General features: G+C 46.9%; 1 protein-coding gene and 1 long non-coding RNA gene across 10 annotated transcripts; one reads left to right on the forward strand and one right to left on the reverse strand.

Moving 5' to 3' along the window:
- Positions 1-5,281: 5,281 nt before the first annotated feature.
- Positions 5,282-11,906, reverse strand: EMX2 (empty spiracles homeobox 2). 2 transcript variants are annotated; one of them, XM_043475335.1, is made up of 3 exons: positions 11,066-11,906; positions 8,994-9,178; positions 5,282-6,782 (listed from the first exon to the last, which is right to left on the reverse strand). In XM_043475335.1, the coding sequence occupies exons 1-3, from the start codon at positions 11,472-11,474 to the stop codon at positions 6,615-6,617; spliced, it is 762 nt and encodes a 253-aa protein (XP_043331270.1). In that variant the 5' UTR covers positions 11,475-11,906; the 3' UTR covers positions 5,282-6,614. The 2 variants fall into 2 exon arrangements, with proteins under 2 accessions (XP_043331270.1, XP_043331271.1); XM_043475336.1 differs by lacking the exon at positions 8,994-9,178 and having other exon boundaries at positions 6,679-6,782.
- Positions 11,907-12,258: 352 nt separating this feature from the next.
- LOC122445887 lies at positions 12,259-115,338 on the forward strand. Of its 8 annotated transcripts, XR_006270718.1 has the most exons (8): positions 12,259-12,630; positions 60,268-60,321; positions 60,882-60,992; positions 63,478-63,605; positions 108,883-108,942; positions 109,217-109,338; positions 111,945-112,020; positions 113,444-115,338. It is a non-coding gene; the product is annotated as an uncharacterized LOC122445887 (long non-coding RNA). The 8 variants fall into 8 exon arrangements; XR_006270713.1 differs by lacking the exons at positions 108,883-108,942; positions 109,217-109,338; positions 111,945-112,020; positions 113,444-115,338 and adding exons at positions 81,956-82,055; positions 86,282-87,571; XR_006270716.1 differs by lacking the exons at positions 108,883-108,942; positions 109,217-109,338; positions 111,945-112,020; positions 113,444-115,338 and adding exons at positions 68,968-69,049; positions 81,956-84,175.
- The last annotated feature ends 28,458 nt before the right edge of the window (positions 115,339-143,796 follow it).

Below are 143,796 nucleotides of genomic sequence, written 5' to 3' on the forward strand. Positions count from 1 at the left end.
AGGAGCGAAGCAGGCAAGATCAAGTTCTTCCTGACGTCAAGGTCCAGCCGAGGGCTGTGGAGACCCGCGCTATATATAGGACCTGGAGCTAGCTGGGGGCAGGGGCGGCCTGGGGCCGGGCTGAGACCGGGAGCCGGGCAGCCATACCACTGCCGGGCAAAGCACGTCCTCGCCCGGGAAAGAGGAGAGGCGTGGGTTGGGGGCCCTGGATTACTTTCCAAATGCGACCCCATCCCCATTCCAGGCACCTCCCTGGCGCATCAGGTGCGTCTGGGTCTCTGGGCTTATGCTGGTAGAGGAGACCTTGCCCCTGCGCTCTCTGTAGGACTCTATGGCGGTGTGCAGTAGCTGTGGGTTAGAGAGGGGACCGAGGAGGCTTGATTGCTCCACTGGGTGGGAGACAGGGAGAGGGAAGGTCAGGCTTGATTTAGAGCCGGGTAGAATTTGGAGTGGTGGAGACGCGCGGTCTTCCTCCGCGATCTGATCGCCTAACAGTTGATCAATTCCTACCTCCTTGGCGGGCAAAAAAAATTCTACACCCAGCGAAACTGGGTGTAGGCGGGACCAGAGTGCCAGCTTGACGCCTAGTAGGGGGACCCAGAGCTGCTCGATGGTAGGCAGCTAGAGCTGGGCGAAAGAAGCAGGGAGAAAGGCTGGGCGTGAGCCCAACGCAGTCCCAAAGCCAGTGCCTGAGCTGGGAACTTAGGAGAGGCAGGAAGTCAGGTCTGAAAACCCGAAGGCGCGGAGGAAAGGCGTGGAAACTCAGTCTACATGCAGGTGGAGATGGGGGCAGAGACGAGTCCGTGGGTCTCCAGCAGCTCGGAGGATCCCGCGGGGGGTCTCGGAGACCCAGCCTCCAGCCGAGCATCCTTGCACGTGGGCGTGATCTTTGGCGCGCTCTGGCGCCCCCTCCGAGGAGTGCGACGCGCCTTTGCCCTACCCGGCCCCTAGCCCGGAGCTCCAGGTACCCCTACTTGCAGTCCCGGCGAGGCCCTCCCAAGTTCCCCCAACCCCCCGCGGGGCAACAGGCACTAACAAACAAAAGGCCAATTAGACGCCGGGGCTCGGCTGATGAATGGACCTTTCGTTTTCAAGCGTGGCACAGCCTCGGGTTTCCCGGAGTCCTGGGTCGCGCCGGGAGAAGCCACCTCCCCGAGCAGGGTCACGGTTGGGGTCAGCGGGTTCTCAAAACTCCCACTTCCCGCTCGCCGAGGGACGGGTTGGGGGAAGTGAAGACGGCGGCCGAGCGGCAGGCGCGGGAGCGGAGCCGCGGACCTGGCGCGCCCGCGGCCCCGCGGCCCCGCAACTCGGCCTTGGGGCACCGCCGCCCGCCGAACGCGGCAGGCCCGCTTCTTCTCCCGCCGGGCCTGCAGCTGCTCGGAGGCAGCACCCACGTAAACCAAAAGCTGATTGCCGGAATAAGAAAGGCCGGCCTGGAAAAATGCGCAGTTACCAAAAAACCCCCAGCTGTTTGCCAAACTCCGGGGCGAGTGGTGCGCTGCGGAAACAATAACCAAACCCGAGCCTTCTCACTAGACACGCACGTCTAGATCCCGAGACACATAAGTGCCGCCCCGGTGGCGGCACGGACGCCATCACCCGGGACGCCCACCCAAACACGGAGAAATGTTCCCACGAGCCACACACACCGAGGTCATTCCCATCCTCCGAGATCCACAGCTATCGCGGGGCTCACGGCCACTCGACGCTGGCACACGAATTTACGCACAACTGTGTTTCTACACCTCTGTAAGCACGCTAATTACAGCCGCGCAGCTGCACGTTCCTGTCCGAACTCCATACAATCTGGACGCACAAGGAAAGCTGACCACCTGGACACACTCTCAAATCTACACACGCAGCACTGGCCTCTCCGGCCTCTAACTCACGCAGTTAGCACAATTAGCACCTACACACCCTGACTTCACTCCTGGCTCAGACACACAAGCACAACTGTTTTACAAACCTAACTCGTACACTCAACCTCTACAAAGTCACAAGCGCAGCCTCCCGCCCTGACTCACGTCCCCACCCTTATTCCGACTTGCAACTGCCCACATGCGGGGAGCCCAGCCCAGATCCCCCCAACGGCGGCGCGGGGCCCGGGGCCAGGCCTCCGACCCGCCAGAGTCCCCCCCCCCACCCCGCCCCAATGGGCCTGCGCGTCCGAGACTTTGTTTCCTGCGACTCGAGGCGGGGACGGGGAGGAGCCGAGGTTTCCAAGGCCGCGCGCAGGCCCGAGCCCCCTTTCTGCCTGGCCCGCTTGGCGCGGCTCTCTGCCTGCCACAATCCGCCCCTAGCACAAAAGTGGCCCGGCAGGTTCCGGGCCGCCGCCAAAGCTCCCGCTCTGTCTGCGCTTGGCTGCCAGAAACAGAGCTGGAGCGAGTCGGGGGTACCGGACACGCAGAACAAGAGGCAGAAGGGGGTAACGGTCCGGAGGCCCCAGGCTTTTCCTTTCTCCTGAGTTTCTGATGCCTTGAACGCACTCCCCTCCCCCACCTTCCACCTCTGCTTGCGCCTACCTGGCCCTTTGCCGCCCTAAGGAATTGGACCCCAAATGAGAAACGCGCGCCGAGCTCCAGTGTACCTCGCAGGAAGGAGAATGAGGTTGGGGCACCCTTGCCTTGTACATTCCGTCTGACTCTCGGGGAAATGTTAACGGAGAACCCATGCCTCTCGGCTCCCTAAACTCACTCAGCTCAGGTGAACGCACACAATCGACAAGAGAGCGGGTCAGCGATCAGATGTGTAACCTACATTCCCATCCGGGATAACAGGCAGGACGCAAGGCAACATGCGTGCAGCTCCAGGTGCAGGGAGAAAAGCCGAACCTGACCCTGGATGCCCCCTGAGCCCTGCCAGGGTTATCTAGGCCTGGTACCCATGAGCCACGAGGGAGGACACAGACCTGCCGCGCACAGCTCCCACGCTCCCCTCCCCGAGGGGCTCCAGCCCAGCACGCGCGCACTGCGACGCGGACGCAGCCGCACAGCACGCGCGCCCCGCACCCTGCCCCGCGCCCAGTCATCGTGGGATGGCATCTCGCAAATATTTATATTCCTCAGCGCCACGGCAGCCCGCGTCCACATTAGACCCTCTAATCCTGCCACTTTAAATAGATGAATTAATAAAGCAAACGAGCGGCTAATAAGCTGACTGTCCAGCCTTTTTGAGGCGGGGGAAGGACTCGAAAGTGCGCCAAATTTGTTTGCAGTGGATCAAGGCGAGCCGCCTCTGCTTCACTTTCTTTATCTTAATTCCGACTTGAAAAGATATAATTATCTAGTTTGAACAGAGCTGCTATCAAATCCTTCTTTGGGCCGGGAAGGGGGGCGTTGGAGTGGATTGCGGCTCTCTGAGCCGCTCCGTGCAGCCGGAGATAGCGCGTAATGAAGATGTGGAGGCCCGAGATACAAAGGGCATTAACCTCATTAGCATGAAACCTTTTCTTCTTACCATTGTGGGACCCTTTCAGCCGCCTAATCCCCCCTATTTTCAAAGCTTGGTTTGTAATAAAGCTTTTAGTTTTTTTTTTTTTTTCAAAGCTAATAGTATTCTCTGATGATTTTATTGCTGTTACACTACATAGGACATTTACCAAAAAAAAAAAAAAATCTTCATCACCCTCCCTCTTTTCTGGTACTTAAAAAAAAAGTATATGCTTCTTGCAGAAATAAGCCTTTTGTCAAGATGGGAAATTTTCTTCAGGAAAGGCTAGTCTGAATTTTAACAGGTCTGTGCTCCGTATTTGAGGTGTTCTGGGCTTGAGGAAGTGGGTCGAAGGGAAGGGTAACTTGTTTAAAAGAAAGGTGCGGAGGTGCTGCAGCAGGGACTGCGAAGCACAGAGGACAGCTATTGGCCACAGAGGTCCCACTGTCCAAGTGGCTGGAATCCCCCACTTGAGTCCCCGGGATACACAGGGCAGCACCTGTCCCCCTCTCCTGAAGAGTACCCCTCTTCTCAATCAGCCCCTTCTCGCCCAGCATCCTCAGAGCCGAGTCTCCCCCAGTCCCCCCACACCTTTCCAGGGAGTCTGTGTGGAAATGCCCCTACAAACATCCAGAGTTCTCCAGAGAAACAGAGAGGGAGAAAGGGGGTGAGAAAGGCAGAGATAAAAGGGAAAAAAAGAGAGAGAGAGACCAAGAATGAAAATCTACTTTAGAAGAGAGGAGGGGAGGGAAAAAAAAGAAAGAAAAATTTCCATAGTGCCCTATAGTCCCCACACGTGCACAGAATGTCTAATCTTAACTTTTCAAGGCAGGATGTTAACAAAGCTTGTATTTTTGCCCTGCATTGTAACTTGGCCTTATCACAGTGTAAAGGGTGGGGAGATTGTCCTAAATTATGTCCAGGCAGCCCCCCTGGATCCGTGGATTAAGAGATTAAAGGAGACCACTGGGCAAGGCCTCCTCTTTCCCCTTCATATTCCTGGTATGATAATTGCTTAAACTGATTTGCACTTTCACAAAAGCTCGCAGGATGCTTTGTAGCTCGAACAGAACAGACGAGGTTTCTCTATCAATGGAAATAAAACTGATTAATGCAGCCTATCAGGATAAGAAGCAAATGAAGCATGCAAAAACAACCTCGTACCCCCAGAAGGGGGAAAGAGGTGGGGGGAGCTAAGTTTCCTCCAAGACTGGTTACAACTTTTTCTTTACTGTTAAAATTGAGAGTTGAAGGTTTCTCAGAATGCTTGCCTTATAAGGCTGCTGAGGCCCTTGGGCTCATCTCATCACCTTTAGCAGATTGGGGCTGGAGAGAGGAAGTAAAGAAGGGAGGGAGGGAGGAGAGAAGGAAGGAAGGGTAGGAGGAAGAAAAAGAGAGGGAGAAGAGACATATTTCAGGGGTTTGAGGTCAGAAACACAGTTTAAAAGTCCTAGATTTCTGATTCTGCTAAGTGTTTTCCCTAGTCTTAGGGGAATATTCTTCAGTGCAGAGCTATATGTCTAGGTTTTTTTTTTTTTTTTAATAACTAGCGATTAAGAGTAGTAAGCATGTTTAACCTGAAATTCAAATTAAACTCCTTCTTTAGGCCATGCAATGGGCAGAGGTCTGGATGGAAAACTTTTCTTCCATCTCTTTTCTGAAGGACTTAAGTTTTCCTAATCCTCTCCCTTTTCCACCCTCTTCTCTCTTTAAAATGCCCAAGAATCCATCAGTCTGGCCCTTTTGTGGGTGGTGAGCCTGGGCTTCTTGAGCCTAGTTGGGGACGGACCACACTCAAATTAAAAAGATGCTTTAAAAAAAAAAAATCACTTCAATTTCCCAAGACGACTACTCTGAGGGCATATTGATAAATCTTTATTGACAAAATATTGACATTGACATACTTCTTGGAAGTATATAGTGTGTTAGAATTCTAACAAATTAACACAAAACACAAAAATATTTACATTCTGGTATAGAAGACATTAAAGAAGCATTTGTCACTCTCTTTAGTAAGTCTATGATCTTGAAATAGAAACTCAGTGCTTGAAAACTTGCCGCAGTGTCCTTGGCCACACTTAACATCATCCCCGCTAACTACAGTCCTTCAATTTTTGCAATATATAGATTTAAAGTTTGGAATGGCCTTTACGGCAAATGGTTGAACTCGGCCAATATCTTCAATGACTAAAAGGAGAAGTTTACTTTGTGGTTTTAAGCCTCGGGATGTTAGGAAAGGGAATGTCCAAGAAATAGAATTTAGGTTTTTTTTTCTTGTTTCTTTTCCCAGCACAAGTTCTGACTCCTCTTATGGGCACCCTCCCCCTCCACCCCCAGCCCCCCATCCTGTTCCCCGTTTCTCTGAAAGAGGACCGCTATTGCTGAGCCTACCTCATTTAGCTTTCACAATCACTTTGACATCAGAAGGTATCAAAAAGTGTTTACAGACTGCACATTTCTTGAAAAAAAATCAAAATAAAAAACACACAGAACCTGTCTTTAAAAGGAAAAGGAAATTACAATTCATTTTCTGTCTTTAGACACCATTCGCCCAACAACTGCTACATGCAATTCAAGTTTTTGAACAGGTGTGGGATGGGGCTGGATGTGGAATCTCGATTGTTATTATTACTAATTATTTTTAAAGATTGGGGGGGGGAAACACTTCGAAGGGCAAAATTTTAAAGTCCTGTGCCTGGTTGGGTTTGTTTTTTTTTCTTTTATCATCACCATTATCATCATTTTTAAAAAAATAAATCGGACTGCGATAAACGGAATACCTGCCAATCATCTTGTCTCGCTGGTTTGGCGTTTGACTGACAGCTCCCCTTGTCAGAGCGCCTTCGGCTTTGCCACCTTAGGACCTCTCTCTCTCTCTCTCTTTCTGCCTCACTCACTCAGCTGCCTCTTTAGACAAGGGTAGCGTGTTCATCAAGGAGCCTCCTGTCTTCTGCCATCTAGGCGCGGCCTCGGATCGGGACCCTGCGTTCTGCCGCCCGTCTGCGTCGCGCCGCGGCTCCTCTCTCTGACTCCCTCTCCCCTTCTCCGTGACTGTGTGTGTGCGGTTTGTTTTTGTTTTGTAGGGTTTTTTTTTTTTTCTTTTTTTTTTTTTTCCGTCTTCCCCTCCTCTCCCTGTCTCTGTTTTGCTCCGTGATGTCCGTTTCGGTGGGGTTCTGTCTGTGTTTTTAATCGTCTGAGGTCACATCTATTTCCTCGGGACTCGCCTGCTTAGTGGCGATCCTCCACCGGTTAATATGGTGCGTCCCTTTTTTCTTTTGTTGCGAATCTGAGCCTTCCTCCTCCAGCTTCTGCCTTTTGAACTTCGTCCTTCGGTTCTGAAACCATACTTTTACCTGAAGGAGAGGCAGAGAAGGCGCGTTAGTATTCCTGCACAGCGCCCTCCTACCTCCTCCTCTATTGCCTGGCCAGACCCTGGGCTGGACTACAAAAGTCCAGTGCCCCAGGCCGCGCATCCTGTTAACTGGCACCCCCACTCCCCACCCCCCACAGCTTTCCCTTGGGGAACAGAGCTCCTGTTGCCAGGCCCGGGGAAGCCTGGATCCCGGCCCTTCTGAGCCCTCTTGGGGAAAACTTTCCCCTGGACCCGCCGGCTCCGCGTGCTCGGTGCCCCTTTCAGTTTCAACCAGCTCAAGACACCCACATCCCCGTTAAGTGCAAAAGCCTGGCAAACATTGGGAAGCCTCTATAAAACAATTAGTAAAGGAAAATTAAAAGGTCCCTGACTCCCTCTACCTAATCAGTGCCGCAAAGAGTTCATTCCCGCTGCTGGGCCGAACGTGCTGGCTTTTATTTTCTGCTGGCTTCCGCAGCCACTGCCTAAATATAGCGCCTCCTCTGCAAGGCCTGGGCCCTGGGGTAGGCAGTCAGGATTTGCCTGCGCTTCCTCCTCTGTGCCCAGGACTCCTGCAGGTGAGCAGGAGCAGTTGTGGGCGACAGTTGGGGGTGGGGGTTTGGAGGGAAAACCAGGGTGGACGGTGGGGTACAGGGCCCTGGGGACTAACCCAGCTGAATCTTTTCAGCTGGGAAAAGAAACTCAAAAGTGAAAGCTTCTGCAAGACCGTGGGATAGAGGGGAAGTAAAACTGAGAAAGACAAGGGAAGAGCCCCCTCTGTCCTCTTCTTGACCAGCTCCAGGACAGGCCAGGGCCAAACTCCCACCCCATCGCATCACTTCCCACCAGGGCGGGGCTGGCGGCCTGGCCTCCCCAGAGGGCAGCTAGAAGTCTGGGGAGCACTGATGTGGGACTGGGTTGACCGGCCCCTGGGGGAGATTGGTGATGGGTCCCTATACACTGACCAGACCACACAATGGCACTGCCCAAGCTTCTCAGCAGCAAGGGACAGGTGAGGAAAATGGTAGTGACTGCGCCTTCCACGCCCCGGGGCTGTCCCCACTTTGCCAGCAGTACCCCTAAGCCCCTGAAGTCCGCTGGGCTTTCTCCTTTGAGTCGGCAGGCCCAGGTCCCGGCTTGCTCTCCCCGAATGCCCCCAGTCCCCCAAAGTGTTCCCATGAAAAAGCCGAGCTGGAACAAGGCTGAGTTTAATTTGCTTTGAGTTTGCTAATTGAGGGGGAGGACGATTCATTTCTCCCCGGCGCTCGCCCAAGGCGCGCGTCGGTGCGCTCGGGGCTTGACACGCACACAAAGACTCCAGGCAGCGTGGGCAGCGAGGCGGACAAAGACCACCGCCGCCTCGGCGATCCAGGAGAAATCAGCCGGGCCGCGCCTTGTGCCGGGCCCCGCACCAACCCGCGAGGCCCTCCTCGGTTTTGTCTGGGGGGACGTTTTAAAACAAAAGCCTCGACCTCTTTGCGCCTCCCAGGAAAAGTGTTACAACTTAATCTGCCCGAAAATGTTACTGTTTGCCGGGAACTTTGACCCCGCCCTGCGGCTCCGCGTACAGTAGCGCCTACTGTAGCCCGAAGCCCCCTCCCCAACCCCGGGGCAGGCCGGAGCACGGCCCGCCGGGGGACCCTGTTGCGCAGCAAGGATTTGCCCCCTGAGGCAGCCCCTCTCCGCAGCCTCCTGGCTCAGTTTCTCCGACTTAGGGACGCACCCAGGATGCCTGGCTCGGTGGCCTGATCCTCCTGTCCCCTTAAGGGGAGTAACTGGGAGCTGTCCGTGTGAGCCGTGAGCCTCTGGCAGCACAGACCTCGCGCTTAACCCACTCCCAGCCCTCTCTTCCCAGCCTAGAGCCCCAAACGCTTCTACACCTCTTTCTGGCCCCAGTCGTGCCCCCAGACTCCCACCGAAAGTCTCATCAAAAGTGCAGCGGTGTCTCAGCCAGGAGCTGCGAGTCCAGCCCGGCCCCACAGAAAGAGCACCTCAGCCGGTCCCCCCCCCCCACCCCCCGGAACCTCCAGCGGGTCGGCTCCTACAGTCCGGTGCTGGAGCCCAAGGAAGCCAAGGGCCCCTCGAATCTCACACATCTTGAACCCAGGGCGTGGGAGTAACTCCCGGCCTGTTGGCGGAAGGCCCTCCGCACTTTGCGGGCTGCGTGTGTCCGGGGATCTGGGATGCGGTGGCCGCGCCGGGGCCCGCTCACCTGAGTTTCCGTGAGGCTGAGGCTGTGCGCCAACTGCTTCCTCTCGGCGCCCACCACGTAGTGGTTCTTCTCGAAGGCGTGTTCCAGCCTCAGAAGCTGGGACGGGGAAAAGGCGGTGCGGATCCGCTTCGGCTTTCGGGCCAGCGCGTTGTGCAAAAGGAAGCTCTCCGGGCTCGTGTCGTTCCCTGCGGGGAACACAGCAGAAGTCCTGTTAGAGGGGGCCGTCCTAGCCCGGGCCGCGCGCTTCTCCGGAGCCGGGCTGACCTGGCCGCGCGCTCAGGGCCTTCGCGGACGTAGCCGGTGCGGCTTGGCCCGGGGGGGGGGCCCGACGCGCGAAGGGAACGCCGGTCCAGCCGCCTGGCCCTGTCCGCTGGGCCCGGACCTGAGCGGCTGCCACCCAGCAGTTGTCCTCGGCGGACTTTGCAGACCCCCGGGGCGCCGCGGGCCTCGCCACCTCCGCGCCGGGCACCCGGGGATCGAGGAAGGGGCAGCAAGGCCGGATCCGGGGATTGGCGCCCTGGACCCAAAGCAACGGCTTTCTCTTTTTTCTAATCTCGGAGAAAACTTTGCCCCCGGGGATGAGGGGCGGAGAGGTGATGAGCCGCTATCTAAAGTTTTCTCGGGTACACATTTTAAAAGTCTTTCTCCTCCGGAAAAGCTCAGAGGCCGGGCTTGTCGTTGCAGCCCGGGCTTCACAGAAATCTCTCCGGCGGGTGCGCAGGGTTTCTGCTGCAGCTTCCTCCCCGAGGTCCCGGCTTCCCCGCTGCCTTGCTCCGGAGAACTAGGAGGCGCGAGCGAAGGCGTCGTAACCCGGGGGCGGGGGGGTGGGGGCGGGTGGGAAAGGAGCTGCCGGCACCTTTTAGGACTGTCCGCGGCCCGGGAAGATCCCAGCTACTCCGAGTCTGGTGTAGGGACCAAGACCGTGGCTGCTGGAGAATGAGGAAAGAGAGCCCTAAACTTTTCGAGCAAAGCCAGTTTCAGGTTCACTCACTGGGGTGGGAAATCGATTCACCAAAAACCCAAAGAAAAACAAACCGACAGTTCAGGGGGGAATGGAGGCAAATCCGGTCTGGGGATAAAGGTAAAACGTTGTTTTTGTTTCTTTTGGTTTTTGAAATTAAGGAAGAGGGGGGTCTACCCGACTTTAGGCGCTGGCAGGAACGCAAAGGGTTAACAAATGGACAAGCCGCCGAGTATTGATCGGCTGCCTCGGGAGGTAGGTCTTTTCCCCGCTCGGATCGCCAAACTAATTACTTGTCCCCTTTACTGGAGTTTTAACTTTCCTCCTACCGCCCCCCCCCCCAGAGAAAAAAAAAACAAATCCCCCAAAACAGCAAGAAAGGAAAACACCCAAACATCTCCTCTAGCCCATCTTCCGACCCGGTTCATTTAAAGGAAAAACAAAAACAAAAATCAGACTGAACCTGCCTTCCCGCCGCGGCGGCTCGGCGCCGGAATTGAGCCGGTCACCGCGAGAGTGCCGAGCCTCGGAGAGGTTCCTACCCGCGCGGTTCCCGCCGCTCCCCAGCCTCCGAAATAAGCAGGATAAAACAACCCCCCTGACCTTGCTCCGGGGGCGTGAGGGTCTCTTCGCTGCCGGAAGAGGGTCAGAGACCGAGACGTCGCGGGTCTAGGAGGCAGGGGCGCGGAGTGGGTGGCGAACACGCAGTGGAAGGCGAACCTGAGGCCGGGCCCTGCCCGCGCCCCTAGGAGCCAAGACGGCGAGAGCATAGCCGAGGAGACGGAGAGCCTGGGCACCCCGCGGCCACGGATTCCTCGGTGGCCAGCACTCGCAGCAGGCTAGGACAGCCCGCCTAGAGAGCATTCGGAGGCAACTCCTCTGCGTCCCTCCCTAAAGGGGCAAGCGGCCGCAGGCCAGCCCCCAAACCGGCCGCAGCTCGGAGACTGGGGACCAACACCGTGCCCGACTCCTCGCCGCCCAGTTTCCAGACGCAGCGCGCGGGCGGTCGAGCCGGAAGAACCTCCATCCAGGCCTCGCCGGGCGCCCACCCGGAGCAGGCCGAGGGCAGCGTGGGATGAAGCGCTCCGCGGCCCCGCGACGTGGCACGTACCTTGGAAGCGGTGGCCCAGATATCGATAGCGATGGATGAGCCAGGGGTAGAAGGTGGACGGGTCCCGCTGCTGCGAGGCGAAGAGGGGGTGTGGCGAGTGCGAAGAGGGCAGGGGGTGGGCGGCCAGGGCGTGCGGCGGCGGCACCGGGTGCACGGGCACGGCCGGGTTTGGCGGGTGCGAGACCGCCTCGGCGAACACCAAGTCCGGGTTGGAGTAGACGCCCCTGCCGGCGGCGGCGGCGGCGGCGGCCGAGTGGAAGCCGTTGAGGAACGGGTTTATGGGGCTGGAGTTGGCGTAGCTGAGCGCCGCGGGACGGATGGGATCTTCGGAGCGCGAGGCGGGCAGGGGACTGTCCTTGGCCACCAGCGACTCGATGGTGAAGCAGCGCTTGGGCGCCGGCTGGAACATGCTGCGCCGAGGAGCGGGCGCCCGGGGCTCCCGGGGCCCGGCGACCGCGGCGCGCTGCCTCCGCCGCCCGCTGCCCGCTGCCCGCGGCGAGAACGGACGAGAATCGGGGACTTGTTTGTTGGGGGTGGGGGTGGGGGGAGGAAAGGGAGAAAGAAAGGAAAGGAAAGGAAAAAGGAAAGGAGGGGGGAGGGGGAGGGAGAGGCAACGCCGAGGATCCCGAGAATCTTGCACCAAACGCGCCCAACCTGGAGAGAGGGGGAGAAATCCTTCCAGAAGAATTTGCAGGCGTGGATTGGGGTAATTTTTTTTTTTTTTTTTTTTTTTTTTTTTTTGGCGAGATGGCGTGGGTGGGGGGGTCGAGTTAGAGGCGGAGGTGGGGGGGGAGTTCTCGGGGGAAGGCAAAAAAAAAAGTTTTCTCTCCTCTGCAAAAGGCGGGCAGGGCGCCCTAAGTCCAAGGACAATCCATGGAAGTGTTCGCTTCTTCACAAGTTGTGCAAACGATTTGTTAGTTCATGAGCCTAATTAGTGCGGGGATCACATAAACAGCTTCCTCCGAAGCCTGGTAAATGGCTTGATGATTGGTCGCTATTACTCGCCCTGAGGTGGAAGGGGGGAGACTCTTTAAAGTGCGTCAGAGGGAGGCGAGCGCCTGGGAACCCGGAGGCCTGGATCCGGGCCGAGAGTGGAACGGAGTCGCCGCCGTGGCCGCGGCCGTGCCTCCTGCGCCCGCCGGGCCGCCCGGCCTCTCGGCGCCGTCGCCCCGCGCCCCCAGCTCACTCGCTCCCGCGGCGCCGCGGCGGCTTCTTCTCCTCCTCTTTCGCCTCCTCCTCTTCCTTCGCTTCTCCTCCTCCTCCTCGTCTTCCTCCTTCTTCTCCTCCTCCAGTTCTCCCTCCTCCTCTTTCCCCACCTCCTCCCCCTCGGCCACCGCCTCCTCTCCACCACCATCACTCCCTCCGGGACACCCTGGTCCCTGCAGAGTCCCCGGTCGGCGCCGCCTCCTCTGCGGCCCCCTAGATTCCCCAGCCTGCCGATCCCGGGCTTGGGGGAACAGACGGACACGCGGACACTACATATTCCTCGCGCCCAGCGCTTCCGCTCTGCTGCCCTCCGCAGCCCCGCGTCTGGGGAGCTGGAATCGCCCCGGGAGCCTTCGAGGGTAAGCGGGAAGGGGTGGGTTCCCGGCGAGGGTTAACGGAGCTGTTCGGTCAGCGAAACTCCCGGCGATTTCCTAGGTGAGGAGGGAGCCTAGCGTGGAGGGGTGTTGGGAGTCCTCCAACCGCGCGTAGCCTCGAGATCTCAGGGTCGCCGATCTCTCCATCCTTGACGCGGCTCGTTCTTTTCCAAGTTGAGACCGGAGTGGATGACCCTGCCGGGACGGTGGGCGCTTCCAATTTCCCCCACAGGGTCTCGATTTTCCTTTCCGGGAAGGGGCTCATCTCCTTCCCCCAAACAGCTCCTTCTGCAATATCTGGGACTAGGGGTCCAAGGTCAAGGGAGAGGCTGGTGTGCTGTTACTATTACCGTTAGGTTGTCGTTATTATTTTTGTCAGTGTTGTTGTCATTATTATTTATTGTCACTATTTCTATTATTATTCTGCCATCTGTCGTCCCAGGGGTGGGTTGCTGTGCAAACCCAAGGGTTGCAATTAGGGAGTGCAGATCGTTTCTCCAGTCCTAGGCCGTGTCCGCATTTTCGAGCTTGCCTTCGGTTTTGGGATGATTTTAGGGCCGAGTTCCCTCGTCCCCATTGGCTCACGCAGCAGCATAATTATGATCACATCCCCCAGGCTGCTGGCGCTGCTCTCTGTTTATTGGTGGTTAAAGATCTATTATCTATTCATCAGCCGCCTCTTTTTTTTTTTTTTTCTTTTTGCCAATTACATTCTTCTAAAGTGAAGTACCAGCAGGTATTTTGCACGTTTACAATTAATGATTTAAAAAAAATCTGGCATCCTTTAAATCTCTTACTTGGAGGCCCATGTCACTTTGCTGAAGGACGAAGAAATGCCTGTGTTTGGTGATGAGGTTGCCCGTGAGACTGAAAAAATGTCGATTGGGAGGGGGAGAAGAGGAAAGTCCTGTAAGTCAGGCTGCACCGCCCCTAGATTCATCAGTCATAAGTCCCCAGGTCTGGGAACTTGTTCCTCTGCCTTGCCAGCCATCCGCTCCCTGTCCTGGGGTCACCCCTGATCCTCTGAGGATTCATCTGCTGTGTATTTATGTTCATGTCAATTTCTTCTTTATTCCAGGCATAGTCTGTATTGGGGGTGCAGTGAGAGGAGGGTCCAAACACCCCTTTGGAAAACACTCTAGGCAAGAAAGGGGTTAGGAGTGTGTTTTCTGGGGTTGTCTGGGCACCTGGCCTTAGTGAGGACCCAGCAGAGATCATGGTGCTGCCTCCTCCCAGCCTTCCCAGGGCACATACACACATTCACACACGGCACAATCTTGGGCCTCAGCTTTGTGTTCATGTCCCAAGAAGCCTGCCCCTGCCTCAGACTTCAGCTCTCTGATGCCAGCTATGGGCAAGGCTCTTGGCTGTGTTTTCACCCTTAGCAGTTTCTCTCCACCTTCCTTTGTGGCATCCCCCCATCCTTTCCCACAGGGCCAAGGAAACAGGGTGCTGGATCCAGCCTTTTGGGGTGGGGTGCATTTTGAATACTATCTGCCTGGGTCCTAAACCACAGACCACCAAAAATATCATCTCCAGTTCAGAAAACCTTCCTTCTCTTAGGCTGTAGGGACACAAGCCCCATTGTGCTCAGGCCAACAGAGCCTGAAGCCACAAGGAAAACTGGAAGTCTTTGGGCTGCACTAGCCAGCCAATCTGGGGTAGAAGTAGAGGTCAGCCCTCTGTTCCCAGAAAGAAGCACCCAGTTTAGGTGGGTTGTAGATCCCCGATCCTGGAGTCTATGGGAGAGGACCCCATTCTCCATAGAAACATCTCCAGGAGGGCTGGAGGTTCACATTCACCTGCAGACCAAACCTGTCAAACTCGGCCTTAGGCTCCAAATGGAAACTGGGGATACTAAAAGCCCCACGCTGTCTGCAGGCAGGGAATGGCCATTCGTTGAACAGTAAGTATTAGTGATCTTAGCTGAAGGGAATAAGAGGACACGATCTTGAAGGCCAAGGGCCTCCACCCAGTGTCTGGGTGGAAGGGTGAAGCCATCTAAACTCTCAGGCTGAGCATTCAAGTGTTACTGGTACCACCGTAAATGCTTTCGCCTGCTTTGGTCAAGATGTGTCCAGAAAATGTCCTAAGGAAGTGAGTGGTCTGGATCCCAGACCCCTAGTCTCCCTCCCAAAGTATGACCAGTTGGCCGGGGCAGAGGACCCAGGCTTCTCCCAGCCTACAACAAGAGACAGGCCACCCGCCTCTTGCAAACTGCCCTGGAGAGGGCTGGCTTTACCCCAGCGGGCTCTAGTCATCAGCAGGTGGGTGAGGCTGAGAGAATCTCCTATCGGCCTTCTTGGCAGCAGAAAGACGCGCCAGTTCCTCTGCCCCTGTTCCCTGCCGGCCCCATGCCTTTTCTGGGCCCCTGTGAGGAAGAAGCGGGTTTCCAGTGAGTGAGGGGCCTCACTCACTCGGAAGTCCTAGAAGGGGAGAGTAATCTATGCTAATTCATGCGCCAGGACCAGGAGCTTGGAAGAGTTGGCGCTGCCGGCCTCGACGTTCAGGGGAATTAACTAGAAAAGTAACTCATTAACCAGGCTGGCAGTGGAGGCGCATCAAGTCGCTGGGCACCCTAGTCTGTCTGGACCCGAAGCCTAGGCTGCCCCTAGACTCTGCTCCCTGGACCCAGCGGCTGCTGTTCTCTTTACGTGGGGCTTCCCCAGCCTTGCAGAATGCAGCCTCTCTTTGTTCCTCATCCTTCCTGGAAGGGTGGGTGTTTGCTTAAGTAACGGTGTGAGCAGTGGAGAGTGTGGGGTGAGGGGGATTTCGGAGGCTCTTCACTTCCACACCCCCAGCCTCTGAGTGTTGAGTTCAGTAGATTTAGGAGGCTACACTGTGCAGGCAGCTGATCTGGCAGGCCCATAATGGAAGTTCAAGTCTCCAATCTGTCACGTACTGATGAGCGATCTTAGGCAACACCACCACCTCTCCCAAGCTCCATTTTGTCATGCGTTAAAATCACGGCCAATGCTTCCTGCAAGGCCGTGGAGGGAGTGATAGAACCCTTCTACCTCCTGATCATGGCAGGCAGTTATACATCTGTGTGTGTGTGTTTTACAAACTCAGAATTGTGCACAACAAAGGGTGAGTTTTACTGTATGTAAGTTACACCTTAGTAAACCTGCCCCCACCCCCGACCCTCCCAAAGCCAGACCTGGATGATCTTAGGCAGGTTACCTCTCAGTGCCTGTTACGTCTTGGCTCTTGAGATTGCTCAAAGATAAGCCTAGCTGATCGTTCAGAATAAGCCCAGCAAAGTGCTTAATGTCTAGCATGTAATGAATGAGCTGTAATAAAGGTAGTCCCTGTCTTTGATATTAATGTGATTATTACCTACTCCCCTCCAAGGCTTCTTGCTGGGCTTCAAGACTGAACAATAAAGTTGTACAAACGTAAGCTACTGCTCACCTCATGCTCCTGACATGTTCCCCTCCATCTTCTCCTAAAGGGAAGGGACTTCTTTAAGGGGACGCTAGGGGTGAGAGAGGCTTGCATTCTTGCCTAGGGAGACATCAAAGGGCAGAGATTTCTGGTCCTTTCTCCCATACCATCTGCTCTGAGTTTCCCAGCAGGCCCCCTACCTTCAGAGGCGCAAACAGCAGTGCTTTTCTCTCCCCCGGCTCCTACTCGGCCTGTTTGACAACTGGGGTGGATGCATAGCTTCCTGCAACCCAGGATGGACACCAGGTGCTGCCTGGGCCACTACCTGTGTGACCTTCACCTTCTTGAATCTCAGTTTTCTTTCTGAAAAGGGAATATCAGGATCTTAGTTGTTTGAGAGGAGTAAGTGAGCTAATGCTTGGCACAGTTGTTGTTCAGTCGCTAAGTCCTGTCCGACTCTTGACTCTTTGCAACCCCATGGACTGCAGCACTCCAGGCTTCTCTGTCCATCACCATCTCCCTGAGTTTGCTCAAACTCATGTCCATTGAGTCAGTGATGCCATCCAACCATCTCATCCTCTGTGGCCCCCTTCTCTTGCCTTCAATTGTCCCCAGCATCAGGGTCTTTTTTTTTTTTTTTTACCGTTTATCAAATGTTAGTGTCAGGCGATGGCTTTGTACCTGCGGCACTCCGCTAAAGGTCGAGGCAGTTAGGAGCCTCCAGGTGAGCGGTACCCTGAGGCTGCACTGTGGGCCTGCCTAGCAGCGCGGGAAGCACGGACGTCGGTGGAGGGGAAGCCGCTTCCCGGGACCAAGGCATGAGAAAGGTGTCCGGGATGGGGAGATCCTTGGGACCCGGCCAAGAATTCCTCCAACCCACTGTGATTCCCAGCCACTCGGACATTCCATATGCGTAGGACGGCGGTGGGACAACGAAGAGAAAAATTAATATCCTAAAAACATTTCTTAAAACTGTTAACTACGGCAAATCCCTTTCTGCTGTCCTCCCTCGAGGCCGTTCGCTGGGCTGGCGCGGCGGCCCGGGGCGGGTATCCGCGTGCGCGCAGCGGCGCCTAGTGGCGAGGGCCGGGCGCTATCGCATCCCCGCCGGCGGCTGAGCCCCCGTGTGCCCCACTGCCAAGACCTTCCCGCGACCGCAGCCTAAGCCGGGAAAGAACGTCAAAGTTGGCTCAGAGGAAGAGAGGGCAGCTTGGAAATGCGTCTTTCCTCCCTCCATCGGCTCGCCGCTTCAGAGTTCACCACCCACGCTTGAATTCCAGCTCCACCCCAGTAGGACTTCTTTCGGAAGAGTGGAAAGAAGAAGAGAGCGCGGGTTGTGCTCCAAACAGGACGGCGAGGCCCCGATCACCTGTTGTCGGGGCGATACCGCGCAGATGAGACCACGACTTCATGCGTCAGGTCCTCGATCCTGCAGCCTGACCACGGTGGCTCAGAATGGGCCCATGGTGGCTTGAGCTGGCCCGGCCTTGGGTAGAGAGCTTTCCCGTGCGGTTCTCTCCCGTGGGGGTCTCGCGTGCGATTCTCCTAACGTCACGCCCCCCTGACGGCCGGCCGAGGACACCCCGAGACAAGGGTCCCGATGGTTATTACTGGGGTAGCAGTTGATCAGGCAGTCGGATAGGGCGGCTGTGATGACCGGCCCAATTCTCCGGGAGCCCTTATCTGTCCCAGGGCAAGTCGGTTCCTCCATGAGATGAAGTCGTGGAATCCGAGCGGGGTTCATTGGAAACCGGTGTGTAACTGTTCAAGGCGTCCACTGCGAGGGCGGGGGGCACCGAGCCCTCCCAGGAGGGTTGGACCTAGGTCCAGGCTTCTGCAGCCCCAGACGACTGCAGGAAACACGCTCTATCCTTCTCCGGATGTTAGGAGGAGGCTGCCAGCGTCTGGGTGTCGGAGATCCATCCCTTTTGAGAGCCAGCGTTTCAGGAGCCAGGAACTCCGCACTGACGCGTCAAGTTCAGGACCTGACCGTCGCGTTTACCTCCTTCAGGGCGCTGAGACTCGTCAAATCTCTCAACATACAGGCGGTCCCTTTTCACTACTGAAAGCAAAGAAACAGATCAAAGGAAGTTTAGGTTTCTCTCTTCCCTTGGCTACCTTCAAATGAAAGTCTAAAACCCAAGCAAGGATAGGCGTGGGGGCAGACCGAGGGACACAGGAATTAAGGACCTTGGACGCGTTTGCTCAGCCGACTGCCCGGTCAGGGGTGGAGACAGCTCCCTCTCCCCTGCCCTCGCCCCGCTGGTGGGTGTCTAGAGTTGTTGCTCTCCCCTCCAACAGTCCTAAAAGCTTTGGCTTTATTGGGCCGCCAGGTCACTGACTATTGCCGGACGGCCGGATAAGGTGACCTGCAGCACAGGGTCACAGGACCAGCACGGGCGGCGGGGAACTCATCTGCTGACTCATAGGCTACCTTCTCTGCCGTCTTTTCCTTTCAGACTCTGCTCTTGACACCCCTCACGGGCCTTGTAACTAGTGGGGCCCAGTCCTTTAAGGACATCCTTGAGGGTGTCAGTGGCAACCCACTTTCAAACCTAGGGACAGTTTCTGAAACGCAGGCGGGTCGCTGGGCCCTCTCAGGAACTTGTCTCCTCTTCTTGAACTTCCTCGTTTTCTGGGCTCTGGGGGCTGGACTAGGGCTTAGAAAGATCATGGCCATTGAAGGAAAGAAAGAAACTGGAAGCTTTTTCTCTTGGAGGATGCAGCTCTCCAAGAAACCCTGGGAGGATATTGGGGGAGACTTGGAAGGGCAATTCCTCTCCCTGTAACGAATTTTAGCTTTTAAAGGCATGTTTGCACACACTCAGTTCTCAGTGAACCTCGTAATCTGGTATAAAAAGTCATGATACCCATTTTCCAGATGAGAAAATTGAGGCTCAGAGAGGTCATCTGCAAGGAGCCTTGGAGCCGGGTTCCTTCCACTCCTAGCTCCCCAGCGTCCAAAGTCAATGCGTTCAAGCCAATGAGAAATGGCAGCAAAGACTCGGCAGGCTGACGGAACACGCTTCGAAGCCAGTCCAGGCGCATAACCCCATTACTTGCCTCGAACTCACTTGCCCACTATTGTCCTCCAGGCCACTGTTTCCACCTTAGGTCTCACCCGACACCCTCTTGCTTCCTCCCGGCTAGTCTTCTGCGGACTAAAGCCCCGAGTTTAGGATCAGAGGGTCGGAGGCCTCACTGCGGCCAGTCAGCGCAGGGGCTGACCGGGCTGAGACTTCGTGCGCTCCACACCCTCTTGTTGCTCTTCAAAGCGGCCCTGAAACCTCCGCGGATACCCACAGAGCGGCCCTGCGCCGGCGTCGGGGATCCCGGAGCGCGGCCCGAGGCCCCCTCGCCGCCAGCAAGGCGCCCCGAAGTCCCTGGCCTAGCGACCGACCTCTGCCTCCCTAGTTCTGCCCAGCCTGCGCGGAGCTGGCCTGACCAGGGGACAGAAGAGTGGCCGGGAGATGGGAGCTTCCGAAGAGGCCCACAGGGAGGGTCTGTTCGCCCCCTTCCTGAGGATCCTTGGCCCTGGCGATCTTTAATTACAGGCGGCCCCCCCAGGACAATCCCGAAGGAGCCTTCTGAAGGTTAGGGCCCCGAAGCTGCTTGGCTGCCCACCACGCTGACATTCAGAGGAGGGCACCCGAAGGTTGGGCACACCAGGCCCGCTCCTCTAGTTGCGTCCCCTCCATGTCTGAGCTCGGGGGGGGGGGGGGCATGCGGTGCTGCCCGCTTCTCCTGAGACCGCGCCAAGACCCTGGCGGTGGAGGAGAGGCGAGAGTGAGGCCCCACTGCCGGGCCGAAGCTCAGTTGCGTCCCGTGTGTCCCCCCACCCAGCCACACCCCAGGGGGGGCTGACCCTGAGAGGCCGGGCCGCAGCCGCCCCGCACTTAGCTCGGCCGCTAGCCGCTCGCCCGGGGCTGCGCAACAAAGGGTGGCATCGCTGCGGCGCGGGCAGGGACCTCATTGGTTCAATATTAGCTTTTCATTCCAGTCTATTGTGCCCATCTGAGATAATATTGACTCTGAGGTGAGAGCCCGCAGACGACAGGGCTTGTCTAACACTCCACGACAGGGCGCTCGAAGGGAAGAGAACCGGAAACGGGGAGTTCAAGAGGCTGCAAATAAAAGCTCTGGCGCGGCGGCGCGCCCCGGGGCCGCTTACGGCCCCGCCGCCGGGTGCTCCCAGTGGCGTGCGCCCGGGCCTCCGACTCGGGAACCCGGGCTCGGGAGAGGGGCTTGGGGTCCGGAGGCCGCTCTGAGGCGGGCCACTCCTTTCCATCGAAAACCGCCCTCGTTTACCACCCTCCTCCCCCATCTTCCACACTACTGATTTTGAGGTTCCGCTCCTGGGTAACTCCGGAGAAAAACGAATTCCCACGCACATTGTTTTAGTTTGCCAGTAAGCCACTGAGCTATTTTTTTCCGTCTAAACGAGATGATTTTTAAGGGTGGCTTCGCTGTCAGTGTGTCTCCTGTTTCCCCCAACACCAGAAGAGTGAGCAAGCCGCGATGATAGTTAGGCTGCAGGACTGGGGAGTGCGCGGTTAATATCAAATTTCTAACTGCATTTTGCTTTGCTTTGAGTCGTCTCCTGCAGCCCATCCGCGGGTTTGTTAACCGCCTTTCTAACCACAACTTTAAAGGGCCTCCAGAACGTTCACGTCTTGCATATAAAGATCCGTTTCAATCTCCAAATTGCCTCTAAATGCCTACGTTGGAAAATGGCCCTTAAAGTTGTCTTAGGTGCCTGAGAAAAGAACACTTACGTTTACACTCGCCGTACAGAACGCCAGATTCAGGGCTTGCAGTGGTCCTGAGAATGGATGCCCTCAGGTCTCCTTTAGGAAATCTGTGTCTCCCCCCCATTTGGAGTCTGACCTCCTCCCTTAAGAGATAATCTGTTAACCCCGTCACTCCCAGAAGGAGCTGATCCAGTCCAAGACACTTGGGTGTCTTGTGGGGAGCTGGGGTGGCAGCATCAGCACCCGGGAACCACCGTGAGCCTCCCTCCTTCCTTTTAGGTGCCCGGTGCTGAGCTGGGGTTCAGCGACACCCAGTTCCAGCACCTTGGATATTTCAGAGAAGGATACTCTGTCTAATATATTTTACATACGGGCCGTTTGTTTTCTATATTGTTTAATATAGAATATATACTATATGGATTTCATCATATTATGTACTGTTTGGAATATATTTAACCTCTAATATTACAATACTGTTCAGTTATTTAACATTTTTATACATTATATATTATACTGTATGTAGATAGTTCTGAATATATAAGTACATATAAATATATTTATTTTATGTGTGTAAAAGTATTTAGGGAAGCCTTTAATCTTCCTGCAAGTACATATTTGATCGTTTTCATGCAACGTTATTTTAAAAAGTCCTAATCGAAACCACTTTGACACCAGCCATGTCTTTATAACAAATAACCCTGGAGTCCAATTTCGGCTCCAGGGACCGAAGAGGGTAGGGGGAGGGAGGGAACTCTGCCATAAGGGACAGCAGGTTCGCTCTGGAAAGTGGCTTCCAAATGCCCAGTCCCTGGGGACCGAGGAGCCGACGTTCTGGACTGGGCGGCCGCCCCTCTGCCCGCTCGCGTGGTTGTTTTGGTTTTGAGAGAGGCTGTTTAGAGGCTCCTGTGGTCCCTACACTGATGTCATGAATTAAAAACGAATTTGGAGAGTGCAGCATATGCTCGGCTGCGGCGTCTGCGAGAGCAGCGGAGGCCTTTCACCCCGGGTTCTGGGCTCCAGACGCCGGAATGACGGCTCCGGCCTCGGCGCCTGACGCGGGCGCGCACGCGGGGCCCGGCTCCAACCTGCAGCCGCCCTCCGCCAACCCCGCGCCTGGAAAAGCTGTCTGTGGCTTAGACCGCTTGCAGATCAGGTGGTCCGCTTCTAACATCTATTAAGAGCCGAAGAAAGCAGGCAGTCGGGAGCTCCCGCAGGAGGGCTGGGGCCAGGTGGAACGGAATCGGGATTTCAGATGTCCCTAGGTTATTAGCCGGAGATCCAGTTTATGGAGGGAGGAAAAAAGATCATTGAAGTCTAGTGGTGCCGACTAAAGCATCAGGAAAGAGAAATGCCCCGACTTCACAGCCCGAAGAACCTGAGGGGTCTACTTCTGAGTGAGGCCTGGGAGTCCGGAAGAGAAATTGGAGTGGAGGGGGAGGGGGAATGGGGGGCGGGAGGAAGACTTGGAGAAAGGACAAAGGGATCAGAGACCGCCAGGAGGCAGGGTGTGGCGAGCTGTTTATTTCTTGAAAGTAAATCTCCTAAATGGCTACCTGGCGAACACCTTGTGGAACAAAGCAATGAAACTCGGCTAAAATCTGACCAAGAGATGGGCTTCCCACTTCAGGCAAAACCCCGGGTTCAGCGAGACCCGAAGTCCTCCTCTGATCTGGTCCAGTCCCCAGCCTTAGGGAAAGGTTTTTGCCGACGTGGAAGAGTGCAGGCTATGCCCTCGCGACTCGGTCCCTGGCTTGGACTCTGGGGTATTTGCTAAGATGAGCTGGGGACCAGGAAGTGGGAAAATGTCTTCATGTTGCTAAAAATAAAACAACTGACCCCTCCTCCTCCCCAGGCTGCAGTCTCAGAGCCTGGCTGCCTGGGGAGGCGTCTGAACACGCACAGGACACCAGGGCTTCCAGATGAAGGGTGGATCACAGTGCCAACCATGTGGATCTCCCCCAGATGGACTTCAGCACATCTGGCCCATCTGTAGTATTTCCTTCATCCAGGTGATTTGTCTTGCCCCTGCCCAGTGTGATAGAAAACTTTGTTCTAATTGTGGAAGTGTTAAGAGTTCCATGTTTCTGCCCCTTGCTCTGAGCCCACCCCCGCCCCATCCTGGTTTAAGGAGCAGATGCTCACGAGTGCTGGGAACAAGAAAGGATCTTTTTCATTGAACAATTGTTCGTTTGCCACCAGAGCATCTTACATGAGATGGTCCGTTTCTATCACTCATGGCACCTGCCAAGGGTACTGGGCTAAGCACCTATTACAAGGACCTATCTCATCCAGTCTTCAGAGCAATCCATCAAAATACTTCTCTTCTCACTTTCCAGATAAGAAAACAGGGGGCTCAGAAATGTTAAGGGGTTCACCTAACATACACACAGCTAGTAAAGGAAAGGGTCTATCTGATTCTAGTATCCCATCCCACCCCTACCACCACACCATCTCATTTCCCCAGTGAGGAAGTCCCACAGGGTAAGAAAAGAGAACACTTTGCTCCTGAGTCCACCAGAGTCTGGATCCCCCCTTCTCTCCAGAGCATTTATTCCAGTTCTGGAAGAGACAATAAGCAGTTGGCATATGGCTAGTATATATGGTGCATAAGGAGTTTGTTCACACCTCACTTCAGTCATCCCTCCCACCAACCCCTTCAGGTGGGTACGGACACGATCACTGCAGTTTAAAGAAGCAGAAACAGGCTCAGGAAGGTTGAACTATCAGTACATGATCACTGCCCAGCCAGTTCACGCAGAATCCTGGCACTGGCCTGAGCTCGTTCCAAGCCTCCCAGCTCCACAGATACCACATATGAGACCATTTAACCAACGGAGTTAGGCCTTGTATTCTGTTGTGAAATTGCTAGGTTGTTTTCTCTTTGTTTTAAGTATTTCTGCGAATGTTATTTTGGGATCCAAAACCTTTTCTTCATTTCTGCCCCTCTTACACACATTCTTTCTACATGTACATACCAATCTGTATCACAAGACCATCAAGGAAACAGAAGAAGTTGCTGCTATCTGAGTTCAAATGTTAGAGACCATAGTGTACAGATTTTATCTACAATTTTTGCTGTATTATTACTTGTATATTTTGTTCAATTACCATTTGCTTTACTTGCATCTCTCAAATGTGTGATCAAGAGTTTAAAGTTGCATATGTGTGTTTTTTTTTCATGACTTTAATAGCATTTTTAACTCTTGCTTGGACAATGCTTTTTTCTTTGCTAAGATTTAAGCAGAAGAGTTGGAGGTTGGAGAAATCCTTCGAGCAAATAATTCCATATCTAATGGGATAATTGAGACTCCAGATAGGAAATAGCTCAAGGTGTCTCTGACTTTGAGATAATGTACCATGTCCCCTGCCACTAGCAAGTCCTTAGCCAGCGAGGGTGTTCTCAGCCTTCAGGTGGCCAGGGCTCTACCCCCACACTCATTCTAAACCTCATGTCTTCACTCTCCCTAAGAGCCATGGCCCCACCTCCCATGAAAAAGCTTTATTTTTTCTCATTATTATAAAATTATATGTATATCTGTATACTAGACTAGTGCTTCCCTGGTGGCTCAGATGGTAAAGAATCTGCCTGCGATGCAGGAGACCCAGTTTTGTCCCTTGGTCAGGAAGATCCCCTGGAGAAGGAGATGGCTACCCTTCTCCAGTATTCTTGCCTGGAGAATTCCATGGACAGAGGAGCCTGGCAGGCTATAGTCCACAGGCTTGAAAAGAGTCAGACACACTTGAGCAACTGACACGTACACACATACTAGATTAGAATATATAATGAAGATAGTAACAATCACTTAAACCCCTCCTGACCGGAGGTCACTACTGTCAGCATTTGGGATGTTAACTTTTGACGATCTTGGAAAAGAAAAGAAGTTTATATTTATACCTTTTCATTGCCAGTGTTCTGGTAAGGAAAGGAAAGCAAAGAAATATACTATATGATTCTATTTACATGAAGTTCATAACTGGGTATAGAATTCAGAAGAGTGGTTGCCTCTGGGAGAAGGTTCACTGGAAAGGAGATCAAGGGAACTTTCTGGGATCCTAGAAATGTTCTATATCTTGATTTGGGACATGGTAACACAGACACATACAACTGCCAAAACTCAGCGACCTTAAGACCTGTGTATTTTACTGTGAAATTTTATGCCTCAATAAAGAAAAAGAAAGGAAAGCATTCTGGAAAAATACTATAGCAAAAGACCAAACTAGGAATATGGGGAAGGAGAAAAAGAAAGCATGAAATACTGAGCTAAGACAAGGCAAACACAGTATCTGGAACTAAATAGAAGAGGGTAGTAGGATTGGCTACCCGCCTCCCAGGGCACCAGCCTGCAGCACTGCTTCCCTCTGCAGGACAGCAGTTAAGTCCAAAAGGCCTTAAAAAGGGAATACAATCTGAAGATCCAGCTGGGCCCACCATCTACCAAACTCTCCCTCTTTGATGTTGTTACTCTTTTATATTTGCAGTGAGGCATTGCATTTCCTGATAGAGGCAGGGGATGGAGGTGAAGGGGTGGAAGGGATTTATTTGGATTTTCGGTATTTTTAAAGGGGGGTAAGGTGGTGGGGATGCGTGTGTGTGTGTCCCTTGGAGCCTAATAAGAATCTGTGCTGGAGTCAGAAAGGGAGATTGAAGGTCTTAACTCTCAAATAGATTATGTTCCAAAAGTTTCTTTCTTAATCACTACGTAGGACTCAGTATATTTTTACCTCATAGAAACGATGTTATAAATGATGGTCAAAGTTCCAAGTTTCTCCTCCCCCAAAGTCTATTAAGTGAACTATTCATAAGATATAGAATTTTACACTTGGTAGAAACATAATTATAACGGTTGTGTGCCACATTAAAAAAAAATAGGAAGAAAGCAAAATTCTTTTCTTTTTCCAAAAACATATCTTGCTATCTTTGAGGCACTATGTTGACATCTTATAGGTGTTTGGGTAGAGGTTGTCAGAATTTTTAAAAACAGAAAAATAGAAGTGAATGTTAACTGACAAGGGAAAACACGTTTCAAAGCAGGCAGAGTTGATGGGATAAGGAATTAGATGAAGACTTATGGAGAGATTGTAAGGGGTCCTGGAGCACTCTGAAGGTTGAATGGCCCTAAATCTGTTTCTACTGCAAAATATATGTCTTCCCTTTTCACTGCTACCAGAGCATTACAGTTTGACTTCTCAGTCATGATTGGAGTTGGTTGGTTGGTTGTCCTTTACTTTTAAATAATTTGGAGAGAGTAGAGTAGGATAAGACTTACAATTCCAAAGAGAAAAGGAAAGGAGATTTAGAAGGTATGTAAACCTAGAAGAAGGATTGTCAGAGGTAGATTTGAGCCAGTAGTGATGGAGGAAAAAGCGTTATTAACTTGAAACCCTGGGGAAGAAAGAAAAGGCGATTTCCCCAACAGCCACCAGGTGGCGAAGTTGGCTCAGGACAGCTTGGTGGCCATCTTGAAAGGAGAGTGGGCTAGGAAGCTCTGTGCTCTCACAAGGATGGGGCCACTTAACATGCATGGTATCGGGGGATCATTTATTCATTTATTCACAACCAATATTGTGCATTTACCGTTTATAAGGAAATTTGCAATTGGCTTGCAATTAACAGGGTTAAAAAATTTAGTGAATTATGATCCTTGCCTTCAAGGGCTAGTTGGGGAACTAGAAAATTTAATGTGCCCAGACATGAAATTTGTTATGTTTTTCCCCCCATCAGTAAGTTGAGGGTAATAACAATACAGGCTTTACTGACCTCACACAACTGTTCTAAGGCTAGAATATGATGAAAGTGAAAGTTGCTCAGTGGTGTCCGACTCTTTGCAATCCCATGCACTATACAGTCCATGGAATTCTCCAAGCCAGAATACTGGAGTGGGTAGCCTTTCCCTTCTCCAGGGGATCTTCCCAACCCAGGGATCAAACCAGGGTCTCCTGTATTGCAGGAGGATTCTTTACCAACTGAGTTATCAGGGAAGCCCTAGAATATGACTGGGGAGTAAAAATGCCTTTGTAAAGTACAAGTGTCAGGCAATTAATTGTGAAAATGATTTTCAGCTGTGTCCTCCCTTTATGGTCAATTATTCATTCAACAAATGTTTATTGTGCACTTAGGCTGAGTAGTCACTGTTCTGGGCACTGGGAACATAGCAGTGAAGAAAACAGACAAAACCTCTGACATCTCTCAGTAGGACCTTCTGCTGACATGAATAAGACTCATCATTCATATGATGTGAGAGAGGCAGAAAGCTTATAGCTAAAATGAGCCTATATATATACTGTTTGGAATATTGAAAAATCGGAAACAATCCAAGTATCCTTTAATATGGGACAGGTTTTTTAAAAATTATGATACTTCCATACTACAGAAAACTGTGTAACTGTTAAAAGATGGAAGTAGCTATCTGTGTGTAGTGTTATGGAAAGATTCCCAAAGCCTGTTAAAGGTGAGGGGAAACAAGTTCCAGAATAAAACATGGTATGACCCTAGTAATGTGTCAAATAAACACTGCCTATCTGTGTTTTATTCACATTCTAATATAAAGTTCCATGTGAATACTTACATGTAAACTCAGGGAAAAGTTCTTGAAAGATACACAGCTGGCAATCGGGTTATTTTATGGTAGGAGAGCTGACGTGGTTGGGGATGGTGTGGACCGGGGATTTTAAAACCTGTTGTTCAGTTGCTAAGTCATGTCTGACTCTGACACCCCATGGACTACAGCACGCCAGGCTTCCCTGTTCTTCACTATCTCCCAGAGTTTGCTCAAATTCATGTCCATTGAGTCAGTGATGCTATCTAACCATCTCATTCTCTGCCACCCCTTCTCCTTTTGCCTTCAATCTTTCAGCATCAGGGCCTTTTCCAATGAGTCAGCTCTTCACATCAGATGACCAAAGTATTGGAGCTTCAGCATCAGTCCTTCCAATGATTATTCAGGGTTGATTTCCTTTAGGATGGACTGGTTGGATCTCCTTGCATTCCAAGGGATTCTCAAGAATCTTCTCCAGCACCACAGTTCAAAACATCAGTTCTTCAACGCTCAGCCTTCTTTATGCTCTTTACAACTTAACGATGGTAGTTTCTGACAACAAGGGTGCATTCATGTATTATGTAATTAAATAAGGAGACACATGCATGTGGGTACAATTAAGTTATAGCAGCATGATTACAGATGACAATTGTTACTCTTTTAATCTTCTATAATGTTGTTTTAATATGTCTACAGAGAGATATACACATAGATAAGATGATGCCAAAACATAAAAGGTGGAATTAAAGCACTGTGTCCTGGCTCAGAAATCTTGCCTCTCCCCAACCCACCTGCAGTTTATAGTGAAACTTTTTTTAAGAGCATCATGGGATGTTGGAATAGAAACACTTGGTCTCCCACTTTTGAGGCCCATGTAATTATTTCAGTTAAGTAGCCTCAAGGATCTTTGCTAAAGACATGATTTCATTATGAGAGCATCATGCCTCTTCTAGCAGTAACTGAGCTTCAGCTGGAGCCAACACAGGGGATCTGGTATGGGATAGGTGGATCCCAACAGGGTCCCCTGGTTCCCAAACCAAGCCAAGTGAGCTAGCTTTAACTTTGGCGATCTCTGAAAACAAGGTCAAGCATCCTGGCTGAATCTCTTCCATCATCTCTGTGACCTTGGGCTCTTTGCTGCTTCTGAGTTCAATGTCAGGAGCCACACTGTATGGCCTATAACATCATTGCTGCTCCTAAGCTTAGGATTTCTATTGTGGCAAGTTGTTTAGATCACACTGTTGATGTGCACCTGCCATGTGCTGGGACCAAGAAGCAGAAAAGCAAGGTCCTTGGTCGTAAGGAGCTGTGGTGGAGTCGGATTCTTGGTGGGGGGGATATTGAAGCTGATGAAACTGCTGGAAAGGTGGACTCAGAAGAGAAGCAGGGAGATCCTCCTCCACTTTTCTGCCACCTCTGGCTCTAAATCTCTTGGAGAAAGCTGGCCTCTGTTCTTCTAGCCCCTTCGTTCTGAAGCAAAGCTGGCAGCAGGGCCCCTTGCCATGTCGGGTGGCTTCAGGTCCTAGAGATGAACCACATTCATGTTATTTAGAAAAAAGGAAAAAAAAAAAAAAAAAGAGTCTGAGTGACGACAGGGATAGTGGGGTCAGGGTGAGCTCTGGGAGGACTGGAGACAGACCTGGGCCTTACAGTCAACCCACTGAGATTCAGCACACTCTTAGTGAGCACCTACTCTCTGCCAGGCACTTGGCTAGACTGTGGGGGCACAGGTGTGAATCACACCCGGGGCTGACAGAGCAGGCCTTCAGTGGTTAGAGGCCTGTCCGCTAACCACTTAGAAACAGGGCACAGCTCTGTGCCCTTCTCCAGGGAGCCCCGAGAGAGCAGAAAGCTAGGGGTGTTAGCCAGTCAAGTGCCAAGCCAGTTTCACCCCAGAGCTGCTGGCGGAAGCCCAGGCACCCTGGACACTGAGTCAGGGGATGGGGATCAAAAGTCATCCTCAGCGGTGCAGAAGACTCCACGGGTGCCCTGTGTCCCAGCCAATCTGGAACAAAGGAAACTTGCTCCCGTGGGCTGGGGGCAGGGAAGATTTAAATACTTATGCCGGTAAAATTGTTAGTCTTCTCCTTTCTGGAGTCTGAAGTTTGTCTCTTTTCAAGAAAAACCTTTCTCATCCTCAAGGTTATGGGATTCTTATTTTTTAGTTTCCTTTCCAACTTCATATCATTTTTTTAAAATGTATACATCTTTAATATATTTGTTTTTGTTTTTTCTGCAAATGTGGCATAAGGTGAAAACCGACTTTTTTACCCTCCAAACAGATAACTATTTCAGCATTGTTTATGGAAAAATCCGGTCCTTCTCCACTAACAAGAAATACAATCTTTGTCATATATAGATTCCCATATATACATTTTATTTCATTTATCTGTCTTGTTCTATCCTATTTTCTATTTTATGCATTTCTCTATCTGGTATTCCTACAACATTGCCGTGAGTTTCCCTGATGGCTCAGACAGCAAAGAATCCGCCTGCAGTGTGGGAGACCTGGTTTCAATCCCGGTTGGGAAGATCCCCTGGAGAAGGGCATGGCAACCCACTCCAGTACTCTTGCCTGGAGAATCCCACGGACAGAGGAGCCTGGTGGGCTACGGTTTATGAGATCGCAAAGGGTCAGACATGACTGAGTGACGAAACACACAGCACAACATTATCATACTGCCTAATTACTCTGACTTTGTAATAGCTTTAAAAATCCAATAAAGCAATCCTCTTCTTTTTCTTCTTTTATAAAAAATGTCTATTCTCATGTATATGGCTTAGATAAAATTTAAAATCAACTTGTCTTTTCGATCAGAAATTTTACTGAAATTGCACAAGAATTACAAACTAATATGGGGAAGGATTGAAATCTTCACAATATTTACCAACCCCAAGCAGAAGAGTAATTTACTGCATTTGATTTTATTCGATGTACTTCAGTATGTTTCTAAACAGGTCTTAGATATTTCTCATATGAATAAGTCATTGTATTTTCAGTTTTGTGGGAGATTTATGCTTTGTTTTGTTTTTGGTATGGTGAATGGAATAATTTTCATTTTATATTTTTAACCTGTTACTACTATTATATGAGAAAACTAGCTTGTGTCTGGGAATCCTTGCAAAGTCTCTTATTGTTTCTATTAAGTAATCAGCTGAGTCTCTTGGATTTTCCATTTAATAACTGCTTTACTTATTACCAAAATAAAGCATGTCTCTTGTAGAAAATGAAGACATACAAAAGGAAAGAAACAAGCAATATCTGTAAAATCTACTCTCCAGATGTAGTCATTCTTTACATTGTGATGAATGCCCTTCAAAAAAATATGTTATACATATGCACATATATATTTAAAATAGTATCATAATATATATAACATTATACATATATCTACTGATGTAAACAGACATATATGTCTAAGAATTAAGTAGACATATGTCTATAGAGTCTTACAAGTAGCGTTATAATACGCATATTGTTTTCTAACCCATTTTTCCTACTTAATAAAATTTCACATTATAGTTCTAAATTATCATTTTAATCGCTCCATTAGGTGTATGAATTTATTTAAGCAGTCCCCTATCTTTGAACACTTAGAGTCCATTTTTTAGTATTATAAATCTACAGTGAACATCTTATGACATAGATCTTTGTGAATATTCATGATTATTTCTTTAAGAGAAATTTCTAGAAGTGGACTTTCTGTATCCAAAGGCATGCAGAAATCTAAGGTTTCTGTGATGAAGTGGACAAATTGCCCTCTAGAAAGCTTATTCTCCCACCTCCACTTATCAATACATATTTCTTCTTCATGTTTCCCTTTCATCAATGAACGTTATACCATACGAATTTCTTAAGTTTTTAAATGCACTAGTACCATTTTTAATAGTAGCAGGGTATTCTGTCAGCCACCAACCCTCACTGGAACCTTCGCAGTTATTTGTGTTTTCTGGGATAACCCAAAATTCCTGATTTCCAGAAAGTTTCTGACCTCTAGCAGCTTTGTTAAATGATGGGGAGCCTCAGTTTGGGGTTCTGAATTCTCAAGCAGAAATAAAATGGTTAATTCAGCTTTGATCTTGTTTCCTCTGTGCAGCAAGAAGGTGACCAGGATGCTCCTGAAATGTTAAGTATTCTAAGAGTTTGCTACCTACAAGGAGCAGAAGATCCATTTATATTTTACATAAAAACACCCCTTCCCTGTCATTTTTTATCAGTAGAAAAAGGTGTCATATTCCTCCCCATCAGGTGTTTGTTTGGCAAGAAACTCCTAATTCAGAAACCCTTCCAGCAAGGGGGACACATTTCCTAAGCAGCAAATGACTACAAACACATCTGCATTGACAAGTCACAACTTATATCCTTCTATGGTGTTTCTGCTCTTTTGAAAATGTTAATAAAAACTTAATGTGGAAAAAAAACAACTTTTTCCAAATATGTGTACCAATGAGCCCGAGGCAGCTCATACTTTCTTATAAAATAAAGTAGGTCACTCACATCAATCATGTTGTCTTAGCACATTTTTTCCAAATTAGGAATTCTCAATCCATCATACCATGTTATGGCATCCCTTTTCCAAACATTTCCTTTTAATATGCTCTTTAACATGATAAGCAAATCTAATAGAATACATTAGTGTCACTTTCCAGTGATGGAGTGTTTCCTCCTGTTGTGATCCACGATGAGTTCAGGGAAAGATTTTCACTGGTTCACCCTCTAACAGCAATTGCTTATTGAAAATACAACAATGCCCCCAGAGTGGCCAAGGCCACACTGGGGTGTTGGCCTTAGAAAGATCACAGGCTTCCCTCCTCACCTCTCCATGTGCCATAGATGTAGAAAACTCAAAAGATGTGTGTGTCCCAAAGCAAAACAATAAATCCAGATTCTGTACGTGAGGAGTGTTTAAATTTAGCCATCGGTTCAGTAGAGTTGCACATGCACACATACTATCCCATATAGATCAAAAGCTTGTACTGGGCTTCATTTTAAAACCACATTGCTTGCAGAACATTTCCAAATCTCCTGAATCATGCAGAAAGGGAGGATCCTTGGTTTAATGTGTGTGAGATTCTCCAAAACCAGTTACCATCTTCTTGCAAGTGAATTTGGACCCCATGTGAAATGCACACTCTGTTTACAACCCACTTGAGATAAATACATTTGCATGTTCCTGTATTTGACAACATTTACCTGGCAACAGCAGAGTCTTTGTTTCCACTCGTATCTCTAGTTCTCAGACTCATGTGCTCAGTGTTAGCACTTGACTTTCTTTGGAGATTTTTTATTTGGACAGAGTTTTGGAATAAAACATTTGTGAAAGATGGGAAGCGGAGAGGGTTGAGGGTGCCCAGGAATTTTGTTTCGGGCTTTTGGCCACCCAACAAGAAGACATCTGAATGGAAAAGGGAAAGTTCTGTTTGTTTTCTGGACCTCTTGTTTGGACACGTGGGGGTCCCACAGACACTGGTTTCTATTGCCCATTCCATAAGTCACATGACTTCTTCCTCCAGTCTTGGGAAGGAATACTTGACACCGTCCCATTCTTGCCCAGAGCAAATGACTTGAGGCTGTGTGTGTTCAGCAAATGTCATTAACTCATCACAAAAAAGACTGTGCTGGGGGCAGTGAAGGACATAAAAATGAAGCCTAGCTCCTGCCCTTAAGGAGTTTGAAGTCAAGCTTGATATCAAGTAGAACATGACAAAGAAAAGCAAAAACATTCAGGGAGTTCAGAGAAGAGAGAGGTCACGGACAGGTGAGGGAGGATGTAATAAAAGATGGAGAAGATGATCTCGCAACCAGGTCCAGCTGGTGAGTACGCTTTGGACCTACACAGATGGAGGAAGGGAATTTTAGGTCGAAAGCACAGTGAGAGTCACAGGACAGGTGTGAGAAAGCATGCAGGGAAGTGTGGAGGTATGACAGACAATTCAGGACCCACGGAAAACAATCTGTGTAAAGAGAAGCATGAAAGGGAATCAGGGAAGGGACATCGACACAAGTGTGTGAGGAGTCTTGAGCGCCAGCATAAGGAGCGAAGTCTCCAGGGAATGCTCCCCCTCCACGTCCCCAAGATTGTTCTGGTCACATCACCACATTTGTCTGAAATAGGGAGAATATATATATATTTTTTTCTTAATAGGGAGAATATTAGGGTGACATTTGAACCCCCTCAGTCTTTTCTCTCTTTACATTTCTCCTTCTATACATAAGAAAATGCCATGGCAAATTCAAGTGTTTCACATTGCTGAGCTTTGGAGCACCATCCTGGAAATTCCTATTGGCCTCAAAACCATTGCTCACAGAGGTTTAAGATTCTCCCAAGGTTCGGTGTTTTCTATGAGTTGATTACATTTGTAGAAGCTGCCCCGTCCACGAACCAAGAGGAGACTGCACAATGCAAGGCTCGAGGTGCTTTGGGAAATCCATCAGTTTGTTCACCAAACCTTTATCGAGTGACTACCATCCTTCCTGTTGTTCTACGTGCTGGGGACAAGGTGTGTAAACAAGACAGACAGGGTCCCCGTCTCATGGGCTTTACTTTCTGGTAGGACAGACAAAAAGTCATCAAGATCGTGTTAGAGTTATAAGAGAAACAAAGGAAAGAAGCCAAGTTACGTGATAAAGAGTGATGGGAGGCGAGAGAAGGACAACCACATCCGAGAAGGTGGTCAGAGGAGACCTGAAGGATGGAGCCCAAGAAGGAGCCAGCTAGATGAACAGTGGCCAGGAGAGAAACATGGTGAGCAGAGGACAGAGCAAGTGCAAGTGTGTGGGGAGCTGGAAGAAGCTCGTAAGTGAAAGGGAAAGGATGAGCAGATGGGGCGGGAGCCCATTTGGGATTTGAGGTGCCATGGGAAGTTCCTGCAGGGTTTTCAGGGAGGAGCGGCTGAGCTACGAAGGTTGGAGTCCCCACTTCAGAGGCGCCATTCACCACCATCTGCTCCGGCCTCGCCCTTTGCTGACTTTCCCTACAAAGTCAAAATGAGTGCTCGGAGTGCATCAGCTTTTATTTTTACAGCAATCTTTGTACCCAAACCACCGTAGCATTTTTAATAACAAACTGGCAGGGAGTCAGACATCTGTACTTGAAAAAAACAGCCCAAGCCAAGTATTTCTAAATGTTTTATATTTACTTGTAACATTAGAATAACCATGAGGTTGCTTTTTGCATAATCGGAACCATTCTCATTAGGGTTCGACAGATCTCATCCTTCGTGGGTTTGGGTGGTGGTTTTCATTACGGCAGTGACATTGATCTGACGAGAGTGAATCTCTCCTTGAACGTTTGTGGATTAAAGGGGGAAGAAGTTGAGAGAAGCCAGGGCAGGCTAGGAAAATAAGAACTCTGTAAAGATAGCCATCAGCGTGGCACTGGAGTGCCATGAAAAGAACCCAGCTCTCCAAGTTCAGCAAAAGTGTCCTAGAGGTTCAGCTGGGTTACCTTGGGTGAGTCTCTTAACCTCCCTGAGCTTCTGTCTACTGGGCAAAATGAGGATGATAATAAAAACTACTTCATGGAGTTGTGGTGAGATCTAAATAAAATAACATAGGTAAAGAGACTTGGCACACGGTTATTTTCTGCTTGCCTACCTCCAAAATTTGTACTTAACATCCAAGATTGAGATACTACCCCTCATCCTTTTTCTATAGTAGATTTGCAAGATTTATCAAACAAAAATACAGCATACCCAGTGAAATTTTAATTTTAGGTAAACAGCAAATAATTATTTAGCATCAATATGTCTCATACCATGCTTGGGATATACTAACACAAGGCATCCTGTATTTTATCAGGAAACCCTATTCTAAAGGTTTACTAATCCTAAGAAAGAGGGCTTTTTAAATTTTATTTTATTTTTAATTGAAGAATAATTGCCTTACAATATTGGTTTGCTTTCTGCCATACATCAAGATGAAGTAGCCAAGGTGTACATAGATGCCCTCCCTCTTGAACCTCCTTCCCACCTCCCACCCTTTTCCACCCCTCTAGGTTGTTACTGAGCCCCAGTGTGAGTTCCGTGAGTCATAGAGCAAATTTCCACTGGCTATGTATTTTATATATGGTAGTGTATATGCGTTCTCACCACTCTCTCCATTCATCTCACCAGAAAGAGGGCTTTTGAGACCCAGTTGGGTCCTGTTATTCTACCTGGGCACCTGTATTGGAGGCAGTTTGATACCCTTGTTAAGACTGTGTCTTTCTTGCTCACTGAATCCCCAGTGCCCAGGACAGAACCAGGCATATAGTAGGTGCTCAATAAAAATGTATGGCATGAGCAGCTAACAGCCTGTAAGACCTCATTATAAGTCCATCAGATGGGGAGTCATATATGTTTTAAACATGCATCTCCTTTACCTGAGGTTGACATGAAGACAGACCCGCTGACCACCCCAGCCCTCACTCCCACCCCCAGAATCAAGCTGGAATTGAAAAGCAGGGTGACTATCACATGTGCAGTCAGATCTGTGCAGTTTATACCACAGACCCTGCCCTGAACTCCCCCCAGTCCATTGCTGCCCCAAAACCACAGGGGTTGCAAAAGTATTTTATGCCGACTCATTTCATACTTCATTAATTTTATTAAAGGAGATAAAACGTCCACTTTCAGAGTCCGCTTATCTTTCTTCCCCTTCCATCTGGGAAGCAGGACACCTCTGGGGCTGGGACAGGGGAATGGCAGGGTCTGGGGCTGGGAGAAGCTGCTTCGCCAGTAGAAGGTAAAGAAGTCAGTTGTGGCCCTTTCCGAGCTTCCTAGGCCTGCCCCTGTCTACATTTCTGGAGAAGTTGTGATTACAGAAGATTTCCCCAGGAATCCAGGCTAGGCTTGTAAAGAAATGATCCCAACATCAAGAAAAGAACCCGGCCAGTAAATTCCTAGTTAGTTCATTTTCTAAGACTTCTGAATGTGTTTTGAATTTTCTCTAAATTAAGATAATCATAAAAGGTTAAGATATTTAAACAGAGCTCCACCTGATCCCAGGGCTTGATGTGTATGCTTAATTGGTTCCCGAACATATGGTTCAGAGCTTCTTATAAAAACAGGGTAATGACTGGAGGTATAGTTGGGTATTAGATTGAATGATGTTAAAGGGACATTCAGACCCATCTCAAAGGCCTTAACCTGCCCTTGATCTGTGCTGGAAGTTTTTGCTGACATCTGTTTCAAAGAGATATCCAAAAAAACTTTCCATTGGCCCCTGATAAAACTAAAATGCACATGGAGATAGATATCAGGCATTAAAATACTTAAGATTCGACATTGCCTGAGGAATGTGTGGCCCCAGATTATAACCTTTGGGGTGAGGGGGTAGATGAGGAGGGTCGTTGCCTCCTACAGTCAGAAAGGGCGGCTCTGAGAACAGCAAGGAGCAGCTGGGTCATAAATGTCCCCAGGGCCCTTTGTTCCTTCCGTGTGTTTCAGCCCCTGATAATAAATTAGGTGCTCCTCTGTGGCAAACAAAATTCATCAGGTCGCCAGAAGTCACCTCCCCAGCTACCAGACCGACCCACACTTCCCCGGCCCACCCCTCCCCCTCCCTCCCCTCCCTCCCCCTCCCTCCCCTCCCTCCCCCTCCCTCCGCTCCCACCCCCTCCCCTCCCTCCCGCTCCCCCCATCCCAGCCGCCAGGCAGGCGCCCTCAGGAGGAGGAGCGAGGTATTGCACTCATCTGCAATCTTGGGTACCGCTGTGCGCGGAGCCCCATCCCTTCCAGCGAACGCGTGTGCTTGCTCTTCAAAACACAGCTGTCCCTCACCAGCCTGTCATCCCACTTCTGCCCCTAAATCCTTCCTGTCTGGGCACCCTGGATCCATTCTGTTTGTCAAAATTTGGGCCATAAAACAGGCCCCACCAAAGGGATCAGACTCATCTCTTCCCCCTGCAGTGCATCTCATCTATGGAAATTCATTAATTCATGCATCCAGTCAGCTGTCCTTTCAACAAGTACTTCTCAAGCACCGATTGTGTGGGGGGTATGATCTGCTATGGGAAAACCAGAGCTGATTTTAGTCCAGCCCTCCAGGGGCTCACTGTCTAAGGAGGTGAGGCAGATACTGGAAGACAGGTACTGTGAGGCCTTTCACGGTGTTTGAGAGCAAGGAAGCAACATGACTGGGTTCCCCAGTGGCTCACTCAGCGGGAAAGAATCCTCCTGCCAACGCAGGAGATGCAGGAGTCACAGGAGATGCGGGTTCCATCCCTGGGTCGGGAAGATCCCTTGGAGTAGGAAATGGCCACCCACTCCAGTATTCTTGTCTTGGAAATCCCATGGACAGAGGAGCCTGGTGGGCTACAGTCCATGGGCTCTCAAAGAGTCAGACACAACTGAGTTGAGTAAAACAGCAACAAACAAACAAAAGCAACATAATACAAGAAACAGGAGAGGGGAGATCATTTCAGGCAGCGTAATGAGAGTGACTTGAGGGAAGACATGGCGTTTGCCCTGGGCTCTGAAGGATGCACCCATGTGGTCCATGGTAACTGAGGGTGACTAGGCACTCCAGGTGGAGGGAATGGCAAGAACAAAGGACTCCACTGTGGTCCAGAAGCTGTGAGTCACTTTCATGGTAGAGTCAGCATACCCATCCCCACTCTGACCTTCAAACATCCTTGTGAAGTTGATAAGGCAGGGATAATTATTTCCACATCACAGATAAGAAAACCAAAGTGCACCGAGGTTATATACGTTCCCTAGGGTTTCACAGTCCAGATGCAGCAAAGCCTAGATTCCAACTCAGGCTTAAACTTCCCAGATCCACCTGAGGCTGGAAAGTTAAGAAGAGGTCAGTTTGCCAAGGGTCTTAAATGAAAAGCTGTGAAGTGAAGTGAAAGTCGCTCAGTTGTGTCCGACTCTTTGTGACCCCATGGACTATAATATAGTTCGTGGGATTCTCCAGGCCAGAATACTATAGTGGGTAGCCTTTCCCTTCTCCAGGCGACCTTCCCAACCCAGGGATCAAGCCCAGGTCTCCTGAATTGCAGGTGGATTCTTTACCAGCTGAGCCAAATAAAAAGCTGAGGAGGTTGCTATTTCCTCTGCCATCATGGGGAGTCATCGAGGACTCTGAGCACGGCTGGAAGAGCCATGGGGCAGCTAAGAGCAGAAGAAGCCACAGCAGAAAGAGGCTGGGTGCAGGCGGATGAAGGAAGAACAGGTGGCAGCCCCTCAGAAGCAGTGACATCCAACCTGGGCCACGAGCCAGAAGAGAAAAGAGAACGGGGTGCAAGAGAGCGAGTTAGACTCCAATCATGCCGAAGGCAAGAAAGAGGCTCCAAGAACCACTGTGGGCATGCTCTGAGAGCTGGCTCTGACTCCTCTCCAAACCAGCTGAGACTTCAGCATCATTGACAGCTACAGTTTAGACGGATTACAATGAGCCAAGTGCTTCCGCATATACATCCTCAATTCTCATGACAACCTTGTGGTTTAGTCACTGAATTGTGTCCGACTCTTTTGTGACCCTGTGGACTATAGCCCACCAGGCTCCTCTGTCCATGGGATTTCCCAGGCAAGAGTACTGGAGTGGGTTGCCATTTCCTTCTCCAGGGGATCTTCCTGACCCTGGGATAGAACCCACGTCATTTGTGTGTCAGGCATTGGCAGATGTTATGAGGCAATGGCTTCCCAGATGGTGCTAGTGGTAAAGAATCCACCTGCCAATGCGGGAGACATAAGAGACGTGGGTTCAATCCCTCAGTCAGGAAGATCCCCTGGAAGAGGAAATGGCAACCCACTTCCTGTATTCTTGCTGGGAAAATCTGTCCTTGGGGAGAAAATCCTATAGGAGCCTGGCAGGCTAAAGTCCATGGGGTTTCAGAGAGTTGGATACAACTGAGCATGCAATGCATGCTTGAGATACTGAAGCAAGTCTTATTACGTCCATTTTACAGATGAGCAAACTGAGGTCCACAGTGGTTAAGGCTCTTGACCATGATTACCCGGGGAGTACATGGCTTATCCTGGAATGTGAACAGGTCTTCCCACCTGGTGCCTGAACTCCTGATGACTACCTCCAACCACCCTCTCTTAGGTCTTAAATGCCACTCAGACAGCCAGGGGTGAGGTGGCTTCCATCGCCCACCAAAGTGCATCTGCCTAGCTGCCCTTGGCTGGCAAACCTCTCCTCAATCTGACCCAAAGTTACCTTTTTCCTTTGTTACCTCCCCCTGGGTCCCTAGGGGTGCTGCTGCCACAGCCCAGCAGGCAGGAGGGCAGATCCAGGCTGTGATACAGAGAGAAAGAGTCCCTGTGAGCTGGAGTCCCAGCCTGGGGCATCACAGCAGGAGACCTCGAAGCCCAGCCAAGCTCAGTGAGACTGTGATCAAAGCCAGTGGGGGGGTATGGCAGAGCAACAAGGAACAGAAGTGAGCAGGGGTGAGGCTGGTCCTGTATCATTCCTGTGGCTGCATCCCTTGGCTGGAGCTTCTGGAAGGTCTGGGACACGCCATCCCTGGGTGCAGGGCCAAAGACCTCCCTCCTCACCCTGTTCCCCTCCAGGGGCTGGGGGCTGACCAAGTGGGGGCTGCTGTTGTCTGTGGATGGACGAGAATTCAGTCTTCCGGCCTGGCCTCGGCAACCTCTCCTCCTTCGATCACTGCTTGCTGGCAGCATCTCAGGATGCTGTACCCACATCCGTGCGCTCTGACATGGCTGCTTTCACTTTCCCACATGGCAGATGGATGTGGGTCCCTCCTGCTTTGGCCTGTTACACTCTTCACGGCTCTGGGCACAGCAGCATGCACACTGTAGGACTTATAGAAATCCTTGAGACCTGCTTGATGCAGAGATATCCTTTGTGTGGCCCTAGGTCCATAAAAGCACTGGACATTTAATGAGAGTCAAACCGGCACACAGCGTAGGAAGAGCAGTGTCTGTCCAGGAAGCCCAGACTCAAGGTCTAATCCTGGCTTTGCCACCGACATCCCCACCAAGCCATGTCACCTCAGGTTCCCAGTCTGTGACGCTAAAGACAGGCTAGCTGACCTAAAGTTTCCATAAAGCTTCCCTATCTTCTCCTCCTGGCTCCCTCTTGGTCATTGTTCCTTCTGGGTCACCTCCTCCCAGAGGCCCTCCTGGACCACTCAGGCCACAGCAGTTCCCTCTCTCCCCTGTGCGTTAGTCGCTCAGTCGTGTCTGACTCTTTGCGATTCCACGGTCAGTAGCCCATCAGGCTCCTCTGTCCATGGGATATCCTAGGCAAGAATATTGGAATGGGTTGCCATTCCCTTCTCCAGGGGATCTTCCTGACCCAGGGATGAACCCAGGTCTCCTGCATTGCAGGCACCAACCATGTCACTTTCTTTGCTGTCTCCATCTGACCTTTTCCTGTTTGGGTATTTTTGCACTTTTTTATTAACTGTCCCCCTGAATAGGATATAAGTTTCAGAACAACAGGGAGCCTGTCTGATCTCACCTGTGCTGCCCCCTGCTCTGTCTCCAGAGTCCAGGATGGAACCTGGCATTGGGTAGGTGCTCAACTGATGTCTGTTGAATGAATGAATGAATGAACTATGAGCTCTCTTCCATGTCATAAAATATTCTTCAAAACCATGTTTATAATGACTACAAAATAAAGTGTGGGTATATTAAAAATATACTAAATCAATCCCCTATTGTAGGATATTTAATAACTACTATATAAAAAATAAATAAATAACTACCATTTACTAAGTGCCTAAGCACGATCACTTTTGTAGCCCTATTTTCTGTCTCCTAACTATAAGCACATCAGACACAAGGGAACAAGGATCTTCTCAGGTTTCACTGTCTCCAGCCCCAAGCACAGCCTGGCACACAGGTGCTGTTCAAAAGTATTTATTATTACATAAAGTAAGGGCTTCTTCCTTCCCAAGAACACGTTCAATTATTTTACTCTTCCCTATAGTTCTACATTTTGAAAGCTGTTTGTTTACCCAGCAAATGTACTTATCGTGCACTAATTACGCTCTTATTTTAATACATCAGTTTTAGCTGCAGTTCTGCCCTTCTGGCAGCTTCTGGTCACCATGAGAGAATCAGCGTCACCACGTCCAGCTGATGTCATTCCAGATCATTGCAAAGGAATGTGAAGTATCAGTCAGCCCAAGTGATCTTTTCAGGAGCATCTTCACCATGTCATGAGACTCTTAGAAATTGCAAAAGTGCTTAGGAGTCTACAGAAAAATCTCAGCCAACCCTGTGGCTCTGAGATCCCTGTTCTTGCATCCTTACCCCTGCCAGGTTACCTGAGGAATGGCAGGTCTTTATCTGTCTCTTCTGACTGCTGTAGCTCACTGCAGACCACCCACACACCAGGCTCCGCACTGAGACCAATTAGGGCAGAAGAACAGTAAAACTTCCAAGATGTTCACTTGGTTCTGGCCCCAGAAACACGGAGTGGGCACACGAGCCTCTCTGTGACTGTGCAAAGCAAGTCCAGATGGCACAGAATGCCAAGAAATCCTGGGGTTACCCCTTGGGATGCCCCCTCCAAGGGCAGGCACAGCCCAGGCCTGGTACTCTTCCGGATGGCTGTCTGAATGAGCCCAGAACCACCAGCCTGTAAAAAAAAACACAGTGAATGCTGTTAGATCATGTCAACTTTAATGTACTCCCATAGTATTAAAAACACATCTGCAAGGAAACTTCTGACTCTTCAAAGGCTCCCTACAGGCAAAAATTTCCTTTAAGCCTCATTCAGGAGGAAGACAGAGAATAAGACGTCATGAAGGTTGAGCAAGATATTAGGACAAATCTGAAGTCAACCAGAGAGATGGGGGTGGAGAAGCCAGGACCAGAGGCTCATTACTCACACCAGGTTTCTGCCAGAGGATACAGACGGGGACTGTGTACCCAAGGAGACTGTCCAGAAGTGAAGAGCAGGTTGACTCCATACAGTTGGGCAGGTTGTGTACTGCAGCAGGGCACCCTCCCCTCCCCAGCAAGGAGGTGCCAATCACCTCTTAGATATGGTAGATTTATATATTTGTTCCATTTCTCTGGACTGGGATAAAATGTCTAATAATCAATGTATTATAACACTTTTCCAACAGATAGAAGTAACATGTCTTGGGGAAGAAGCCCCTTTTTCTAATCTGCCCAGAGCTGCTCTGTGACTTGTGATAACACTGAGAGAAGTTCCTCTTATTTGGGAAGGCTGGGCGGTGTTTGGATATTGGTGTATACGGCAGATTCCACGTTTGTCACACAGATGCCAAGCTCAACTTCATGTAATCAAAGGGAACATAAATCAACAAGGAGAATATTTTTGTACCCATCAGATTAACACAAGTTGAAATAATTGATAATATCCTCTGTAGTGAAGCTGCAGGAAAACATACTTTCACGCACTGATGGTGATGAAATCACATAGACTCTTGAGGGAGAATTTGGCAGTATTTATTAAAAAGCATATATTCTTCCACTTAGTACTTTCTTTCTCTTCTAGTAATCCACCTTGGGGAAACTGTCACATATGTGAACAAAGATACATAGTACAAAAATTATTGTTGTTAGTTGAGTCATGTCCAACTCTTTTGCTACCCCATAGACTGTAGCCCACCAGGTTTCTCTGTCCATGGGATTTCCCAGGCAAGAATACTGAAGTGGGTTGCCATTTCCTTCTCCAGAGGATCTTCCCGACCCAGGGATCAAACCCACATGTCCTGCATTGGCAGGCGGGTTCTTTACCACTGAGCCACCAGGGAAGCCCCATATACAAAAAAGTACTTCTGTAATAATGAAAATTTAGGAATGAGTTTAACATCCAGAAATAGGGCAAGAAGGTATAAACTGGAGTAGTTGGTCTATGGAATAGGCAGGGGTGAAAAATCCTGGAATAGTGTTATCAGTTCTCATAAACTCCTATGAGTACAAACTAAAAAGAGAATTATATTTCTCATTGGACTCATGTAAACATATAGGGAAAGGTCTGAATAGACACCCTTTGATCTGTTGACAGTGGTCATGGCTAGGAAGAGAAGTCAACTTTTGCTGTATTTTTTCAAACTTTCATAAATGAGCCTTCTTCCTTCTATCCTAAAGAGTCAAGTGGTTTAGCTCATTGAACTCTGAGGTTGGACTGATTTGAATGCAAACCTTTGTCTTTCTGTTTTCTTAAGTGTCTGACTGAGCAGTTAATGATCTAAGCATTAAATGAGAAAAATCCGTATAATATGCTTAATGCAATACATAGCATATGAGACTGGCTCTATTAGCATTGCTTATATCTTGGTATCTCTTCTCTCTCCTTGCCCCCAACCCTTTCAAAGCCTGAGTAGACACTAATAAGTGTTTGATGAATGAATAAGGTGGCTCATGGTAAGACTTTTTCTGAGTGTAAAGAAATATGAAGAGAATAGGCTTAGAGAGGCAGATCTTACCATTTCCACACTTCTCCAACTCAAAGTGTTTTTCAGACTGTAGATTACACTCAATTGGTGGGTTATAAGTTAATTTATGGGACAAAAATCGACATTTTAAAAATACAGAATAGAAAATATCAAAGTGTAAGTAAGAAGTACTGTTACATGAACTTCATTTTGTGGATGTGTGTACTAGGTTGCAATGCAAGATTAATCATGGTAAAAATTACATGGGGAAACCCTGTTTCAAGTGCAGCCTTATTCTATTCCAGTCTGAGGATGTGGTTCCCAGTCTCTGTTGCCCAATTCTCTGCTAACATCATGGGCCAGGGGGAAGCATCATCTGATAAAGCAGTCACATGATCCTATTGGGTGGACAAAGGTAACAGTGTCCACATGACAGCATTTTCTCTTCCTGCCTCCCGATATTCACCAGGATGATCCTGACACTTGGGAGAATAGGAATCCCCAGCCCCACATGGGTTTCCTAGGGCTGCTATAGCAAAGTACCACAAACTGGGTCAGACAGTAGAGAATCCACCTGCAATGCAGGAGACCTGGGTTCGATCCCTGGGTTGGGAAGATCCTCTGAAGAAGGGAAAGGCTACTCACTCCAATATTCTGGCCTGGAGAATTCCATGGACTCTATAGTCCAAGGGGTCGCAGAGAGTTAGACACTACTGAGTGACTTTCACCCTCACAAACTGTGTGACTTAAAACAAAATAAAAGTACTCTCTCACTATTTAGGAGGCTAGAAGTCCAAGATCAAGATGTTATCAGAGTAGGTGTCTTTTGGAGCCTCCAAGGGAAAATCTTTTCCATGCCTCTCTCTTAGCTACTGGTGATTGCTAGAAATCCTTGGTTATTTGTTGGCTGTGGCACTTATAACTCCCGTTTCTGCCTTCTTCATCTTCACCTTGCCTTCTCATCCCTCTGTCTCTATGTATTTCTGTTTCTAAACTTCCTTTTTCTTATAATGACACCAGCCACTTGATTGTTCATGCTATTGTTTAGTTGCTGTGTCATGTCTGACTCTTTGAGACCTCATGGACTGCATGCAGCACACCAGGCTCCTCTGTCTTCCACTATCTCTCAAAGTTTGCTCAAATTTGAGTCCATTGAGTCAGTGATGGTGTCCAACTATCTCACTTGATCAAGTCCACCCTAATCCATTATGACCATCATCTTGATTATATCTCCAAAGGCCCTATTTCCAAGTAAGATCATATGCACAGCTTTTGGAGGACATGAACTTTTTGAGGGACACTAGCCAGTGCAATATCTCCAGCCCCAAAGAGAGAAAGGAACCACATTAATACTTCCTTCTGGAGGAGAATCAGGATGGAAGTGATAATGAAGTCCTTCTCTGGCCTCTGTGCTCTGAGCATCAGACTGGGAGCCTATAACTCAAGACCCTTGGAACAGAAGGGGCAAGTTCTACTCCAAGGAATCTGTACCCACAGCTTTGGAACAGCCAGATGGGTTTTCCTAATTGGTAAAAAGATTTGGGCCATTGAACTTCCCTGGTGGTACAGTGGATAAGAATACACCTGCCGATGCAGGGGACATGGGTTCAATCCCTGGTCTGGGAAAATTCCACAAGCCATGAAGGCAAATAAGCCTGTGTGCCACAACCACTGAGCCTGAGTACTGAAACTACTGAACTACAGTACCTGTGCTCCAAAACAAGAGAAGCCACTGCAATGAAAAGCCTGTGCACCACAGTGAAGAGCAGCCCCCGTTCGCTGCATGTAGAGAAAGTCAGGGTGCAACAGTGAAGACTCGGTGCAACCAAAAATAAAAAATAATTTTTAAAAAATGTTTGGACCATCATCATCATCACTGACCATTATCAGTCTATGACCATTATTATAGACTGAAGGTTTTTGCTTGGGGGACATTGAGACCACAGCCTCCATCTTCTCATATTATAGTTGAAAAACCTGAAGTCCCGGGAAGTTAAATTTGTTTCCTTAAGTCACATGGTTGGTAAGTGGCCAAGTGAGGTCAAGAGCCCAGCACTGAACACTGCCCAGTGCCCCTCATACATGGCCATTTGTCTTTTTTTTTTTTTCCCCTAGATACTTAATTCTAAAATCAATGGTGGCACCTATAGGTGACTTGCAGGAATGGAGGAGAATTCAGTTCCTTCACAGTGTTCAGCCTCCCCACAAAGGTACCTCACCTCTCTATCTTTCTACCCACCACCAGCCCTGTGTGTATGCATGCTCAGCCACTTCAGCTGCGTCCGACTTTACAACCCCTTGGACTATAGCCCGCCAGGCTCCTCTGGTTATAGGATATCCAAGGCAAGAATACTGGAGCAGGTTGCCATTTCCTACTCCAGAAGATCTTCCCAACTCAGGGATTGAACCCATGCCTCTTGCATCTCCTGTGTCTTTCTGCATTGAAAGGTGAATTCTTTACTGTGCCACCTGGGAAGCCCCCCACTAGCCCTGAGTAATCATCAATCTACTTTCTATCTCTGTAGGTTTACCTGTTCTAGATAGTTCATGTAAATGGAATCATACCATATGTGACTTTTTGTGTCTAGCTTCTCTAACTTACTGTAGTATTTTCCAAGTTCATCCACATTGTATCTGTACTGCCTAGATCCATATATCTATACTGCATTTCTTTTTATAGGTGAATAATATTTCATTGTATGGATACACCACATCTGGTTTATCCATACATCAGTTGATGGACATTTGGAAGATAATGCTTTCTTAATACTATATGCCAGTCCCTGTTCTAAGGGCTGTATCTCATTTAATACTCACAACAACCTTTATCAGGTGTTATGATTACCTCTATTTTACAGAGAAGGAAACTGAAGCACAGAGAGATTATCTAGCTTGCTCAGAATCACACAGCTAGGAATACTGGCTTGGCCCTCAGGTTTCTTCGTAATTCCCAGTGGCACATGACCCATCTCTTAGTTGGAGTCTTTAAGGACAACTCATACGTACCTCAGCCCACTCATGTGTCCCTATGTGGAATCCAAAATGGCGCACCAAGAGCCTCGCACCCTCATTACCCACCTCCCCACTCCCCACCCCTTCCTGACTACCCAAACTTGACTCTTTTTCCAAGCTGCTCAATCACCCTCACACCCTCACACTCAGGAACATTCCAGAAAACCACTTTCACAGTACAAACACCTTTATTCAACAACTGATGTTTGGTCAACAAACCCATTCAAGAGGTGTCATCTGAGCTCTGTAAAATCCTCATTATATGGGGCCTCACTAATTCAATATTTGTGATCTTTTCATGACACTGTGCTGGAGGAGAGTATGGTTTCATTAGTAAACTTTTCTTCACTATGAATTACAAATTCATAGTGTAAAGAAGATTGTAGAAATCATGTTTATTTTCAAGCCTTCTCAAAAATCGCAGAAACCTTCCTCCCTCCCCCGCAAGCAACCTAAAGCTGACATGCAAGTTACACACAACTCTTATCCATTCTCTAAGTAAGTCCCCTAAAGATCCTTAAGACTTTCCAGGTAACCTTTTGCTAAACAAGGTAGTGACAGGAGTCATCGCTCACGCCTGTCTCCCTTCAAAACATGTGATATTTCAGACTGATTCTCTGATTCTCCGAATCAGTCCTGATCCTCAGCTTCACTTCTGTGGAAAGGCTTGTTTCTGCCAATTAGACATTCAGATTCCCTCTTGGAATTAGGTAAAGAGCCCCGGATTCCCTCTTGGGCCACACCAAGTGGAGAAAGATTTTAGTTCAGATCCTAGGAGGGAACCAGCCAAGAAAGGTCCCCACGAGAGGCGGAAATTCTGAGCTTGAAGACCCCTCCTTCTATTCATGAAACCATCATTTTTCCCAGAGAGAATTTCTGCCTGGCAGAAAAGTCTGAGGACATGGAGGAGAGCCTGCAACCAGCCCAGACAAGTGCTCAATACCTTTGGCCTTCTGCATCCTGGTTGTCTTTGATCTAGCCATTTCCTGTGGTCCAGCAAGTGAGAGGGAGGTGGGAAAGGCTGCAGTGGAGAGAGTCTGCAGATGCTCATGTCTCCAAAGTGAAACTTTCCACTTCTTTCTAGAATCTTAATCCCCAAATCATAAACCGGTTCAAGCTGTCCGAGTCTGTCCTAGTTTAGGGGTTCAGTTCAGCTCAGTTCAGTTGCTCAGTCATGTCCAACTCTTTGCAACCCCATGGACTGCAGCACACCAGTCCTCCCTGTCCATCACCAACTCCCGAAACTTGCTCAAATTCATGTCTATCAAGTCAGTGATGCCATCCAACCATCCCATCCTCTGTCATCCCCTTCTCCTGCCTTCACTCTTTCCCAGCATCAGGGTCTTTTCCAATGAGTCAGGTCTTTGCATCAGGTGGCCAAAGCATTGGAGTTTCAGCTTCAGCATCAGTCCTTCCAATGAATATTCAGGACTGGTTTTCCTTATGATTGACTGGTTTGATCTTGCAGTCCAAGGGATTCTCAAAGTTGCAGTGAGATTTCAGTCTTCTACACTTTCCCAGGGATACCTTTCATCCTACCTGCAGAGCAGCTTCAGTGCCATCCCATGTGGTGAGGAGCCTGGGAGAGAAGAGCGTGTGTGTGCATGCTTAGTTGCTCAGTCATGTCTGACTCTTTGCAATCCCATGGACTATAGCCTGCCAGGCTCCTCTGTTCATGGGGATTCTCAGAGACCTGGCAAAAGGCAGAGGCTTCTGACCCCACTGTACCTTGGCTTCCACTATACCACCAGCTCCACTGCAGTGGATGCAGAGAATACCAGACAGGGAAGCCAGACAATCACTAGGTTGAGAAGGATTTTGAGGGTTAGCAGGAGAGAGAGAGAGAGAGAGCTGGGATCGATTAGCAATGTCTGCTGTGAGCTTGGGAAGGACAGCATAGCCACCTTTCTTGCCCTATGTTTGCCTCTCCTGACATAGATCTCCAAAATCCTCTTTGGCTCAGATCTTGTACAATTTTCTGAGTCTTCTTTTCTGTGCTGTCTTCTTTACCGTCTCTGAAGACCTATCTCAAAGTCTGTTCCCACCCATTGGGAATTGGCAGTGGTCTGCAGACAATTAACTGCTTATGGAGTTTGGGGATGCCAGTTAGAGACCCCCAAGGCCAGTTAGATAACATCAAGGCCAGCTCTCCACCTTGAGACTAGAAATAAGCCCTAAAGAACGTCTCGCTCTGTCAACACTGAACTGAAATCCACAGGGCATGAAGCACAGTCGAGGCAGATGACTGCGTTAAAGTTTATCTGCCATGAGACTGATGCTGGACATGGCCTCCATCTGCATGGTAGAGGCATGGAGAAAGTCAAATACCCTCTAAAAAAAATTGTAAAGAATTTCGAGCAGAGGCCTGCTGGGAACAGGGGAGTCTCCCTGCCTGTAAAGCAGAAATGAAATAGTGCTTCCTTGGAGAGGGCTGGTTGAGACCATGCAATGAGGTAATGCATACAAAGAGCTCAGCACAGAGCCTGGCACCAGTGTCAGTGCCCAGTAAATGTTATTCAGGGTCCACAGTATTATTTTTCTCTAGGGTCACCCTCCGGTGGCATTGGGCCTAAGGATATTAAATCTACTCTGAAACCAGCCCTCCCATCAACAGGGTGGGAGCCCTCGATCTCACCACCAGGGCCCCGCATTGGCCAGTTCCAATAACACGATTAGTCATTTTTCATTCCTGAGATGTCTGCCCATGGGTGGGTGCATGTGTGCAAGTGTGAGTGCGAATGCGCCTCTCAGAGCAGGGGAAAATCCATATTCTCTCTCTTCTGACCGAATTAATCAAATAAATCTTCTGTAAGGAGCTGCTAAATGAATCACAGATGGCTCTGCCCTTTTACAGGTTGCAGAAAGCACCCGTTACAGTTCTTTTAATTTATCAGAGGAAAAAAGATGCCCTTGTGTGCCCCTTCCCGCTTGCAATAATAATCAGAACCAGTCTATTTTCCAAGGGTCCGAGACTCATTTTCAAAAAATGTGTATCAATAGATGTAACAGCGGGAAGATTATTTTGCCAAGTTCCAGCCTCCAGCACGGCAAAGGTGCCCTGGCTGGGGAGAGCGTTTATAAAACCACATTTAATAAAAGAGAGTGTTATATTAAGTATGTTTGCTAGTGTATTTAAGCATATGGTTTCCATATCAGGCGTAAAGATGGCAAACACATGCTTTACCTTCTTTCTAACCTTTCTTAGAGACGTCCTTTCTAGGGGGTGGTGGGATGGGAGGCTTTGGGGTGGATGTGAGTGAGTGTGTGTTGTTTTGTTTTGCTTTTTACAACTCTGGCTCACATGGAAAAGCACTGAGGAATGTTCAAGAAAACATGCGAAGACTCTCTGCCTTTGCTACTTATGTAATTAACCCAAGAAACTTGCTGTTCTTACTTTCTTCAACTGTCCCAACATTCTCCCGGCTCTCTCTTGCCTCCTCCCAGGCGCTGGGGGCTGGCTGACTTTAAAGTGTGAATCAATTTCAGCTGCAAAGAACTTGAGCTCCTGGATTTTAAACATGAACCCCTTGGTAAAGCAAGAGCTCGGAAGATGGCTGCCTGGCTTTGTGTCCCTGAGTTCTTGTTTGCCAGTGAGGCATCCAACTCCAGGATTCGTCTGCCAGTTGTTGTTGCCGTTGTTGTTATTCAGCCGCTCAGTCGTGTCTGATTCTTTGCGACCGCATGGTCTGCAGAAACCCAGCCTTCCCTGTCCTTCACTATCTCCTGGAGTTTGCTAAAACTCATGTCCACTGAATCGGTGATGCCAGCCAACCATCTCAAACTCTGTCACCTCCTCCTCCTGCCCTCAATCTTTCCCAGCATCACAGTCTTTTCCAATGAATCAGTTCTTCGCATTAGCTAGCCAAAGTATTGGAGCTTCAGCTTCAGCATCTATCCTTCCAATGCATATTCAGGGATGATTTCATTTAGGAGTGATTGTTCTGCCCTTTGGTGTTTGGGTTGGGTATTTTAGGATTTGATATTTTTCTTCAGATCAGAGGCAACAGGCTGTAGTTCTGTAGGCCTAGGGTCCCCAGAAAGGTAGCCAGGAAAGGTCTCCCACAGCCCACTCCCCTAAAACAGTTTCAACAATCCTCCCATTCTGAGATAATCCCAGAAGCCAAAATGCCAAACTAGGAAGGGGACTGGGTGGGGGCGTCTGCAGGGAGGCTGCCATGCCCACCCCCACCAGCCCAAACAGATTTGCCGGAGCGAGTTATAAATCTACTGGTACCATTTCTTTTTCGTCACTTGCCTAATCCTGTGCCCTTCGTTTCATGTGCTGTAATTATTAACATCTGCTTTCTGAGCCTGGCCCGCATGGAGTTTGCAAAGGCAGTTTTCAGTCCAGAACAATGGTGACAGCTGTTTCATTTAGCCTAGGGCCAGCACTTCCTGTTCAGTCTACATCTGCCCTCCTGTGTCCAATTTCTGATTCGGGGTTTTCTGTTTTGTTTTCTGGGTGTTTTTTTTTCCCTTCATCTGACCTTACTATATGTTTAAGAAGAATTTCTAACTTAACACTCCAGCTAGTATTTCTAGTACATATGCTTATTAGATTGCCAACAGCCAAAGAGAGAGATAGGAGAAAGCTAGGACTGTCTTCCGCAGCTAACAGGGTGGAGGGCAGACAGAGGCACAAAGGAGGGCTGACCGTGAATCTAGGGGACCAGACTCAAGGAAATTTCTGGGCCTTGAAGTTGATCTCTCTGGAAGCTAGGCACAGGAAAAGCGGCCTTTAGCTCCCCTGTTCCCTGGCCCGGTGTCATCTCCATAGCTTATTTGGTAAGAGGTCACCCAAACATACCGCTGAGGGAACCGTGTGTCTGGTTCCAACACACAGAGGCCCTTCTTCCTTGGGAATCAAGGAAGCTTGTCAGGTGAGGCAAGATTCAGAGGCCCTCAGTTCACTTTTTCCCACTGAGTCTCCAGCAATACAAACCCTTCCTAATTTGTAGGGGAGGTCCATTAGATGGGAAAGGACCGTGCCGCCCTTAGGCAGTGTTCAGTATTTATTGCCAAACAGGGCGAAACCCAGTCTCCACTTGGATAAGAATGGCAGGGGGTAGAAGTGTCCTGTGGGCGCAAAAGGCAGAGCATGGAAAGCCGGAATCATCCATCAGAGGCTCCCGATCTCCAGAGGCTGCCTCTGCCTCTCGCGGGACCTCTTGTGTGTGTGTGTGTGCGGGACCTCGTGTGTGTGTGTGTGTGTGTGTGTGTGTGTGTGTGTGTGTCTGCACCTCTCGCGAGATCTCAGGGCATCAGGACTGGAGATCTCGCAAGAGCTCATGCCCACCTCACCCCCTTACATCTCTTAGATGAAGAAACTCAGCGCCAGGGAGAGGGGGTGCTTTCCTGCGGTTGTCGCTTGGTCGAGCTTGATGCTATTGGACAGAGAAGCAAATGAAGGTAAACCTGTGCCGTTTCTAGGGGCTTGAGGCTTTCTCATCTCAGACCCTCTCCACCCTTCTCAGTGGCTCACAGGAAAAGAGATCGGGACCCCACTCCCAGTAGGACCAGTGAGGTGAGTTGGGGAGACCCCAGCTTGGCTGTCAGTACCACAAACCCAGTCCAGAACTGTTTCTGGCTGCCAGGGTCAAGTGCTGGACTCAGCACTTGAGAAAAGAGTTCATGCTGGCTGGACACCCGGGGGTCATAGAGGTTCTTAACCTGTGACCTAGGCCCCGTGTCTTTGCCGGAGCCAGAGAACAGAAGGCACAGCTCAGGTGTGAAAGAGATGCAGTTGAGACGGCCCTTCTCCCCCAGAATCCCTGCCAGATGTCAGGGGTGCAGGCCCTGGACCGCAGCCCCCCACCCCACCCAGAGAAGACCCAGCCTTCCCAATGCTTGACTTGAGCCTGGAGCAGCCCAGAGGCCAATCCTGCAGGCATAAAGATCATCAAGGATTGTTCCTAAAGTCTGGAATCAAAGGAGCTGATGGAAGCTGGGTCCTGTGCCCCCGGGGTACACCCAGCTCTTCCGGGAATGCCAGCCCCACCCCTTTCGCTGCCCCCACTCACCATCTCCCGGCCTCGCCCTCCCCCTTTCCTTCTCTTTCTCTCACTCACTTCTTTTCTTCTTAAAGTTAATTGCAACTTTTTTCTCAGCGCCCTGATCTGGATAAGCCACATCTCATTAGAAAAAGATTTAGCTGGAGCCAAAGCAGGCTGGAGAAGGAATCCCTAATCAACAGAGAAAAGATTCGGGTGTAATTGCTCTCTCCCGCCATCCTCCCCCTCCCTCCTCCAATCTTTCTCTGCTCATTAATCTGAAAAGAAAGTCGCAGTTGAACGTCTTGGTGTTCAAGTACCTGCTGCTGTGGCAAACAAATCGAAGTACTTGGGGTTTTCTTTTGTGGGGGTATCTATGTGGACAGCTTCGGCTGTTGTGTGGAGGAGTAAAGCATTTTGCTCTTGGGGGTGTGTAAGAAGCACCTTGGTTGGGGGAGTAAAACTCTGGGGGGGAGGTGTGTGTGTGTGAAGTGCTTGGTTGTGGGGAAAGTGTGAGTGGGTGTGTGAACCCTTTGGTTGTTAGAGTGTGTGTGTGTGAAGCTCTTTGGTATGAAGTGCTTTGATTATTGAGAGGGTGTGTGAAGCTCTTTGATTACTGAGAATGTGTGTGTGTGGTGGGGGGAAGCCCTTTGGTTGGATGGGGCAGTAAAAGCTCTCAGCGTGTGTGTAAAGCATGTCGGTTGTTGGGTACATGTGTTGTGGATGTGGGATATGGTTGCGGGGTATGGGAGGCAACTCCCCAGTTGTTGGTCCGTGGGGATGCAGTGGAGGCCTTCAGTTGTTGGTGTGTGGTGCTTTGATTGTTGGATGCATGTGAGTTCATTCACATGCCCCTTTGATGGTTTCCTTTCGCCCCAACTAAATCCCAACGGATGCTTAAATGGTGACACACAGAAGATGAATTTAGAAGCAAACCATCTCCCCATGTAGGGAGAAGAGGTGGGTCCCTACTCGCCCCAGAACCTCTGGAAAGCCCAGGCCCCTGTGTCTCAGCTACCTTACCTACGATCCCCACTCTGCCTCAGTCCAACTCTTTTTGTGACCCCATGGACTGTAGCCTGCCAGACTGCTCTGTCCATGAGATTTCCCAGGCAAGAATACTAGCGTGAGCTGCCAGTCCCTTCTCCAGGGGATCTTCTGGACCTAGGACTTGAACTTGCATCTCCTGCTTGGCAGACAGATTCTTAAATGAAACAAATTATGGAAATTAATAATGATGTGTGCATGTCAAGTGCTTTGACACTCCTGTTTTCTTTACTTCATTTCATGCGGCTACTGTAAAAAATTTTAATTACAATGTGGCTTGCACTTGTGGCTCGTGTTATATTTACATTATATAACACTGGCCTAGAATATAACACACCCTTTCACGAATACTGGTATTCTCCTTTAACCAACGAGCAAACCAGCTCAGGTTGAGTGGCTCTGGCCAAAGACACCAGCTGCAAAAGCCAGAATTCATGAGTGATCCTGGCTGGACAGTCTGCTACTTGATGAAACTCCTAAAACAAGAGCTATATTGTTGTGACACAATCTTACACAGAGTGTTTAGTGCCAGCAGGACTGAAGCACATTTGGAGTCTGGGGGAAATTAAATAAAGCCTGTGACTCGGGGATGAAGAGGTTTTCCTGACACTAGTCAAGAATGTTAAGGTGCAGGGTAGTTCTCAGTGAGTAGTGCTTGGGCAGGCTTCCGAGATCCCTGCGTGAACTTGGGTCAGTCCCTTCCCCACTCTGGTCCTCACTTCTTCCGTCTGAAGAGAAGGGGCTGGATTAAATGTTCTCTGAGATCCATCGGGGTCTCTGGTGCCTCTCAGCAGATTCCCATCCTCCCAGGGATTAAGGGTGAGCGTGTGAGCAACGTGCTGGGTCCTGGGGCAAATAGCACGTCTCTTGTGTCACCTGTGAGATACAGAGAACAGTGTGTACTTGGAAGTGATGCTCTAAGGATTAATGAGAAAATGCAGGTGATGCACGCAGCACATGCAGGGCACACAGGAAACATAAATGCTAGCTCTTGTTATCAGTATAGCAGTAAGCAGGTTGACCAGCTGGCTGGGATAGTTCTGGGTCAGTAGACTCAGATTTGTAAGCAGTATCTATCTTGGGTCCTCCCCCTAAGCTGTCACATTCTGAGGCTGAATTGATCCAAGGATCACCTTGAACTTGGCTTTTGAAGGGTTTGTTACCACTACAATTCAATTCCCTGATTGCACGGGTAACAGAAGCACCCAGGAAGAGCACAGATTGGCAGGGGTCCAGAGGATGTTGGAGCAGAGGGAGACTCAGGTTCTTGTAAGAGGGCATCTTCGGGAATTTCAGAGGAAGAAGTGTTAGTGTCATTTCTGTCCTTTGGTGGTATAGCAGTCACATGTCACTTTTCCATCCTTTTGAGGACTGATGCAGATCCATGACCATAAGCTTTCTTCACTGCTTTTTTTTTTTTTCCCCACCGTGGGAGGACTCTGACTTCAGTTCTTCTCAACAGCTGTTTTCATTTTTTCATCCCTGAATTGTGTGTAAACAACCTCCGATAGTAGATAAAGGCTTTATCAGCTCAGCAGCTCACCTCCTACATACAGCCTCTTCTTCATGAATACAAGTCTGTGTTAGGAGTAAGTTGGACTTGATTTTGTCTGCCGGTTGTTATCCTGGGCTTAATTGGGAGGAATCTTGCGTTCAGTATGTAGGCTCCCAGCTCTCTCTAATGTTCCTCGGCCGCCATCTGCTGGGTAATCCTGGCATGACATAGTCCCCTCGGCTGGCGGGCTAAGGAATGGAGTGTCTTGCATTCAATAACAAAATATTCAGCAGGAACTGTGTACCAGGCATAGTTCCAGGCACTTGGGATTCATTAGTGAACAAACAGACAAATATCTTTTCTTTTTAGCACTGAAAATATTCAACTATCTGGAATATTGGGTGGATTTTTGTTGTTCAGTCACAAGTCGTGTCTGGAATGTTATTTATTCACTTACCTACTGAAGTGTATCGTGGTTGTTTCCAAGTTTTAGCAATCATGAATAAAACTGCTATAAATATTTCTGGGCAAGTCCTTCTGTGTACATTGTCAGTGTTTTGGATTTGGGCCATTTCTATAGGTATGTAGTAGCATCTCATTGTTTTAATTTGCATTTCTGAGGTAGTATATGATGTGAAATGTGGTCTCATACATTTTTTGCCATTTGTGTGTCTTCTTTGCTGAGATCTGTTCAGATCTTTTGCCAATTTTTAAATCAGATTGGTTGTTTTCTTATTGTTGAGTGTTAAAGAGTTCTTTGTATATTTAAGATAATAGTCTTTTATCAAATGCGTTTTTTGCAAATATTTTCTCCTCCTTCTCTTGACACTACCTTATCAAGCAGAAGCTTTTAATTTCAATGAAGTCAAGCTTATCAATTACTTCTTCATGGATGGTGCCTTTGGTATTGTATTTTAAAAGGTCATTTGCCACATCCAAGGTCACCTGGGTTTTCTCCTATGTTGATTTGCTCTTTTTCTAGTTTTATAGTATGGAAGCTTAGATGATTGATTTTTTATATTTCTTCTTTTCTAATACATGTCTAAGCACTCTTTTCACTGCATCCCACAAATTTTGATAAATTGCATTTTCATTTCATTAAAATATATTTTAAAATTTCTCTTAAGATTTCTTATTTGACTCATGTTATTTACAAGTGTATTGTTTAACCTCCAAGTGTTTGGGGATTTTCTGGCTTTCTGTCTGTTGTTAATTTCTAGTTTAACTCCACTGTTGTCTGAAAGCTGATGTTGCATGATTTCCTTTTCCTTTAAATTTGTTAAAGTGTGTTTTATGTCCCAGGATGTGGTCTATCATGGTGAATGCTCCATGTGAGCTTGAGAAAAATGTATATTCTGCTGTTGCTGGATGAACTTGCTTATAAATGTCAGTTATATGAGGTTGACCAAAGGTACTGTTGACTTCAACTATGTCTTTACTGATTTTCTGCCTGCTGGATCTATTTTTGATAGAGAGGTGTTAGAGTCTCCATTATATTATTGGATTTTTCTTTTTCTCCTTATAGTTCTGTTTTTGCTTCATGTATTTTGATGGTCTGTTATTAGGCACATACACATTAAGAATTGTTATATATTCTTAAAATGTTGACACTTTTAGCATTATGTAATGCTTGTCTTTATTCCTGATAACTTTCCTTGCTCTGAAAGTCTGTCTGAAATTAACATAGGTATTCCTCCTTTCCTTTAATTGATGTTAGCCCAGTATGTTTTTCTCCATCCTTTTATGTTTAATCCATAAAAGCGAGTTTCTTGCAAACAGCATATAGTTCAGCCCTTTTTTAAATCCATTCTGACAATCTATTTTAGCTTGAATATTTAGATCATTGACATGTAAAGAGATTATTGATATAATTGAATTAATATATACCACATATGTAGGGATTCCCTGCTGGCTCAGTGGCAAAGAATCCACCTGCCAGTGCAGGAGACGCATGATTCAGTTCAATCCCTGGGTGAGGAAGGTCCCTTGGAGAAGGAAATGGCAACCCACTCCAGTGTTCTTACTTGGAAAATCCTATGGACGGAGGAGCTTGGTGGGCTATAGTCCATGGGGGTCGCGAAAGAGTGGAACCCGACTTAATGACTGAACAGCAACAAATACCATATATGTGACTGTTTTCTGTTTTTATCTGTTGTCCTTGTTCTTTGTTTTTGTCTTCACAATTTTTCTGCCTTTTGTGGCTTTAGTTGAATATTTTACATAATTTCTCTTTCACCTTTCTTAATGTTTCAATTATACTTCTTTTTTAAAAAAATCATTTTAGGGGGTACTCTTTTGCCCCCTTCTGATGCCTATGTCAGAAGGTTTCTCTATCTCCTTTATACTTTAATAAAACTTTATTACACACACACACACAAAAAAAATCATTTTAATGGTTGCCCTTGAATTTGCAATATAGATTTACAACTACTTCAAGTCCTCTACTTTCAAACACCATTTTACAGGTAGTGCAAGTACCTTATAATAACCACAAAAATGACATATAATAACAAAAACAACAAAAAAAGTCTCGGCTCTTCCCTCCCATTCCTTATATCATTAATATCATTCAATTTGCTTGTATGTAAGCACACATGAATGTATGTGTATTAGATTATATATCCTTATACGTAATGTAATACATTGTAGCTATTGTTTTGGACAAACTACATTTGTAAGATACATTAAGAATAACAAAAACAGCTTTTTTATTTTACTTTCCCTTATTCTTTCTCCAGTGCTCTTCCTTTCTTCATATAGATCTGAGTTTCTAATCAATATAATTTTTCTTCTCTCTGAAGAACTTTTGACATTTCTTGACAGTCAGGTCTACTGGTAACAAATTCTGTCAGTTTTTGTTTATCTGAGGAAATTTTTATTTCTCCCTCAGCTTTGAAGCATACTTCCTAGAGTACAGGATTCTAGATTGGTGAGTAACATTCTCTCAACACTTTAAAATACGCTGCTCTGTCCTCTTCCTTCTTGCATGTTTTCTGAGGACAAGTTGGAATAATTCTTGTCTTTGCTTCTCTATAAATAAAGTGCCCCCCACTGCTTCTTTCAAGAATTTTTTCTTTGTCTTTGATTTCCTGGAGTTTGAACATGATGTATACTGAGTGTAGTTTTTTTGTTTGTTTGTTTTGGGGGGCATTTACCCTGCTTGATGTTCTACGAGCTTCCTGTGGTTTGGTGTCTGTCATTAATTCAGAGAAATTCCTAGTCATTGTGACTTCAAATATTGTTCCTATTTCTTTCTCCTTTCCATCTCCTCTGGTATTTCCATTACACTTATGTCACACCTTTTCTAGTTGTCCCACAGCTCTTGGATATTCTGTTGTACTTTTTCTAGTCTTTTTTACCCTATGCTTTTCAGTTTTAGAAGTTTCTGTTGAGATATACTCAAATTCAAAGATTCTGTCATCAGCCGTGTCAGGCCTATTAATGAGCCTATCAAAGGTATTCTTCTTGACTGTTACAATGTTTTTAATCTCCAGCTTTTCTTTTTGACTCTTAGAATTTTCCCACTTGTACAACCCATCTTTCTTATACATTGTTTTTTTTTTTTCTATTAAAGTCCTTAGCCTTTGAACGATAATTTTAAAAGATTCCTGGTCTGATCATTTAAACATTCCTGACTCAGATTCTGATGCTTGTTCAGTTTCTTCAAACTGTTTTTGGACTTTTAGTATGCCTTGTAATTTTTTTTTTAAGCCAGACATGATGTACTGGTAAAGGGAACAGCCTTAAAGAGGCATTTAGCAATGTACTGGTAAGACGTGCAGGGAGGGGAAGCGTCCTTTAGTCCCATGGTTAGGTCTCAGACTTTTGGTGAGTCCATGCCCCTGGTCTGTGAACTTCACCAATTCATCTGTTTCTCTCCCTCAACTTTGGTGGGACAGCATGGCTAGAGAACGCTGAAATTAGTATTTTCCTTCTGGAAGGCTGAAAAAGCTAGAACTGAGTATTTCTCTCCACCTAGGTCAATTAGGCTCTGATAAAACCCCAGCAAGTTAGTCTCTAGTAAATAGTTTTGCTTGAGGACAGGCTTGTTAAGAACAGAGTTCTCCCGCACATTTCAAAGTGGTTCCTTTTTCCATCCCCTGCTGGAAGCACAAGGGGATTTTTCTCCATTATCCACTGGTGGATCCTCTGAAGAGAAGACTCACAAAAACATAGGGACCCCCATGTCTGTGAATTAAACTGGTGGAGAGTTTAATTCACAGACTTGTCCACACTGAGCCTCCAACTATTTGTCAATTACAATTCAGGTTTTCCTACCGCTGCGCTGATTTCTGCAGAGGTTTCTGCTCTGTTAACTTGTGATTTTCTGTATCCTCCTGTTTGTTTCTCCAATTTTTGGAGCAGAAATCTGCCTCATTTCGCTGATGAATATTAGAAGATTTGTTGATATTTCAGTTTATTCGGCTTTTTATTTATTATGATGCAGTGGCGACTGCTAAGTTCTATAGATGGCACAGCGGAAACTGAAAGTCTCTTGGTTTTCTTCTCTTGTACTGTTTTTGTCTGGTTTGGGTACAACAGGGTAATACTAGCTTCATAAAATGAGTTGGAAACTGTTCTCTCTTCTATGTTCTGGAAAAGATGATGTAAATTTTATGTTAGTTCTTTTAAGTGTTTGGAAGAATTCTCCAGCATAGAACTGAAGATTTCTTTTTCAGAAGCTTTTAAAGTTACAAACTCAATTTCTTTAACGGTTATATGGCTATTCCAATTATTAATTTTATCTTGGTTGAGTTTTGGTAGTTTGTGGTGTTTGAGGAGTTGATCCATTTCTTTTAAGTTGTTGAATTTATGAAACATAAATTTGCTCAATGTATTTGCTTATTACCTTTTTAATGGCTGCAGGATTCGTAGTGACCCATGTCTCATTTCTGATATTGATCATCTATATCTTCTTTATGTCAGCCTTGCCAGATGTTTATGAATTTTATTGATGTCTTCAAAGAACCAACTTTTTGTTTCATTGATTTTTCTCTATTGTTTTCCTTTTTAAATTTCAATCATTTCTGCTCCAACCTTTAATATTTCCTTCTGGTTACTTTGGGTCTAATTTTGCTCTTTTTCTAGATTCATGAAGTGAGAACATAGATTTTTGATTTGAGATGCTTCTTTTCTAAAGTGGTAAGCATTTCATATTATATATTTCCCTTTCAGTTCCACTTTAGCTGCACCTCACATTTATTGATGTTGTATTTTAATTTTCATTTAAATTCTATGTAATTGTTTATTTCCTTTGGATTTCCTCTTTGCCTCATGGGTTGTTTTGAAGTGTGCTACTTAATTTCCAAATATTTGGTGATTTTCCTGTTTTCTTTCTGCTCCTTAGATTTTAATAATTCTCTTCAGAAGAACAGACTTTTCCCATTAATCCTACCAGTATATCATTAATGATGAGAACAGGACAATAGTTTGTGCTCAAAAAATGAATATGAATGAACGATCTAAATACATAATTTAAAAATCAGTAAAGAGAAAGCTGAAAGTCAGAGAGGCGAGAGAGAGGCATCAAACATTTCAATGATGATTACTGCTGAGTGGGGAAATATGGATGCCTTTTTCTGGTTTGTTTTCAGATTTTTCCAAATTCTCTGTGATGAGCATGTACTACTTTTATAATCAGATAAAGGAATTATAGAAGTGGAAACTACTCTTTCTGATGATTCTCACTCCCTCTCTGGCAGGTCAAATCAGACTCTAAATTGTGAAAAAAACTGAAGATGAGAGGCAGAACCACAAAAAGACCCTGTAGAAGGTCCTGGAGCTGAAATGACCCCAGCACCCCAGGGAGACAGGTAAGGACCCTGCTAGCCATTCCGGGTTCCCAGGTGGCTCAGTGGTAAAGAATCCACCTGCAATGCAGGAGATGCAGGCTCGATCCCTCGGTTGGGAAGATCCCCTGGAGAAGGGAATGGCAACCCACTCCAGTATTCTTGCCTGGGAAATCCCATGAACAGAGGAACCTGGCGGGCTATATATAGTTCAAGGGATCACAAGAGTCGGACACAACTTGGTGGTTAAACCACAAACAACAAGCTGTCCCCTTCCATAACCTTCTGAGACTGCTGCTACGGAAACTTTGTCATGACCATTTTGAGTCACAAGGGTCAATTTCACACTTCTTTTCTCACCCCTGCCCCCAAAGGTCCCTAGAGATCTTGTGAATTAATGTTCATCCCAAAAGATCTGGTTTGCCATTAGAAATGAAACATCTGTTCACTAAGTCCAGCCTTCAAAATTCCTTTGACAGTTTGTTTTGAAGAAGCAGCATTGGCTTTTGTTTCCAGGGTTCCTGGTGTGCAACAGATTACAAAGAGTAAGAGGGAACAGAGAGGAGACACTGTCTTCTTAAATGTAATTATCTTTTACACCTTTAGTCACAGCCTCCTCGTGTTTTTTGAAGGCAATTTCTTTGAGAAAGCTGAGCAGACAAGACAATTTGATGGTAAGCCCAGGTGCCCATGGTCATCACCCAAACAGTTCTCAGGTGTGGACAATTTCTGAAGATGAGTGAATATGCTTTTCTACTTATGAAAACAATCCTGAGAACTTGGTTTAAATTTTTTTTTTTTTCATTCAACAAAGACATTGCCCAGACCTGGAAACTTTTTTCACCCTTTCCTAATTTTGAAATGAAGCGACTTGCTATAAGGTCAGGAATTACCTGGGGGCCCAGGATTGGGCAAGTATATAACCTGATGCCTGGGGATGGTAGAGGGCACCATTCCTGGAGGATGCTCCCCGCACAGTCGGAGGGGAGTGTGGCAGCAGCTACATCCTCCCTGGAGCTGAGCCAAAGAAGGCATGGGAATCAACAAGCATATCCGTATCGACTTGTCTTAAAGACTAGCCAAGGCTATGAGAATCTAGAACATAATGGCATAACCTGATGGAGTTATGGGGAAGAACAAGAAACCACACCCAGTAACAGTTCATATCAAATAGCACAGGCAATTTCTGTGTTGAAATGAGCCAGAGATAAAATATTGTGAAATAAACCAGTCTGTCCATTTTAAAAGTCAGTTGATTTCCAGAATTCCTGGGCACCTCATTTGACTTTTTTTTTCTTCTGATTTTGTTGCTGTTGCTGACTTGACCTATTTGAACTGCACATGTCAAAAGGCATAGATCTCTTTAGCCATTTGATTTTTATTGACACTTACTGTTCAGTTAAATTCAAAACCTCAATTGTTCCTCCAGGACTGTCCAATGGAGACCACCCTTGACCACTGTGGAGACTGTTTGCAAAACAGTTCAGGCTGTCTGCTTTCTGAGGGTGCAAGCGTTCTGCTTCCCCATGTGTAAACTTAGATGTGGTCATGAGTCTTGCTTTGGCCAATGGAATGTGTGCAAAAGTGACACTTTGGGCAGAAAACTCAGGCCAGTGTGTAATTCACTCCATCTTCCCTCTTCTGCTGTGGTTGTGGATGTGTGTGTCAAGATGAGGCTGTTCGGTGGGACAAAGCAGTAGTTAGGGAGTCTGGGATGGACATGTACACACTGCTTATATTCAACATGGAAAACCAACAAGGACTTACGGTACAGTACAAGGAACTCTGCTCAATGTTGTCTGGCAGCCTGGGTAGGGGGAGAATTTGGGGGAAAATGGATACCGTTTTATGTATGGCTGAGTCCCTTTGCTGTCTGCCTGAAACTATCACATGGCTAATCAGCTATACTCCAATACAAAAAGACAGTTAAAAAAAGAGAAAGATGAAGCCATTCTGGGTCCTAAAACAACTGTATCATGCAGATCACCCCTTGCTGACCTGCAATGGACAGGTAGCATGAATGGGAAGCATTCACTGTGTAAAACTGCTAAGATCTGGTGGTTGTTACTGCAGTACAACCTAGTCCATCCTCGCTGATGTGCACATGCAGACATGCACACATACATACACACACACACACACACACTTGCTGAGTACCTATGCATGCACGAGAGGGGAGGGACCCAGGGCCATGGGCGAATTGGGGGTGGGGGGGCGGGTAGCAGGGGTACAAGGTAAGATGCAATTTCTGTCCCCAGTTTACAAGCAGGTTTGGCAGATTAGATAACTAGACAGCAGAGCATGATAATGACACGAGTGGACAGTTCAAGGGCAAGTGACGAGATGTTTATGTGGCTGCAGCCTTAAGGTATTAGTTGGTGGGGTTTAGGACGAATGTGAGGATGCCTCCTGTGCTGGTATCATCTCTTGGCCCCTCCACCACCTCCCTCTACCCTTCTCACCTTGCTCTCGGCCTGGCCACACTGACCTGTCTCTACCATCTGACTAGGTTCCTTCTGCCCTGGCTCCTGATCAGGTTGAGACAACATGGGGGACAGGGTGAGTGCTCAGCAGAAGACTGGAAGCAGGGAGGACACTGAAGCTGAAATGGGGATGCCTCTGACTGCCTTCTCACAGGTATGCTCCGACTGGCTGCACCCCTGGGCTGAAATCTCAGCTCTTCTCAGTGACCCTCCCCACTTGACAGCCTGCTTGCAGATTTCCGTAACTCTCTTCGCTTGCTCCTTCAGATCCAGGTGTGGTAAGAGCCCCACAGTCAGGGATTAGCCTCTGCATCCTCCACTGCCTCCCTTGGTTTCTCTGTACCCCGCCCACATCTTTGTAGATGGTCTTTTTTTAAAGGAGACTCTAAATTTTCCAATTTGAGCATGCCATCTATTCTCCCGACAGACCCCCAAACTAACTGTCTTGCTTGGGGGAGTCAGCAGTAGAACAGAAATGATCGTGCTTTGTCTTTTTATAGGGTCAGTTGGTAAAAGAGGCAGGATGCTTTAAAATGATCAATCCTCCATTAAGAAATTAATTTTTAAATGACTTTGTTTCTCCCACACAAACTGGAGGAGTTAACTCCACAGTAGAAAAGGATTCCAGGCAAAGCACTAGCCTCTCTGCACCTAGGAGGAGCAAGTGGGCCCCATAGAGCCTCTGTCTCACAAAGCCCTTTGCAAACGCTGGGGCCATAGAACACCACCAGGATGTCACATCACCCGCAAGGAGCTTGTCTGGTTCAAGGGAGAATTCCAACCACTGTTTTCAACTTGAGCCTGAGGACAGAAGCACAGTTTCTAGCTGCTCATGGAAAATTCCAAGCCTTTCTTTTGGGTTCCCATATGTAGCACAGAGGGCTTCCCTGGTGGCTCAAACGGTAAAGAATCTTCCTGCAATGCAAGAGATAAGGGTTCGAGAAGGAAGGGTTCCATCCCTGGGTCGAGAAGATCCCCTGGAGAAGGCAGTGACCACCTGCTCCAGTGTTCTTGCCTGGAGAACCCCATGGACAGAGGAACCTGGTGGGCTGTGGTCCGTGGGGTCACAGAGAGTCGGACACGACTGAGCGCCTGGCACTAGCTTAGCTCTGCAGCATAGGGCCGCTCGGGAAAGAAATGCCACTGTTCTGCCACAACCCTACCCACTGGGAACTGTCCTTGTCCTGCCCTGGCATTCCCGTGCCCGATTCACAGAATGTATTCGTTTGCTGGCTGGTAGGTTGGTTTTCCACGTGCAAACTAAAGGAGCCTTACAAGAGTTGGGAGAGTTCTGGGTTCCGTTTTCTATTCTCCAACCCACGTCGGCCCTGGCTCCTTCGCTGTCCCCAGCTCTGGAAGGGGCAGCCAGGAGGAGCCTCGTACCTGGAGACCTGGCATTTCCCGAAGCAGCCAGAATGAGCAGGTGCTGGACTGCAGGTGCTGGGGCTGGACCCGGGGGGCGGGTCCCCTCAGGCACGCTAGGGTATAACATTAGCGGAAGTGCAGACAGCAGTTTGGAAGATTTAGGAGTTCTTGGGCTACACTGGGTTTTACTGCGTTGTCACTGACATATGTTTGTGTTCTCTTCTGAGCAGGTTAAGCGGCGGGGAGAGTGCAGGGAGGGTGTTCCTGGGTGCTAGGTCTGCACAGCTGGGCAGATGCAGAAAGATGCGGAAGAGGGGGGCGGAGATCATCTGGGCATCTGAGCATCCCCTTTTCTCCTTAAGTGCCAGAGGGTGCATGCATGCCGCGGCCTGGGGTGGTACCACAGAGGGGTGCTTTAAACTCACAGCAGTACCGCTTGTGTTAATAGCTTCCTTGAATTAAAAACACGCTTTTCCAGGAAACAAAGACTGATTCCATCCACAAACAGCAGAGGTTTCTCATTACCATTGTGGGGAGAGGCAAGACTGTTGAGAAGAATGAGCGTCTCAGAAAAGAGCAGGGCGATCCTGTGGCCAGAAGGCACAAGTGTGACTGCACGCCCCCAGGGGCTTCATCCGTTTGGTCAGACCCCGGGAGCACTTTCTGAAGTGGGGGGGAAACAGTGACTCTTGGGCCGCTGGCTTCTCTTCCAGAGGTGACTGAACCGCAGCTTCCCTGTAGCAGTTGCCCTTGAGCAGCGCTCTCATGCTTTTAATACGCACACACGGCCCCTGCAGATCTTGTTGAAATGCAAGTTCTGATTCCGTAGGTCTGGTCTGGGCGTTTGCACTTCTAACAAGCTCCTAGCTGAGGGCGATTTGCTGGTCCACGGAACCCACTGAATAAGAATAAGTAACGAGGCATGGGAGGATGTGTCGTGGCTCAGCACCACTTCCACTTGCCTCCGGACGGCTCTAAAACAATAGCAGGTGCAGACGACTCAGTTCGACAGCCTGGGAAGTTTGGAGAAATGACCCTAGCCTTGGCCTGTTGACTGAGTGACTGCACCAGGAGCTCTTGCAGACTCCCCGACTCTCTCCCCTAAGAGTGAGCCATGTGTGGGGCAGGTTGGGGTCAGCCGTCCCCAGGGAAAAAGAGACTGGTCACCAGGCACAAGTGTGTAGGGAGCATACCTTCATGAATTCACTGCATCCCTGGACCTTGTTGACGTTGTTCAGTCGCTCAGTCATGTCCGACTCTGCGACCCCATGAAATGCAGCCCACCAGGCTTCTCTGTCCTTGGGATTCCCCAGGCAAGAATATTGGAGAGGGTTACCATTTCCTTCTCCAGGGGATCTTCCCAACCCAAGGATCAAACTTGCGTCTTCTGCGCCTCCTGCATTGCCTGCTAACAGTGGCTCAGCAGTAAAGAATCCCTGGACTTATGGGCTTCCAAACTCCCCTCCCCCCGACCACCACTAACACACCCAATTATTTCTTCAGCAAACACTAAGTGAGCATCTGTTATCTCAGACCCAGCGCCCAGCACTGGGGTTCCAGATGAAGAAGCAGAATATGTCCTCATGAAGTTTACTGCACAGCCAGCCCGTGGGAAGGGATCCATTTCTCAAGGGCACATGACTGATGTATGAAAAATAAAACCGGGGCTTTATTGGGGCTTCCCAGGTGGCGCTAGTGGTTAAGAACCCACTTGCCAATGCAGGAGATGTAAGAGACGCCAGTTCCATCCCTGGATAGGGAAGATCCCCTGGAGAAGGGCATGGCAACCCACTCCAGTATTCTTGCCTGGAGAATCCCATGGACAGAGGAGCCTGGTGGGCTGCAGTCCATAAGGTCACAATGAGTCAGACATGACGGAAGCAATTTAGTATGCACACATGCTTATTTATTATAATATTTATAATTACGATGATAACAGCTTATGTTTTTTAAAAAGCCTGGGATATACTTGCCACGGTGCTAAACTCTTTACATGGATCATCTCATTCATCCTCACAACAGTCTGTGTGGCAGGTACTATTATTAAATTCACTTCAAAGATGAGGAAACTGGAGCTCAAAGAGGTTAGGAAACTTTCCAAAGGACACCAGCTAGTGAGAAGAGGAGCTGGGATTCATTCCTAGGCAGGCCAACGCCAGTCCAGGCTCTGAGTCTCTGTCCCCATGGGCTGGGTCAGCACTTCTGCTCATGGGCACATCCCCTCCCTGCGGGGAGAGTCCTTGGCAAGTCCAATGACAGTCAGTGGCTGAGCGAGCTCAAAATCCAATGCCTGGAGCATTGGCTGATGGGGATGATATTAACCACAGAGGCATTGCACTGTACAACTTGATACCACTGATGTACCCATCTCCCTGAATGGACAGACCTTCAGCACAGACCACTCAAGTTCCTAGCCCAGGGGCCCTCTTTTTCCCCTGGAGAAAGGCAAGAACACACTACTTGGCTTTGCTAAGGCTTGCTGTCCCTTGCCTGGGTCTGCTTAGCCGTATACACACACACACACAGACACACACACATACACACACACATGATCATGCACAACCACACAAATGCTCACTCTCGGGCATCCACATACATACAACCACACACAACAGCACATATACACACATACATTCATACTGACACACACACATGCTTCTGAGGACCACATTCTCCTTTGGTTATGTTAATACTATGAATCAGGTAAAACAAAGTTCTTTGCTCCTCTCTGCTCTGAACTATTATATTTGTTTCATAGTTTAACCCTCAGAAGACTACCTTATTTCTCTGAAGCCAGGTTCCATTGGGGCTCCTCACTTGGTCCAGGATTTTTTCCCCTTTTAAAGCCCCCATGTTGTGTGGCCCCTTCCTTTGACACACGGGTATCAGATAAAAGAAGTCTAAAATGGTCTGGAGTGTTGCTGGTTGTTTGTTTTAAAAATGTACTCTCAATCACTTTATCAGTACCATCTTTCTAGATTCCATATATATGTGATATTATTCAATATTTGCTTTTTCTCTTTCTGACTTACTTCATTCTGTATAATAGGCTCTAGGTTCATTCACCTCATTAGAACTGACTCAAATGTGTCCCTTTTTATGAACAACTTCCCCGGTGGCTCAGAAAGCAAAGCATCTGCCTACAATGCAGGAGACCTGGGTTCGATCCCTGGGTAGGGAAGATCCCTTTTTATGGCTGAGTAATATTCCATTGTATAATATGTACCACAACTTCTTTATCCTTTCATCTGTTGATAGACATCTAGGTTGCTTCCAAGTTCTAAAAGTGAAAGTGAAAGTTGCTCAGTCATGTCCGACTCTTTGCAATCTCATGGAATATACAGTCCATGGAATTCTCCAGGCCAAAATACTGGAGTGGGTAGCCATTCCTGGGATCCCATCCTGGGATCAAACCCAGGTCTCCCACATTGCAGGTGGATTCTTTACCAGCTCAGCCACTAGGGAAGCCCAAGAATACTGGAGTGGGTAGGCTATCCCTTTTCCAGTGGATCTTCCTGACCGAGGAATCGAACCAGGGTCTCCTGAGTTGCAGGCACATTCTTTACCAACTGAGCTACCAGGGAAGCCTTTCCATGTCCTAGCTATTATAAACAGTGCTACAGTGAAAGGGGAGTGTACATGTCTTTTTCAGTTATGGTTTTCTCAGGGTATATGACCAGTAGTGGGATTGTTGAATCATATGGTAGTTTTATTCCTAGTTTTTAAAGTAATCTCCATACACCAATGGAGATGCAAACATAGAGAACCGACTTGCAGACATAGGAGGGGAAGGGGAGGGTGGGACAAATGGAGAGAGTAGCAAGGGAACATATACGTTATCACATGTGAAATAGATCGCCAGTGGGAATTTGCTATATGACTTATGGAGCTCAAACCAGTGCTCTGTGACAACCTAGAGGGGTGGGACGGGGTGGGAGGGGGGTTCAGGAGGGAGGGGACACATGTATACCTACAGCTGATTCATGTTGATGTGTGGCAGAAACCAACACAATATTGTAAAGCAATTATGTATACTTCAATTAAAAACATAATTTAAAAAAAATTGAAATGTACTCTCAGTGGGAGGTTGGACCCCTTTGCACTCAGTCTTCCTTCGTCTCAGGGGCTGCTGCTTCCATTTAACCCTACAGTGGCTGACCTCAGCTCTCCAGCCCCGTGTAAACCTGCCGCCCACTGCCCGCTGGGCCCATGATGTTAGGAAGCCTTTTGCAGGTATTCTTCTCAGATTTTCAATTTACCGCCTAACCACCAGTCCTGATACCATCAGATAGGAGTTTCTGCCGTGCTCTGCTTGTTTTTAAAAATTACAAATGCTATCCACCTGAAGTTAAGTCCGGATTCGGAAAGACAGAATGTGAATACCCAAGGTGGCCAGGCATGCCCTGACCACTGTGTTCCTCAGACATTCTGGGCTGTCGGAGTTCCAGAGAAGGGAGGTGAGATGAGTTTGTGTGGCTGCAGAAGGCTCCCTGGAGGGGGTAGGATTCCTGACAGGCCTTTATTATGAGTTAGACAGTATCCCCCCAAATTCATATGTTAAAATTCTCCAAATGTCCACCATCTAATAATATAATCACTCTGCAGACAAAGGTCCATACAGTCAAAGCTATGGTTTTTCCAGTAGTCATGTATGGATGTGAGAACTGGACCGTGAAGAATTGATGCTTTCAAACTGCAATGCTGGAGAAGACTCTTGAGAGTCCCTTGGACTGCAAGGAGATCAAACCAGTCAATCCTAAAGGAAATTAGTCCTGAACATTCATTGGAAGGACTGATGCTGAAGCTGAAGCGCCAATACTTTGGCCACCAGATGGGAAGAGCTGACTCATTGGAAAAGACCCTGATGCTGGGAAAGATTGAGGGCAGGAGGAGAAGGGGTGACAGAGGATGAGATGGCTGGATGGCATCACTGACTCAATGGACATGGGTTTGAGCAGACTCTGGAAGTTGGTGATGGACAGGGAGGCCTGGTGTGCTGCAGTCCATGGAGTGGCAAAGAGTTGGCAACTGAACAACAACAAATCAGCAATTAACAGGGTGCTTCCAGGGGTCTTGCAGACTTTGCTTCATTTGCAACCCTCCCCTCCCCTCATGCCGGAGGTGCCATTATTTCCATTTTACAGACAAGGACCCTGCGGCTCTGAAGGATGAATGTGGCCATGGTCTTAATAGCTGCCACTTGGTGTCCAAAGCACTCCCACTGGAGCCTGCCACTCTGCCTTGGGAGCTCAGGACTGACTTTTCAAAGTAGTGCAGGCAGCGGTAAGGGCAGAACAGGATCTGAGCTGCTTCTCGAAGGACTCAGAGAATCCACAGCAGGCAAAACAGAAGGGAAAGGAACTCCTGGAGCAGGAGCACATATGCAAAAGCACCTGGGTGTAAATGAGTACACATAGGGGCATACATCCTTGGCTTCATTCTGGAAGTTAAGAGGATTTCGGGGTAGTGATGGCAGGTGCAGCTAGAGGCAGGGGCAAGATTTTAAAGAGCTTTGAATGGCAACCTAAAAACAAACTTCTGGAAGTAATAGGGAGCCATCAAATGTTAAGTGGAAAGAGAGAGAGCATCTAAAAGATCACAGGACAGTAGAAGCAGTAGAAATGAGCCATGTTGTTAGTGCCCTGGAGGATGGAGGAGGAGAGCCAGAGTGGGATGAACTCAGAAGGTTCCTGGAGGCAGGGGTTTCTGGCGGATGGGAGGATCCATCTAGATCCAGTGCCCCAGTGAAGCAGCATGCTGAGAAGGAAAGGCCATTTGTCTCATTAAGCCATGAACAGAGACTATCACACCTGGAGCATTTTAGACTCAGCCCAGATTCCTCCTGTAGCCACCTCAGCACAGGAACTAAAAAAGAAACAGCTAAGAAAGTGTCAAGTTTATTAAAGCAGCTGAGTTCCTGTCTCTCTCCAGCTCTCTAACTCCGACTTTCCCACTATTTTTAGATGTTCCAGAAATCTCTGCCCAGACATTCCCCACACCCCCCTAAAGACTGAACACATTTTCTGCCTCACCAGCCATGGACAACCCCACTCAGCCTCCTGTCCAACCCCAAGGCCCAGTTTCCAATGGGAGTCTGGGGGACTCCAAAAGTCACAGTCCCCTCTTCTCCCTGAGTCTAGATTCCACAGAGAACCACCCAGAACTTGGTGGTGTTCTCTTCTTAAAGAAAAGAAAGTCGAAATTCATTCTTTGGTTGGGTTTTTCACCATGACTGGTTTTCATTAGCTTTTCAAGTGGAAAATCCACCCCCTCCCCAAGTGGAAAGTTGCCACTTGTGTGCAGAGAGTCATTGTTCATTTAATATTTTTTATACTGAATGGCCCAAGCCCCAGTCTGCTGGAGCTCTGGCCAGGACCCTGAAGGAGTGTGCTTTACAAACCTTCCTGGCAGGCACTGTTTGAAAAGCCAGTGGCCACTTGCCTCTTGTTAAATCTTGAGGACTGAGGAAACCGAGGGAACTTGAATGGTCAGCTCTCCACTGCCCAGCCCCATTTGCAGAGCCTGGACCCCCTCTCAGCCTTTTCTTTCCAGTCCAAGTCCTGGTTCACCTGATGAAGAAGCTTCCCAAAGCCATGTCTGCCTCCTCGCCTTCCTCACACTGGAGCTGATAAGGGGTAGAGCAAAGAGAAAACTAAATCAAGAAAGAAACCCAGCTGATAAAACTCCAAGTCCCACTGCTTTGTGAAACCAGAGGAGGCTACGAGGCACAGCCCTCTCCCTAAGGGGCCAACTCTGGAAGAGCTGAGACCAAGAGGGGTCTTTGCTCCCAGGCCAGCCCCAGGGCATTAAGCGGCAAGTTAAGACAGGTTAGATGAGGAGAGACAGGCTAGAAGTAGACACAGGAAGTAGAGACTGAGAAGGAAAGTGGGGAGAAAGGAAATGCGGAGATAGATAGACCTCAGGGTTTTCCAGGTGGCACAGTGGTAAAGAATCCATCTGCCAATGCAGGAGATGCAAGAGATGTGGGTTCAATCCTATGATTGGGAAGATCCTCTGGAGGAGAAAATGGCAACCCACTTCAGTATTCTTGCCTGGAGAATCCCATGGACAGAGGAGCCTGGCAGGCTATAGTCCATGGGGTTGCAAAGAGTCAGACATGACTGAGCACCGACGTGCGTGCACACATGCACACACACACACATGCACACACACACGCACAGAGGAAGTGGAGAGACAGGAAGAAGAGGGAAAGAAAAATGGCCAGCAGGGGCCCATGTTACTCGGGAATCCTTTGCCAGCTGGACTCTCCATGCAACAGGATGAGGAAAATTTAAGTCTCTACTAGGAAAATTCAAGCCTGGAGATAATTTAAGCTTTCCTGAGACTCTGCCAGCCATCTCCAGGGTTTTGTCAAATTTTCCACCTACTCTGTTTGCATAAGGAAAGTCAGCTTCCATCTTAGAAACCCCATCTTCAACACTGTTCTTTTTCAACTTTGGTTATTCAGGAGGGTTTGTGGATGAAGATGCATAGGGTAACGGGTTTAAAAGGACTGCCTGAAGCTATACCGCTCCTCCCCCGCCCCCACTTACCTACCTGAAAGGTCGGGTATGTTGAGACATGCCTGGGAAAAGTGCCGCAAGGCAAATTCCGGAGGCTGGCTAAACTTCCGGGGACCGACCCCCTGCAGCCTGGTCCAATCAGGTACCAACCCGGAGCCCGTGGTCACCAACTGCCACTGTAGCCCACGCTTTCTTCCTTATATGAAAAGACCTGGCTTGGACGCGGCCCTGGTTATAAAACCCCTCCCCACCCCTCATACCTCGCAGACTCCCTTTGTCTCCTCGCTCACCCGCCCCCGGGAGTTCTGCCCGAGAGCTACCGCCCAATAAAGGCCTTCATCAACGGTCCTTAGAGGTGGCTTTTTCTCCCCGCGGCGTTTTCTAACACTACCCACATTCACACACTCTTGTGCAAAAGGCAATACTTGGGGCTGGACCCTTAGAGAATCAAGTACTGTGTTGTCCTGCTTTGTGCCCCAGGGAAATATCAGATATTCACAAAACCCCAGGACACCCCTCCACCTCACTGCTTGGAATGATAGCACTTGCTCAGCATAATTCAGGATTTTTTCCTACTTCATTGTGCAAGTATAGAACCACATCACACAATATAAAAGTATTATATGGTTGTTCACTCACTCAGTCACGTCCAACTCTTTGTGACTCCATGAACTGCAACACTCCAGGCTTCCCTGTCTTTCACCATCTCCTGGAGTTTGCTCAAACTCAAGTCCATTGAGTTCATGATACCATCCAACCATCTCATCCTCAGTTGTCCCCTTATCCTCCTGCCCTCAATCTTTCCCAGCATCAGGGTCTTTTCCAATGACTCAACTCTTCACATCAGGTGGCCAAAGTATTGGAGTTTCAGCCTCAGCATCAGTCCCTCCAATGAATATTCAGGATTGATTTCCTTTAGGATTGACTGGTTGGGTCTCCTTGCAGTCCAAGGGATTTTCAAGAGTCTTCTCCAACACCACACACAGTTCAAAAGCATCAATTCTTCAGCACTCAGCCTTCTTTATAGTCCAACTCTCACATCTATACATGACTACTGGAAAAACCATAGCTTTGACTATATAGACTTTTGTCAGCAAAGTAATATCCCTGCTTTTTAATATGCTGTCTGGGTTTGTCATAGGTTTTCTTCCAAGGAGCAAGGGTCCTTTAATTTGGTGGCTGCAGTCACCATCTGCAGTGATTTTGGAGCCCAAAAAAATAAAGTCTGACACTGCTTCCACTGTTTCCCCATCTATTTCCCATGAAGTGATGGACCAGATGCCATGATCTTAGTTTTCTGAATGTTGAGCTTTAAGCCAACTTTTTCACTCTCCTCTTTCACCTTCATCAAGAGGCTCTTTAGTTCCTCTTCACTTTCTGCCATAAGGGTGGTGTCATCTGCATATCTGAGGGTATTGATATTTCTCCCAGCAATCTTGATTCCAGCTTGTACTTCTTTCAGTCCAGCATTTTGCATGATGTACTCTGCATATAAGTTAAATAAGCAAGGTAACAATATACAGCCTTGACGTACTCCTTTCCCTATTTGGAACAAGTCTGTTATTCCATGTCAAGTTCTAACTGTTACTTCTTGACCTGCACACAGATTTCTCAGGAGGCAGGTAAGATGGTCTGGTATCCTCATCTCTTGAAGAATTTTCCACAGTTTGTTGTGATCTGCACAGTCAAAAGCTTTAGCATAGTCAATGAAGCAGAAGTAGATTTATATAGGTATATATATTTTTAAGTTGATGGTCTTTCCCTCTCTCCTTTTAATCCTAACTGTCTGAGGATTGCTATTTTGATATGTACACTAATTTTTTTTTAATGCTTATAAAAACACATTGACCTGCTGGGTTTTTTTTCCCCCAGATGAAATGGGGAAACATAGTATTCCTAAACCTGCTTTGTTAAAAAAAAATATATAGCAATATGTCCAGGTATTGTTCCAGCTCATGAGATAGATCTGGGTCATTCTTCTTTAACAGCTCTGTTGCATCACTTTGTGAGGATGTACCATTGTCTTCTTAGTCCTTTCAGGCCATTGTAACAGAAATATCACAGTCCGGGTGGCTTATAAACAACAGGAATTTATTCCTCACAGTCTGGAGGCTAGGAGATCCAAGATCAAGGTACTGGCAGGTCCAGTGATTGGTGAAGACCTGCTTCCTGTTTCAGGGATGACCTTCTCACTGTGTCCTCATGTGGCAGAAGAGGGGAGGGAGCTCCATGGGGTCTCTTTTTTAAGAGCACTAACCCCACTCATGAGGGCCCCACTCTCATGACCAAGCACCCTCCAAAAGCCCCAGCTCCAATTGCCATCATGTTGAGGGTTAGTTTTCAACACATGAATTTGAGGACGCAAACATTCAGTCTACAGTAACCATGATTTTAATAACCAGTCTTCTGTTGAAGGACATTCAGGTTGTTTCCAGGTTGGGTTTTGTTGTTGTTGGGGGTTTTGTTTATATTTTGTTATTATTATAAAGGATCCTCTAATAATTACTATGCATCTCTCCTGACATTCTGGGGTTTTGATATTGTAGGGCAGAGTCCTTATTGCAGAGTCAGAGGAAGTATGTGTTTAAATTGTACTAGACACCACCTGATCACTTCTTAAGAAGATCTTGCAGTTCTTACTCAGAATAATCTTCAACTCCAAAACCAGAGGGTGATAATTTCTCAAGGACAGCCTTTTTTATAATGTCATGTCAGTTTTAGGTAAAACGTAAAATTAATTTATAAACACCTAAGTGTTTACAGATCAGATACCAGCTGGTGATGACATGCTCCTTAAATTCTAAGTAATAATGCTTCCAATCTGCATTCTACAGATCTTCCCAGGTCAGTGCCCTGCCATGTTTTCTGAGAGAAGGGTGAGTAGTTGAAGTTTTAGGGACACCACTGATTCCACAGTCTGAGCAACCCTGAAATTCTGTTAATGATCCCACACATGTTGTTTTTTTCCTGTGCCATGTTAATCCAGATGAAGCCCTTTTCTGTAATATACACACACACCCTCTTACTGTGCATGCAGACTACTGAAACTTTAGGGGAACTGAAAGGATTTATAGCTTAAGATGTGCTGTGTTCAGTCACTCAGTTATGTCTGACTCTTTGTGATCCCAAAGGGTCATGTCTGACTCTTTGTAGCCCACCAGGCTCCTCTGTTCTTGGAATTTTCCAGACAAGAATACTGGAGTGGGTTGCCATTTCCTTCTCCTGGGGGTCTTCCCAACCCAGGGATCGAACCCACAACTCTTGCATCTCCTGCATTGGCGGGGGGATTCTTTACCACTAGCACCACCTGGGAAGCCCACTTTAAGGTACATATAACTTAAAATTCAGAGTTCAGTATGCCTGTTGCTAAAAATTCCCCCAAACATTTCTAAATTGGGGCTGTGATCTTTGGACTTTTATTTGATCTTTCCTTTTCTCTCCATATTTCTGTCCTCTCTCAGAAGAACAGTTGCCAAGAATAAATAAAATCCCTCCCTTTTCTTATACACTGAAATTCAATTTATTCCAGCCTCTGCCCCTAGATTTTTGACAGTGGGACAGAAGGGTCTTTCATATAATGGAGTTCACTCTCCTAGGAAGGATCATGGGTTGTAAGTAACAAAAAGTTTTCTCTCCTTTCCACACCAAAAGGTTCATTGCTTTATTCCATTCTCCACCCTGAACAGAGTGTCTTTGTTGTTGTCCAGTCACTCAGTCATGTCCGACTCTTTGTAACCCTATGGACTACAATTTGCCAGGCTTCCCTGTCCTTCACCATCTCCCAGAGCTTGCCCAAGTTCATATCCATTGCATCGGTGATGCCATCCAACCATCTCATCCTCTGTTGCCCTCTTCTGCTTTCAATCTTTCCCAGCATCAAGGTCTTTTCCAGTGAGTCAGCTGTTTGCATCAGGTGGCCAAAGTATTGGAACTTCAGATTCAGTTCTTCCAAAGTGTCTTTAAAAACTGTAAGTCAGACTTCATCAGCCCTGGTTCATCCCCACTGGCTTCCCAAAGCTGTTAGAACAGAATCCAAACCCCTTTCCTGGGCACAGACCCGAGCCCTTTCCTGCGTCCTTTGGCTGGGCACATACCCATTTCTGCTCAGAGATCTTCAAACGTACTTAGGTTCTGTTGTGTTCCCTGCTTCCCCTCTCCCCACTCATAGTATACACAGGAATTCAGCCAAGGAAGACAAGCCCACCTCAGCCTCTTGCTCCCCTTCACCCCCCGACTACCCAGTCCTCACTGGGACTCACTGGATCTTCTCTCCTGGGCATGTGGGAATTGGCTTGGGTTGGCCACACAGCCTTCCAGATCTTTTGTTCCATCACTGGACCTTGGCTTTCAAAACTGAAAAGGCAAAAATTGAACTCTTGTTCTCTGCCTTGTGTTACAACAGCGATCTCTCTTGGGTAGATGGTCCGACGGCCCCTGGGGATGGGCACCAGAGGACAGGAGGAGCCAGAAGCGACCACCGTAGTGACTGCATCAGCTCGTATTCTCTTGGCAAAGATACCCTAGCCAGAAGCCAGCTTGTTTCTGAATACCTTGATAAGCCCTGGAATAGAGGCACCCCGTGGGGCATGCTCGAGGGGCAGGGAGTGGTCTCTGTCCTGCTAACGTCTGGCTTACCTCGAGAGGGGGTGAGTGCTGACAGTGGATCCAGGCCTGCTCGGATAATGATGAAGTTTTGGGAGGCTGTACATTGAAAGGAAGAGGCAACACGAGGCAGGGAAGAGAAACTTCTAGGAAAGATCAGAGATGCCAAGGGCCTTTCTCTGGGGTTCTGCTGTCAAGACACCCAGCTGCGTCTTTCCCAGCTGCCGCAATAGTGTCCTCACCATCTCCCACCGTGTCCCCTACCAGTGCACTCACCACACACGCTCACACTGACCTTTCAGTTCAGTTCAGTCACTCAGTTGTGTCCGACTCTTTGCGACCCCATGGACTTTAGCATGCCAAGCTTCTCTGTCCATCACCAACTCTGGAAGCTTGGCCATCGAAGTGATACCATCCAACCATCTCATTTTCTGTCGTCCCCTTCTCTTCCTGCGTTCAGTTTTTCCCAGCATCAGGGTCTTTTCCAAGGAGTCAGTTCTTTGCATCAGGTGGCCAAAGTATTGGAGCTTCAGCTTCAGCATCAGTCCTTCCAATGAATATTCAGGACTGATTTCCTTTAGAATTGACTGGTTGGATCGCCTTGCAGTCCAAGGACCTTTAGGCAATGCAAATCTGACTGTCCCTTTTTGCCTAAAACCTTCTGTGGCTTCCTACTGCCTCTGAGCAAAGTCCAAACTTTCCAAGTACCATGAGACCCATCGTGACATGGCTTCTCCTCCTCTTTTCTCTCTGCTCCTCACCATCCACTCCTCACTTGGCAAACTGAGGTGCTGCCCCCTCCTTACCTTCCAGTCCTCCTTGTACCAGACTCTCCCTTGCCCCGGGCCTTCACACAGCCAGACACCTCCTGCACAACTCCCTGTCATCCCTGCAGAGGCTTTCTTCATCCTCACAACCACCCAGAGATGAGGGTGGTTCATCCTGGTTTTAGAGAGGAAGAGCCTAAGGCATACAGCATTTAAGTCCTCATAGCTTCAAAAGCAGAGGAAGTGAAAGTGTTAGTCACTCATTTGTGTCTGACTGTTTGTGACCTCCTCGACTGTAGCCCACCAAGCTCCTCTGCCCATGGAATTCTCCAGGCAAGGGTGATGGAGTGGGCTGCCATACCCTTCTCCAGGGGATCTTCCCGAGCCAGGGATTGAACCTGGGTCTCCTGCATTGCAGGCAGATTCTTTACTATCTGAGCCACCAGGGAAGCCCTATGTTATGTATATTTTACCACAATTAAAACAATTTTTTAAAATCACATAATAAAAATAGAGTTCATGGGGAAAATGGAGTTGGGACATAACACAAAAAACTTGGTTGATTACACATTTTAAAAATACTTCTGAACCTAACAAAACAGTAGCAGTTTTATATGTGTTAAAAGGTTAAAACATACATAAATATGACAATAAACATGGTACTTCACCTTGAAGGAAAAAAACAGGAAAGATACAGAACAGAGATTCTCAAACTCTTTAGTCTTTACGCTCTTAAAGAATTTTGAAGAATCCCATAGGGCTCATGGGGTTTGTATCTATTGACATTTTCCACATTCAAAATTAAAGCTGAGAAATGTGCAGCAAACAAGAACAGAGGGGTGCACAGTCCATCAGGGGGATGACATCATTCCACACCGGGTGGCTTCCAGAAAACCCCACCGCACACTCGTGAGAGAATGAAAGGGGAAAAGGCAAATAACAGCATAGTATTCTCTGATGAGAAGAGTTTTGACCTTTTGGGTCTCCTGAAAGGATCCAGAGGATGCTCAAACGTTCCCAGAACATACTTCCTCTTAAATTTGGCTTTGGCTGCGCTGGGTCTTTGTTGCTCTGCTCAAGCTTTCTCGAGTCGCGGCTAGCCTTCGTTGTGGGGCACCAGTTTCTTACTGCAGTCGCTTCCCTTACTGTGAGCACAGGCGCTATGGCACGCGGGCATCAGTAGTGGCAGCGTGTAGGCGCAGTGATTGCACCCCCTGGACTCTAGAGCATAGGTTCAGTAGTTACAGCATGGGGGCTTATCCTTCTGCACGTGGAATCTTCCTGGACCAGGGATCGGACCCCTGTCTCCTGCATTGGCAGGCAGACTCTTTACCACTGAGCCGCCAGAGAAGCCCCCCAGAGACCACTAAGGCAGGGTCTCTAGAGGGGCCAGTGGAGAGGATGGGAAAGGGGAAGTGAGGGTATCTGAACAGGAAATCAAGTACAGTCAGGAAAAGCCTCACTAGGAGGAGCTCCATAAAGACTGACAGACACAGGGAGACCAGCAGGAGAGCCAGCCGTGCCCACCTGACCTGGTACAGTGGCCCCTGCAGCCTGGCAACGGCTCCCCGAGAGTGCGCCTTCCGGCCCTTCCCTGGCCCCCAGCAGCGACGCTCGCCAGGTCATGCCTGATCTGACGCAGGAAGGCGCAGTTGTTGGCAAATGGTTTTTCTGCCAGCCAAGCCCTGCCTTGTGATGTTGCTGCAGATCCAGCGTGAGTGGCAGACAGTTTAATAAGGCTTATTGAAAAACAAAAACAAATCAGCTTATTCTCAGTGTGAAATGAGTCGTGTGCGGCCTTAATCCCCCGTGGTCACTCCGCGCTCCGCAGCTAGCCACCTGTCCTAGTCCCCGCAGACCTCCTCAGTGAAGGTTACGTCCCCTTTCCAATGACGTGGAGCAGAAATCCAGTAATGCATTCAGCACAGTGAAAACTTAATCCCAAATATCATTTTTACTCATCTGAGGAAAGTTAACCTGCTGAAGATTCAATTCAACAAACACTGCCTCCGAATTGAGGTCATCCATTTACTTAATTGCAACACTGCTGCTTCTGACACAAGGTCTGATCAACACCCAGGTCGGGGCTCTCAGATGGATTTTATTCATCACGTTTTCTGCTTCCCTCTAAACAAGTGAAGCCAGGATGGAGTCAGGATTGGCAATGTCTTCTTGCTGACGCCAAGCAGAGCGCCCGAAACATGTGGGCATTTATGGATCAGGAGGGGTCAGAGGCCCAGGGGTATCAAATGACATGCCCCTTTGGGAGGGCTAGTAGCCTCTTCAGCAGGGGGGCTCCTGGGCCACACGGGAGAAATGGGGAAAGGGTTGTGGAGCCTGGAAGGAAGGTCCCTGCACTACCAGAGTAGGGTGCTGTGATTGTCAGGGTAATCCAGAAAATAGAACCAACAAGATGTACATAGAAAGGGGCTTCGCAGGAGGCACAGTGGTAAGGAATCCACCTGCCAAAGCAGGAGACACAGGAGATGTGGGTTCAGTCCCGGGGCTGGGAAGATTCTCTGAAGAAGGAAATGACAACCCACTCCAGTATTCTTACCTGTAAAATCCAAAGGACAGAGGAGCCTCATGGGCTACAGTCCAGGGTTTTGCAAAGAGTTGGACACAACTGAGCAACAACACATGCACATACAAAGATTTATTCTACCAAATTGGCTCACATGACATGAAGGCTGACAAGTCCCAGGATCTGCAGGGTGAGTCGGCAAGCTGGAGACCAAGGAGAGCAAATGGTGTCGCTCCAGTCCAAGTCTGAAGGCCTGAGAACCAGAAAAGCCAATGATATAAGTTCTATCCCAAGAGCTGGCAGACTCAAGGGTCAGGAAGAACCTGTGCTTCAGTTCCCTTAGAAGGTAGGAAAAAGCCAACATCTTAGTCAGATGAGAGGAATTCGGTCTTACTCATGAGATGGTCTAACTTTTTGTTCTCTTCAGGCCTTCAACTGATTGGATGTGGCCCACCCGTATAGGAAGGGCAATCTGCTTTACTTAGCCTGATTTACATGTTAACCTCATCCAGAAATAACCTTACAGAAACACATAGAATAATGTATTACCAAATATCTGGGTGCCCTGGGGCCCAGGCAAGTTGACACATAGAACTACTCAACACAGATACCCAAGCAAAAGGGAGGCAAATCAGGAGGGAAAAGTGGTGCTCACTCAGAAGCAAGGGAGAGCAGAGAAACTGGCTGCCCCAGGCAAGCCCCAAGTCAGGCTGCTGGTTGTGCCAGGGCTGGGGGTTTCCCTTTTGTGAGTTCCTCCTGGTCCTGCAGCAGTGGGGAGCATGCCATGGAGTTAAGCTAACTTTGAAAGGCCTTTGGGGCCTGGACCATTAGAAAGCCAGGCCTTTGGACAGTTACCTGGGGCCAAGGAGGACCTGGCCCCTGCTGCTGAGCCTTTCAAGACAAGGTAACATCTTAGACCAGGATGCCTCCTCTCCTGATCACATTTCTGCAGGTTTATTGATGAAGGCTGAGTCTCTTACAACCAACAATGAAAGAAAAGGGCCTTCATTAAGGAGAAAAGGAAGGAAATAGAATTCAGAGAACTGGCCCAGGACCCTTGCAACACCTGGCAAGTACATCATCTCACTGAGCAATTAAGAAGGACATGGTGGCCCTCCTATAATTAAGCACAGTTTATTATGATGTCATAGTTGACATAACTGAGTGCTTATGATAAACCTGACTCTGTGCTTTATGGTCTTGACTCATTCAATCTGTAAATGACATTAACTGGAACAACTCCAAAAGGTGGGAGGAAGAAAGTGAGGCCCATACGCATGCATTGACATGGGGTCACACAGCTCCTGAGAGGGGAGAGCTGGGACTTGAACCCACATAGTCCTTCCAGAATTATCTACTCCACTACCCACCTCCTCACTTGAGTGGATTCTGCCATGTGGGGTCCCCCAGATTTAGGTTATGCCCTGGGCACTGGGGAAACTGAACTGAGAATCAGCTGGGCACAGGCCCAACGGCACGGCTGAGTGAAGTGAAAAGCAGGCTTGCTGAGGTGAAGGAAGAACAGATCAGCTTCCAACCTGGATCCCTCTGTCTCCTGTCTTTCTCTCATCACGGCCACAGGCAGCCTCTGTGAGCATTACCAGAAAATCAGGAAAGAAACAGACGCCCCCTGTTAAAGAGAAACCCCAAGACCCCAAATGACATCACCTGTACTAAAGCCTCTGCTAACAGACCTGACAGCTATAGTTTTGCCCTTCCCCAGGAAGGTGATGGTACTCAGCCAGTCTGGAATTTCCTGCTCAGCACCAATGAGATCATCTATCACAGGGCCATCTCCATTTCCCCCACCAAAGGATGACGAGGTAACCTGCATAACAGACCTTCGTCCCCTGCCTCTGCCCCCAAGAAGGTGACCTGATCTGAAACAATCCTTTTTTGTCTTTTTCTGAGAGCTTCCTTGCCTCACCCTCCTCCTGTCTATAAAAGCCATCCATTTTGTGTAATTCCTCTGAGCATCCTCTACTCACTAGGTGGGATGCTGCTGCATTCTTGAATCATTGAATAAAACCAATTAGATCTTCAATTTTACCCATTTGAATATTTTTTTTTTAACACACTCAAACAAGGCTATCCTGGAGGAGGGCATAGAAACCCACTTCAGTTTTCTGGCCTGGAGAATCCCCATGGACAGAGGAGCCTGGTGGGCTACCGTCCGTAGGGTCACAAAGAGTCAGACACAACTGAAGTGACTTAGCATGCACACACGCAAAGCAAAGCTAAGGGGGAGGTGGCAGCTTCAAAGACAGCAGTAGGCGTACCCCACCTACAGGGAGAGCTGACATTCCGGAAGAGGGAGACCAGGAGGCTGTTCCTGTCTGAGGGCCCGTCAGCCTCCTGTGCCCCCTCCAGGCTCCCCCATTACATCTGTAAACCCCCTGCTGACAGCACCTCTGTCTCCTCTCAACACACAGCAGACAATCCACCATTCCAGCGGCCCCTGGGCTCCAAACAACCATGACAGTGCTTCCCAAGCCAGCCTCAGGCACTCCTTATCCCTGAGGAAAACAGCTAAGTCTGCCCTTCAAGTCCAGAACAAGCTCTGAATTTTAATTCTGGATTTAATTCCATGTGGGTTGAGCCAGGAGCCATTCGGAGACGGATTAGCAGCCCTGACACTGCTGAGCCTCTCATCTTTGGGAAAAGCGACATAAATCAACACCCACTAAGCCCAGCCCTGTGGAAGTCTCCCTGTGACCCCCGAGTGTGCTTTTGGGAATGACCCCTCTGGGCCAGTTCACCATCTTTTTGGGATCGCTCTGCCCAGCCCAGAGCAGGACTCAGCAACATGACAGGAAGGTGACCAGAGGGGAAGGACGCAGCAGAAACAAGAGGTGTAATGCCAGGCCCACAGATTCCTGGGGTGGGAGGGTTTCCTCCTCATAACCCTTGACGGACACCACACACACCAAAACTGGGAGAGCAAAAGGGAGCCTGAGGAGCTGGGGCTGGTATTAGTCAGGGCCCGACAGAGAAACAGCTAACTGGAGACATGCACGTGTGGTCTAAAGGCCTGCAAATCAAGAGACATGTACGTACACCTGATGGTGAATGTTCCAGTCTGAAAGCCAGCAGACTGAAGACCCGAGAAGAGCTGATGCTGTAGTTCCTGTCCAAAAGCAGGGAAAGGCTGATGTTCGCGCTCAACAGTCAGGCAGGAGGAGTTCTCTCTCACTTGCAGAAGAGTCAATCTTTTCATTCTACCCAGGTCTTTGACTATTTAGATGAGGCCCACCCACTATAGGAGGGTAATCAGCTTTCCAGCATCTGTGGATTCAGATATTAATCTCACCCAAAACCACCCTCACAGACACATGTGAAATAATGTTTGACCAAATATCTGGGCAACCTGTGGCCCAGTCAAGTTGACACATAAAATTAACCATCACAGGGCTTAATGTAGAAAAACAGAGAATACTTAGCATAAAAACACTTAAGCGCTATGCAGGAGAAGTCGCCTTTGACCCAGGAAAGGCCTGATTGTCTTTAAGTTTCCCCACTCTGAGGTCAGAGCAGGTACAAAGCCAAGTGGGATTGAGTGACTGCAAGACTGATGAGGGACCCTGAGAAGGATTCCTGGGAGGAGCCCAGAGTAAGGGAATATGCAAAATATGTACCACCTGGTCCTTACGTAAATCCAAAACAGACTCCTACCTTCTGTCTCTAACTTAAAATTATGCTGGCATTTCGTCTTATGAATAAATGTTGTAACACAAATCGTTCATTTAATCCCTCTAATAATTACCAGCTCATTTGTGAGTGATTTTTTAATTTGTTCTGGCTGCCACTAGCTGGGAGGTCCCTGTCTGAGCCATGACTGACTTAGTGCATGCATGCTCAGTGGCTCTGTTGTATCTGACTCTTTTGCGACCCCATGGACTATAGCCAGCAAGGCTCCTGCGTCCATGGAATTTTCCAGGTAAGTATACTGGAGTGGGTTGCCATTTCCTACTCCAGGGAATCTTCCTGACTCAGGGTTCGAACCTGTGTCTCTTGCATTGGCAGGCGGATTCTTTACCATTGAGCTGCTGGGGAAGTTCCCAATTGACTATCTAGACTGCATCAATTTCTTTTTTGTTTTGTTTTTCAGAGAAAACTTATTTAGATACATTGTAAATATCGTGTGAGGTTTCCCTGGTGGCTGCAATACAGGTGACCTGGGTTCAATCCCTGGGTCGGGGAGTCTCTCTGGAGAAGGAAATGGCTGTTCAATCCAGGATTCTTGCCTGGAGAATTTCATGGACAGAGGAGCCTGGCGGGCTACAGTCCATGGGGGTCGCAAAGAGTTGGGCACAACTGAGTGACACACACACAGGCATAGCCTGAGTAGATGGTATGTGAAAGTTGAAAAATCCTCAGTGCTACCCAGACCTTCAGCTTGCATGTGTCGTTTACCTCCCTGACATGGGCGGGAGGAGTGGGCAGTGTTCTGGATGCTGCCTCCATCCTGCCCTAGTGGACTTACAAACCTCAGAGCTGCTTAACTTCCCTTGACATATTCTTAGCTGTGCATTCGCCTCCTGAATGTTTCTGAAATCTGTAGTTTATACATCCCTAACTTTTCAAAGCCTTGAGTATAAAGTACATAAGAGAGAAGGAAAGACTGCATCAAATTCTCCCAAGGACGTCCCCATCAGGGTGATGGTCACGAGGTCCCTGGCACCTGGTCATCTCTTACAGCCAGTGAAGCATGGCCTTGTGCCCACACGTCATGGCTGGAAACACACACACCTACCCCGTCGTCTGGAGGGAGAGAGCCTCTGCCACAGTGGCTGCCTGCCTTGCCACCTGCTCTCTTGTACCCACCAGTGCTGGCTGCTCTGGGGCAGTGGGCTGGCACGGCACTTACCCTCACTGCCCCCATCCACTTGGTGCCATCAAGGGCTGCCAGCCTACTCTCCAGCGTCTGGCCACCTGGTAACCTCTAGGCTGCCAGGGCTAATGTCTGCCAAGGACTACAATGATGCTTTGTAGTCTCGTGAACTAGTACTTTTTACCATCTGGTATGAGAGGATTTCAGCATTTTAATCACCATGAGGAATCACACATTACCAGTATGTCCTTAGCAAATCACAGTCTTGAGTCAGAAGGACCTAGGGGGCATGAGGAAGGGGGGATGGGGATAGAGGGGCAATCAATGAGGAGGGGTTTCTCTATAGGCTAGACAGGAGCAGCTGAGGGAGGCAGCCCAGGAATCTAGCATTAAGGCCCCCAATGTCCCTGAGGGGATGGAGAATGAGCTGGAAAGAGAAGCTAGAAGTACGGGTCTGCTTTGCACATCTGAACTCTGTGCCCTTAACCACTCGATGGTAAAAACTAAGGGTGGTGTGCTGGGCAGATGTACCATGGATCATGGACCCACACCATGCCAGGCTCCGTGGAAGGCATGCCCCTAGTAGTTTTCTTTACATTTCTCGAAGAAACTATCTCTTTAAAGAACATATTGTCTCACATTTTACATGAGGATAGTGAAACTTGGAGACTTGGGATTTATCTATTCATTCACCCTACAAATGAACATACCAAGTACTGTGCCTCGCACTAGGTAAGGACTGACCCAAACAGACATGGGCCCCGCCTTCATGCAGCTTACAGTCTGATGAGGAAGACCCACATTAAAGAAGTAAAGTGAAAGTTGCTCAGTCGTGTCTGACTCTTTCAACCCCATGGACTATACAGTCCATGGAGTTCTCCAGGCCAGAATCCTGGAGTGGGTAGCCTTTCCCTTCTCCAGGAGATCTTCCCAACCCAGAAATTGAACCCAGGTCTCCCACATTGCAGGCAGATTCTTTACCAGCTGAGCCACAAGGGAAGCCCACATTAAAGAAATGAGCCCACAAGTAAATATATGATTATATGTCACTGTAAATACAGTATAGTTAGAAAAAGGCCAAAGGTACCATGAGAGTGAATGATGTGGGGACCTAACATAGACCACTCAGAGAAAACTTACATATACAGGAGCCCTCCGTGACCCAGCCAGTGAGCGACAGAACCAGGATTCTAATGCACGGCCTTGTTCTTCCCACAGGTTCCGCATCTCTAAACAAATGGGAATGGTGGGGCTGATCAATATCCTCTTTGATATCTACAAGTCTTGGACATGTCTTCAGCTGCTGTGGCCTAAGTTCTCACTTCTACCTTCCTATCATCTATCCTACGTATCTCTCTTGGTGTATGAGGTTGGGATAAGTCAGACGTGGGAAGCTAGTGATGGGACCACTTAAAAAAATGTTGACCAGTAGCAAGAAGCTTTGAGGCCCATTCCTAACTTTGCTGCTTACCAAGGATGAGACTGAGACACTTTGCTTTGCCCAGACTCTAAGGGGTCATGCAGTGATCATGGTTACCTTTCACTAAGCACCTACCACATGTCAGAAGCTGAATAGCTGCTTTCGGTGAGCATTGTCCTCTGTGGTTGCCCGAATTATCAACTCTGATTCTTCCTTCCTCCCTGCACCCATGCTTTTGCCTTGGGCCATCCCATTACTTTAGACAATGGGATGTTAGTAGAAAAGATGCAAGCAAGGACTTGAAATTTGCTTGAGCGTTCTTTTTCTTGTGTCTCTGCTCTTGCTATGAGAAGAGATTCCCCTAGGCAGCTGTTGCCACCTCAGCCTGGGCCCACGGTAAGATTCGTGGAGGAGACTGGAGTTATCCAGACACATAGCTTGAACCAGAGCTGCCCAGCCTAGCCCAGCTCCAGCAGCTGGTCCCAGCCAACCCTTGGAAACATTAGAAATAAATATTTTGTTGTTGGATGTCACTGAGATGTACTGGTTGATTGTTACACAACAATAGCTAGCTGACACAGCATTTAAACGTCACAACAATTCTATGAAGTTTTGTTTGCTATCATTTTCTAGATGGATAAACTAGAATTGAGGTTTATTCTTTGGCCTGTGTCATAAAATTAGTGTGTGGCAGAGTTGGGATTTAAAGCCAGGACTTTCTGGGGCTAAAGTCCTCCAAAAGGTTGGTATTGGTGCTGCTTCAATAAAACCTTTGCACTGATACTGATTGTATCTGTATCTGTATAGTATCTGATTACATCATCTGTGATGATGTAAATTTGGATGTGAAGTACTGGACAACTGGCCCCTAGAGCCTGGAGCTGCCGGGTTGCACAAGTTTATCCTAGTTGTTTTATAGACTTACCAGTGATGCTATCCTAATTCATTTGTATAAAAATTTAAGTGCCTGTTTAATAGCAGGTTTTGTGGTCCTAGGCTGTCCCTAGTATGCAGGAGACCCCGGTTCAATTCCTGGGTTGGGGAGATCCATTGGAAAAGGGATAGTCTACCCACTCCAGTATTTTGGGGCTTCCTTAGTGGCTCAGCTGGTAAAGAATCCACCCACAATGCGGGAGACTTGGGTTCAATCCCTGGGTTAGGAAGATCCCCTGGAGAAGGGAACAGCTACCCACTCCAGTATTCTAGCCTGGAGAATTCCAATGACTATATAGTCCATGGGGTCACAAAGAGTCAGACATGACTGAGCAACTTTCACTTCACTTTGTGGTATTACAGCAGGTTTTGTGGTATTAAAATTCACTAGAAAGCGGGAGCAATTTTTAGAATAAAACTTAAGCATCTTGGAAAGGGAGAAAGAGAAATGAAGGAGATGGATTGTATTTAAGAAGATAAAAATCCCAGTGAGGGAAAGAAGGAAAAAGAGATGATTACTATTATTCATTTCAAGAGGCTGGAGTGGAGCTAACACTCCAACCAGGAGATCCATGAGAAGACTCTTGCAGTTATCATCAGGCAAGTGACAGTGGTGACCTGACCAAGGGTGAAAGGGTTAAGTGAGCTCCTGGAGAACGAACACACATGATGTGGCAAGTGTCCTAAAGCCACGCTCTGAGGGGGACTGGGCAAGGCAACCAACCTAAGATCAATGGCATCCTCCAAGTTCCTCCTCCCCATCCAAACTTAAGAGCTACAGAGCCCAACTCTAGGTCACGGCTGGTTTCCGTTAACTGGGCACCTCATCTCTTCTTCAGCCTGGGCCGAGGTCCCCAATTAGGTGGAGATCCAAGCAGGATCCCATGTCCTCATAGCAGGAGGGCAGCTGTGTGACCTGAGCTGAGGGGCATCCCCACTCCCCACTCCCCCTGGGCCTGTTCCAGCCTCGCAGGAAGGGTATATTGCAGACCTGGGTCAAGGCTGAAGAGATGCTGGAGAGGCTTCCAGTTTTCATAGAGGCCAAGGTGGGGGTGGGGAACAACATGGAGGAATCCAGGCTTGAACTGCTTTGGATCAGAGATTGGTCTTTCATCTGCAGGGCAGGAACTGAAAGCCAGGAGAGGGGTTGATTTATCTACCACAGGATGAACCAGACCTCTGCTCTTCACCCCGTCAGACTCAACTCGCAAGGAAGGCCTTGGGACAGGGATCAGAAGCCCTTGGCCTTTGTCAGGCTGTCTCTGGTTGTAGCAGACATCTGCTTCCTGCTCCCTTAAAACTCGGCAGTGGAAACTTGGGCAAATAAAGGACAACCATGTGGGTCACTGAAGGATACCAGGACCCCAGCCTTGCTGCCTCCTGTATCCCCAGACTTGGTTCCAGAGGCCAGTTCTGCCAAGGGTGGGACCCTGCTTAAGCATCTGGGTCATGGCTTTGCTAAATGTTTGTTTCTGAGCAGGCTGACTTCCTTAGGCAGTGACTAAGTTTCAAAGTCATAAAACCCAGTACTAAACCTGTCAGTGAGGCTGTCAACCAGGCCAGGATGCAGCCTGTAGGTGTTGTCTGCAGCCAGCCAAGGCCCTGTACTTCCAGTTCCTCCAAGTGCCCCAGGCAGTCCCTGTCTGACCTGCTCTGAAATCCACAGGCTCTCCAGGTCCTTTGTGGTGGGCCAGGAGGTCCAGCTGGCATCCACCTCAGATGCAGAGCAGGACTGAGCCTGGGTAGAAAAATGGGCCAAGATCAGTGTGACTTAGATGACCTACAGTGAGTCATTCTCTGAAGCCCTTTCTGAATCTGTGGGCAGAGAACCCTGGGATGTGATGGAGGGAGCCATCTCCCAAGGGCTTTCCAACTCTGCTCATTGCAACACCATGCGCTTCCTGTGGATGGTTTTCACACACAGTGGTCGTGAAACCCACAGTCTGAAGAGACTGACCTCAGCTCAGCTCAGCCACATGACTTGGGCAGGAGGCATCTCTGCTCTAAGCCTCAGTGCTTTTCAGCCATAAAGTGGGAACAATAGTATCACCTGTCCTGCCTGCTCCACAGGCATTTGGAAAAGTTCAAGAGGAATAATATACTCAGAGGATTTGAATAAGGGCAGAGTGCCCCATAACAATGAAGAATAACAAGTCTTGAGTTCAACCCAGCAGACCTTTACCAAGTGCCTCCTCTGTGCCAGACGATGTCTGGGCACCCGAGATCAGAAATGAGGGAGGAGGATACAATTCCTGCCCCCATGGGCTCAGTACTCTGCTGGATGTTTGGGGGAGACAAAAATGTCTCCTAATAGTAGCTTCCCAGGTGGTGCTAGTGGTAAAGAACTCTCCTGCCAACTTAAGAGATGCAGGTTCAATCTCTGGCTCAGAAAGATTACCTGGAGAAGGAAATGGCAACCCACTCCAGTGTTCTTGCCTGGAGAAGTCCATGGACAGAGGAACCTGGCAGGCTACAGTCCATGGGGTCGCAGAGTCGGACATGACTGAGCACACACACACACAATGGTAGCACTAGTGACATTCATTTCAATAATAACAGCTCATTCACTGAGCACTTGCTATGTCCCAGGCTGGAGTTAAATACCTCACATACAGGTAATCCTTGGACAACTAGGCAAGGAAAGCATGGCTGTTTTCATTTTACAGACACGGAAACTGAAGTTCAGTGGAGTGCAGTCATTTGCCCAAGTTCACTCAGCTGAGCAGCGATTTCAAAATCTCTCTTCCCAAGTGTGCATTCTTCTCTCCTGGACGCAGCCACCACACGCTTGTTTTAAATAGTTTCCTTGTGCAACCTTTAGCAACAGGACTAAAGAGCTTTGAGCTTTATTGTGTCAGTGTATACAGGGATGTGGGTATAGAGTCTATATATCAATAGAGCTCCAGTGTGGAATGGATGCTTTTGAGCTGTAGTGTTGGAGAAGACTCTTGAGAGTCCCTTGGACTGCAAAGAGACCCAACCAGTCCATCCTAAAGGAAATCAGTCCTGAATATTCATTGGAAGGACTGATGCTGAAGGTGAAACTCCAACCCTTTGGCCACCTGATGTGAAGAACTGACTCCTTGGAAAAGACCCTGATGCTGGGAAAGACTGAAGGCAAGAGGAGAAGGGGATGACAGAGGATGAGATGGTTGGATGGCATCACCAACTCGATGGACATGAGTTTGAGCAAGCTCTGGGAGTTGGTGATGGACAGGAAAACCTGGCGTGCTGCAATCCAAATCTGAATCACAAAGAGTCAGACACAACTGAGAGACTGAACTGAACTGAATTGGAAGCATCTTGTTTGTCTTCCTATTTAGACTGGACCCGTCTCCCAGCAGGTGAGCAGCCTCTCTGTGCAGTGGGCCCATAAATGGCAGTCACAGCATGCCCTGGCCCAAACTTCTGCTTATTTAAAAGCAAGCAGACTGGCCCAAGCCAGGCCTCCTTTTCCTGCAGTGGAACCCTGGGTAAGCTCTCTCACTGACCTAGTGCTCTCTGTGACAGGGGAGGAGAGTGACACCTGCTTTGAGGTGCATTCGTGGAGGCGACAGAGAAGTTGCCGCCACACAGCCCGTAGATCCTGGAGAGCCTTCACCGCCGGCCCCTACCCCCTTCCTGCCCCCGCCCCTCCATTTCCGGTCCCAGGCCTTCAGCCGTCCGGGCAGGCCGGGCTCCGGCTCTGGAATCTTCTCTCACTTCTCAGAGGGCTCAGCCCAGCGGAGGTTGGCGGGTTTTTTTCTTGTCAGGATGAGAGGATTGTGGTGACTGGCTCAGGCACCCGGGAAGGTGGGGAGCCTCTCCCACTACACAGGCTGTCTTAGATGTGGCTCCAAGCAGACATCTGGGCCAAACACCCATTTTCAATCAGCAAGCATGGGGTGGGCTCCAGCTCGTCTGAGGACTCAGAGAACAGAGGGAGAAACCTGTCCCCAGGGGCTCTACGAGGCCAGAGGAGACACAGGCTCACGTCCATGCTATAAAGGGCTGCAGGTGTTTCCATGATGTCTTCGTGAGCTCTGGGGCCCAAAGGTGAGGCTGAGGATTCCTGCAGAGAGGAGAGAGATCAGGGTTGGCTTCCTGGATGGGCGCCCCCATTGTGAGAACTGAAGATGCATTCAGGGGGAAGGAGGTGGAAGGAGGAGTGAAAGCAGTGGCGTGGAGTTTAGAGGTTCAAGGAGCTCCCAGGCCTACCCTTCAGCAGGAGCAGCCCTTCCCTACCACAGCATCCTACAATATCCATGGGCAGTACCTAGGCAGAGGACTGTGTGCAATCTCTCAGTCCTGGCCGACTCTGCGACTCCATGAACTGTAGCCCGCCAGGCTCCTCTGTTCATGGAACTCTCCAGGCAAGAATACTGGAGTGAGTTACCAGTTCCTTCTCAGGGGGATCTTCCCAACCCAGGAATCGAACCCGAGTCTCCTAGGTCTCCCACCCTGGCAAGCGGATTTTTTACTCCTGCACCACCAAGACATCTTCCTGGTCTCCCTGGGGCTCCAGCCTTTAAACTTGCCTTTGCCAGCAGTCACAGGCTCACGCTGCTATTCAGCATGGCTAGCTCCTAAGGGTAGGATTAGACCAGAGGAGGAAGCTTTGTGGATATTTCACTTTAACCACATCTAGTTGAATTTGTCGGAGAAGGCAATGGCAACCCACTCCAGTGTTCTTGCCTGGAGAATCCCAGGGACGGGGAAGCCTGGTGGGCTGCCATTTATGGGGTCGCACAGAGTCGGACACGACTGAAGCGACTTAGCAGAAGCAGCAGCAGCAGTTGAATTTGTTGTCATGCAAATATAGGATTTTAAATACATTTATTTTTACTCCCTTAAAATAAAAGTGGGGATTGGTGGAGAGCAGAGGGATGAGGTAGGTGGATGGGAAAAAGAGACCTTTCCATGGCTTGTTTGCAGTGAGCGCTTCTGGGTGACCCATCCCAGACAGGGCCTGGGCAGAGTGGGGGAGAGAATGGTGCCAAGCTCTTACCTTCTTCTTCTTCCCTTCCTGCTCCCAGACACTGGGTTTGGTATCCACAGGCTGAACCCACCCTTGCCCCTTCAAATCTTGCTCATTCTGTCCATGAAGCTTATTTAGAGATAGCACTTAGGCTCTCACACCAAAGCTGATCTGAACCCAGAGCTGGGGTGAAGACCCAAACGGCCACCATTTGATTATTTTTCTATGTATCTCATGGTCTTGCTTTGACACTATTTTTACCAATACATATAAAGAGATTTAATGTGTGATACTTAGGTATACCCCCAAAAGTTTAAAATTTAACATAAGTACCACCTGTATGCCCACCACCTAGGTTAAGAAACAAACATTTTACCAATAGAATTGAAATTGATCACACCCTCTCCTCCTTCTCCTCAAAAGAGTCTGAATTTGGTGTCCATCCTATATATCTATTGGGATTAAATTTGGCTACAAATCAGAGAAACCCCAAAACAGCTGCTTAAGCAGGATAGTTTATTCACCTTTATAAAAAGGGAATTGGAGAAAAACAGTTTAAGGCTGCTGTGGGAGCTACGTGATACTCAAGGACCAGCTGAGCTGTGTGCCAACATCCACAGCACAATTTCCACCTCCTGGACTATGATAGCTGCAAAGATCCAGCCATTTCATCTACTTTCAAGTCAACAAGAAGGAGAAGGGAAGGAAAGAAGGTGACTTCTTAAAACTGCTTACTATGATTATCACATATCCCATTGCCCGGAACTTGGTCACAAGGCAACACTCAGTTGCAAGAGAAGGTGGAAGATGTACAGTAGCTTCATTCCAGCTAGCCCTGTGCCCAGTTAAAAATCAGGAGTCTCCTTCTAAGGAGGAAGCAGAGAATGAGATTGTGAGACACCCAGTGGTCTCTGCCACATCACAGTCTTAACCAGAATGCCATTTTAGCACCTTGAAATGTTGAAGATGCCTGTTTTTGTGTGTTTGGGGTTTTTTTTTTTTTTTTGGTAAAGAAAATGCAAATATGAATTTTCACAATGAATTCAATGAAGCACAGTGAATTTTCACAAATGGATCAAGATATAGAATGTTACCAAAAGCCCAGAAAGCCCCCGTTAAAAAAGAACTCAATTAGAAAATAAAATGCCAGGTTAGGAGCTAGCTCTTTCTGTGTTGGCTCATGAGAATTTAGTTTGCGTTACTCCTTGGTCTTACAGTGGAGTATTCCTACTTTCTCTTCTGGAAGTCTGCCTCCTGGTGAACAAGCTGAAGTTGCACTTCCCTTAAGAGAAATCCTGACCCACAAGGGCTATGTCCATGGATTTGGTTCTAAGCTGCATTAGCTACAGAGAACTTTTATTGTGCAACTATGACAATGGACGTCATAGTGGATGTACTGAATGAAGATGCCACTTTCTAATTTTATTTATTTATTTATGTTTGGCTGCTCTGGGTTCTTCACTGCTGCACATGGGTTTTCTCTAGTTGTGGTAAGCGGGTGTTACTTTCTAGTTGTGATGCGTGGGCTTCTCACTGAGTTGGCTTCTCTTTTGTGGGGCATGGGCCCCAGGGTGTACAGGCAACTTTAGTAGTTGTGGCATGTGAGCTAGTCGTTTTTGGCACATGAGCTTAGTTGCTCTGCAGCATGTGGGATCTTCCTAGACTGGGGATCAAACCCTCGTCCTCTGTACTGGCAGGTGGATTCTTAACTGCTGGACCACCAAGGAAGCCCAAGATGCTGCTTTTGATGCTGTCCACACTCCTGGATCTCCCACTGCCCGGGGTATGTGATGTCACCTGGGATAATATTGTGATGATTAAAAGAGAAAAATGTGGCCCAAGTGGTCTGTAAATATGAAACGACTTAAAAGACATTGCCATGGGCTTGCTGTTGGTCCTTTTCCAATGGGATCTGAGTTGTGAGCCCTCTGCTTCATGGACCGCAGCCTTCCCCTAGGTTTCTGGAACTCTCAGGCTGCCTACGTGCTCAACTTCCATGCTGCCTTCTTCCCTCCCTTCCTTTCATACTGTGCCAGCCCATATAGACTTAGCTCTTTTAATCTTGCTTCATCAATCATTTCTGTAAGTCAAGTCCCTGAAAATGTTTCCCCTAACTCCCTCCAAACCGTATCTAAAACACTTAGCTTCTGGTAAATGCATCATAGCCAATTCAGTCTGCCACCACGGTTGTCATAACCAGGAGAAAGAGGATGTGGAAACTGCAGAGGAGGAGAAAAGGCAGGCACTGTGGACTGCTGTGTCTCTCCTTTTTAAAGATGCTGAAACAGCATTGAAAAGCCCTGCATGTAATCTACATTTTGGTCTTTACCATAGCAGTATAATCTGGTGGTTAAGGGTTTGGACTCTAGCTTGAGTGCCTGGGTTAATATCTTGGCTTCATCACTTGTTTGCTATGGCCAAGTCACTTAACTTCTTAGAGCTCTGACTTCCTCAGCTATACAATGGGAATGATGAGTGTTTACCTCACTAGGCAGTTATGAGAATTAAATGAGATAACGCATACACGGTATTTAATAAGTGCTCCGGAGCTGTTAGCTGTTGATTTTTCCTGTGGCCCACCCAATATCCAGTCTCTGCTTGTCATTATTAGCAGAACACCGATTTTATGCTGGGTGCCAATACACCTTGGTTTAAAAAAATGATGATACTAATGTTTTCTGGCTTCCTTTGCAACCAGTAGTCATGTGACACTGTTCTTGCCAAGGTGACATCAGCTGGAATCTCCAGTAATGCAACCAGGGAAACTTTTTAAAGGGAGCAGACTGAATTGGCATGTGCTTGTCTGCCCTTCTTCCCTTTCACCTTTTTCTTGTTTAGAATGTGAGTGTGATGTCTGGAGCTTCAGCAGCCATTTTCTAACCATGAGCCAACTTTGAGGATGGGAGCCATATGCTCAGAATAAAGGAATAGAAAAATAAAAGGAGTTTGGAACTCTTCTCCCAGATGATGCTGTGGAGCTACCATACTACTCGTGGAGTGCCTGCCTTCAGACTTCTCATTACCGAAGGAATGAACAACCCCCTCAATCTGCCTAAACTTTTACTTATCAGGTTCCTGTGGTGTCTCAGAAGGTAAAGAATCTGCCTGCAATGCGAGAGACCTGGGTTCAATCCCTTGGTTGGGAAGATCCCCTGGAGAAGGGAATGTCTACCCACTCCAGTATTCTTGCCTGGAGAAATTCAGACAGAGGAACCTGGCAGATGACAGTCCATGGGGTCGCAAAGTGTCAGACACGACTGAGTGACTAATACTTTATTACTAGCAACCATGCACAACTCCTAGATACTACAAGCATTAGGCTTCTTCTGATGAGGAACAACTCCAATTAGAGCTGGGCAGGAGAGCATGAAGTGGTTTTCACATTGCATGCCACAGAAGCTGGGCAGTTCCGTGGATCCCACTTCTCAGACTGTAGATTGGGAGTGGGGGCGTAGGGGACCCCATTGCCTCTTCCTACCCCATCTTTTTTTCCAACTTTCATTTCAACATGCTGGAGGGGAAGAGGAGACCCACTTAGCTTTCATTTAAAGAACAGATTTCAGGGCAAAAAAAGTAAAAGGTTTAGAAACCAGTGTTCTTTTCCAACCCCCTCATTTTACACACGAGTGATCTGAGGCCCCAAAAGGGAGGTCAGTTGCCTAGTCGAGCTCAGCCAGGCAGAGCCAAGACGAGAACCCAGGTTTTCTGCTCTTTCCGGGTGCCCTGCCAAGTGCTGGAACTGCCACAAAAAAAAAGAAAAAATAGCAGATCCAAAGAGTTTACAATCTCTGACGAAGCCCCAACCCTCTGAGCCCTGATCAGCTGCCGGCTTGGGAGAATGGACAGACCTCTCCAGTTAGAACTAATGAGGGCTGGGAATGCCCTTTCAAGGATCTAGGCAGCCAGTGTGCCCTCCTGCTGAGAAAAATTTGGACCTGTTTCCTCTCCTAAGTAATTCATTAATTGTTTGTTTATTTTTTAAAAACACACACACACACTGGATGCAAATGGATGGTGTGAAATCCTCGGAACACGGGGTTCTTTGTCCCTGTTCCTGTAGTTCTTTTCAGAACGCTGGCTTAATCAATTCACGATCAATGGCTGCTAAGTTGCAGCTGTAAACACCGCCTCTTTCAAGGTCAATTAGAGAGCAGCCCAGTGTTCTATAGCAGGAAGTTGACTGTGGGAGGAGCAGCCTGGAGGGCCTGGGAGCATGGAGCCTTCTATAACTGGTGGGAGGCCCTGTCCTTGCAGGGTTCCCCTGTTCAGGCACACTTGACCTACTCAGTAGGAAATAAATGACCACTTGGGTGGAACTGGTGGCTCAGTGGTGAAGAATCCGCCTGCCAAGCAGGAGACAGGGTTTCGATCCCTGGGTTGGGAAGATCCCCTGGAGAAGGACATGGCAACCCACTCCAGTATTCTTGCCTGGGAAATTCCATGGACCGAGGAGCCTGGTAGGCTACAGTCCATGGGGTCGCAACAGAGTTAGATACCACTTAGCAACTGAATGACAACACTGGGTGATGTAATAACAATTCAGAATATCTCATTCTGGGACTTTAACTAGAAACTCTTTTCCTTCTCCCTCCGGGCCATCCAACCGTCCATCTACCTAGCCAGTAAGTATGGAGCACCTACTCATGGTCTAGCACTGGTCCTGAAGAAGACAGGCAAGGTCCTCATTTGCAGCGTATTTGGGGGGCTGGGGGGACAGACTGAAAACCAGCACATTAACAAGCAAACAAACAGAGCCTGTGGAAGCTACCCAGAGGAGGCCACAGGGTGCCTCCTCCAGGGCAGCCAGGACAGTGCAGCTGTACCCGCTCTCCCCCCAGAACTCTGATTTAAAGCTGTGGCTAACTGTCTTATGGGCTTCCCTGGTGGCTCAGTTGGTAAAGAATCAGCCTGCCATGCAGGAGGCCGCCTGGATCAGGAAGGTCTCCTGGAGAAGGGAATGGCAACCCACTCCAGTATTCCTGCCTGGAGAATCCTATGGACAGAGGAGCTGGGCAGGCTATAGTCCATGAGGTCACAAGAGTCGAACATGACTTAGCGAATAAACCACCACCATAACTGTCTTATAACTATCATATCATGCAGTCTTACCTGATAAGTAACCTTATCAGATGCTTGCTTTATTATCAAGCACTCCATGTTAAGTGCTTAACACTGGATTCTCCTGCTTAATTATTTTTGGAAACAAGCTTTCTTCTCTCCTGGTGACCCCAGACACCCAGCAGGAGAGAGGGACCCCCCAGCTTGCAGGGAGGCCTGGATATCAGGGTGACCTCCGCAGAACTTCCCTTTGTGAGCAATGAGCAAGGCCCCACATTTTTATAAGGACACTTTTTTATAAACTACAGTTTTCAGAACAGCTGTGTGAGTCAAAATCAACATATTGTAATCTTTCATAATTAGGAAAATAAAATAATAGTATAAAAATAAATAAAATAAATTCATTAGGCAACTATTTGAAAAGGCAGTGGAGGGGAACCAGAATATATTCTATTAGAGACCCAGGTTCAAATTCTCCTCCACCACCCCTGCCTCTTTCAATAAGCCCTTAATTTACTAAAGCTCACTTTCCTAACCTATAAATCAGTGATAACACTATCTTACTCATGGAATTGTTATGCAGGTTTTTTTAAGTGATGCTGAGGACATTTCTGGCATGGAGTAGGGGCTCCATGGATGCTGGCTGAATCTGCCTTGAGGCAGGGCGTCTCACTAAGAGTTCAGGAGGGCGGATTGAGGCACGGGCACTGAGGGTCTTCCCTAGACAGGGAGCCTTGGGGATGAGAACAAGGGCTGGGAAAGATGTTGAAGTGCAAAGATAAGTGGGCCTGCGCCACTACCTAGGCAGGAGAGGGGACATCTATTCAATGGGGCAAGAAACTGGGAGAAACTTGGGAGACTTGCTGGGGGTGGTGCCATTGACAAGACTGGGGACCCCGGAGATGCTCAGTTTGGGGGTGCCAGTGGACCACCGGGTGGACCTCAGGAGACATCTGGATAACTAGGAATTAGCCACATGGTGGTCGTCATGGCAACAGTGGCTGGCAGGCTCCTGAAGGAGACATCTGCTGTTTCTCACTGTCCAGCACATGCACACACACCTCTTCTAAGAGCTGCTCCCTCTTCACGCCCATTAGGGGCATCTGGCAGGACCGCTGAGCCCTGCCCCACAATATATGAGGGTACACAACACAATCCTAGCACACAACTCACTTGGCCACATGTGACCCAACACAGGGTGCTCAGAGCCCTGCCTCAGGATTTTTAAGTTGCAGTTGGAGGAGAAGGGTTTGGTCTTTGAGTCCCAGAGTGGGAAGGAATTGAGGGCTGCCAGGCACCAGCCTCTGTGGTGTGTGAAAAAGCTAATTTTAAGGAGAGAATAAGCCAAGCATAGTTGAAAAATAAAGAATTCCGACAGCAGCATGCTCCTGATTCCAGTTCACCCAAATCCATAGAGCTGCTGTGCTTCCTTGAGTTCTCTGAGCTACTCCAGGCATGTAAGTCTCTAAATTCCTTCTTTGTCCAACTTGGCTTAAATTGGGTTTCTGTCACTTGCAACCCAAAGCTTCTTGGCAACCTCTCTTCTCAGAGGCAGAAAGATTATATAGCTGTGGCTTTTAACACTTTACTGTTCATGGACCCATTTGAGAAGCAGATGAATGCTACGGATGCATGCACAAAATGTTATCTACAATCTAAGGTCCCAGCCTGTGGTGTTAGAATCTCTGGGATACAGGAAACAGCAGAGAACCCAGGCTGACCACTGGGGGGCAGTTCCTTTCAGCAGACCAGGGGAGAGACTAAGGCCAGAGGAGAAGCAAGAACGTAGAGATGGAAGGAGAACCAGGAAGGGGCATCATGGTAGAAGCCAAGGATGGAGTGTTCCAAGAGGGAGGCTGCCACCAGTGACTGACTGAGGCCATGAAAGGCCATGAAATTTGGGAGCAACTGAGTGGATGTCACAGGGAGCTCAGCAAGTGAAGCATGGGGAAGGTTCATGGAAGCCAGGTTGGGAGATATGTAAGAGTGAATGGCACTTGAAAACACTATGAAGTGAAAGTCACTCAGTCGTGTCCGACTCTGCAACCCCATGGGCTGTAGCCCGCCAGGCTCCTCTGTCAATGGAATTCTCTAGGCAAGATTACTGGAGTGGGTTGTCATTCACTTCTCCAGGGGATCTTCCAAACCAAGGAGTCGAACCGGTGTCTCCTGCATGGCAGGTGAATTCTTTACCACCCGAGCTACCAGGGAATTTGGTGGAAAAAGCCAGATATAAATGGCCAGATATTCTATGATTATGTTTATATGAACTGTTCAGGCTAGAATATATAGATTCATAGACACAGAGAGAAGTTCAGTGGTTGCCGGAGACTGAGGAAGGAAGGAACTGGGAGTGACTGCTGAAGGGTATAAGGTTTCTTTTTAGGGTAATGATAATGTTCTAGAATTAGATAGCGCTGATGGCTTTGCACTATGGTGAACACACTAAAACCCCTAAATTGTACACTTTAAAAGAATGACTATTATGGTATATGAATCATATCTCAGTTTTTTTTTAAAAGGAGTGAGTGAAAAGGATGGGAAACAGCAAGAGTAGACCCTCCTCCAAGGAGCTTAGCATGAAATCCAGGAGAGCTGGGTAGCACATGCACATAGGTAGCGGGACCAAAGAAATGGTTTTTCAGGATGAGAAATCCTGACTTCAGAAGGAATGTGAGTATGGAAGGCAAAATATGATATGTGTGTGCTCCGTCGCTAAATCATGTCCTTCTCTTTGCAACCCCATGGACTGTAGCCCGCCAGGCTCCTCTATCTGTGGGATTTCCCAGGCAAGAATGCTGGAATGGGTTGCCACTTTCTCCAGTGGGGGATCATCCCTACTCAGGGATTGAACCCGCATCTCCTGCGTCTCCTACATTGGCAGGCAGATTCTTGACCACTGAGCCACCTGGGAAGCCCATGCAAAATATGACAACCCCCATCAAATGTTCCTGTCTTAATCCCTGGAACCTGGAAATACATTGCCTAGCATGACAAAGGGGAATTAAGGCTTCAAATGGAATTAAAGTTGGTAATCTGCTAACCTGAAAATTGAAGGATTATCCTGGATTATATGGATGGGACCAAAGTGATCGCAAGGGTCCTTAAATGTAGAAGGAGGCAGAAAGAACAGTGAGTGATTCAATGGGAGAAAGACATACCAGCTACTGCTGGCTTTGAAGGTGGAGGAAGAGGGGCCATGAGTCAAGGAACATGAGCAGCTTCTAGAAGCCAAAAAAGATAAAGGAAATGGATTCTTCCCCAGACCCTCCAGAATGAAGAGCAGCCTGGCTGACACCTTGATTTTGGCCCAGTGAGAACTGTGTCAGACATCCGACCTGCAGAACTCTAAGATACATTCACATCCTTTAAGTTTTGGGTACTTTGTTATTAATACATTAGCCAAAGAAAAGTAATACTATAAGATATTCCAGTAACAGGGATGATTAAAGTCAAGTCAAGTGGATGTGAGAAGGTGGTGATATAGGAAGAACTGGCTGAGTGTCACTTGATGTGTGAAACCCCAAGCTGCCACTAAATTGACAGAGAGAGAGAGAGAAATCAACCCTGGCCAACCTAAGAGAAAACACCAAATCCTTACTGAAAGTATTGTGCTAAGTCTCTCAGTCGTGTCTGACTCTGCAGCCCTGTGGATTGTAGCTGCCAGGCTCCTTTGTCCATGGAACTCTCCAGGCAGGAATACTGGAGTGGGTTGCCATTTTCTGCTCTAGGGGATCTTCTGATTCAGGGATGAAAGCCTACCACTAGCACCAGCTGGGAAGCCATTGCTTAGAAAATTAAAGAAAAAGCAGTAAAAGAGGCAAGACCAGGTTAACAGAGAACACAGTCAGGGTCATGCCACAAGAAAAGCTTGATTGATATATCACTCTTGGCACCAGGGGACACTCCCGGTCACAGTCATTACACCAGCAATTCAGCGGCTACCAGCCGGAACAGTCTCTACCTCTTTGGGTCCCTCAAGAGCAAGTTAAGTGCTGCCCCCTAGTGGAAAAGAACGAAGAGACGCCCTCTGCTGGACTTGGCTTATCTCAGGGAACTGGAGGCTCCGCCTCACACCTTAACCCATCCTGTGGGAGAATGTCTCCTAGTACCAAACAGTTTCACATGCTAGATCCCCTTAAAAGGGCCTAGGGTCCCTTAACTTCAGATAAATTACCATGGATGGGGGAATTCCTTGGCAGTCCAAGGGTTAAGACTTGGAACTTTCACTGCCGTGGCCTGCGTTCAATCCCTGGTCGGGGAACCAAGATCCCGGAAGAGGGACAGTAGATATAAACATAGATCGATATAAATGGGTAGATAGTTACCATGCAGTGTTCCTGCTGGAAAAGACTTTTAAGATCTATGATGCAGCACTCCTGTTTGGGAAGCCCAGGGGGACTGGTCCCCAGCGGAGTTAGAACTAGAACATGGCCTCCCAGCTCCATTTCCAGTGGTTCGCTGCCCCCCACTGCACCCTCCTCCAGCCTGCAACTAGCCTGCTCCAGGGTAGCTCCAGGGTAGCTCCAGGGAGGAGGCGGGTGTTGCCATGGCAACCGAAAATCACAGCTTTTCCAAGACTGGATGAATTTCTTGAACTGTCATATTTTTCTAAGGAGAGATGAGTAGTATTTCTATGTGATTTACTCCTTCTACCTTTGTAAACATAACTTTCAAGCGACTACATTAACAGTTCAGCAAATCATCCCTTTGCCTGGTGCTGTATATTCTTTTCTGAGAATCTGATTGCCGCAGGGACAGACAGGTTACAGAGCACCACAGCAAGGGCCTTTGGGCAGCAGGGGGCCACAGTGCCTGGGGTGAGAGGACGAAGAGGAAGCAGGAGGGAACCTGCAGCAGGCAGGGAGGGAGCTGGGACTTCTAGTGACTTCATTATTTTTCAGCAAGCTGGCCAGGCAGCACTGCATCTTGGTTGGACAGGGCAATTAAACAGCTTCCCGAGCTCCTAATGAGTTGCTTTCTTGAGATTTAAGCTGCCCTCGGAGTTTCCCAAGGGAATTTATTCTCAAAAGTGGCCTCCCCTGGATGCACCTTGTCCATTGCCACTGGGTTTGGCCAACTGGTTGGAAACTGGGAATTCTGGGTTCAGAGCCACGGCCTGTAATTTGCAAGGGGTGATCAGTTGCACAGTTCAGCCCTAACTCCAGCAATCATAATCATGCCTGCCAAAGACTCCTCCCCTTGTGGGGGCAGCTCAGGGGTCTGCTTTCTCATAAACCTCTTCTAAGATGCCCATAGAGGGTCTACCATGCTTTGCACCTAGTTCACCGGGAGTTGGATACAGCCCCAAAGGCAGGATTTATGATTGACTAGGAGCCAAAGCTCTGTTCTAGAGCAGAAGCTAAACCAACCAGACTCTCTCCTGGGGCACTGAGAGCTGCAGAAAATTGCTACTAAATATGAGCGTGAGCAGTGGAACGATTTGCTGAGAGGAGGGGAACGATGTTGGAGGGAGAGGAGTCTTCCTGAGGCATGGCTGCTTGAGGAGGTGGAGCACTTCAGTTTCCGTTGTAATCTGAAACAACCTGAGTGCATCTCTGACCCTGTGACCCAAAAGGTCCTCTTTCACACAGTCACACACACACACAGAGAGCCAGGTGGACAATGGTACACTTCCATCTGACTGACTCACGCCAGAAGGACGCCACCTTTGCCTCACACTGAGAAGACAGATGTGTGTCTAGTTGCTCAGTTGTGTTCAAGTTTTTGTGACCCCATGGACTGTAGCCCACCAGGCTCCTCTGTCCATGGGGATTCTGCAGGCAAGAATACTGGAGTGGGTAGCCATTCCCTTCTTCAGGGGATCTTCCCAACCCAAGGATTGAACTCAGGTCTCCAGCATTGCAGGCAGATTCTTTACCGTCTGAGCCACCAGGGAAGCCGCAAGAAGACATATGGGATCTAGCAAAATTCGAGAACTGTCCCCAGTTCCTCACTTTAGTTTTACCATGAAACACGGGCAGGGTCAAAATAGCCCCCTTTTAAATACAGCAATCTTGTACATGTTTGGTTTCACCAAATTATGATTTGTTTGTTCATGGGTCCGTCTCTCCCAAGAGACTATGAGCTTACGGATTGAAACTGGGTCTTACTCATCTCTGGAAGCCTAGTGTCAATGTCCCAGTTACCTACTGCTACATAGCTATCCCAAAATGTACTCATTTAAAATAACACTCTTTTCACATCATAATTTTGTGAGTCAGGAATTTATACAGGAGTCATCTTGGTGATTCTTCTGGTATTCGCAGTCTCAACTGGGGTGACTCAGTGACATTCACCTTGCCACTGACCGGGCTGGAGAGCCCAAGACGGCTTCCCATATCACTGGTGCTGCAGTGGGATGGCTGGAAGATTGGGCTCAGCTGGGACCCCCTCTCTAGTCCCAGATGTGTAATCAAAAGCAAACATTTCAAGAAGACACAGGCTGAAAGAAGCTCTGAAGACCTATCATTAGAAGTCCCCGAATATCATTTCAGCTGCATCTTATTAGTCAAGCACATCAGTAAGAGCAGTCCAGATTCTAGAAGGGAATTCTATACTACTTCTTGTTGAGGGACAGCATTCATGAACCGGAAGGGAAGACATTGGTGGTCATCTTCCTTACAGATGATCTACCACAGCCTAGTACAATAACCGCCAATAAATATTCAAAGGATAAATGAATTACTATGAAAACAGATTAGCCCTACTTAGTTCACACAGATGATGGAGTGGTTCAATGAATACAAAGCACATGAAAATGCTTTCCAAACCATCAAGTGCTACAAAGAAATAAAGGTTTGTCTTAAGAGAAAACTACAAAGCTTACTCTATTTACAAATGAGTGTTTGCAGGGTTCTCTCTGGGCTCTCCCTTCCCACGCAGAGATTCGTGACAGACATCACTAATCAATCACAGCTCTTGTCCACTGATGCTGTACACAGTCTCAGAATCCTTCTCAACTCAGCATCCAGTCACCCAATACAAATTGGTCAAAGTCATCATGGGAGTTGAAACCCTCTTTACTCTCATTGTTCTTGCCTAAATTCCTACTGCTAACCCACCCCCAAAGAGTCCAGGCCCTTAGTATATTAAAACATACACACAAACTGCTCCCTTTTGTAAATAGAAAAACATAAAGTTTAAGTCCTGAAGAAGATGAAATAGCAGACACCATCACCTTCCAAAATTGGTTTTGTAATGGAAACAGAAGCTGATTAATGGCAGTGAGCTCTGCCACTATGAATTATTTTAAAAGAAATAACTGCATGCAAGAATAGTCATAAGACATTTCAAAAAGGAGAGAATCTGTCTACCTTGACAAATTTTCCCCCATGGAAGCTGCATTTCAAGGTGAGGCAAGACAAAACTTGTGCGTCTGAATGAACGCAAGTCGAGCTGGCTGACCACCATCTGCCTCCACGCTCGTCACCTACCCACTGATTCCCCCCATACCCACCCTGCTGGCTATTCAGCCTTTTGGAAAGCACATTGTGATGACTCAGCTAAAGTCCTCAAGGAAAGACAGAAAAATCCACAAAACAGCCTCTGGTTCTCACATGGCTTTCTGCCGTGTGATTGTTGATGTTACAAAGCCAGCAGCAGGTCATGCCTCCCATGGGGTGAGTGGTCCTGAAAACTGCTTCTCTTCCCTCCCCAGCCTCCAGTCCTGCCCTGTTCTCAAGCGAGAAAACAAAAGGCTGAATATCAGTGATAGAATTTGGGGAGGCCAAGTAGACAGCTGGAGGTCACAGGATTTGAAATAAGGAGATGGGTTCACGTCTCTGGAAGGCTGGGCTTCCAGTGGCTCAGCAGGTAAAGAGTCAGCCTGTGACAGTGGGGACATGGGTTTCATCCCTGGGTCAGGAAGATCCCCTTGAGAAGGGAATGGCTACCCACTCCAGTATTCTTGCCAGGAATATCCCATGGACAGACGAGTCTGGCGGGCTACGGCCCATGGGGTCACAAAGAGTCGGACACAACTGAAGCGATGGGCACCGCACGGCACAGCTCACTTATTCATCGCAGGTCAGTGTACATCCCTGAGCCCATCTGCTCACCTGTGCGACGGGCGCAGTACTAAGACTGGCCTCGAGGGAGCTGGACAGTTCAAAGGCAGTGATAGACAGGAGCCGGGAGCCCTCTCTACACGATGGGGCCAGGAGCCACCAGCAGGATATGGAACCACAAAATCAGTCAGCTTTCCATGTTAGCATCCCAGCTTTCCCAAATGTGGAAAATCCAGGTCTGTTAAGCTGCCCTCCCCTACAGAGAAGGAATCAGGCCATAGTGACTGGGATGATGCTTCATGGAGCTACGTTCCATGTCATCTGTTTAGAGACAAGCCAAGTAGAAGAGTCCTAGCTGACCCGGCTGGAACCACACCTCGAGCTTCTTCATGAAGTGTTCCCAGGGAGTCCTCTAAAGTGGGCATGAGGTGGTGGTGTTCTCCTGTTACAGATGAGGCAGCAAGGCACAGAGAGGTTAAGGAGCTTACCCGAGTTTCCCCAGATGGTAGACTCGGGATTCAAACCTATAGAATCCAGCTCCAGTGGCTTTAACCTCTAGGCTACACCACCTCCCCCAGAAGATGAGAGTGGCTGGAAAGAAGTTGGAACCAAGCAGCTCACTCAGAAAGGGGCTCTTTCCCTCCACTTCTTATACTTTGGGAGCAGTCTTTTTATTCTTATACTGCAGGGAAAATAAATGAGCCAGAGTCACAGCAAAAAACACAGTTGACATCAAGCATCCTGTGGAGTTGAAAAAAAAGCAAAAAAACAAACAAAAAAGGCAGAAGGGATGATGTCATTTACCTAAATGTTTTAAAACATACAGAAAACATGATATTTTATCTAGAGATTCAGACATACACAGCAGCAGTGAGACATTCCTTAGAATGATAAACATCATCTGTAAGATTTACCTTGGGGGCAGGTGCATATTGGGTAGGGGTACCCAAAAGGCTTCAAATATATCTATAATTCTGCAAATCAGTTTCAATGGTGGGAACATGAGCATTCAGTATATCCCTGTGCCTTTCTGAATGTTTGAAATAGTTCCTAATTTAAAAAATAACTTTCTACCTTAGAATACTAACATCTCAATATTGACATCTGATTCATTTGTTGCCCCTTAGTTTATATCAGCTCCCATTCCTTTGTCAGCTGATGATCAGATTGCCTTGAGCATCTGCTAATAATAACATTAATAACAACAGTAACTAACACTTATTGAGAACTTGGTATGTACCAATATGTGCTTCTCTAGTGGCTCAGACAGTAAAGAATCTGCCTGCAGTGCAGGAGACCCGAGTTCAATCCCTGAGTCAGGAAGTTCTCCCGGAGAATGGAATAGCTACCCCACTTCAGTATTCTTGCCTGGAGAATCCCATGGACAGAGAATCCAGGTGGGCTGCAGTCCATGGGGTTGCCAAGATTCGGACCCAACTGAGCAACTAACACACACACACAAACACACACACATGTACCAATTCTGTTAAATGCTTTTCAAATATCAGCTCAGTATTCCCAGCGACTTTGTAAGGTAGGGACTGTTATTAGCCCCATTTCATAGGTGAGGAAGCTCGGGCTTAAAGGAATTTGGAGTGTTTCTGTGGTTCCTCAGATAATATGCTGCAGAGCTGACGTTTGAATCCATTACAGCCTGACGCCAGAGCCTGATTTTGAACAAGGGGAGAGGCAAGTAGGAAGAATGACGTGGCCCCCAACTTCGAGGGGCTTCCGGTCCATAGTGGACGCCGTGATGTCCTCATTTCCCTGAGTCACTGAAGGCGCTGCTTGCCGCAGCCCTCAGTTGAGTCCCTCTCCAGGACTTGCCCTGGGCTGAAGAGAGACAAGATGTCCAAGGTCACACCTTCTTCCAGGAGCAGCTGCCTCCCCTGTCTCGACGAGGGGGTGGAAACGCCCAGTCTTTGCCCAGCTCTGAAAGCGCTCCCAAGTTAGCGCTCCTGGAGGCTGGCTGAGACCAAGGCTGCAGGGCTGCAGTTCATCTTCTCCCTCTGCCCACTCCTGCACCTGTCACTCCCCCATGAGCCCGGGCATGAGAGCATCTCCAGTAACCTTCTTGTGTACAAGAGCCTGCTTCCCAGGGAACTGGCCTGGGACCCCATCTGACAGGGCAAGAAAGGACACAGGGACAATTCCATGCTACACTGAAAGTATCCCAGGGAGAGATCAGAAGGGCCTGAGGAACTCAGAGCCTTCCTGGAGGAGGCGAAGATTCAGCGGAACTTTGAAAGGTGGGGAGAGTGAGAGTATTTCTATTTGGTCATGGAAAGGAATGAGGTTCTGACGCACGCTCCGATACCGAGAAACCTTGGGAACGTTATGCTGAGTGAAAGAAGCCAGTCACAAAAGACCACATATATGATTCCATTTATATGAAATGTCTGGAACAGGCGGATCTATTCAGAAAGGAAGTAGATTATGGGTTGTCTAGGGCTGGTAGCCTGGGGCTGAGGGGACTGGGAAGTGATGGCTAAAGCTTATCGGGTTCTTTTTAAGGTGATGAAAATGTTCTAAAATTAACTGTGAAATATTGCACATACCTGTGAATATACTAAAAAATGATTTTATCGTGCACTTTAGGTGGATTGTGTGGTATGTGAATTGTATCTCAATAAAACTTTTTTTTTTTTTAAGAGGAGAATGTGGAGGAGGTTGGGAGAATCGCAGATGGGCAAAACCAGAAGCAAATATGTGGAGACTTACATGAATGTGTGGGGGTGGGGGGGGGCAGTTGTGATGAGAAATAGTAAAAAACAAACGTGGCAGGAGGCTGTGGCCAAATAAGGAAAGCCAGAAGTCCCTCCAGAGAGGGAGTTTGTTTTGGAAGGTCTGGGAGTAGTGAGATGAACATGGTGCTACCTTCCCCTTCCTTCCCCTCTTTCTACATTTTGTGACTGCTTTGTAACTTTTTTTTTTTTTTTGCTCCCATTTTAGTCAGACTACACGTTGCCATAATTTTAATTTAAAGAATCTCAGAGGTCTCCAAGGCTTCCGATTTCCCCATCTCAAAGGCAGCCACTTAAACTCTTTGCTTGGTGATACTTTTGCTACATCTGAAGCTGTACCATCCTGGGAAAGAGAATTAACCAGCCAACAGAGATGTCCTCAGCTTTGCTCGGAATCCCAGTTGCTCTCTCTCCTGCTAGATCAGGTCCAGAATAGCTAAGCCAAACAACTTAGAGGGGGAATCCAAGAACAGCAGCCTTCAGAGATGGGGCTGCAGAAACCCAACTGTTTAATTAAAATATGAGTCACGGTACACTTAGCTTTTGATCAACATGCCTCTCCTGCTCCATTTTAAATCCCAGTGCTGGTGGCTCTGCCCGGCTTTGGAAGAGGTTCTGCCATCTGGTGTAGATCAGTACTGACATCCAGTGGTCACAGAGAATTCTCTGCCTGAAGCTCTCCATCTCTGTCTTCCTAGAATCCAGTGGGTGTTCACCCAAGGAAAGGAGGAGCTATGGAAGCTGACAGCTACCAATAGGTACTGTTAATTTGGAGAACGGTGTGATCTGTAGCCAGAGGCCAAGCAACTCAGGCCAAGGCCTTGTCAGATGCCCAGGGGTTATCTGAATGATGACTCTAGTGTCATAGGGAGAAAATGGGGCCATCACTGGCAATGCAGTAAAGACCATATAAAGTTAAAATGTTGAAGAGCCACAGGGCCTTGAAAAACACACTGGATTTTAAGTTAGAAAGCTTGGTTCAAGGGACTTCCCTGGTAGTACAGTGGCTAAGACTTTTCACTCTTATTGCAGGGCACCTGAATTCAATCCCTGGTCAGGGAATTAGATTCCCACATGCCACAGCTAAGAGTTTGAATGCTGCAGCTAAAGATCCTGCAGGGTACAGGAAAGATCGAAGGTCCCACCTGCTGCAGGTAAGACCCAACACGGCCAAAGAAAAGGAAGCTTGGTTCAAGACCTGCTGCTCTGTGTCACCTTGAGCAAGCCCCTTAAACTCTCTGTGCTTCAGCTTCCTCCCCTTCAAAGTGAGACTGGTGCTCCCTTCTCAGCCTTCATAGTGCTGTGGTCAGTGCCAAGTGAGAATGTTTGCAAAGCATTTTGTCAGCTGCAAAATGCTGTCCTGCTGGGGCTTCTAGGATGAAATGGTGATGGACATAGTAGGGTAAACAGGAGCCGGTAAATACATGTTGAGAAGTGACTCTGGAGGTTTGGCCAAATGACAGATAACATTTCCAATTTCACTGAGGCTTTCGAGACTCAGCCTTGGACTGCAGGGTGACCTCATCAGAAAAGGGCATTCTGCGTTTTCCCCTGGACTCAAGTCTCTGAGATAAACATTGGTGAGCAACTTCAGAGCCCATCTAACTTCAGAAATCATATATGAAACAGGTTTTTAAAAATAGAATCATAACCCAAAGGAAAAACACAAAACACCATTTCTTCTAATGTCAAAGGGAGCTGTTGTCAATGCTAATTGCACTAGTAGAATACACCCTTGTACATTTCTTTTATATTTTTTCCCTTGTTTTTCCATTTGTATTTGGACTAGGGTTTTGGCAAGGAAGACTTGTCTTCCAAAGTGGCTCTAAATGAAGTTATGAGATGACCAGAGATAGCGAAATGGGGTGTGCATAGGAGAGAAAATGTGGGGAGGTGATTTTGGAGACTCAAAGACCATTGTTCTGACTCTTTCAGTGCCACCAGATTTCATAAATTACCAGAGCAGAATTTTTTAAAGCTTAGTCCAGTCTTTCTACTTGAGCTTAATTTGAAAGAACTATAAACCAATTATCCCCTTCTTCCTTGAGGTATCAGAGGGTGTTGAACCCAAAGAAATAATTATGTTGCTGTATAAGTCTATCTGTCAAGGGAAAAAATTCTATTCTTGCCCTGTGCATGCTGCATGCTAAGTTGCTTTAGTTGCAACCCTATGGACTGTAGCCCACCAGGCTCCTCTGTCCCCAGAATTCTCCAGGCAAGGATACTGGAGTGGGTTGCCATGCCCTCCTCCAGGGGATCTTCCTGACCCAGAGATCAAACCGTGTCTCCTCCTGTTTTGCAGGTGGATTCTTTACCACTGAGCCACCCTGGAAGTCCACTGTATCCCTAGAAGGGTTGTTTTGTTCTGTTTTGTTTTTTACAGTTTATAGAATTATAGGAAGGGCTGGGAAAAAAGGTATAATTTTCAATCACACAACAGAATCAGGCCACAGGGAGCAGGTGCCTCTTCTGTTACCAGGAAACCACCTACTGAACTGGGAGGACTGGAGGCTTCCCTCCCTTTTTTTTTGGTGCCTGGCAAGATCCATTCCCATGACTCTAGATCCAATTCATTGGAATGAGGCAGGTGCAGTTCCTTGAAAAGAGGGAGCAAAGCTGAGAAAGAGAATAAGGGATGCTGACAAGTCATGATAAAAATGTCCATGACACCTCACAGAGCCATTGTGCAGATCAACTGATGATGGGTACAGAGCTCCCAAAAAGCGCTCCCACAACGTGGCGTCATTTAAAGCCTCCTGTGGGATGCTTCCTGTCGTTTGTAGACAGAGCCACTGGTAAAGCTCAGAAGTCAAGGGGCCGGGCGGCCAGCCCAGGACTGAGAGGCAGGCGTGATTGGTTTGTAACTTGTGACCAAGGATGAGTCACAAAACCTCACCAAGTTCAGTCCTAAAAGAATTAAATGATGATATGTGCCTGGCACCATGTCTAAGGCTTTAGTACCTTCCTTCCAACAGAATCATTATGGAAGAAGGATTTAGAAGCCCAATGGTGAAAGTCTTTTTCTAAAGATGTCAGCAGCTGGACAAACTGAGTAGGACCTAATTGTTGAAGGCCGGGCGGGGGGCGAAACTGATGCCAAATCAGCATTAACCTGGAAAAGTTTTAAGTTACCATCCATAGCAAAGAAATGCCAAAGGAAATGTGAGTTCAGATGGGCATTTTTTCCTTACTCAAGCCATTGTTCAGTTAATACCCTTTTTTTTTTTAAGTTGAGTCTGATATCAGTTCTATGGGTTGCAGAGACCAAAACTGGGTAGGCAGTGTGCGTGGGGATTTCTTCAACTGTTTATCCACATCCTTCATTGGCCATAGGCCCATCACTGCATGCTAGGTGTACGACCTAACAAGACAGGTTTATTATCATGGTGCCTCATGCCCCAGGTCTTCTAGGACTGGCCCCGTTTCAAATAGCCTGCCCTGCTGTCTTCAGGAGCTCACTCACTCACTCTGCATCCCATTTTGCTTTCTTCATAGCACTTCTCTTTTTTCAAAGTGTCCCTATGTGTTCATTTCTTGGCTGACTTGTTTATTTTTCTGCTGCCCCCAGTAGGCCATCAGCTGCATAAGAATAGCCCTCATCTCCCCTGCTCATTACAACATCACCAGCTCTCAAAACAGAACTGGCTCAGGGCAGGGGAGGGGGAGTGGTCACTCAGCAATATTTATTGAACGGTACTGAACTGAATCAAATGACTGAAGAGTTGTCAGACCATGTGGTTTGTTTTTCGTTTCCCAAAAGGCAGTCGCAGCACTTGAGTTTGGAACTTCACTCCCATTGGGCCTCCGTTTTATAGATGAGGAGACATCCACAGAGGGTGAGTGGTTTGTTTGACATCAGATGACAGAAGTGAGCAGCATCAGGGCTCCCAGTCCAGTGCTCCTTCTACCCTAGAGACACATGGGATGGTTAGATGCAGAATAGCAGCTCAGAGCATCGATGAGGAAGCTCCGAGGTCAGAAGCAGTTAGGGAACACTAGAAGCTGTGCTTTCTTTATTTGTTTGGTTCTGAAAGCTCTTTCTGGGAGCCTAATGTGATTTCGGTACAGATACTTCCGATTTACGGAACTCTCTTCTGATGTCATCTCCTACAGTTGCTATGATCTTTCTTAAGATCCAGAATAGGGGTTTTAAGGACAACCAGCTCCAAGCGTGTGAAATAGCTTGATACAGTTTTCTTTCTGTGAGTCAGGACACTTTGGGTTGCACGTGCCAGAAGTGCAACCAAAGTAGCTGAGACAAAAAGTTCTCTCATCCCACCACGGAGAGAGCCGCAGCGGGGCTGCAGGAATGACCGAAACCGGGAACTCCATCACCACCTCTCCTCCGCCCGTTGAGTTAATTCTTTCTCCATGCAGCCAGTTTTCTCCATGAGCTGAGAACACACTTACTCACCTTTATCTCACATCTCAATGCTCCCACCTCCAAATAGTTCCAATTTTTTAAGTCTCTTTTTCCACCTTTTAAAAACTTTTTATTCTGAATTGGGTTATAGCTGATTAACAATGTGGTGCCAGTTTCAGAAGAGACTCAGCCATACATATACATGTATCCATTCTCCCCCAAACTCCCCTCCCATCCGGGCTGCTACATAACATTGATCAGGGTTCCCTGCGCTATATAGTAGGTCCTTGTTGGTTATCCATTTTAAATATAGTAGGGTGTGCAAGTCCATCCCAGGCTCCCTAACTATCCCTTCCCCCACCTTCCCCCCTCCCCCCTCCCCACCCCTGGCAACCACAAGTTGGTTCTCTTACGTTTGTGAGTCTCTTTCTGTTTTGTAAGTAAGTTCTAAATGGTTCCAAGTTTTTTAATTCCCAGGTGAGACCTCTGATCTGAGTCAGGTGCCAGCACTAAGCTAATCAATTGCATGGTGTGGCACAGGCGCGAGACCACATGGCCCAGACTTGGTCCTATTTTTGTGAGTTTCCTTCAGGGAAGGGGCCCTTCTGACCTACATATCCCTGTCATGAGTATCTACCACAGTTCGGGGCCTGACAATTTTGACCACCATGTTGCCTCTTCAGTTACTTCATAGCACTATGTGGTTCATGCCCTTCATGAGTTAAAACAAAACCAAGTCCTCCAACTTTCTGCATTCCTAAGTGGTAAGACACAAACGGGTTGATTGACTCTCAAGTCCCTGCCAACTCCTACCCATGAGTGGTTTCTGGATGGCAGTTGTTCTATTGTCCCAACATTCTCCCCAAATGTGAACATCCCTCTGCTCTATCTCCCAGCACCAGAAAACCAAGTACCCAGAGAACCTAATGGGGCTGGAGAATAAGCCTGGCTGAAGAGGATAAAACTCTGTTGCACTGTGACCAGCAGGAAGAAACTCCTGGCTTACAAAGGCAGGACTGGGCAGAGACCAGGTCTTCTAGCTCCCTGCCACCAGGCTGCCATCCCTGAGAGCTTGAAACCTCTGAGGCCTCACTGTCCTACAAGTAGGTATTTGGATGTGTCCTGCCCATCTCTCCCTGCAGAGATGTGGGTGTCTCCATCCTGGTAGAGCCCAGGGTCTCCTGAAGACACAGGTCTGCATGGATATGGGAGTCAGACACATAAAAGGCTCCAGCCCCACAATGGTGCTCTGCCCTTTGCCCTGTGGTAAGGAGACAGTGAAAACCAAGGAAACCAGCAGCACTTCCCATCCACAGGGATTAGTCCTCCTAGAAGTTACTGCTGAATCTTAAAATGAAAAGAAGTGCAAGCAACCTAATGTCTCTGATGGTGGCTCTCAGGCTCAGGAAGACCTTCTGAATCTTAGAAGCGATACCTTCTAAGAACTGAGCAAGCACAGACTATCTCCCAGGTGAGCTAACCATGACCAGAAAGAGGAGGGGACTTGTGAACCACACATGCCCAGAGCCGAGCACAGTTTGGGTTTCTCTGCCACCCCCAGAGGACAGTGGCCCACTCACTTACCAGCTTCCTTACCACAGTCAGCTCCCTGGAGAAGGAGAAAGATAAGAAAAGGGAAGGGCAATGTGCAGATGGTGCACTCAAGACCAGCCCAACCCAGGAGGTGACTGACAACAGTTTGCAGGCTGGCCATGATCCATCAGCCCCAAGTTAGAGTTGCTGGTGCCAGGACAGTATTAGAAGGAGGGTGGTGTTGGCCCAGGAGACACCATGCTTTGCCAGCGAGGCTTGAAGGGCAGGGCTCAGGACCCCAGAAGGCTTATCACACCTGGACCAGAGGAAGCCCCTCCTTCACAGGCAGAGAGATTCCGCATGGAGGAAGAGTGATGGTTTGGTCAGAGTTGCCACCTGCCAATGCAAGAGACCCAGGAGACACAGGTTCGATCCCTGGGTTGGGAAGATCCTCTGGAGAAGGGAATGGCAACCCACTCCAGTGTTGGAGCCTGGAGAATCCCATGGACAGAGGAGCCTGGTGGGCTACAGTCCACAGAGTCGCAAAGAGTCGGACATGACTGGAGCAACTTCACATGTATGCATGCAAGTACTCAGGCAGCCCAGAGAGCCACCTGGCTGCTTCCTCAGCTCCTAGGAGCCACAGGGCCCCCAAGAGAAGCAGGCACAAAATCAGCAGGAGTTGGTTATAACAGCTGTGCCCTCCTGTCTGCTCTCTCTCCCTCCCCCTCCCTTTAGTAAAAGACAACTCCCCTGATTAGTTTCTGGTTGCCTGTCATTGTTACTGACTTGTCATCAATCTCAAGGTGTACTGGGATGCTTTATATTTACTTGGAGTTGCTTGCCTAGGCGTGCTGAGTTGGCAATCCTATTAGCAGAATTTTTCTTTTCATTGTGTTTGTGAAATGAAGTAAAATAAACAGGCCCTGTCTCTAGGGAGCTCTGCCTGCCTCATTTCTCTGAACACTGTCAGGCTCCAGGGAGATCCTATGAGGTCTTTCGATGCAGCCAAGGATACACCTTTACCTTTGGTACTAAGAAGGCCTGGGAGGAAGGGTGGCTGGCTCCTCCAGCCAGGAAGAGAATTGTGGTGAGGAAGAGAGTCCTGACTGGCCACAGTGAAGGGGTCCTGCAACTGATCATGGCCCAAGGCTGCGATGCCAGACAGCGCAGGTAAGGCAGGGAGACAGGTCCTAGTCCCAGCTCTGCCCTTCCTACCTGGGAGCCTTGCGTGCTAAGTCATTTCAGTCGTGTCCGACTCTTTGCAGCCCTGTGGACTGTAGCCTGCCAGGCTCCTCTGTCCTTGGAATTTTCCAAGCAAGAATACTGGATTGGGTCACCATTTCCTTCTCCAGGGGATCTTCCTGACCCAGGGATCGAACCCATGTCTCTTACATCTACTGCATTGGCAGGCAGATTCTTTACCACTAGCGCCACCTGGGAAGCCCTGGGAGCCTTAAGCATATAATTCAAGCTCTGAGTATTGCTTTATTCATCTGCAAAGGGGGGAGAACAAGTCCTGCCTCATAAAGATTAAATGAAATGTCATACACGTAATTCCTTGGCACGATGCCTGGTGCAGACACATCCAGCGAATATTCCCGTCATTCCTTTTGGAGCTTTACATTCTACAGGGCTGTATGTTAGAGCATGCTTTCTGATGGTGCAGGGAGAGGAGGGGACATTTGCTGGGTCCTTTGGAGAGAATAATAAAGGTGTGGGAAAGGCTTTGAGAAATATACATATGATTGAAATATACATATGATTAATGAGACAAGAGGGCAGTGAGCTCTCCTGAAAGCTCCAAGGAAGTGATTTATTGCCCAGAAGCAGCGGTGCTCCAGCACCACTAACTGAGGAGCACTTTCTGGGTCACAGACCTTGACCATGCACTTGCCATGCTCCACATTTAAATTCTCTATTTAATTTAAATTCTCCACAGAATTTAAAAGAAGTTCATTCCTAGCTGGCTTTTGGGGCTACCTGCTCCATCGTCGTGAGTGTAGGCTCTGTGCAAATGCAACCCCCTTGCTTCGTGCTAGAGAGAGTCAGAGGGAAGGGACCTCCCCACTCAGTGAAACATTGAAAGTAAAAGTGAAAGTCTCTCAGTTGTGTCCAACTCTTTGAGACCTCATGGACTGTACAATCCATAGAATTCTCCAGGCCAAATACTGGAGTGGGTAGCCTTTCTCTTCTCCAGGGGATCTTCCCAATCCAGGGATCAAACCCAGGCATCCCACATTGCAGGCAGATTCTTTACCAGCTGAGCCACAAGGGAAGTCCAAGAATACTGGAGTGGGTAGCCTGTCCCTTCTCCAATGGATCTTCCCAACCCAGGAGTTGAACCAGAGTCTCCTGCATTGCAGGCAGATTCTTAACTGAGTTATCAGGGAACCCTCAGTGCAAGGTTAGGACACATTTTAAGCAATTTTCATAGAAAAGAAAACCCTCCTGTAAACCCCCACTTATAGGGAAATCTTGGTTCAGTACTGCAAGGGGATTTTACTTGATCAGTAAAAACATCATGTTGAAAAAAGATTGTGAGAAAAAGCAGATTACAAAATTGTACTACATACTGTATGATCCAAGCTATGTTGAAATGCATTAAAAAAATTTTTTTAAGATAAAAACACCTACTTGTGTCTAGCCAGTGGATGATGAGGCTTTTTTTTGTCTTCTTCTTCCTACTTTTCTTTTTTTTTTTTTAAGTCATTTTTGAGTTCGTTACAATATTGCTTCTGTTTTATGTTTTGGTTTTTTGGCCAGGAAATATGTGGGATCTTAGTTCCCCAACCAGGGATTGAACTTAAACCCCCTGCACTGGAAAGTGAAGTGTTAATCACTGGATAACCAGGGACGTTCCCTTACTACTTTTCTGTGTTTTACTAATTTTTCCATGACCATGTTGTTGTTGTTGTTGTCTTTAATTTTTTTGGCTGTGCCACGTGGCATGTGGGATCTTGGTTCCTCAACCAGGGATCAACCCCACTCCCCTTACAATGAAAGTGCAGAATCTTATCCACTGGACCACCAGGGAAGACCCTGGCATGTAACTTTATAATGATAATAAGGATGAGGGGAGAAAGGAAGAGGAGGAGGAGAGAAACCTTGACAGGCCTCTCAAGCCTTTGTGTATTGCTGGTTTCCATTTAAAACCACACTTTCCCTCTCTGGATACCCAGAAGTCACTGGGGAGATGGAGGCACCGTGGCAGCAAGTCCATGGGCCTCAGGATAGAATTGACAGCTGCAGGACCCAAGGCCGCTTCCCAGGCCTGCCCAGTGCTGACAGCCTAGGAAATTACCCTAGTCGATAAAGAATCTGCCTGCAACACAGGAGACCTGGGTTCAATCCCTAGGTCAAGAAGATCTCCTGGAGAAAGAAATGGCAACCCACTCCAGTATTCTTGCCTGGAGAATCCCATGGACAAAGGAACCTGGCAAGCTACAGTCCATGGGGTCCCAGGAGTTGGACATGACTTAGCAACTAAACCACCACCATGTTGACTTACTTAGCATCTCACCTGCTAGAGAAAGAAAAGGTCGATGAGGCCAGTTGTTCTCCAAAGGCTATCTTATACACAAGTGTTGTGTTAGTTGCTCAGTCGTGTCTGACTCTGCAACCCCATGGACTATAGCCCACCAGGCTCCTCTGTCCATGGATTTCCCAGGCAAGAATATTGGAGTGGATTGCCATTTCCTTTTCCAGGGGATCTTCCTGACCCAGGGATTGAACCCAGATCTCCTGCCTTGCAGGCAAATTCTTTACTGTCTGGGCCTTGTACACAAGCTTAGTACATAAAACAGGTTGCAAAGAAACCAGACAGCTAAATTAAAAAGAAGGAAAGGAAGCAGGGAGGGAAAGAGGAAAAGACAGGGAGGCTCCAACCATCCCCACCCTCCATCCCCTGGTCTATGAGGCCCCTCTTTTGAATTTTGTGGAAAGCAAACAGAGCTTGAAAACCTTGTAAGATGGGCCTGGGTTCAAGAGGCCCATCATGTGGAGAACAGAGACTTGATGAAGGTGGGGTAGGAGGGAGGAGTCTATTTCTAACTAATTGAGAAATATGTTTTGCTGAAAATCCATTTCCAATCAAGCAGGTCCATCCAGCTCTGTTTTAGAAACAGGCAATAAAGATGTATTTATCAAACAATTCTGTCTCTTGGGAAAAGGGTAAGGTTTTATATGTGAATACATTTAAGTCTGAATTATCTACTTGCTTCATGAGCCCTACAATTTATGAGATTGAATAAAATCATGATTACTAGCAGTTCATCCAGGCGTACAACAAGTTGTTTCCAGTAAGTTCTGTGCTGGGCTTCCAGAGTGGGGAAAATACCCTTTCAGATTTCCTTCTACTAATACCTGATTGTCTCCTGGAAAACAGATTGCTATGGGTGTTATTGATAGTTTCTTTTTTTAAATAAAAGGTGAGTTTGTGTATTATTGGAACTCATTTGCAAAGATGATCTAAAATGTCAATATTAAAGGCAAGAAATGTATTTTTCTGCATTTGGACTGTTTAGTTCGTCTCGGCACCCTTTTGAGGTCTAGATCCTGGTGAATGGGAAACTCTGAGCAGCCTTCAAACACATCTACCTTCTCAGCCTGTTCAGCCACTGTGGGGCTGAGTGTTTTCTTTCCTCTGTCTTTAAAGAGAGGCAGCCAGAGACCGCAGGCAGCATTCTCAAAAGTGCTGGTATGAGTGAGTGTATATGTGGGCGGGTGCTCAAAGGGCCACTCTGAGTGTGTTTCTGGTCTGTCATGTGCCATGTGCCAAGGGGACTCGGCTGAGAGGAATCACAAGAAAGGGTCTGCAGAGGCGCCAGCCTTGCATGTGCCCCAGAGAAGGCAAATACCTCCACAAGGACCCTTCACTGGGTTCACATCTGAGACTAGGGAGCCCTAAGTACAGGCTCTGGTGGACAACTGCCACCCCCCCAGCTACTTCCGGGGTGACCTTGGGCAAGTTTTGCCACCTCTCTGGGTCTGTGCTCTCACCTGTAAAATAGAGATAATCCCAATAGCTTTCTGTGGAGACTTTTTACATAATTCCATTGGCATTACGAGTATATAAGAAAATGCCCATAACTTTTAGAGAAACTCACAAAATATACAGAAAGGAAACAGCATGAGATCAGGGGTTTTAAAAAATTGAGCAAAAATATAGTGGGGGATGATTCCACATACATCAAGTTCAAGAACGGACAGAATGAATCTATGATGATAAAAATGAGAATGAGAATTGAAATGAAAATGAAAGAAAAGCAATGAAAAATGAGAAATGGAAAAGAGCACCAGGCAGCCTTCTGGAGTGCTGGAAATGTTCTATAATCTGATTTCACTGATAATTGCATAGATGGCAAAACTCACCAACCTGCAAATGGTTCAGAAAGATGATGACGATGACAGTATGTGTGTAAAGTATGATAAAGCAAATGTGGTAAAATTTTAACATGAAGGGAGTCACATTAAAGAGTATATGGGAATTCTTCGTGTTATTTTTGTAACTTTCTATAAGTATGAAATCGTTTCATAAAAGTTCAAATTTTAAAAAAACACATACCTGTACACTTAATGTATTATGAATCTCACTAAATATGAATTACATGTCAAGGAAAAATTTAAAAGGGGGATTAGGAAGTATACACAGCAAGATCTTTAAATGTTGAGTCTGAGTGATAGGTGTATGGAGGTTCGTTGTACTAATCCTTTCTACTTTGGTATATGTTTGACTATTTTTATAAATTAAAAAAAAATTAAAAACAGCCAAAATATCTGTCAAGCTCCTGGCCCTGTGCCTGGCAAAGGGAGGCTTCCACCTCTGAGAACGGCCACCCTATATATTCTTGTAGGGTGATGGGGAATTACACATACACCGTCTGCTGCTACTGGCATTGCCTGTGACCATGCTCGACAAATAAAGCATCTGAAGCTGGTTTTCTCTGCTCTTCAGCTAAAGAAGGTGAATATCTTAAACAAATAGCCCGACTACATTGGGGATACATGTCCCTTCCTAACACCCTCCCGGGCGAATCTCTTTGCCTGAGAGTCTTCCTCCTGCAGAAGCCACATTCACCCAGCTGCAGCCACAGCCAAGCCACAGGGAAGTCATCGAGGACAAAGGCGGAGTCATGTAAACACCTTGTAAAACAAGCAGGAACCACTCAGGATCAAATTTCTCTCCTGCAAAGTAAACATTTGCCTTGGTAGAGACAGAGGGGAAAAGTGCGGGCTGATGACCCTGCAAGTGAAGCAAGCACATCTCTTAAGGAAGTCTCAGTTTTTATGAGGACAGGAGCACTGACCTTGAAGGGTGGAGACCTGGGTACTTTTCCATCCCCATCACAGATGACCTGTGTGACTTTAGATGAGTCACCTCCTCCTCTCTGGGCCTCTTTCCGCTACCCACGAATGAGGGTTTGGACCAAAGGACTCTTTGATTACAATCCAGCTTTGTGATTCCTTATTAAACATCGAGCCAGGACTCTAGGTCAAGGAATGAGCAGCAACCCACCCATGGAATCTACCAGAAGGCTTTGCGTGTTTCCCAAACCCAGACAGGAGACAAGTGAGGATGCAAAAAGGGCAGAGATTGTGGGAAAGATACCTGGTACGGTTAAATCTTCTGAATTTTCCAGAGAAGCGGAAAATCTAGATTTTTATGTCCGATTTTCAAACGATAGTAATGATTTCAAAATTTTTTGTCAGTGCAGTGCTAGCCTACCAAAAATATCCGTGAACAGAATTGAGTCCCTTACTGCTCGAGTGTGCCTTGGTGTGATGTCGTAGCCTCCTGGCTGGGGCTGGAGGTAGGGTCTCTGATCGTATCAACATTAAGATTTGGTATCTCACCATCCTCTGGTGGCTCAGACGGTAAAGCATCTGCCTGCAATGCGGGAGACCCGGGTTCCATCCCCAGGTCGGGAAGATCCGCTGGAGAAGGAAATGGCCACCCACTCCAGTACTCTTTGCCTAAAAAATTCCATGGATGGAGGAACCTGGTGGGCTACAGTCCATGGGGTTGAAAAGAGTCGGACACGACTGAGCGACTTTTCACTTTCACTCACTTGCTCTCAGAGATGGTCACCTCAAAGCTGAAGACAAATTTTAATAACATACATTTCAAGCATTTTTTAAAATCATAACCTACAGTAAAAAATCCATTTATGCTCCATCGGTGGTGACACACAATTGCACAGAAATATATAAAGCTGAAAGAAAAGATTCACAAAATAAGAGTGACCCCCCCCCACTACAAGTGATGCCCTGTGATATTTTCTATTTTTATCTTACTTCATTTTTTTTTTAATGCTGGTGGCAACCCATTAAACTGATTTCAGGGTCATGTTAGAAAAACATGGCTTTAGAATTCAGTTAATTTTCATTTAATTCTCCCTGTCACCTTAGGAGGTAGGAATTATTGTCATCCCCATTTTACAGGAGAAAAATGAATCTCAGGCTTCACACACCAGGTCTGATTTTTATTTTATTATTCAAAAAAAAAAAAAGAATGAGAGGAATTAGGAGATTCCAAAGGGCAAAGTCAGAGAGGAAGAAGTCCCAGAGTTTAAGTAATCAAGAAGGACCTCGGGGAGAGAGGGAACATATGTATGCCTATGGCTGATTTAGGATATATGGCAGAAACCAACACAATATTGTAAAGCAATTTAGTCTCTTATTAAGAGTAAATAAATTTTGAAAAATTTTTGAAAAGGAGGACCTTAGTGAAATAGAAAAATCAAACACAAAGATTAAGCTGTATGCTGTGGGGCATGCAACATAAAGGCCCCCCTTTGTCCACCCTATGAAATCTGCAGTAAAATCCACATGGCTCCTCACGGCATGGGTGAGAGGTTTCTACAAGGAGGAACCAGAGTCGTCATCCAGGTGACGCCAAAGGACTCAAAGGGGATGAGGAAGTTGTTAATCCCTAAAGTCACATTCATGAACTTGAAACTCCTGTTCTCCAGACTTGTAGGGATGGGTAATTGGTGGGAGAATGGGTAGGATTTAAATCCAGATCTATTTAAGTATCAAGGCTGGCCTGGGAAACCTTGTCACTCACCTCTACTACTGCCCAATTCATCATTAGTGAACTGACAAAACTCCATGTCAGAGAGGACAAGAGACAGAAGCCTAGCTTAGGGATGTTAGTGGGAGCGGTTTGGTTTTTTAAGACGCTGATGAACTTTGCTCCTAATTGGACCAGTCAGCTGAGCCTGATAATACAGCGTCTAATCAAGCTTTGCAGCCATCTGGTCTGGAGTAGAGAGCCTGGCAACTTTCTACACAGCCTGGCACAGTGTAGCGTAGCCTGGCCTGCAATTGTAGCATGTCTGGGCTGCATTCTAGGATGCCTGAGTCTATCCCCATCTCTCTGCGTCTTTTCCTTGAGTCTTCCACCTCCAGACTCGTAAAGAGAACCAGTAGAGTTGTGTCTGTTTATATAACCCAGAGGCAAAGATTTCAAGCATTTGCATTGGGTGACTTTCTGCTTTCTCTAAAGTGTTTGGTGCAGGCCCAGTTGTTGAGTAATGTTTAAAGGCAAGGAGTCCTAGATTAGCATCACAAAAGTCAATTAACAAGTCAATTTCTTCCCTTGGTTTGTATTTGTATATTATTAATGAACTACAAAGCCTGCTAGTGCAGTAAATGAGCCTAGGTAACTGGGGATCAGAGTACAAACATTTTTTTCCCTTAATGGCCCCAAACTTTTATCTCATACTGAGAAAGCTACATACAGGTAGAGGGAGAGCTCCTTGTTCTGGCAACCGCTGTGGAAGCACATTGAAGCAGCTCTGATAAATATTGATGTCTGTTTATCCAAATGCCACAGACCATGCTGGCAAATCGCCACCCCCTCCCACCCTTGCATAGCCCTAACTGGCAGGACTCATTATCCAAGGGGGAGACACAGGAGCCTCAGCTGCCTTTGCTGAAGGACTTTGAGCTTTTGTTTTCTGAACATGCACATACACACACACACTCACAAATTAGGGGGAACTAGTTGTCCTGATCTACAAAGACCAAGAACAAGACACAAAAAAAACCAACAAAAGAAGCCTGTGTCCTATCTTTAATGGAAGGGCAGAAATATATTCTCTTATGTAACAAAAGAATGATAATTGGAAGATTCTGCCTCACTGAAATAACTAGTTTAGGAATGTGTGAATCCTGCCCAAAAATGCTGCTTTGTTACAAAATCAATGCCATTAAGATCTGAATTGTGCTGCGTGTGTGTGTGAGTGAGAGTGTGTGTGTGTGTGTGTGTGAGTGAGTGTGTGTGTGTGTGTGTGCGTGCGCTCAGTCCCTCAGTCATGTCCAACTCTTTGAGATCCCATGGACTTTAGCCCTCCAGGCTCCTCTGTCCATGAGATTCTCCAGACAAGAATACTGGAGTGGGTTGCCATGCCCTCCTCCAGGGGATCTTCCTGACCCAGGGAACAAACCCACATCTCTTGCGTCTCTTGCATTGGCAGGGTTCTTTATCACTGCACCACCTGTACCAGAGCATTAACATGGAGATGTTAGTAACCACCCACTCGCTATGTCACAATTGAGCAACGACTCTGTACAACGCAGTGTGAACCGTATCCTTCATCCAGTCTCCACTCATCTATTACTAAGCAACATGATTCAGCTTCAAAATGTTTGGTACTAAACAGAGTGTAAATTAATAAGGTCTGTGTATTCATTCCTTTAATTAACATTTATTGAATGCTTATCATGTGACTGCCAGGTGCCAGGCACAGAACAAAAACTGAAAAAGACACGGTCCCTCAAAGAGCCCGGTAGCTAGCCGGGGAAGCAGACAGATAGGAAAGCACTATAAAGTGGACCACAAGAGAGGTCTAGCCCAGGGTCCCGGGACAGGTGGGAAGGAGAGGGCCATCAGGAATGGCCAGTGAAGGTCAATGTCCTGGGGAGAAGGTAGACGCCTCTACTAATGTCGTCTGCATTGATTCCTTCTAGGGTGATAAACTGACTCATCCAGGTAGCCTTCTCAGACAAGCACATCATCAGATAGGAAAATCTCAGGTGGACATCTCCCCATGCCCTAGGAATCCCACCTTCTCCCTTTGTTGTTGTCGTTCAGTTACTAAGTTGTATCCAACTCTTTGCGACCCCACGAAATGCAGCATGCCTTTCCCTCACCATCTCTTGGAGCTTGCTCAAACTCATGTCCATTGAGTTGGTGATGCCATCCAACCATCTCATCCTCTGTCATCCCCTTCTCCTCCTGCCCTCAATCTTTCCCAGCATCAGGGTCTTTTCCAATGAGTCGGCTTTTCACATCAGGTGGCCAAAGTATGGGAGTTTCAGCTTCAGCATCAGTCCTTCCAATGAATACTCAGGGTTGATTTCCTTAAGACACAAAATAAGACAAAGCAGTTCCTCATTTCAGTATAAATTTTCTTTCTGACAAAATCTGTTTTCTGTCTGCCTAAAGCACCTTTATTTTTTTTTTAACCTTTTTATTTTGTATTGGGGTATAGCCAATTAACAATATTGTGACAGTTTCAGGTAAACAGTGAAGGAGCTCAGTCATACATGGACATATATTCATTCTCCCTCAAACTCCGCTCCCATCCAGGCTTGCCTAGTCTCCTTTAGACTGAGCTCCTTGACACACTTTAGAGGATGTTGACCCTGAGAGAGCCCTGAGGGGTCAGGCCAGGGATGCCAGAGGCTCTAGTGAGAGTTAGCTGGAGTCAGAGGCCTGGTGGAAAGCCACATGCAGCCTCTTGTATCTGTGGATGTGCAGAAAAGCAGCACATAACTGTCCGATGTCTCATTCCTTCATACGTCAGTGGGTCTGCGTGTTATGAATGTCTCTACATCTTATGACTTTCTACCTGGATGGCATAATGAGTATCTACATGCAACGCTCCCTTCACCTGGAATATCCCCCATCTCCCCACCTCTATCAGCTTCATCTAGTTAAACACCAACACACCTTCAGATCTCGGGGAAATGTGCCTTCTTCAGAGATGACTTCCCTGACTCCTCAGGCTAATTGCCCAAGTTATTCATATTCTCTGTGCCAAGCCCTCTCCTCCATGACCTTAGCTGTAGCTTGCAATTATGCATTCATCTGGGTCATTTTCTTTTATCTCTGCCTGTCTCTCCCATTGGAGAAGGAAATGGCAACACACGCTCCATGTGGGAAGCACAGAGTCCAGATTATTCCTCTCTGTAATCCCAGCTCTTACCTGGTGCAGGTTCAACCCCTAAGTCAAGACGATCCCCTGGAGAAGGAAATGCAAACTGCTCCAGTATTCTTGCCTAGAAAATCCCATGGACAGAGGAGCCTGGTGGGCTACAGTCCATGGGGTCGCAAAGAGTCAGACACAACTAAGCGACTGAGCATGCATATATACACAATCCTAGCTCTACTTCTGTGCATATCATGCACTCAGCAAATTCTCCTTGATTATTCAAAGAATTTCAAGTAATGAGATTCTTTCCCAGAACTTGTTTCTCCTGTTCTGCCACACCCCTGCTTGGCTTGGATTTCTGTTTGGTTTGAGGCTTTGTTTTGTGGATCAAAGGCATTATAGGCAACAGCAAAGCCCTTCCACCTCCAAATATCTCTTGTGCCAGTTGGCCAAAAGGAGCCCTTCGAAGGAAGAATGCAAAAAGAGAGATTTTAAAAAATTAAGATCTGAATTCAAACAAGCCAAATATTTTGCCAAGAATAGCACACACTGGTTGTTTCAGAAGGCTATTATAGACACAGATCAATAATGTTTTTCTTCCAGTAGATTAACTTCATGTTTAAAACAAGAATCTAATGGACATTTCTTTGCTTTCTCCCCTCTGTGATATGATGCGGTTATGTCAGAGCGAGGAATTTGAGGACACAGAAGGTTAGAAAGCTAAGGACGTTGTCTAATGCAGGAAAGAAGACTTGGAAAAAAGGTCAGATTCTCCCTGACCTGTCAAGTGGGATAGAATTTTTTACACACTTGAAATGTGATGTGCAGACAAGTCATGTTGAAGGTGACTGTGTTGGCTGCATGTATGAAGAACCAAAGAAGGCCAGCCTGCCAATAGGGAGGATGACAAGAGGTCAAGGGTCCATGAACAGGAGAGTCACCCCATTCCCACCTTCCTGGGTCCTGATCCTTGTCCCTTATGAGGCCAACATGGACTTCCCATCCTTGGAATCCATGATACCCTTTGTGTCTTCTGAGAAAATGCCTGCTCCCCATCTTTCTTGTTGCCAAAGTTACTTTGAGTGTGCTCCTGTTCCTTATGTATTAGTTTCCTGTGACTGTTGTAACACATTACCTTCTCTCTCATCTAGGGAGAGATCCTTTGCTTCTTCCAGTTTCTGATGGCTCCTGGCATTCCTTGGCTTGTGGCCACATCACTCCAATCTCTGCCTCCATTTTCACATGCCCTTCTTCTCTTCTGCCTCTCTCCCCATTTGTCACTTCTAAAGACATTTGTCATTGAATTAAGAGCCCACTTGGTTAATTTATGATCATCTCATCTCAAGATCTTTAATACACCTGCAAAGATCCCTTTCCAAATGAAATCATGAGTATAGTCACTGAGGGTTAGGACTTGAACATAGCTTTTTGAGGGTCACCATTCAGTTCATTATATACCTTGCAACCCACTGAGCCCAGGGGTGAGTTGGCCAAACACTCCTTATTAGGCTTGCAAAGTGTCAGTGACCAGTTGATATATAGCCCGCAACAAAAACTGTTTACAGATTCTAAGGAATGAATAAATGAAATAAAAAGCTATTTGTATTTTTTTTTTTAGGGGAAGTGCTTTGTGACCAGTTGTTCTTGAATATTCTGGGATGGACTCAAGTCTTGGTTTGTCATATTTGAACTCACTGTCTTCTCTAGACTCTTCTGGATTTGTATTGATGATAATATAGTGTGATGAATTGAGCACGTGCTCAGTATCAGGCACTGTATTTGGCTGTTTATGGGGCAACACCAAGATCCTCTGAGAGTGGTTTTCTTATCCCCAGGAGTCACACTCAAATTGGTCTGGTGCAAAGTCAGCATTTTCATCACCAAGAAGACCTTTTGAAGATTTGGCACCTTTGAGGGCTGTGGATATTAGAGAAAAGAGAAGGACCTAATATAAGCAGCCCCTACTATGTGTCAGTTTCCCAGGTGCTAAAGAACCTGCCTGCCAATGTAGGAGACACAAGAGATGAGGGTTCGATCCCTTTGTCAGGAAGATCCCCTAGAGGAGGGCATGGCAACCCCAGTCCGATATTCATGCCTGGAGAATCCCATGGACAGAGGAACCTGGCGGGCTAGAGTCCATAGGGTCGCAAAGAGTTGGACATGACTGAGGTGACCTAGCACACACACATTACCATGTGTCAAGCACTGCCTTTGGGTCGTCACAGTTATCTCCTTTGATCTTTATAGTTCTCCATTAGAGAGATGGTGCAGAAATTCCAGGAGGCCAATCAGGCTAACCAGGTCTTTCCCTGGACATAACCTGCTGAAGTCAGTAGGACAAAGTCCCATGTGCTCCTGCTCATCAGTGCCTCGGAGTTATCAGCCCCTACAGATCTATTTCTGCCAACCTAAGGAAACACAGCATAGGTAGACACCAGAGTGGCAGTTGTAAACTGAAGGTGAGAAAGGACTTCCTGAATTAGAATACTCTTCTCACTGGAGAAGCTGCTAATGTCACCTCTCAAGTTGTGTGCCTGAATGAGAACTGAAGTGAAGCAGCCTTCAAGGTCATGCCCCAAAGGGAAGGCTTCTCTTGGTACATGTTTCGTCATAGTAGTTTTCTACCCCAACCTCAGGAAAGGATTTATTTTCAAAAGCCTCACCCTATTCTTATAGTTTCCCCCTTCCTCCTTATTGCCAGTGGAATTTTTCCCTTCCTCTCCCTTAAGAGTTGAGGACACACAGTGCAGATCAAGATCATCACTCACCTCCCGCTTTATTCCTCCTCACTAGCTCTACGCACACAGTCACCCAAGTCAGCCACCAGGAGTCATCCTCTGCTGCCTCGTGCCCAATCAGTCATCAAGTCCTGCTAGTGCTAAAGAACCTGGCTGCCAATGTAGGCAACATGGGAGATGAAGGTCGATCCCTGGGTCAGGAAGATCTCCAGGGGAGGCAACCCACTCAAGTATTCTTGCCTGGGAAATCCCATGGACGAGAGGAGCCTGGAGGGCTAAGGTCCATGGGATCACAAAGAATCAGACACAACTGAATGACTAACACTTTTCACTTTTCACTTTTTTGCTTACATATGACCTCTGAACATGAGGGGTAGGGGAAGGGAGTAATGTAAGGCCATCTGCAGTGGTTTTGTGGTTAAAATTAGTATGAAGTCCTTTGAAGGATCCTTTGCAAAGTAGAGAGTAGTTTCAAAGTAGAAGTTTCCTAACCTTCATAATACATTGGGAATATGTGTCAGATTTGTTCATTAGACAACATGGAGTATTAAATGCTAGAGCAGGAAATTGTCCTTGGTCAAAGACCTTTTGGTTCCTCTTCTTTAAGAATGAGACCCCACCCAATCCCACCTCCAGAGACCTTTGAGGTAACTAAAGAACGTGGAAGAAGAAAGTCTGCCCAGCTAACCAATTTTATGGAAAAAAAATCATACAGTTGTCAGTCAGAGTTTTAATTACTCTCACTCTGATGGGAATAACCATAAAAAGTCATGTGGTCTAAACTGGACAGGATAGATGGTTTTGAATTGTCTGCAGTCCAAAGATATTTCTGTCTGAGCCAGGAAGTGAGACACTGAGGGTAAAACATCTGAAACCCATGAGCACCTTCCACCTATTGATCAAAGGTATTAGAGGATGTAATGAGCCCAAATGTGGTTTGAGGAAAGTAGCTTTAGCACAAATGAGAGCAGAATTTCCTCGGGCTGAATGAGCATCTCAGTCAATTTCTATAGAGTTTCAAGAAAAGAGAAGTTTTGACAATCATCAGTTTACTTGATCAATACGTTCTGGTCCTCAAATGGATTTCTTTTAAATATGTGTGTATAAAGCCTGATCAGGCTCTTAATAAACCATCGATTACTTGTCAATGAATCCAGTAATTGTCTAAGCTCCTGTTCAGTTTGTATAAGAAACACGGCCACACATGTGACTTATAGTGTCAATAGTTGTACAATATCAGTGTGCTCATCTACCCACAGGAGTACACATAAACCAAATGCATCCAAATCATTCATTCAACACACTTTGAATTCCTAGGCTGGAGTTACAAACACAAATAGCATGTAACCCTTGCCTTCAAGAAGCACAGTCATGTTGGAGCGACAGGTATGTTAGAAAATTGAAAGTCCCTGTAGAGTGATTGAGTCAAGGAAAGAAGTTTGTATGAGAAAGAGGAGGTGTGGAGGAAGGGGTGTCAGAAGGCTCAGAGAAGGTATTTCAAGAATAAAGAGGGAGGCTGGCAGGAAGACAAGGGCACTCCATTATAAGAGAACTGCTTGTACAAAGGCCCTGAGATGTAAAGTCTTAGAACTCAGGGGACTGCTGATGGTTAGGTATGATGAGTATTGAAACAGGCATGTAAGATAAAGATGAAGAAACATAGGGAGAGGTCTGATCTTTTTTTTAATCAATATTTTTATTGATGTATAGTTGATTTACAATGTTATATTAATTTCTGCTGTACAGCAAAATGATTATTATACAGGTATACATTCTTTTTTTCATATTCTTTTCCATCAAAATCACAGGATTCTGAATATAGTTCCCTGTGCTATACAGTAGGACCTTGTTGCTTATCCACTATATACATATACACATATACACATATCATCTGTTGCATCTGTTAATCCCAAAGTCCCAATCCATCCCTCTCCCATCCCACTTCCCTTTGGCAACCTCTAGTCTATTTTCAATGTCCCTGATTCTGTTTCATAGATAGATTCATTTGTGTCATATTTTAGTTTTCACATGTTCAGTTCAATTCAGTTCAGTCACTCAGTCGTGTCCGACTCTTTGCTACCCCATGAACTGCAGCATGCCAGGCCCCCCTGTCCATCACAAACTCCCGGAGTTCACCCAAATCCATGTTCATCGAGTCGGTGATGCCATCCAACCATCTCATCCTCTGTCGTCCCCTTCTCCTCCTGCCCTCAATCTTTCCCAGCACCATGGTCTTTCCAAATGAGTTGGCTCTTTGCATCAGGTGGCCAAAGTATTGGAGTTTCAGCTTCAAAATCAGTCCTGACAATGAAAACCCAGGACTGATCTCCTTTAGGATGGACTGGTTGGATCTCCTTGCAGTCCAAGGGACTCTCAAGAGTCTTCTCCAACACCACAGTTCAAAAGCATCAATTCTTCAGCACTCAGCTTTCTTTATAGTCCAACTCTCACACCCATACATGACCACTGGAAAAACCATAGCCTTGACTAGACAGACCTCCTTGTTGGCAAAGTAATGTCTCTGCTTTTTAATATGCTATCTAGGTTGGTCATAACTTTCCTTCCAAGGAGTAAGCGTCTTTTAATTTCATGGCTGCAGTGACCATCTGCAGTGATTTTGGAGCCCGGAAACATAAAGTCAGCCACTGTTTGCACTGTTTCCCCATCTATTTGCCATGAAGTGATGGGACCAGATGCCATGATCTTAGTTTTCTGAATGTTGAGTTTTAAGCCAACTTTTTCACTCTCCTCTTTCACTTTCATCAAGAGGCTCTTTAGTTCCTCTTCACTTTCTGCCATAAGGGTGGTGTCATCTGCATATCTGAGGTTATTGATATTTCTCCCGACAATCTTGATTCCAGTATTGTGAATAGAGCTGTTATAAACATAGAGGTGCATGTATCTTTTTGAATTACAGTTTTGTCTGGATATATGCCCAGGAGCAGGATTGCTGGATCATATTAATTTTCTGAGGAACCACCATACTGTTTTCCACAGTGGCTGCACCAGCTTATGTCCAAACAGTGTAGGAGTGTTCCCTTTTGCCCATACCAGGAGAGGTCAGATTTTTCACTCACTGCTTCAGATAGCATTGTAGGCAGACTCTACTCTCTGAGCACCAGGGAAGCCTCACTGAACACCTTCAGGAAGCATTACTGAATCCCTATTACTTACCAGGCAGGTACTTTTTGATACAGCACTAAACAAGACAGATGCAGTTCCCGAGCTCATGGAGTTTACATTCTGATGGGCTGAGACAGGATAAACAAGCTAATAAACTTAATTTCACATAGTGATGAGTGCTGTGAAGGCAATAATCAGGAGGTGAGACAGAGTAATGGGTTTGGAAAGCAGTTTAGAAAACATGGTCTGGGAAGGCTATTCTGAGATGAAGGCTGTTAAAAGAGGCAAAGGATGAAAAGGCCAGAAATGAGGACTAAGGACCCTAGCTTTTCCCTTCTCCAGGGGATCCTCCCAACCCAGGGATCGAAACCAGGTCTCCCACATTGCAAGTAGATTCTTTACCAGCTGAGCTACAAGGGAAGTCCAAGAATACTGGAGTGGGTAGCCTATCCCTTCTCCAGAGGATCTTCTTGACTCAGGGAGAGAACTGGTGTCTCCTGCATTGCAGGTGGATTCTTTACCAACTGAGCTATGAGGGAAGCCCCAGAAATGAGGACTAAGGGCCCAAATGTGGAGGTTCTTATCATTTAGGGGACAGAGAGAGGAAAAAGAGGCCGCAAAGGAAACCAAAACAAATAATCAGAGATTAAAAGACAGGAGTTAGCAGAGGACAGAGTAATGGAATCCAAGGGAAAAACAGACTACAAGGAGAAGAAACGCCTCCACTCCATCATTCTCCTTTCACTTAGTATTTTTTAAATAGATGGTTATCAGATTCCCAGACAAAGATGGTGTATTAAGCCAAGCATCTGGTTTTCCTCCTCTTAAAATCTCACTTAAAACTATATTAAAGGAAAATTTTTCTAAGACCGAAATCCACAAGGACAGAGAGAGTTGGCTAAGAGACAATATCAAAATTCTGGAAAGCAGATGTGTGTGCATGCTAAGTCACTTCAGTCATGTCCGACTCTGCGACCCTATGGATTGTAGCTGAAAGGTTGTTGCTGAATGATAAGACGCAGGATTCTTGGCCTCCAGAGGAGACGAATTCAATCCGGGGCCAGAGACGAGGCTGGATCACTCAGAGCTTTTGTGTAATAAAGTTTTAGTAAAGTATAAAGGAGATAGAGAAAGCTTCTGACATAGGCATCAGAAGGGGGCAAAAGAGTACCCCGTTTGCTAGTGTTAGCAATGGAGTTATATACTCTCCAATGAATCCAAAGAATGTCTGGAGGTTGTAAAGACCTCACCAGACCTACTCCCATAATTTACATTTTAAGATAACAGAGTTGGCCAGAAGGTTTAATCCAAAGATTGTCCTCAGGCAGGATACATCCTTGTAAAGACCAGGCCTACTCCCATAATTTATGTTTTAAGATAACAGAATTAGCCAGAGGGTTTAATCCAAAGACTGTCCTCAGGCAGGATACATTATTGTTATATAGTCACTCACAATCTGTTAAGAAAAGAAAGGAATGTCGTAAAATTTAGAATGGCACCAGATAATTCATCCCTGGCCATAAAATGATTGACTTGAATCTTGTAGAAGGGCGGATTACCAACAAATAGTTTCGTTTACATAGATTAGGGGAACAATACCTGAGTAGGCAGGTTGGGCCATTTGGCGGAACCAACTTGAAGATAGAGTCTGGGGTACATTAACATAGCTTAAGACAACATTTCCATAAGAAAAAGAAATGTATTGGTTAACTCAAGGTTTGAGAGTAGTTAGCTTCAGGTGAAACCAGGTGTCATGGCAACACAGCATTTTAAGAGAAACCTCCTTTTAAATTTGTATAGAGAAGAAAAAAAATATCACTGGTTTGTTTCCTCCTGCCACTTAAGAGAGATAAAAATGTCTGGCACTTGCAGCCTATTTCCTCCGTTTGGAGACCCCTGGCCTTCCTGCCTGTTACCCTCTCATAGCCCACCAGGCTCCTCTGCCCATGGGATCCTCCAGGCAAGAATGCTGGAGTGGGTTGCCAGACCCTCCTCCAGGGGACCTTCCTGACCCAGAGATCAAACTGGCATCTTTTATGTCTCCTGCATTGGCAGGTGGGTTCTTTACCACTAGCACCACCTGGGAAGCCCAGAGAGTAGACAGATGAGTGTTAATTGACTTGACAAACAGAAGGAAGCCAAATTCTAAATTGGCAGTGGGGAATGTGGAGAAAATTCAAAAGACTCAGGAAATCGTGGCACCACATACCTTTAGAAATGAAAGTAAAGGTGGGAGATTAAAATTAGAAATTGGGAGGACTTAGTTGAAAACTGTGTGAGAAATAATTCCCTCCTCCCACTCCACATTATTTCTCCTCTCTCACCCTGGCAGAAGACTGGGATTATAATATTTGGAGGGAGTAAAACACAGCTGAGGGCATGAGTGCTGTAATAAAATAACTTAAAAATTTGTAAATGGATGCACACTGATCTCTGAATTCCTCCTGTTTTCTGCCCTAACACAGTTCCCAGAACCCTGACATTCTGGTCTGTATCTTTAAGCCAGGAGAATCAAAGAGTGTTCTCTAAGGAATCTCACTTGCCTGAGAGGAAATATCTAATGATACAGCATGAGCAATTACCCAAAGGATGGCTGATTCAGATCATTCTATAGACATTTCAAAATCTAGAAGCAGACTAACATACACAAAGTTTCTATCAGCTACCTGGCCCACCTCTCTTAAACATAGGCAGACAACCAGGATCACCTGACTCTTCTGAGAAATAAACACTCACATTTATGGTCAACTGATTTTTGAAAAGGGCACAGACAATGGAGGAAAGTGTTGCAGGAAGGGGGACCCCTTCCAGGGCCCGAAACTGGGCTCTTGTCTAACACTCGGAAATGAATTGTCCGAGGAGACACATGCTGACAAAGCAAGAGATTTTATTGGGAAAGGGCACCCGGGTGGAGAGCAGTAGGTAAGGGAACCCAGGAGAACTGCTCTGCCGCATGGCTCACAGTCTTGGGTTTTATGGTGATGGGATTAGTTTCCGGGTGGTCTTTGGCCAATCATTCTAATTCACAGTCTTTCCTGGTGGCGCACACATCGCTCAGCCAAGATGGATGCTAGCAAGAGGGATTCTGGGAAGTGGACGGACAGGTAGTGTCTCCTCTCGATCTTTCCCGAACTCTTCCGATCTTTCCTGAACTCTTCCTGCTGGTGGTGGCCTATTAGTTCCGTATTCCTTATCAGGATCTCCTGCCATAAAACAACTCATGCAAATGGTTACTATGGTGCCTGGCCAGGGTGGGCAGTTTCAATCAGTGTGCTTCCCCTAACAACTCCCCCCTGAGAGACTTCATACTCAAGATGCATCTTGGGAATTGGGGTGGAGGTCTCTTTCTTCTGTAACTTCTTCCTGCTGTGCCTGGGCGTAGGCCTGCCTAGCAGAGCAGAAGTCTCTCTATACCTGACCTAAGTTGGGGTGTTTTATATCTGAAACCAGCTTTTACTCTTGTAATAACAGCAACTTAGTTTGAAACTGTCAGCGGCTCTCAGAGGTAAAATAGACAGGGGCCAAACAGGAGACCTAACAGGATGGTCATCACTGGTCCCCAGAAACAGGAGGCACTGCTGGGATGATTACCTGGTGGTCAAGCAACAGAGCTGTGTTCTAAGAATCTTATGTTTAGTCTGAAGTTACCATCTTCCACCTGGGTGGGGGCTCTAGTTCTATAGAAGAACTCAAAAGACATTGTTATGCATTTTTTTGTTTTGTTTTGAGTAGGAACCAGGACCCGTCTCAAGGCTGTACCACCATTTGATTGTTTCCCCTCTGTTTCTGTATTTTTTTCCTTCTCTGAGTGGCAATTCTTTGAATCTACCCTTTGGAACTCAGGGAAGGTCAAGGAGGCTGAATAAAGCCTATATTTTACAGTACAGCAGATCTGTACTCCAGAGTCACCACCCCGCAGAGTCCTGTTCAGTTTTATTTAGGGAACAGGGCAACTATGACTGTGATAACTTTTTGTCAAAATGGGGCATAGGACCGCCTCAGCTTGGAGAAGAGACACTGAATCGGAAGTATTCCTGAGTTCCAAGTCTTAGATCTGAGCCTTGTATGATTAAAATCTCAATCCCTTGGTCTGCCATTTTGTTGTAACATACCCAGTTAGTAGTAGCTAGAGAAGGGATAACTGGAGTTTTAATAGACAAAGTAAATCTCTTTCTTTTAGAAGAATAGACCTGAAATCCAGTCAGGACCTGGCACTTCAGGGAGACCTGTAGCCAGATGGCCAGCTGCCTAGTTTTATAAAAAGTAAGGTAGAAGTTACTAGCTTCCAGCAGACATTGTTTTGAGAATGGTGGCATCTAAGCCTGACACGACTCAGAAAACTCAAGTGTTTAGCAATACAATGTCTAATCTGAAATTACACCCATAGTAACACCTGGTTATTTCCCAGGATGTCTGAACCATAGCTGAGTACTCTATTTTAACTTTTAATTGTAAATTTTTTTCTTTAATAGCCAAAGCAGATGGCACCATTAATGATGTCAGTGTTTCTCTAGGTATGAGAAGATGCAAGAATTGGGACTCATAAAATCTCTTGAAAAGATCTAACTATCTGAAGGCCTGTTCTGCCAGTTTTTCCCAGAGCACGGAACACCTCATTCTTGATCTTCACCCTGAACTCCTTTCAGGGCCGTTAGAAGTCAGCAGTTGCAGTGGCCATGATAGAATCGCTGTAGATGTAGATGGCAAGTGTCAATCTTCAGTTGGCAAAGCCCCTTTTTGCTCACAAACTTGACCACGACTTTGAGGGGGGCATTTCATGACCATTTTATCCCATGGTGCTGAGAATGTCCATTCTCAGGTTTGGCAAAGATTTTGTCAACCGGCCTCTCAATGTGCTGTTACTGGATTAGGCCATAAAACAGTATCTAAAATTCTCTGGACCACCTGTCTTACTAGCCTCTTGGTCCAGGAAAACATTCCCTCTTGTTGCTTTTTCTCATATCTAGAGTTACACTGTCATCATCATCGATTTCATAAGGAACTATATATTATTCTATCAGAGGCCTCAGTCACACATCTGGCACTGTAAGAAATAGCAATTCTGTAAAACAGGTGAAATACAAAGAACGTAGCCAGCAGTATTAGTCAAGTCACAAGTAAGACCTAAGAGCTTCTATAAGATGTAGCCCAGTATATCTCAGGTCATCTGACTTAGTCTACTCTGTACGAATCTTTATCTTTCAGGGAAATTATACATTGGCACCACCATCTATAAGGCACACAGCCCAGTTTTCTAGTGTTACTAGACTGATTATCTTTAGTATGATTTAATTGTTTTTAACACAGAGGAGACTTTAAACCTAAATTACCATAGCCTAGTGTTATCTATATAAATCTATCTCATAATTGTGGGAGATTTCTTTTTCTTTTGTTAAAACTTTTTTTGTTGCTCTGATTGAGCTTGAGGAATAGAAAAAGGCTCAAATTTATAGCCAGAGTCAGAGTAGGCATTATTAATTGGCCCAGTGAGGGGATCCCGTCTGGTAGTATCATAGTAACCTGAATATGACTATAATTTTTCCAAGTAAATTTCCTCAGGGCCAACCAGTTAGAGTCTTGTAGTAGAGAAATTTACCAAGGTAACCCAGAGCTAGACACAGATAATTGGCCACAAACCCAACAATTGGATTGATTTTTAAAACTAGCATAGTATCAGGCCTATGATAGAAAAGCATTTGATTTATATACAAAGGTCTAAGAAGTCAAGAGAACACTATAAACGATCATACGAATCAGGTCCGGTATCTTGGACAAGCTGTCTACCTCTGATGTTGTTGTCTTCTCATCCTGGTGTACTGTAGTTTTTCTTGTTTGAGCATCATTTTAAGGTGAGATCAGGTCAGCTGTCTTCTCTATAGACCAATCCAGTGTAGGGGCCTTTGGAAATGGGAATTAATCTAAGAGTTAATTTCCCTTCAGTTTTATTGTGTATGAGCTAGTTAAGAGTACCTGATAAAAAGTCTTTCCATCCAGGTTGGAGACAGTCTCTTAAATTATGTCTTTTTTCAGTCCTGGTTGCAGGTCATGAGGCATCTGATCTTCGTCCAAAGATAGATTACTGAGACAAGCTTCAGAAACAAACTTTTACATTAATATCACATAACAGAATTGATCATAGACTTTTTATTTTGCTGAAACACTTATAGGATCTCAGACTGAACTTTTAATATAAAACAGGACTGGGAAACTCACACCAAAGGCTTATCACAGATTTTGCCTAACAAATCTAGGTGAACTCTTTTCTTTTAAGGTCTCAAAAATTCCTTGAGATTTTTGTACCTGTTAGTGAGATAACCTTTTTAGCTCATTTGATAAACTTACTGGGAACTTAAGAGTTTTAAATTTCTGGAGGAGTCAGATAGAGAGAAAATACAATTGTCTTGTTTATAATGTGTAATTTTACCAAATTATTTTTATAATTAGTTTAAGAGGAAGGTTTTTTCTATTCCCGGAAAACACACAATTTAAACCTGTAATTTCTCAGATAGAAACCATAAAAGTTATAAGCATATTCGCTGGTTCATTCAGTCCTTTGTTAACTTGTGAAGTCATCAGGTTTTTCATCAGAATACCAAGACATATCAAAATGTTAAGAACTCTATATAATTTCTAAGATATCTGTATTAGTAACTTTTTATACATTATAACATGAGCGGAGTTATTACTCATTTGATAATCTTTTTCATGTAATTTAGCCAACCAAATAAACACTTTAATATCTCTCTTTGGGATGTTTCAGGGGCCCTCTGAAACACCCCAAAGTTAGCTAGATGTCAAAGAAACTTCAAAAGAATTCGATTTAGGAAGTTTTATCAAAAAGATCAATTAAAAGCTTTAGAACATTTGGTCAGATTCAGTCAATGTTGATGGGTGTATCATTTAGCTTGTTGATATGTCACAATGGGCGCAAATACCAAGGCTCAAGGTCTAGTGAAAGTCAGCTCCGCCATCTTGGACCTAATTAGCTCTAACCAGTTTTCTTATGTCCGTGTCATTTTTAACAAAATCTATTTATTTAACTAATTGTAATCTAATTTTAGAAAATCTTGATCATGCATAACTCTTTTTAGTATTTTTTTTACTTTTTTTTTTTACTGAAAGCACACTTTCTGCTTTCCTTTAGCAACCAAGAGCTAACTTTTATATTAGCATTTTATAGATTGGTGAGCATAAATACCAGTGATAATTTCTAAAACCCTTGCTTTTTTAAAACATTTTAGGATGGCATCAAACATTATTTATTTATAGTCCCAAATCTCTTTAGTTTTTCTGTAAAAGGAAATCAGTGTTTAGTAGTAAGTGTTTCAAAATCTTATTTCATTTGGAAATGACCTAATTATTTAATAGACTTTCAATACTTAGTTTAGCACAACCCTTAGAAATTCAAGTTACGCCAATCTGGGGAGACTATTGTAGACAGATATTTTTAAAGAATAATTATTCTTAATAGAGTTTATATATAAACTCATACCTCATTTACATTTTTTAGAAGTTTTTTCACTCGAGGTAATTTCTTTGTTGACAAACTTATAATAGGTATAATATTTAACTTATATTAAACCTAGGTACAATGAAAATATTCTACTTGATGTTAGTTACTCTAAGACATGTCTATATTAGATAGGTCAACAAAAAACATTAATATCCGGTATTTAATACTGAATATTTCCCAGTTCACCTGAACCTGGAATTTATTGTTTAATTTAGAATTATTTGATTTGTAAGCGCTTACCTTTTTTAAGCCAATTAAATAGAGCTCATTTACAAATTAACCTAAAAATATTACCCAGAGACAAAAACATACCAAGACATATTTAGACAGACACACTGCAAGATCTAGCTTCATTTTCTAAGTTTGGTCATGAATTAGATATTACAATTTAAATTTACTAGTTTATAAAAAAAAGCTGAAATAAATAACATTTTTAAAGGCTTTTTTCTTTTTTTTCTCAGTCTCAGGAGTTAGAGATGGTCTAGATAAGTGTTCCTGAGAGCCCTGGTCTCAAGGCACAGGGAAAGAAAATCAAGCTCTAACAAAATGGTGGCAGGTCTAAATGGTGGCCAGACAAAGCAAAATGGCCATCACAAATCACAACACAGAACAGAGTTAAAACACACATATAAACCTGGCAGTCCTCATCAGACACTCTCTTAAATACAAGAATACAGTCTCTCAGAAAACCTTTTATAGAGACACAAAACTTCAGATGTCTTCAAAGATTTCAAAAGGAGGAAAGGAAGCCAGGTTGAAAGAAGGGGGAGGAGGCGGGAAAGGGGGGGCAAAAGGGTGGCCTTACAGACGTCTCCTGCCACCTGCAGACACCCAGGCATTACGGGACTTTTCCCTGGGCTTCCAGAAAAGGGAGGACTGGAACTCGGCCCTACCAGAAACCAGACCAGAAAATTCGAGTTCTCTGCCAAGAGGAGGTGATCAGTCTCCAATCCTCAGCTCAAGCTGAGGCCCTTCGACCAGATTCCTGCGTCCAGGACCGGGGGACTAGAAAAATGGGGAGGATAGGAAGGGCTAAGGAGAGGAAAGAGAGAGGGAAGGGGAGGGAGGTCAATAAAGTCTCTTGTTCCTTACCGGTCGGGGCACCCTGGCCAGTTGTCCACGTCAGGAGGAGACCAGGGACAAAAGGGTCCCAGTTGCGGCCGCTGGGTCTGGTCCATTGGCAGGCAAGCTGGCCCCTGAGTATCCCGAGTGGTCAGGATGTCAGTCTCAGCGAAGAAGATGTCCCTTCGTGGTCGCCATTTGTTGCAGGAAGGGGGACCCCTTCCAGGGCCCGAAACTGGGCTCTTGTCTAACACTCGGAAATGAATTGTCCGAGGAGACACATGCTGACAAAGCAAGAGATTTTATTGGGAAAGGGCACCCGGGTGGAGAGCAGTAGGTAAGGGAACCCAGGAGAACTGCTCTGCCGCGTGGCTCGCAGTCTTGGGTTTTATGGTGATGGGATTAGTTTCCGGGTGGTCTTTGGCCAATCATTCTAATTCACAGTCTTTCCTGGTGGCGCACGCATCGCTCAGCCAAGATGGATGCTAGCAAGAGGGATTCTGGGAAGTGGACGGACAGGTAGTGTCTCCTCTCGATCTTTCCCGAACTCTTCCGATCTTTCCCGAACTCTTCCCGCTGGTGGTGGCCTATTAGTTCCGTATTCCTTATCAGGATCTCCTGCCATAAAACAACTCATGCAAATGGTTACTATGGTGCCTGGCCAGGGTGGGCAGTTTCAATCAGTGTGCTTCCCCTAACAAAAGGACAAAGTATTTCCAACAGATGATTTGGGACAACTGGACATGAAAAAGAATGAAGCTGGACCCCTACCTCACACCATACACAAAAGTCTACTCAAGGTGGATTATGTAGTAACTACATGTAAGAGCTAAAACTATAATTCCTACAATAAAATATAGGGGTAAGTCTTCATACCCTTGGGTTAGGCAATGATTTCTTAAGTAATGATGCAAAATGCACAAGCAAACAAAAAAAAAACAGATAAATTTGACTTCATCCAAATTGAAAACTTTTATACTTCAATGGATACTATCAAGGAAGAAAGTCACTCAGCCGTGTCCAACTCTTTGTGATCCCATGGACTGTATAGTCTCCAGGCCAGGATACTGGAGTGGGTAGCTGTTCCCTTCTCTAGGGGATCTTCCCAACCCAGGGAATGAACCCAGGTCTCCCGCATTGCAGGCAGATTCTTTACCAGCTGAGCCACAAGGCAAGCCCAAGAATACTGGAGTGGGTAGCCTGTCCCTTCTCCAGCAGATCTTCCCAACCCAGGAATTGAACCAGCGTCTCCTGAATTGCAGGCAGATTCTTTACCGACTGAGCTATGAAGAAAGTCCAATCATCAAGGAAATGAAAAGACAACTCACAGAATGGGAGAAAATATTTGCAAATCATATATCTGAGAAGGGACTTACATCCAGAAATACAAAGAACTCTTGTAAATTAATAATAAAAGACAAGTACCCCAATTTAAATATAGGCAAAGGATTTGAAAAGACATTTCTCCAAAGATGATCATCATTAGATGTGAGGGAAATGCACATCAAAACCATAAAGAGATCCTACTCATTAGGATGGCTAAAATCAAGAAAACAAACAATGGCAAGCAAGTGGAGAAATTGGAACCCATATGCACTGCTGGTGGAATGTTAAATGGTGCAACTGCTTTGAAAAACAGCCTAGTAGTTTCTCAAAAGGCTAAACATAGAGCTACCATAAGATCCAGCAACTGTAGTCATAAGTATATATCCAAGAGAAATGGAAACATATGTCCACACAAGCACCTGTACACACTGTTTCATAGCAACATTATTTATCATAGCCAAAAAAGCAGAGAAACCTAAATGTCTAACATCTGCTAAATGCATAAACAAATTTATGAGCATACAAGGGACTATTATTTGGTCATAAAAAAGAATAAAATACTCATAAATGCTATAGAATGGATGAATTTTAAAGGCATTATGCTAAGCACAAGTTGTTGTTGTTCAGTCACTGATTCACTTCCAACTCCTTGTGACTCCATGGACTGCAACGGGCCAGGCTCCTCTGTCCTCCACTATCTCCCAGAGTTTGCGCAAATTCATGTCCATTGAGTCAGTGATGTTATCTAATCATCTCATCTTCTGCCGCCCTCTTCTCCTTTTGCCTTCAATCCTTCTCAGCATCAGGGTCTTTTCCAATGAGTCAGTTCTTCACATCAGGTGGCCAAAGTGTAGCCAGTGACAAAAAAAATCACATATTGTGTCATTTCTTTTACATGAAATATCCAGATTAAGCATACAGATAGAAATGATTCGTTGTTGCCTGGAGTTGGAGTGAGAGGAAATGAGGAGTGATTGTTAATGGGCATGAGGTTCCTTCTTCAAATGTTCTAAAATTAGATTATGGTGATGGCATCACAATTCTTGAATAATTAAAACTAATCAACTACACAGTTTAAATGGATGAATCTTACAGTATGTGAGAAATATTTCAACAAACCTATTACAAATCTCACTAATCATAAAGATATCAACAAAACATAAAACATAAAGATACGTCAGTATCTTCCTAGCACTACAGTATGTTTCCCCATCTTGTTACTCAAGACCCTCTTGGCACTTTCTTAACTTGTAATAACCTTGTAAAGCCGGTTGGTCTTCAAAAGATAAAGCAAGTCAAAGTTTCGTAATTAGAGGGAAGAAGTACGTTCAGAGGTCAGGTTTTTACTCAATAGGAAAGCGTAGGTCAGAAAGTATTGGTTTGCAACATCTTAAAACTAACTTTTAACACATGCTTATTAAATGTTTGCATGGTGTTAATAAGCTTTATTTGTCTTTCTGAAGAATCTGAGGAGTAAGAAGAATAAAGATGGTTAGCCAGGGGTCCCACTGAATTTTTCTTCACTATTGTTGATTATTTGGTTCTCTGGAAGTGAGATGGTCGGGAGCAAAGAGCCAGTATGTCAAGGTGGTCACCAAGTTGGAATCCAGACACATGAACCTGGATTCGTTTTCTTCCTTTGCCACTTAGTGGCTGTGTAACCTTCTGCATGTTGCTTAGCCTCTCTGTGCTTCCATTTCCTCTCTGTAAAATAGGAATTCTATCTTGATCCCATGAACAGAGGAGCCTGGTAGACTACAGTCCATGGGGTCATAAAGAGTCAGACATGACTGAAGCAACTTAGCACACACACATCCAGATCCAGTTTTTATTTGAGGGCCTAGCCCATTGCAGTTACCTTTGTTTTTAAAAAGCTTTTAATAGGCATTTATGAGCAATATATCTTGGTTACTTTGTCCTGATTTAAAAAATAGTGTTGGCATTTTCTGCAAGTCAGTATCTTATTCCTGTTTCATTAGTCCTGCTTTATTTTGATGTGTTTATTATTGAGTTACTTGTCCAAGTTCTTCCTTGAAATTCTGCTATCAATCAGGAAATAAAGAATTAAAGCATTTGATTACTGTGTATTCTGTTACTGAACAGTTGTGGCTCTACTGCTGCTTAGCTAGAAAGAGTATGGAGTCAGAATGACGACATTGAGGTGAAGAAGCTCATTCTTCTGATATGGAGGGGGTGGGGGGGGGGCAGTAAGGGACAGTAAGGGCAGGCAGCACTACACAAATTTCCTTTTAAAGGTCCCAGGTGGCGCCACTCACCTGCCAGTGCAGGAGATGCAAGAGACACAAGTTCGATCCCTGGGTTGGAGGATCCCTTGGAGTAGGAAATGGCAACCCACTCTAGGATTCTTGCTTGGGAAATTCTATGGACAGAGGAGCCTGGCAGGCTATAGTCCATGGGTTCACAAAGAATCGGACACATAATGAGCACATATACTTATGCATTCATCCCAGAAATTCTTCAGGGGTTGAGTAGGAATCTTTGTTACAATGCAAATATTTCTTGGCCATCAATAGCACATGCTGCTGCTGCTGCTAAGTCGCTTCAGCCGTGTCCGACTCTGTGCGACCCCATAGACGGCAGCCCACCACGCTCCGCCATCCCTGGGATTCTCCAGGCAAGAATGCTGGAGTGGGTTGCCATTTCCTTCTCCAATGCATGAAAGTGAAAAGTGAAAGTGAAGTCGCTCAGTCCTGTCCGACTCTTCGCAACTCCATGGACTGCAGCCCACCAGGCTCCTCTGCCCATAGGATTTTCCAGGCAAGAGTACTGGA

This window comes from Cervus canadensis, chromosome 8 (genome assembly GCF_019320065.1).
Source record: "Cervus canadensis isolate Bull #8, Minnesota chromosome 8, ASM1932006v1, whole genome shotgun sequence".
Classification (NCBI taxonomy): Eukaryota; Metazoa; Chordata; class Mammalia; order Artiodactyla; family Cervidae; genus Cervus; species Cervus canadensis.

Coding starts and splice junctions, on each gene's coding strand:
- EMX2 (XM_043475335.1), bottom strand. CDS start 11,474: ATGTTCCAGCCGGCGCCCAAGCGCTGCTTCACCATCGAGTCGCTGGTG. Junction 9,179..11,065: donor TCTGGGCCACCGCTTCCAAG/GTACGTGCCACG, acceptor TGTTCCCCGCAG/GGAACGACACGAGCCCGGAG. Junction 6,783..8,993: donor TCAGCCTCACGGAAACTCAG/GTGAGCGGGCCC, acceptor CCTCTCCTTCAG/GTAAAAGTATGGTTTCAGAA.